Below are 144,179 nucleotides of genomic sequence, written 5' to 3'. Positions count from 1 at the left end.
CTGTAATTCCAACACTTTGAGAGTCTAAGGCTGGCAGATCATAAGTTCAGGAGTTCGAGACCAGCCTGGCCAACATGGTGAAACCCTATCTGAACTAAAAATACAAAAACTTAGTTGGGCATGGTGGGATTACATAACTGTAATCCCGGCAACTCAGGAGTCTGAGGCAGGAGAATTGCTTGAACCCAGGAGACAGAGGTTACAGTGAGTGGAGATTGTGCCACTGCACTTCAGCCTGGGAAACAGAGCAAAACTCCATTTCAAAAAAAAAAAAATAGCTGGATGTGGTGGTGTATGCCTATAGTGCCAGCTATTTCAAAAACTGAGGCAGCAGGATAGCTTGAGTTCAGGAGTTCAAGGTTGCAGTGAGCTATGATCACATCACTGCATTCCAGCCTGGGAAACATAGCAAGATTCTATCTCTAAAAATCAATCCATCAATCAATTAATTAATTAATTTGAAAAAATAAGTAAAATGGCAGCAGCATGCGTCAAAACAGCTAGAACATCAGTGTACTTTCTATAATCCTGTTCTGTTCAGATCACCTGTACCTTCCAGAAAGAAGTAATTCTTTTTCTATTATAAAGAAAAGGCTTGCCATATAGTTACATTTTTTTCTTTTTATATGACATGGAGGAGCTTGCTTCATTTCTCAATAAAAAATTTAATGGCAATTTCTGAGGCATGATTCTCTAGATTTTACTGGCTTATAAATTTCAGTAGTTTTCAAAAAGAATTTTAATCATTTACTCAACAAATATTTATGAAGTATTATTATGTGAAAAATCCTGTGCTAGGTGTTTTGGAGACAGTGGAGAACAAGACAGACTTAGTCCCTCAACTCCTGGAATTTACAGCCTATTAGCAGGTACAAGCATTAAACAAGCACATAATTTTTGTATAATTAAAATTGTGATAAGTTATATGAAGGAGGTATGCAGGATGTTATGAAAGCGTAAAACAGGTATTCCAGTAGTCTTTGGGAGGGGAAGACGTCTTTGAGGAAGCGGCATTAATCAGTGAAAATCTTGTTAACAAAGTCTATGGTTCTCTTCAGATCTGAAGCCACATTTATGGTGACTTTTCTGTTTAAGCTAGTCTGAGTTGGGTGTCTGTTTCTTACATGTGAGAATCTTAACTAATATGCATTTAATGTCAAGTAGAAGTAAAATTACTTTTGTTCAAGATATTCAGAAAAAAACATTATTATTAGGGCTTAAGTTGCTATGTGAAGTTCACTTCTAATTGCAATTCATTTTTCCTAGGTAATTTTTTAAGCTAATTCCCCAAAGAAAATGTAATCATTCAATACATTCACATATATGTTTTTGAAACTCAGAAAAATTATACTTTAGGTCAAACTAATTATCCACTAGGACAAAAATATTTCAATTTCAAGTATTTTCAAATAACTTTAAGGAATATCAAAGAAGACTATTTTTCAAAGTTATCAGCTGCACATACATTTACCAAGCATAACTGCATGCTATATAGTAATTTAGTAAACACTTATTGAGTACGTACTAAGAACCAGACTATAGGATGTAAAGATTAAAGACCAAATTATTGTTCTCAAGGAGGCTGCTTCTAGGATTGTGAGAAAATTTCATAGGGAAAACAATATTCAACAAAACAGTAGTGTTAGATACTGGAAACACAAAAATGATTAAAATTTACTTTTATCTGGAGGACCAGCCTAGTGGCATAGTGAGCTCGTGCCATTCACTTTTCTTTCAAAAAATATTTATTGAGCACCTACCATGTGCTAGGGACTATGCTAGGCTCTGTCTGGGACAGCAGTAGCAAACAAATCAAATATATTCAAATGGGAAAGATGGAAAGTACTCAAGAATTATAAAAATAAAGCATTACTGCACTTTGGGATCACTAATAAATCTATAGCTTAATCCTTCCGCTTACAGATCACAAAGTCTGATTTTAAAAAAAGAATTATAAAAGAATGCTTTAAAATCTGTGATAAGAAGTATAAACAATGTCTTTTTGAAGCATACAAGAAATGCCAGGATCTGTTTAGTGAAATCAGAGAAGTCACTGCAGAGTGTCTTTGAGCTAAATTGTAAAGGATAAGTGGGAATAATAGCATAAGGGTGGTTTTTAATTAATAAAAGAAGATAAGACACTTTTCATTGCCTACAATTCTCTTATCATAAGGAAAAAGATATGTACTATTTTATTAATTTTGTTTTTGTAGGAGTGGAATGTTAATTATGTTTCTGTTTAATTAAGCTATCTGTTAAGCATATACTGATAGTTACGCTTCTTGTGTTACACTGAAATATAGGAATAAAATGTTTTGTTTCATACTCACAACTTTGTTTTTGAGACCAAGTTGATTTTATGTATGAATAAATTCAAGTTCTTAGAGAGGTGCTACTGTTGTGGTAGTGGATGAATTTTTGTTTGGCTCAGATAAGCGATTCTATTATTTTGTTCCTCTTTTCTCTCCCTTATTCACTATATTCTTGCCACATTGACTTCTACCTCCTAGAACTTCCAAGTTCCTGCCTCAGGACCCATGCCAATATTATGCGCATTACCTAAAACATGTATTTACACAAGCATATATATTGCCTGTCTTTCCCACACAGTAAAAATTAATTTTTTTCTTGAATTAATTATTATTAGGTCAGCCACATTTTTACTTCTCAGGCCCTTTTATTTTTCTGCTTCTATCAAGAATAGACAGAAAGGAAGAGACACAGTAATTCAACAAGGAAGACTATTATTCGTTATGTTTCAGAATCCTCATAATTCACAGTTGAAATATTTCTCTATAGTGAGAATGCATCAATTATTTTATTTTATTTAAGTTCTGGGATGTGCAGGTTTGTTACATAGGTTAACAGGTGTCATGGTGTGCCTAGATAATACCTAGGTGCTGGGTTGATAGGCGTATCAAAACAAAAATTAATCTTGCACAGCAATAGTAGCATCTCTCTAAGAACTTGAATTTATTCATACATAAAATCAACCTGGACTTAAAACCACAGTTGTGAGTATGAAACAAAATATTTTCTTCCTATATTTCAACATAACACAAAAAGTGTAACTTATCAGTATATCTCTAACAGATAGCTAATTAAATAGAAATATAATTAACCTATCGAGGGATAGCATTTGGAGAAATACCTAATGTAGTTAAGCCACTATGGCACATGTATACCTATGTAAAAACCAGCATGTTCTGCACATGTACTCCAGAACTTAAAGTATAATAATAATAATAACAATAAATTAACCTATCACCCTATCACCTAGGTATCATGCCCAACATACATTAGCTATTTTTTCTGATGCTCTCCCTCTCCCTGCACCCCCTAACAGGCCTCAGTGTATGTTGTTCCCCTCCCTTTGTCTATGTGTTCACATTGTTCAGCTCTCACATATAAGTAGGAGCATGAGGTGTTTGGTTTTCTGTTCTTGTGTTAGTTTGCTGAGGATAATGGCTTCCAGTTCCATCTATGTACCTGCAAAGGACATGATCTGATTTCTTTTTATGGCTGCATAGTACTCCATGGTGTATATGTACATTTTCTTTATCCAGTTTATTATTGATGGGCATTTGGGTTGATTCCATGTCTTTGCTATTGTGAAAAATGCTGCAAGGAACATATGTGTAGATATATCTTTATGTCAGAATGATTTATAATCCTTTGGGTATATACTCATAATGGGATTGCTGGGTCAAATGGTATTTCTGTTTCTAGGTCTTTGAGGAATCGCCACATGGTCTTCCACAATGGTTGAACTAATTTACATTCCCACCAACGATGTAAAAGCAATCCTATTTCTCCACAGCCTCAACAGCATCTGTTGTTTCTTGACTTTTTAATAAACACCATTCTGGCAGGCGTAAAAGGGTATCTCACTGTGGTTTTGATTTGCATTTCTCTAATATTCAGTGTTGTTGAGCTTTTTTTCATGTTTGTTGACTGCATAAATGTCTCCTTTTGAGAAATGTCTGTTCATGTCTTTTGCCCGCTTTTTAATGAGGTTGTTTGTTTTTTTCTTGTAAATTTGTCTAAGTTCCTTGTAGACTCTGGATATAAGAACTTTGTCAGATGGATAGATTGCAAAAATTTTCTCCCATTCTGTAAGTTGTCTGTTCACTCTGATGATAGTTTCTTTTGCTGTGCAGAAGATCTTTAATTAGATCCCATTTGTTAATTTTTCCCTTTTTTGCAATTGCTTTTGACATCTTTGTCAAGAAATCTTTGCCCGTGCCTATGTCCTCAATGGTATTGCCTAGATTTTCTTCCAGGGTTTTCAAAGTTTTGGGTTTTAAATTAAGTCTTTAATCCATCTTGAGTTAATTTTTGTATAAGGAAGGGGTCCAGTTTCAATTTTCTGCATGTAGGTAGAAAACAGGTTAGCCTGTTCTCCTAGTGCCATTTATTAAATAGAGAATCCTTTCTCTATTGCTTGTTTTTGTCAGGTTTATCAAAGCGCATATGGTTATAGATGCGTGGTCTTATTTCTGAGTTCTTTTTTCTGTTCCATTTGTCTATATATCTGTTTTTGTATCAGCATCATGTTGACTGGGTTGCTGTAGCCCTGTAGTATAGTTTGAAGTCAGGTAGCATAATGCCTCCAGCTTTATTCTTTTTGCTTAGGATTGTCTTGGCTGTATGGGCTCTTTTTTTGCTTCCATATGAAATTTAAAGTAGTTTTTCCTAATTCTGTGAAAAATGTCAATGGGGGTTTGATGGGAATAGCAATGAATCCTATAAATTACTTTGGGCAGTATGGCCATTTTCACAATATTGATTCTTCCTACCCATGAGCATTAAATGTTTTTCCATTTGTTTGTGTCCTCTCTGATTTCCTTGAGCAGTGGTTTGTAGTTCTCCCTGAAAAGGTCCTTAACTTCCCTTTTTAGCTGTATTCCTAGGTATTTTATTCTCTTTGTAGCAATTGTGAATGGGAGTTTATTCGTAATTTGGCTCTTTGTCCGTTGTTGATGTAAACAATGCTTGTGATTTTTGCCTTTGATTTTGTATCCTGAGACTTTGCTGAAGTTGCTAATCAGCTTAAGAAGATTTTGGGCTGAGACTATGGGGTTTTCTATGTTATCTGCAAATAGAGACAATCTGGCTTCCTCTTTTGCTATTTTTACTTCTTTCTTTTGCCTGATTTCCCTGGCCAGAACTTCCAATACTGTGTTGAATAGGAGTGGTGAGAGAGGGTATCCTTGTCTTGTGCCAGTTTTCAAGGGTAATGCTTCCAGATTTTGCTCATTCAGTATGATATTGGCTGTGGGTTTGTAATGTATGGCTCTTATTATTTTGAGATATGTTCCTTCAATATCTAGTTTATTGAGAGTTTTTAACATGAAGGCGTGTTGAATTTTATCAAAGGCCTTTTCCACAAGGTAATCATGTGGTTTTTGTTTTTAGTTATGTTTAGGTGATGAATTACGTTTATTGACTTTTGCTTGTTGAAACAGCTTTGCATCCCAGGGATGAAGCCAACTTGTAGCTAGAAAATAGGCTAGCCTGTTCTCCTAGTGCCATTTATTAAATAGAGAATCCTTTCTCTATTGCTTGTTTTTGTCAGGTTTATCAAAGAGCATATGGTTATAGATGTGTGGTGGATAAACTTTTTGATGTGCTGAGGATTCAGTTTGCCAATATTTTATTGAGGATTTTTGCATGGATGTTCATCAGGGATATTGGCCTGAAGTTTCCTTTTTTGTTGTATCTCTGCTAGGTTTTGATATCAGGATGATGCTGGCTTCATAAAATGAGTTAAGGAGGAGTCCTTCCTATTTCATTGTTTGAAATAGTTTCAGAAGTAGTACCTGGCCCCCTTTGTACCTCTGGTAGAATTCAGCTGTAAATTCATCTGGTCCCGGGCTTATTTTGGTTGGAAGGCTATTTATTGCTGCCTCAAGTTCAGAACCTGTTATTGATCTATTTCAGGGATTCAAATTCTTCCTGATTCAATCTTGGGAGGGTGTATGTGTCCAGGAATTTATCTATTTCTTCTAGATTTTCTAATGTATTTGCATAGAGGTATTTATAGTATTCACTGATAGTTGTTTGTACTTCTGTGAGGTCAGTGGTGTTATCCCCTTTATAGTGTTTTATTATGTCTCTTTGATTATTCTCTCTTTTCTTCTTTATTAATCTAGCTAGCAGTCTACCTATTTTATGAATTCTTTTCAGAAAAACAGCCCCTGGATTCATTAATTTTTTTAAGTGTTTTTCATGTCATTATTTCCTTCAGTTCTGCTCTGATCTTTGTTATATCTTGTCGTCTTCTAGCTTTGGGGTTTGTTTGCTCTTAGTTCTCTTGTTCTTTTAGTTGTGATGTCAGGATGTTGATTTGAGATCTTTCTAGCTTTTTGATATGGGCATTTAGTGCTGTAAATTTCCCTCTTAACACTGCATTAGCTGTGTTGTCTGTTTGTTCTCATCAGTTTCAAGGAACTTCTTGATTTCTGCCTTAATTTCATTATTTACCGAGGAGTCCTTTAGGAGCAGGTGGTTCAATTTCCATGCAGTTATGTAGTTTTGAGTGAATTTCTTAATCTTCAGTTCTAGTTTGATTGTGCTGTAGTCTGAGAGACTGTTTGTTACGATTTTTACTTCTGGTTTTGTGATTAACTTAGAGTAAGTGTCATGTGGCACCAAGAAGTTTGTATATTCTGTTGTTTTGGGGTAGAGAGTTCTGTAGATATCTATCAGGTCCACTTGATCCAGAGCTGAGTCCAAGTCCTGAATATCTTTGTTAATTTTCTCTCTTAATGGTCTAATATTTACAATGAAGTTTGAAAGTCTCCCACTATTACGGTGTGAGAGTCTAAGTCTCCTTGAGGGCTCTAAGAACTTGTTTTAAGTATCTGGATGCTTCTGTTTTGGGTGCATATATATTTAGAATAGTTAGCTCTTCTTGTTGAATTGAATCCTTTACCATTATATAATACCCTTCTTTGTCTATTTTGATCTCTGTTGATTTAAAGTCTGTTTTTTCAGAAACTAGGATTGCAACCTCTGCTTTTCTCTTCTTTCCATTTGCTTGGTAAATTTTCCTCCAACCCTTTATTTTGAGCCTATGTGTGTCTGTGCACATGAGATGGTCCTTGACTCTTTATCCAGCTTGCCATTCTGTGTCTTTTAATTGGGACTTCTTGCCCATTTACATTTAAGGTTAATATTATTATGTGTGAAATTTGATCCTGTCATCATGATGTTAGCTGGTTATTTTGCAGACTTGTTTATGTAGTTGCTTCATAGTGTCATTAGCCTGTGTATTTCAGTGTGTTTTTGTAGTGGCTAGTAATGGTTTTTCCTTTCCATATTTAGTACTTCCTTCAGGAGCTCTTGAAAGGCAGGCCTGGTGGTGATGTATTCCAAGAGCATTTGTTACTCAGCATTTGCTTACCTGGAAAGGATTTTATTTCTCTTTTGTTTATGAAGCATATTTTGGCTGAATATGAAATCCTGGATTGGGATTTTCTTTAAGAATGTTGAATATTGGCCCCCAATCTCTTCTGGCTTGTAGTGTTTCCATTGAGAAGTCTGCTGTTAGTCTGATGAGCTTTCTTTGGTACTATAACCAATGTGTAGTCTTTTATCCCTCACTCCCTGCCCTATCTCCCCCTCAAGTACCCAAAGTTCATTATATTATTCTTATGCCTTTGTGTCCTCATAGCTTAGCTCCCACTTATAAATGAGAACATACAATGTTTCGTTTTCCATTCCTGAATTACTTCACTTAAAATAATGGTCTCCAACTCCATCCAGGCTGCCACATATGCTATTATTTCATTCCTTTTTATGGCTGAATAGTACTCCATGGCATATACATACCACATTTTCTTTATCCATTTTTTGGTACATGAACATTTAGTCTGGTTCCATATTTTTGCAATTGAGAATTGTGCTACTATAAACAGGTGTGTGCAAGTGTCTTTTATACATAACAACTTCCTTTCCTCTGGATAAATACCCAGTAGTGGATTACTGGATCAAATGGTAGTTCTGCTTTTAGTTCTTTAAGAAATCTCCATACTGTTTTCCGTAGTTTCCAATGTACTAGTTTATATTCCTACCAGCAGTGTACAAGTGTTCCCTTTTCACCACATCCATGCCAACATCTATTATTTTTCAATTTTAAATTATGGCCATAATTTCAATGGTAAGATGGTATCGTATCACCGTTTTAATTTGCATTTTCCTGATAATTAGTGATGTCAAGCATATTTTCATGGTTTTTGGCCATTTGTATGTCTTCTTTTGAGAATTGTCTTTTCATTTCCTTAGCTTGCCTTTTGATAAGATTATGTGTTTATTTCTTTCTGATTTGTTTGAGTTTCTTGTAGATTCTGGCAATTAGGACTTTGTTGGATGCATGGTTTGTGAAGATTTTCTCCCGTTATTCGGGTTGTCTGTTTACTCTGCTAATTATTTCTTTTGCTGTACAGAAGCTTTTAGTTTAATTAAGTATCATCTATTATCTTTGTTTTTGTTGTTTGCTTTGGGGTTTTTGGTCATGAATTCTTTGCCTAAGTCAATGTCTGGAAGAATTTTTGCAATGTTATCTTCTAGAATTTCTATGGTTTCAGGTCTCAGACTCAAGTTTTTTATTCCTCTTGAGTTGATTTTTGTGTAAGGTGAGAAATAAGGATCTATTTCATTCTTCTACATGTGGGTTGCCAATTATCCCAGCACCATTTATTGAATAAGGTTCCCTTTCCCCACTTTAGATTTTTGTTTGCTTTGTTGAAGATCATTTGGCTCTAAGTATTTGGCTTTATTTCTGTGTTCTCTAATTTGTTCCATTGGTCTCTGTGCCTCTTTTTTTATACCCGTATATGCTGTTTTGGTAACTGTAGACTTGTTGTATAGCTTGAAGTCAGATAATGTGATGCCCTCAGATTTGTTCTTGTTGCTTAGTCTTGCTTTGGCTATGCAGACTTTTTTATGATTCTATGTGAATTTTAGGAATTTTTTTGTAGTTCTGTGAAGAATGATGATGGTATTTTTCTGGGAATTGCACTGAATTTATAGATTGCTTTGTCAATCTATGGTCATTTTCATAGTATTGATTCTACTCATCCATGAGTATGGGATGTGTTTCCATTTGTTTGTGTCATCTATAATTTCTTTCAGTAGTGTTTTGTAGTTTCCCTTGTAAAGATCTTTCACTTCCTTGGTGAGGTATATTACTAAGAATTTATTTTATTTTATTTTATTATTTTATTTTATTTTATTCTGCAGCTGTTATAAAGGGGGGTTGAATTCTTGATTTGATTCTCGGCTTGATTGTTTGTGTTACTAATTTGTATACCTTGATTTTTGTATCCTGAAACTTTACTGAATTCATTTATCATATCTAGAAGCTTTTTGGATGAGTCTTTAGGGTTTTCTAGGTATACAACCATATCATTGGTGAACAATGACAGTTTAACTTTGTCTTTACCAATTTGGATGCCTTTGATTTCTTTCTTTTGTCTGATTGCTTTGGCTAGGACTTCCCATACTATGATGAATAAAAGTAGTGGAAGTGGCCATCTTTCTCCTGTTTCAATTCTCAGGGGGAATCCTTTCAATTTTTTCCCATTCAGTATAATGTTGTGGGCTCCTCAGAGATGGCTTTTATTACCTCGCGATATGTCCCTTCTATGCCGTTTTGCTGAGGGATTTAATCATAAAGGGATGCTGGATCTTGTCAAATGCTTTTCCTGCATCTATTGAGATGATCATATGATTTTTGGTTTTAATTCTATTTATGTGATGTATCACATTTTTTGACTTGTATCTGTTGAACCATGCCAACATCCCTGTTATGGGAACCACTTGATCATGATTGATTATCTATCCGATATGTTGTTTGATTTTATTAGCTAGTATTTTATTAAGGATTTTTGTATCTATGTTCATCAGAGACATTAGTCCATAGTTTTTTTTTATTGCTATGTCCTTTCCTGATTTTGTTATTAGTGTCATGGAATCCTTGGGGTGTTGCTTCACCAGCTGGAAACCTCTGTGACTGGTGGCACTTTCTGCCCAAGTATTGCTCACATCCACCGGACTCGTTTCACCCACTCAGCCCAGCAGGCTGCACTTGGCTTACACTGCTGGCCTGGATCCCACACCTGCCAAGGGCAGGCTAGACGTGAGGCAGTGAGGGCTGTGTGAATGAGTAAGCATGAAGTCCAGCCACTGCACACAGTCAGCCACACTGGCTGCTGCAGTGAGGCAAGCAGCTCCAGGCACCAACATAGGTGGCAGCTTCATCTGAGGCTGTGGCTGAACCAGATATACCACCTATGGGAATGTAAACTAATACAAGCACTGTGGAAAACAGTATGGAGATTTCTTAAAAAACTAAAAATAGAGCTACCATCTGACACAGCAATCCTGCTCCTGGATATCTACCCAAAGGAAAGAAATCAATATATCAAAAAGATACTGGCACTTGCATGTTTATAGCAGCATTATTTATAATAGCAAATATATGGAATCAACCTAAATGTACATTGCTGGATAAAGAAAATATTGTATATACACACAATGAAATACAATTCAACCATAAAAAAAAAGAATGAAATAATGTCATTTGCAACAACATGAATGAAACTGGAGGTCATTATATTAAGTGAAATAAGCCAGCCACAAAAAGACAAATATTTTATGTTCTTACTTTTATGTGGAAGCTAAAAACATTTGAACATACAGATGTAGAGAGTTGAAAAACAGGTACCAGAGGCTAGGAAGGCTAAGTTGGGGAGAGAGGGAAGAATGAAGAGGAGTGAGTTACAGGGTGTAAACATTGGTAAGATGGAGTAAATTAAATGTTTGATAGGAAAGTAGGATGATCATTCTTTAAAAAATGTATTGTACTTGGATTATGGACACCCTAAATACCCTGATTTGGTCACTATGTGTTATATACATGTAAAAATGTCTCAAGTACCTCATAAATTTGCACAAATAAAAATTTTTATAAAAAATGAAAAAGAAAAGGAGACACACTCACATAGGTAAGCTGGTACTTTAGAAAACCACCTTCTAAGTAGGGTAATTAAAATTTCCAAATGGAGTATCATATTAAGATCAAATGAAAATACACTATTAACTCCATAATGTGTTAAAAATCAAAGTCTCAGCAAATTGTTAGCATCAGAATGCAAAGTGATGTGTCTAGGGAGTAACATCAACAAAATGATGAAGTAGAATAAGATTAAGCTTCAGAAACCAACTCTAATGAAATTAAGTTATGTGATTTTCCTGAAAGATAATTTAAAATAACTGTGACAAAGACACTAACTGAAGTCAAGAGAACAATTCATGAACAAAATTATAATTTCAACAAAGTGACAGAATATATTGTAAAGTACCAAACAAATCATGGAGGTGAAGAACATCATAACTGAACTAAACAACTCACTAAAGGGCTCAACAGTAGACTAAGTCAAGCAGAAAAAGAAAAGATCTGAGATCTTGAAGACAGACCATTGAAAATAATTCAGTCAGAAGACCAAAAAGAAAAATGAATTAAAAAGTGTGAAGAAAGCTTAAGGGATGAAGGGACACCATCAAACAGACCAATATACTTGTTGTAAAAATTCTAGAAGAGAGAGGGGCAGGGAAGAAAGAGAGAGAAAGAAATAATGACTGAAAACATCCCAAATCTGGGGAAGAAAACAGACATCCAGATTCAAGAAAACCAACAGATTAGGCTGGGCGTGGTGGCTCACACTTGTAATCCCAGCACTTTTGGAGGCTGAGGTGGGAGAATCACTTGAGGTCAGAAGTTCAAGACCAGCCTGGCTAACATGGTGAAACCCCGTCTCTACGAAAAAAAATATAAAAATCAGCTGAGTGTGGTAGTGCGTGCCTGCAACTGCTACTTGGGAGGCCGAGCCTTGAGAATTGCTTGAACCTGGTGGTGGAGGTTGCAGTGGGCCAAGATTGTGCCACTGCCCTCCACCCTGGGTGACAGAGTGAAATGAAACCCTGTCAGAAAGAAAGAAAGAAAGATAGATAGAAAAGAAAATCAACAGATTAAAAAGATAACCCCTCCAAAATCAATACATTATTATTAAATTGTCAACAATATAACACATTATTATTAGAACACTTTATTATTAAATTGTCAAAAGCCAATGATAAAGAGAAAATTTGAAAGCACCAAGAAGTCTATTACATACAATGGCTCTCATAAAACCATTAGGGGATTTTTCAGAGGAAACTTTGCAGGAAAAGGGGAATGAGATTCTGTATTTAAAGTGCTGAAGAAAAGACTGCTTAACAACAATACTATATCTGGCAAAACTGTTCTTCAAATATGAAAGAGAAATAAAGATCCTTGCAGACAAACATAAGCTGAGGGAGTTTATCAACATTAGACCTACCTTATAAGAAATGCTGAAGGGAGTTCTCAAGTTGTAACTAAAGGACATTAAACAGCATCATGATAGCATAAGAAAGTATAAAACTTGTTGCTAAAGTGAAATACAGATATAAATACAAAATACTGTATTACTATAATTGAATAGGTAAATTAATTTAATTCTAGAACAAACGTTAAAAGAAAAAAGTATTAAAAATAACTTACTAAAAATGTGTTTGAAGCTACACAGTATAAATAACTGTAAATTGTACTGCTAATAAAAAGATGATGGGAGAGAGAGAAGTTCAAGTGTAAATTTTTGTGTGCAATTGAATATAAATTGTTACTAGCTTAAAATAGACTCTTTGAATGATAAGATATTTTATGTAAGCACCAAAGTAAACACACACAAAAAAAAAACTTTACAAGTTAAACAAAAGAGAAAAGAGAAATGAATCAATGAATACCCATACAAAATATCAATGAAACACAAAGGAAGAGAGACAGAAAGAAAAAGACTACAAGATCTACAGAAAACAACAAAATGGCAATAAGCTAATTTTTCTCTACCAATAACTACTTTAAGTGTAAACAGATTGAATTCTCCAATTAAAAGATAGATTAGCAGATAGAATAAAAAATATGATCCAACTATATGTCATCTCCAAGAGATTCATTTCAGATCCAAAGACACAGATTGAAAGTAAAAGGATGAAAAAAGATATTCTATACAAATAGTAACAGAAAGAGAACAGAAGTGGCTATACTAATATCAGACAAAATATACTAATATCAGACAAAATAAACTTTAAATCACAAAACCTTAGAGGAGACAAAGGACATTATATTTCAATAAAAGGTTCAATATAACAAGAAGTTATACAATTTACAAACATCTGCAAACTCATGACAAACCATCAGAATATATGATGCAAAATTGACAGAACTGAAGGAAGAAGTACAGAGTTCTACATAATAAGATATTTCAATAATTCATTCCCAGTAACAGTTAGAATGAGATGGAAAATAAAAGGAAATAGGGGACTTAAACAACACAATAAGCAAACTAGATCTAACAGATATATTCAGAACATTCTAATAAAAATAGCATACACATTTTTCTCGAGTTCATATGAGCCATTTTCCAGGATAGACCATGTTAGGCCACAAATTAAGTATCGATAGGATTTTAAAAGCAGATATTATACAAAATATCTTCTCTGAATAAATAGAATAAAATTAGAAATCAATAGAAAAAATCACAAATTTGTGGAAATTAAATAACACAATGTTAACCAATGGATTAAAAAAACTACAAAGGAAATTAGATATAGACACAAATTAGACAAATTATAATTAAAGACAAATGAAAATGAAAACACAACGTACCAAAACTTATGAGACACAGAGAAAAAAATGCAAGGGATTTATAGCAATAAATGCTTGCACTGAAAAACAAGAAAGATCTCAAGTCAGCAATCTAGTGTTCAACTTGAAGAACTGGAAAAAGAAGAAACCAAACCTGAAGCCAACAGAAGGAAGGAAATAATAAAAATTACAGCACAAATCAATGAAATTAAAAAAAGAAAAATCAATTAAACTAAAAGTTAGTTCCTTGAAAAAAATCAAGAAAGTTGATAAACCTTTAGTTAGATATACTAAGAAAGCAAGAAAGACTCAAATAAGAAATGAAAGTGGGAACATTATTGATTCTATAGAAATAAAAATGATTACGATACAGTATTACGATTATGATACAGTATTATGAACAATTGTAGGCCAAAAAATTGTGTGATGTAGGTGAAATGAAAAATTTCCTAAAAGAAAGCAAATTTCTACATAAGAAAGCCTACCCAAGACTAAATCATGAAGAAATAAAAAATCTGAATAGACCTATAGCTAGTAGGGCAATTGAATCAGTAGTCAAAAAATCTCCCAACAATAACAGCCCTAGACATGATGATTTCACTGGTGAATTCTACCAAATATTTAAGGAAGAACTAATGCCAATTCTTTTCAAACTTTCCAAAAATTTGAAGAGGAAGTAACACTCTCTAACTCATTTTTGGTTTTATTTTCTATTTTTCATCAACTTTTATTTTAAGTTCTGGGGTACTAATGCAAGATGTGCAGGTTTGTTACATAGGTAAATGTGTGCCATGGTGGTTTGCTGTACAGATCAACCGATCACCTAGGTATTAAGCCTAGCACCCATTAGCTATTCTTCCTGATGCTCACCCTCTCCCTGCCCCCATGACAGGCCAAGTGTGTGTTGTTCCCCCTGATATGTCCATGTGTTGTCATAATTCAGCTCTCACTTATAAGTGAGAACATGCAGTATTTGGTTTTCCGTTCCTACAGTAGTTTGCTAAGGATAACCAGCTTACAGCTCCATCTATGTCCCTGCAAAGGACATGATCTCATTCCTTTTTATGGCTGCATAGTATTCCATGGTGTACATGTACCACATTTTCTTTATCCAGTCTGTCATTGATGGGCATTTGGGTTGATTCCATGTCTTTGCTATTGTGAACAGTGCTGTGATGAGCATACACATGCATGTATCTTTATAATAGAATGATTTCTATTCCATTGGGTATATGCCCAGTGATGAGATTGCTGGGACAAATGGTATTTCTGCTTAGAGATCTTTGAGGAATCACCACACTGTCTTCTACAATGGGTGAACTAATTTACATTCCCACAAACACTGTGAAGGTGCCTACCTCATTTTATAAGGCCAGAATTACCCTGACACCAAAGCCAGACAAAACAATACAAGAAAACTACAGACCGATATCCCTTATGAACATTGATGAAATTATCAACAAAATACTAGCAAATAGAATTCAGCAGCATATTAAAAGAGTTATACACTATGATCAAGTGGGATTTATTCCTGGAATGCTAGGAGTTCAACATACAATAATCAACCAATTGTAACATACCACATTAGTAGAAGGAAGCACAAAAAACACATGATCATCTCAAATGATGTAGAGAAAGCGTTTGACAAAATATTACATCTTTTTATGATTAAAATAATACTCAACAAAGTAGGAATAAAATGAAAATACCTCAACATAATAAAAGGCACATTTAAAAGGCCCACCAGGATTGTTATACTCAATGGTAAAATACTGAAAATTTCTCCTCTACAATCAGAAATAAAGGCAAGGATATGTGCTTTTCACCACTTCTATTCTACCCATAGCAATTAAACAAGAAAAAGAAATAAAAGGCATCCAAATTGAAAAGGGAGAAGTAATATTATCTCTATTCACAGATGATATGATCTTGTATATAGAAAACCCTGAAGATTTTACCAGAAACACTGTTAGGACTAATATACAATTTAGTAAAAGAGCAGGATACAAAGACAACATGCAAAAATCAGCTGCATCTCTGTATACTACAATGAACAATCCAAAAAAGAAATTAAGAAAACAATTCCGTTTGCAGCAAAAAGAATAAAACACTTAGAATAAACCTAACCAAGGAAGTTACATTTATTCACTGAAACCTCTAAAATATTGCTGAAAGGAATTGTGGAAGATATAATAAATTAGAAACATCCCATATTCTTGGAAGACTTACTATTAAGATGTCAGTACTATTCAAAGTGATCTACAGATTCAATGCAATCCTTATTAAAATCCCAATTATTATTTTTTTGGGCAGAAATGGAGAAAGCTATCTTAAAATTAATATAAAATCTCAAGCGACCCCAAATAGTCAAAACAATCTTTAAAAAGGTGAACAAACCTGGATTTCAAAATTCATTACAAAGTTATAGTAATCAAGCTACAGCAGACAAGAGATGGAAACAACCCAGGAGTCCATCAGTAATCGAATGGATCAGCAAAATGTGGTATATGCTGTAATAGAATATTATTCATCTCTAAAAATGAATGAGCTCCTGACACATGCTACAATACAGATAAACCTTGAGAGCATTATGAGTAAAATAAATCAGGCACAAAAAAGATAAATACTGTATGATTCTACTTATATGAGGTACTTAGCATGGTTAAAATCAGAAAGACAGAAAGTAGAATGGTGGTTGCCAGGGGCTGGGAAGAGAAAGGAATGGGGAGTTATTGTTTAATGTTTAGAGAGTTTCAGTACTACAAGATGAAGAGTTAAGAAGATGGATAATGGTGATGGTTGCACAACATCATAAATATATTTAATACCATTAAACTATACACTTAAAATGGCTTAGATGGTAAATTTTATTTACCACAATTTCAAAAATGAGAGAAAAAAATAAAGTTAGTAACAAAAAAACTCTTTGAAAGTAAGTTGCAGACACGTATTTTCTAATAAAAACATTATCTTGTTCAACCATAATGCCATTATCACATCTAAAAAACCTAACACTGATATAAGGATATTATCTAGTATATAGTTTATATTGCAAAAAAATATAGAAACAGTAATTTTTACACAGAAAAAGAATAACATTTTGGCATTTCATTTCAATCTTTTTATATATTTATATTTGACATAGTTGAATGAATACACATTATATATAGCAATGTGTTACTAGCTTTTTAATCTTTTCAACTACCAATGTATATTACAAATTTTATGATGGCATTATGTTAAAATACTTTATGAAAATAAAAAGTGATGTGTCTTGAAGCGGAAATGCTGAGCTGCAAACAACCTGGGTGTGAGTCAGAGGATATTAGGATGAGCCTGTCTACCAGGGATATAGATTTGATTGCATGTGACTTGTGTCAACTTTGGAGATATCAAGAGCAAACATAAAGCAAGGCAAAGGAAATGTTTTTAAATGAGCCATTCAGCCTCAAAGGCAAGTTATAGGGCAGCAATTGAAATTCAAAGGGAAAGCATCAACGCGTCAAGTTTACCATCTTTAAATTACACATCGCTTTTTCATTCATTCCTTCAAAATATCAGGAAAACTTTATTTTTAAAATTTTAATATTATGTCAAAATTACTGGCCCTATCTGGTCATTTAGCAGTTATGCAAGCTCTAATGAGTCACATCTTTAAGCCCTTGAAATTCTAATAACTACTCTGTTGGAATAAATTTTAAAAAATTAATTTTTATATTTTCCATCCGCCAAATATAATTTATGACCCTGAATCCACAGGGTATTAGAAAGATCACTGCTTTTTATAATATAGATCTACTTATTCCAATCTGGTCTAGTCAGTAGCATTTACGTCTTATTTTCTAACTATGCTTAAGTACATTAAAGGTATAATGTGTAAGTAGAGAGTTATTTCATTCCCTGAGTTTAATTTAATATAAATTACACTGTTAAACATGTAACAGAACTATGAATAAAAGTAAAGTCAGTTAAATAGTGAATTGCCTTAATACCTAATACTAAGGTACCTAATATCTTAATACTGAGTAAAAGTAAACTACAACCAAGTCGAGTGATTTCTGCATAGTGACAGTATGGTTTGAGAACTGTTAATAAAGTAAAACCAACCTAAATTTCAATGTCAAAGGTAAGTATTTCCAGCAAGATGTCAGCATAGGAGTTTCCAATGCTTATTCCCTTGCAGAAGCATCATTTGAAGAACTATCTACATAAGAAAATAGATTGACAAGAGCTCAGGAATCCAGATGAGAGATTACAGCACCTAGGTGAAGCACAGAAATGAAAAAAGATGCATTAAAGGAGGTAGGAAGGGCAGTTTTATTTTGCCTATGCCACCTCTCTCCCAGACCAAGTTTCACAGCACAGAAAGAGATCCTTCTGCATGAGAGGAGAGTGTGAGAACACCCAATTTTACTGAAAACCCCACTACCAAGTTCACTCCAGTGAATCCCAGTGCCAGGCTGGCCCCTGCAAATCTGGGCTCCTGGCCCGCCCCATACTCTGACCAGCTTGTACAGCTTCTGCTTTGAGAACCATCATTGCAGATCCAGGCTCTAGGACTGTTCCAGCACTCACAACCCCAGGTTCTAGGCAGGCCAGGCCTGCTTCAGCATGGCCATTATAAAAAAGACAAAAGATAATAAATATTGACAAGGATTCAGAGAAAAAAGGAACTTGTATATGTTGTTGATGGGAATGTTACTTGGTACAGTGATTATAAAAAACAGCATGGAGGTTCCTTAAAAAATTACAAGTAGAACTACCATATGAGCTAACAATTGCACTTCTGGGTATATGTCCAAAAGAAATAAAACCAGTATGTCAAAGAGATATCTGCACTCTCATGTTCATTGCAGCATTATTCACAATAGCCAAGATCTGGAATCAACCTAGATGTCCTTTGACAGATGATAAATAAAAACAATAAGATACATACACACACACACAATGGACATTATTCAGCACTTAAAAAGGAGGAAATTGGCCAGGCATAGTGGCTCGTGTCTGTAATCCCAGCACTTTGGGAGAACAAGGTGAGAGGATCACTTGAGGCTCTAAGTTTGAGACTGGCCTGGGTAACATAGCAAAACCCTGTCTGTACAAAGAAACGAAAAATAAAAATTAGGCAGGCATGGTGGCCCCCCCCATAGTCCTAGCTACTTGGGAAGCTGAGGTAGGAGGATTACTTGAGCCCAAGAGTTTGAGGTTATAGTGAGCTACAATCATACCACTACACTCCAGCCTAGGCAACAGAGCAAGACCTTTGTCTCTTTTTTTTTTTTAAAAAAGGAGGAATTACTCTCATTTGTGCATTTTTGGCAACATGCATAAACCTGGAGGGCATTATGTTAAGTGAAATAAGCTAGGCATAGAAAGACAAATACTGCGTGATCTCACATATATGTGGAATCTAAAAAAACCATACTCATAGGACAGAATAAATGATGATTGCCAGGGGCTGGGTCATGGGGGGCTGGGAGATGTTGGTCAAAGGGTACAAAGTTTCAGTTAGGCAGGATTAATACATTCTGGAAACCTAATATACAGCATGGTGACTATAGTGAATAATATTGTATCATATACTTGAAATTTGCTAAAAGCATAGACATTAAATATTTTCACTATTTAAAAAGGCAAATATGTGAGGTGATGGATATGTTAATTAGCTTGATTGTGGTGATCATTTCACAATGCAGATGTATAGATATCTGCATTTCACATCTGCATTGTGTATCAAAAATATATATAATTTTTGTCAATTTGGCCTCAATAAAGCTGAAAGATAAAAATTATTTTAAAAAATATATTTCTTGTTTTATAGAGCTTCTTATTCAGCCCCAGCGCACATTTCTTTAAGTTTTATGTTTATGTTTCCCTTAAAATTTGTATTTAGTTTGGGCACAGTGGCTCATGCCACAAAAAGATAGGTGTGTGAGGTAATGCATATGTTAAATAGCTTGTTTTAGTGGTTCCACAATATATACGTATTTCAAATATCATGTTGTACACTATAAATATATATAACTTTTGTCAATTAAAATTAATTAATTAAAACTGGCTGAACAATTTATATCTAGTCAACCCTTTTAAAATAGTTTTATTGACATATAATATTTGTACATATGGATATCTTGTTACATGCATACAAATGTGTAATGATCAAATCCTTGTATTTGTGGTATCATCTTGAGTATTTATCATTTTTGTGTGTTAGGAACACATTTCAGGTCCTCTCTTCTAGCTACTTTGAAATATATTACACATTGTTGCTAACTGTAGTCACTCTATTCTGCTATTGATAATTGGGGTTTATTTCTAACTATATGTTTGTACCCACTAAATTAACTTTCCTTTATCCCCACATCCTAGCTCACAGCCTCTGATATCTATCATTTTATTCTCCATCTCCATGAGATCAAATTTTAGCTCTCATATGTGAGTGAGGACATGCAGTATCTGTCTTTCCAAGCCTGGCTTATTTCATTCAGCATAATGACCTCCTAGTACCATCCATGTTACTGCAACTGACAGGATTTCATTTTTTATAGCCAATTTTAGTATTTATTTATTATTAATTTTAGTATTCCAACTATGTCTATATACCACATTTTCTTTATCCATTTATGGACACTTAGGTTGATTCCGTATCTTTGCCATTGTGAATAGTGCTGTGAAAAACATTCTAGTGCAGGTATCCATTTGATATACAAATTTCTTTTCCTTTGGATAAATATCCAATAATGGAATTGCTGGATCATGTTGTAGCTCTATTTTCAGTTTTGTGAGTAACTTCCATACTGTTTTCCAAAATGACTGTACTAATTTACATTCCCACCAACAGTGTATAAGAGTTAACTTTTCTCCACAATCTCACTGTTATTTTCTGTCTTTTTGGTAATAACCATTCTAACTGTATTAAGATGATGATATGTCATTGTGGTTTTGATTTGCATTTCCCTGATGATTAGTTATGTTGAGCATTTTTCCATATACTTGTTGGTCCTTTGTATATCTTCTTTTGAGAAATATTTATTTGTGTGTGTACTTAGCTTACTTTTTAATGAGATTATTTTTTCCTATTGAGTCCCTTGTCAAATGAATAGTTTGCAAATATTTTCTCTCACTTGATAGGTTGCCTCTTCATTCTGTTTACTGTTTCCTTTACCATGGAGATACTTTTTAGCTTAATATAGTCTCATTTGTCTATTTTCATTTTGGTTACTTGTGCTTTTGAGGCCATAGCTAAAAATCTTTGTCTAGACTAACATTCTGAAGTTTTTCCCATTTTCTTTCAGTAGTTCTACAGCTTTAGGTGTTGCTTTAAGTCTTCAATCTATCTTGAGTTGGTTTTTGTAAATAGTGACAAGTAGGGGATCAGTTTCATTCTTTTGCATTTGGATATAAAATTTTCCCAGCATCATTTATTGAAGAGGGTGTCCTTTCCCCAGTGTATGTTCTTGACATCTTGTCAAAAATCAGTTGGCTGTAAATATGTGGATTTATTTCTAGGTTCTGTTTCATTGGTCTATATGTTTGCTTTTATACAAATACCATGTTGTTTTTATTACTATAGCCTTGTAACATATTTTGAATATATTTATAAAAGCAATTGTAAATGAAGGAATGAAACTGTCTCTATTTGTAAGCAACATGATTGCTTACATAGAAAATCCCAAAGATTCTACAAAGCAGCTACTAGACCTCCGGAGTTCAGCATGATCACAGTTGATACATAAAAATCAACTGTATTTCTAGGCCGGGTGTGGTGGCTCACACCTGTAATCTCAGCACTTTGGGAGGCCTCGGCCTCCCAGATAGTGGCCTCACAATTACTAGAGGTTACCAGTTTGAGACCAGCATGACTAACATGGAGAAACCTCATCTCTACAAAAAATACAAAATTAGCCAGGCATGGTGGCACATGCCTGTAATCCCAGCTACTCAGGAGGCTGAGGCAGAAGAATCACTTGAACCGAGGAGGGAGATGTTGCCATGAGCCAAGATCGAACCACTGCACTCCAGCCTGGGCAACAAGAGCAAAACTCCATCTCAAAAAAAAAAAAAAAAAAGAAAAGAAAAAAAATCAACTGTATTTCTATATACTGGTTATGAATAATTGGCATTAAAAATAAAAATATTGCATGTTTTTATTTATATGACACATTCTGGAAAAGACAAAGCTAAAGGAATAGAAAACAAATCTTTGGTTTCCAGGCTTTGGAAGTCTGGGAAGGGATTGACTACAAAGGTCAATGCTAGGGAATTTGCTGTATGATATATGGTGCTATGATGGTAGATACATGACTCTATTTGTCAAAATTCATAGAACTGCACATCACAAAGTATCAGCAAAAAGAATCAAACTCTGTAAAATATTTGAAGAGATTTATTCTGAGCTAAATATGTGATCAATGGCCAGTAACACAGCCCTCAGGAGGTGCCCAAGTGGTCAGGCCACAACTTGGTTTTATACATTTTAGGGAGACATAAGGCATCAGTTAACACCTGTAAGATGTACATTGCTTTGGTTCAGAAAGGTGAGACAACTGGAAACAGAGGCTGGGGTTGCTTCCAAGTCATAGGCAGATTCAAAGATATTCTGATTGGCAATTGGATAGAAGAGTTATTACTAGTATAATGTCTGGGTTATGATACGAGGTTGTGGAGATGAAAGTTTTGTCATGCAGATAAAGCTTCCAGGTAGCAGGCTTCAGAGAGAATAGATTGTGTTTGTCAGACTTAAAGAGTCTGTTCTATCAGTAATTCCAAAAAGGAGGAGGGTATAAAAAGTTATGTCTGACTCTCCCTTCCCATCACGGCCTAAATTAGTTTTTTTCAGGTTAATTTTGGAATGTCCTTGCTGATAAGAAGGATTCTTTCAGATGAGTGGGTGGCTTAGAATTTTATTTTTGGTTAACAGAAAGAATTTTACTTTATACAAATTTTTTAAGTCAAGCAGTAATTAAGATCAACCCAAGATGGAATGTAGATGGCCACAAATGAATGATACAATCAAATGTAAAGGGGTATAGAAGATAGGAGCTAACTTAAGTAACTTTGGAAAATATTGCTGTAACTGGATAAACAATACAGACAAACACTATACCTTATGTCATAGGCTGAAAATGGCCCCTCAAAAGATTTCCATGATCTAATCCCTGGAATCTGTGTTACCTATATGGGGGAAAAAAATGGGTCTTTATGTATGTAATTAAGTCAAATATATTGAAATGGGGAGATTATCTGAATTATCCATCCAGAAGGACCCTAAATGTAACCAAATGTATGTTTATAAAAGGGAATCAGTGGGAGAGATTTCACACACTGAGGGAAGGCCTTGTGAAGGCAGGTCAAAGAGAAATTTAAAGATGCTGGCTATGGTGGTTAATTTTATGTCAATTTGGATAGGCTATGATATCCAGTTGTTTGGCGAAACACCATTTTAGATGTTGATGCAAAATATTTTTTAGATATGATGAAGTCGATAGACTTTGGGTAACACAGAACTCTCCATAATTCAATTAGTTGAAGGCCTTAAGAGCAAAGACTAAACTTTCCTAAAGAGTAAATTTGAACCTGAGACTGCAACACAGAAACTCTGCTTGAGTTCCCAGCCTCCCTAGTCTGCTTTGTGAATATTGGACTCAACTAAACCATCAACTGTTACCTGATTTCTAGCCTGCCAGCTCGCCCTACAGATTTCAACCTTGCCAGCTCTACAATCCTAACAATCAATTCCTTAAAATAAATCTAGATGAATGGGTGGAGATAGATAGATAGATAGATAGATAGATAGATAGATAGATAGACAGATAGATAGATGATACTATAGATAGATGCTATTGATTCTATTTCTCTGTAGAATCCTGACTGGCCTTGAAAATCGGCTATAAGCCAAGAAATGTAGCTACAAGCCAAGAAATGCCAGCAGCCACCAAAAGCTTAAAGAAGAAAGGAATGAATTCTTCCCTAGAGCATTGGAAGTATGGTCCTGCTGACACCTTGATTTTTGACCTGTAACACCAACTTTGGAGGTCTGACCTCTGGAACTATGAGAGGATGACTTACTGTTGTTTCAATCCAAAAAGACTGTGGTAATTTGCTATAGAAGTAACAGAAAACTAGCACGCCCTAGTTGATAAATTTGCTTATCATAGCATCTGGGTTACCAATTTTGAAAGAGCTTTACATGTATACAAGGACTGAAAAAGAAAGCAAATAGATTGTCGTTAATAACAGCCAGGTTTCTCACTGTCAGAGAAAGCAGTTACAAATAAACAAAAGGGGAATACTAGATGAACCTCCTGTTGCTGGTGTTATCAGTCTAAGCTCATGTTTTGTTTTCAGTAGATAGATACACAGATAAACATATACATAGATAATAGTATACAGAAATATGTTTCCTAGCTTTGTCTACTGACAGATCCTAGGTCTGTCTACTGAGAAGCAGTTATACTCCAGGAGCCACTGTGTGCTTATACATAAACCTCTTATGATAATAAATCAAGAGTCTTAACTGATTTTGGAACATTACTCTTATATTTTTGGAATAACTTTTCTAATCACAGAGAAAAAATTCATCTAACCATATTAAAATAGATTTTTGGGCCTAAACAAAATTAGATATGCAGTTTCTATTTCTCTTCTAAATTTAACAGAGAGCTCTTGGACTAGACTCTTTATTTCTGAAATCTCGTTGAATAGAAGTGGGGACAAATTCCTATTTTAAAGATGATAAAAGATTTGATTTATCTCTAGGGCAATAATTCTCTTTTAAAAGTTATCTATATAACTTTTATAAGGCTATTTGATTACACAGTTATTTTTGTGATTTGTATTAGAAACACCGTATATGCCTCCACTAGTGGGATGAACTATGACATTCAAAAACAAATAACTCTCGTTCCTTTCTCCTTTTACCTTATATTCAGGTGATGTTCAGTCAAATGTACTTCTTTTTTTTTTTTTTCTTCACTGTGTGAATCTTTTTTTTTAAATGTACTTCTTTTAAACAAGATATATTTTTCCAGTTTTGGGCATCAGCAGTATGAAACCACAAGACAATCAGTTGTTATCTGGAGTTACCTGGAACATATCATTACACATTTGGACCACTGCAATTGACTCCTAATTGGTTTATCCAACTATAATTTCTCCTAATTCTGATTGTATTGTCAGTTTAATTTGCCTTAGTTATTTCTTTTCTCTTGAAACTCTAACATTAAAATATAAATTCCATATTGGCCTCAGAAACCAAGTCAAAACACTTCAAGATCCTCTAAAAATCAGTCCTATCATATCTATTAAACTCAATTTCCTGATATTATTCTTCATTCCAGTTAGGTATATTACTTAATTTCCTCTACACATATTAATAGTAAATATGTGACTGCATTTTTCTTTTGATCATGTTAGTCCTCTTATCTAGAAAGCTCTGTCTCCTTTACCAATTCAGTTAAATTCTATTAACTCGATAATTGTTTAATGCAACCCTACCAAAGACTAGCAACTAGTCGGGTAATTAAAAAATGAAAGGCTAAAAAAAGCATCAATCTTACACTTGAAAATTTTATAATCTGTATACCTGTAAAGTCCTAATTCAGTTCTACCGCTTCAGTGGTTCCTTCCCAGGTTTTCTAGTCCATGATGACCTTTTTGCCCTCATTCTTAAAGCACTTGGTCTCTTTTATAACAAAATCACATTATAATAACTCTATAGTTAACTCTATAGTTATTATAATGTGATTTTGTTAACTCTATAGTTATTATAATGTGATTTGGTTATATCCCAAGTTTTGTATACTCGGCTAACATAAATAACTATATTATTATAATGTGATTTTGTTATTTCCCAAGTTTTGTCTACTCAACCAAGTTATAAGCTCCTTGAATATAAAACCATGTCTGTGTTCTAGCCTTTTATATGCTGTCAAGATGCCATGTGCAGTGTAGATACTTATAAATACTTATTTCATATCATTAATTGATATATGATAAAGCTAACCATACTAGTATGCTAGACATTTATTTAAAATAAAAATAAATCATGGAATCACTGAGTCATTCAAGGCTAAAACTAGTTTTGAATTTCTCAACAAATAAACCAATTGTAACATTTTTCTCCTTTCTTATATATAACCAATGTCTTTATTATATCAAAACTACTAATTATTTCAATCATAGCATCAATAAGCTAAATACCTGTTAAAAAAAGAAAAAACTCCAGATTTTTAACTGAAATTTTCATCTTTCAACCAGTTATTGAAGGTTTGGTGGGGTTTTTTTTTTTAACACTGTCTAAAGTTTTCTTAGTCTATCATTAGTTAGATTGACCTTCTTTTTTTAAAAGTCTTTGAGACAACTCAATGTAATACAACTGTGATAATTTGCAGATACCCTGAAGAAGCAGTATAGACCCTTACCCAAAATTTGATTTGCATATTGAAACTGATGATGCCACACATCCCAATAGGATATCAAAAATTTTTCTAGTCATATATTAGGGCCTTCTGGGGAGAGCTGGGCAGGCCTCCTAAGCTGAACTGAAAAATAGCTTGAGAAGCAGAGAAAGACGACTGGCTTTGGGTTTTTATGGTAGTTAGCAGGTGGGGCTGGCTGAGGGCTCCCATATGTGGTTTGAACTTCCTACTGGCACCAAAGGAGGGAGCAACCATACTTTCTGATCATCTTGGCCAGATATCGAGCAGAAAGGGGAAAGAAGAGGTTAGGTTTAAAAATCCATCAACAGTCACGTCAAAATATGAAGTCAAACTCTTTATTACTTGATAACTAGATATAACTAATTTACAAAGCACAAAATACAATGATACTGAGTAAAATGTTTATAGAAGTTCATCAAATGTTAAATATCTTCACTTAAGCTATATAATTGACAAATACTGAACATAAAAAATAAAAATGAAATTATTGAAGGAGGCAAAATTTTAAACGTTCTTCAAAAAATGTTTAAGCAAAAAAAATATATTAACAGGAGCACCGCCAGTACAACAATCCAATTTTCAGAAATTACTCTGGCCCTTTACATTTCATTTTGATCCATTGAAGGCATTAGCATAACTCATAATGTTAGCATGTTACCATGAGTCACGTTAGAAGCAAATAACACAGATTTTTTTGTTACTAACATAAATTATTTGAAATTATTATTACAGTACCACTCTGGATACTACATGGTGAAGCTGAAGTGAAACCCAATAAATTTAAAATAAAGTTTTAGTAGCTAAAGACACTTCAGCACGAATTCTGCAATCGTTACTGTAGTTCTTGTTCTTATCAAAGTACCTACAATACTACCAGAAAAGGAGAAGCAGGCTTAATATTTAAAATAAAGATTAATGAAAAAAGCATCAAATTCTATTAATAAAAGTTCTACCTGAAGACGGCTCACAAATCAAAACAAAAAAATAATGATTAGTTAATAGCACACACAAAAACCAAAATATTCAATACTTCAATATTTCAATAAATATAATCAAACAATGTTAACCATTACTGCTTTAATCAACAAAAGACAGTAGTCTTCATGTCTTAAGGAATAATGTAAATGTATGCCCTCATGACTACAGAACAGTAAAATAATTCAAGGAACTAATGACTAGCTCAAAAAAATGTAAACTGTGTTGTATTTTGTGAGGAAGATGAAAAACCTTTTAAAGAAGAAGAAGGTATTGAATTTTGACTCTGTCCAAATGAAAATGGAAAACTAAAATCATCTTTTCCAGCTCCAAATGTATGAGATGAAGTGTCTGATGGAAAAGAAAATGTAAAGCCATCTCCTCCTTCTGGCTTCTCAAATAAGTTTCCTAAGAAAGATAAATATTACAATATCATGCTCTTCATCTTATATAAAATTTTTATAACCTACTGAATTATAGCATACTGCATACAATAAATATGGGTAACACTGAATCATTCGTCTATTTAGCAGGTATTTAACTGTATTCCTCTTAAGTGCAAGGCATTGTCCTTGGTACCATGAAGGTTAAAACAGACTCAAACTTAAACCCTACTTTCAAATAATTTGAACTCTAGTATATAAAGAACGAGTATAAGAAGTAAAAAGTGGAATAAAACACCTCAATACAGAGGCACAGAAACAGACATGCATAGGATGTATTAGAGTAACAGAAATCTACTCAGCTTAGCAGGAGCAGTGAGAAATAATAAAGATGTATCGAATGGAAATAATTAATGAAGATGAGGTTGGAAAGACTGCTGAATGTCCCACTATGGAACCTGGACTTTATTTAGTAGATAACAAGAATCCATTGAAAAGTTTCAAGCAGAGATATGACATGATTTGAACTGCTTTGTATTACTCAGGAGAGAATAGGTATAAAGGCTGGAACAGGAGAGTCTAGAAGTGGGACTAAGCAAAATAAAATAAAAGTCTATGTCCAGTGAAGAGACACTGAAAGGCTGACCTTATCTACAATCATAGCAATGGTAATGGAGGAAAAAATGCTGGATCTGAGAGATGCTGTATAAGTTAAGCTTATTCAACTATTATTTACTGAGTCACTACAATATACTGTTCATGGCATTGTTCAAGGAAACTGACAGAACATTAAAAAGAGTTCTATAGTTTTAAAAGGAATTCTTAAAATATGCTTTAAATGTAGCTCTGGTTGATAGAGCCCAGAATTATCATTAAGGAAAAATAGTATTTCATTTATTATATTAACAATAAAATTATAAATAAATATATTTTCAACATTCTAATTCTATTTTAAAATCGATTATCACTAAATAACTTTTAATCTACAGTAATCAAATATGTACTTGAAACAAGTCTTTTACAATGTTTTTATATAGAATTAATCAAATAGCATATTAAGCAAAATAATTACCTTGCATCACTTTGAATGTTTCATGTATTTTTAAAATTTCAGATATTTAATAAACTTTATTTTTATTTTTAAACATCTCAATCAGGTCACCCTAAAAAGAACTGAGCCAATTAGCAGTAAGATGGATGGATGGATGGATGGATGGATGGACAAACAGATGGATGGATGGACAGACTGACTACCAGATACTTGCATTCTTCCTCTCTCCCTTTCTCACTTTATTTTTCTGACTATGTGTCTTTCTCAGTACACATCCATAAGACTTAGTGAAAAATAGGTATAATGTAAACACAGATCCAAAAAGAACTAAAATCTGAAATTTCTCTTTGAATAAATGAATTTGATTTGTTTTTAATTTCATAAGAAGTTCATATGAGGTCTTAACCAAACTCATATAATCACTATAAATAAAAGAATACATCACTGTGCAAGGCAGCAGCATAGGTGCTATGGGGAATTCAAAGGTACATTTAAAAATCCCTGCCCTCAAAAAATCTGTGATCTAGAGGAGATTTTATATGTAATTATAAATAATGATAGTGGGTAGAATGATAAAAAGTATAAAAAAGAACAGATATTCAGAAAACTGAGGGAGATATTCTCTCTTTTTTTGAAAAATAAGGTTGAGGGGATAAATAAAAGGTTTTATGGAAGGTAATTCTATCTTGAAAGACAGAAAGAGACAGAAGTTGGGGGTTACAAGAGGGAAAAAGCAGGTAAGAAAGTGTGGGCATACTTGAGACACACTGAGTTCCTGAGTCTGACCAAAGCACAGGTTATACTTATAAGATAAAAGACTTATAAGGTATGTCGGGGAATGAATACAGATTGGTTAATGAGTACAAAAATACATTTAGATAGAAGGAATAAATTCTAGTATGGAATTTAAGAATAAGTTCTAGAGCAGTAGTATGGTTTACAAGGATTTATAGTATATTTTGACATAGCTAGAAGAGAAGATTTGGAGTGGTCCCCACACACAAAAAAAGTGATAAATGGCTGATGTGATAGATATTCTAATTACCCTGATTTGACCATTACACCTTGTATGCAGGTATCAAAATATCACATGGACCCCATAAATATGTACAACTATATACCAATAAAAAACAAAACGGGTAGTTCGAACTAAATTAGAAAAGTAGAAGCATAATTTGATAGTGGGAGAGTCACTGAAGGTATCTGATTAGGGCCAGGGACATGGCCAAAATTATGGGCACTGAAGATTAATTGAGCTGTGATCTATAGGTAAACTAAAAAACAGAAAACATCAATCAGGATGTTATTGTAACAGCCCAAGTGAAGAGTAAGACTCTGAAATATAATGGTTTCAATGAAAATAGAAAATAAAAATAAATATTTAAGAGAGAGAACTGATAAAACTTGATGACTAGTTGAATGTAGTCCCAGTTACAGGGAAAAGTTAAAATTGTTACTATGTTCCAAATCTTAAGAGCCAGAATAATGGAGATGCCATTTATGGATGTCAGGGGAGCAAGTTTGATTTCAGCTACACTGAGTTTTTAATGTCAAAAAGAGATTTAAACTATACAATCAGAAATAAAATCCTAGAATTTAGAATTCAGTGCAGCAAGATATAAATTTGGTCATTATCTGTATGTATTATATTTGGAAACACTGAAGTGAATGAGTGTCAAATGAATGACAGTGTCAAAAAAAGAGGATGCGGGCTGGGTGCAGTGGCTCAGGTGCAGTTTATAGGTGCAGAGCCTACAATCCCAGCACTTTGGAAGGTCAAGGCGGGTGGATGGCCTGAGGTCAGGAGTTTGAGACCAGCTTGGTAAAAACATAGTAAAAACATAGTATGACCTGTCTCTACTAAAATACAAAAATTTGGCTCGGTGTGGTGGCATGCGCCTGTAATCCCTGCTACTCAGGAGGCTGAAGCAGGAGAATCACTTGAACCCCAGAGGCAGAGGTTGCAGTGAGCTGAGATCACGCCATTGCACTCCAGCCTGGCAAACAAGAGCAAAACTCTGTCTAAAAAAAAAAAGCGGATGTAAATAAATTTAAATTTTTAGATGGTAGACATTTAAAAAATGTCTATAATTGGTAGATTCCTTCTGATCTCATAGCATTAAATACCGTTTATAAAAATCCCAAAATCTGTGTCTCCATCTCATTGAATTCCAAATTCATATGTACAATTTCCTACTTTACTTTCACTTAGGTATCTAATAAATAGTTTTTTCAATTAAAACACTTTCTAAATGAAACTCCTGGCTCCTGTCTTACAGCCTTCCATATTTCAATAAATGACAACTCCATTCTAAGTTATTCATGTCAAAACCATGGAACATTCCTTGTTTCTCTCACTCTCAATCCTTATATCCAGGTCATAAGCAAATTCTTCCAGCTCTACTTTCAGAAAATTTTGTAACCAAAATCTGACATCTTCTTATCACTTCTACTGCCATCAGTTCTCACTTTGTATCATTTTATAGCTTCCTGATCATTCCCTGCTTTTGCCCTTGTTTCCATACAGGCTGTTCACACAGCAGCCAGAATAATTCTTTTAAAACCTGTCAGGTCATTTCAGTCCTTTACTTAAAACCTTCCAGTGGCTTCCCATCTCACTCAGAAAAAAGCTCTCAAGTTCTTAATGATCTATAGGCCCCACATGGTTTGCTTTCCATCCACCTCTTGGATTTAATCTCCCACCATTCTCCTTCCTTATTCCATTCAAATCATACCAATTAAACTATTTTTCTATGAACATACTGAGTATGTTCCCATTTCAAGACTTTTTTGCCCTTTGCTTGGAACACTTTTCCCACTAGCTTGTATCTGCACCTCCTTCTGCTCAATATTGATTTTTGGTGATGCCTTTCCTGACTCCCTTGCAATACAGCAATCACCTTCCTGACCCAAGTATTCCCTATTTCCCTCACTCTACATTACTTTACTACATAGTGCTTATCAGCAACAATAAGTAAAGAATTAACATGAAGCCTGGGCAGATTCGGGCCCACCTGGAAAAAAGACCTTGAAGCCTACTTCCCATAACACTGTTTTCTTAGAAAACACAGAATTAAGGTAAAATGTAGAATGTTGTATCTATCTAGTCTGCTGTGTGAGGCTGCACCTGAATTAGGGAAACTATGAGTCAGTATAAAGGCCTTGGGCTTCATGACTAGAATAATATAAAGGATCGGTGTTGAAGTTACAGCTCTCATGTGTCAAGGTGACCTACATGCAACATGCCTTTTGTCCATAGCAGCCTGACATGTTCCTCGGGTTGCGGTGGCAAAAGAAAGGGCATTATTTGGTTAGTTGGTGATCCTCTCAATGAAACCAAGGATGCTGTATCTACCATTATCTCTTTTCCTGTATCTTTCTATAGCATAAAGATATTAGATTAAAAATCATAATATGTGAGTCTGACTATTCCAGCCCATAACAACTGATGCTTAGTGTACTATCTGATACATTATACATTGATTTACTTGTCTATTTTCAGTTTCTCCCAGTAGAACATAAGCCATATGAGAATTTTTCATTCTTGTCCACTGTTCTACCACCAGAGCCCAAAAGCATACCTGATATAAAATATAATACATATACACATTTATATTCATATGTTGAATGAATTAGTCAATGAAAGGAAAAATGAAGAAAGAATATTCAATAAAAATTATCAAAGAGAGAGAAGGAAATTCAAAAAATACAGAAAAAAGATGGAAAATAACCAACCATATCAATTGCTGCAGAGTCTTAATATGATAATAAACACAAGATGCCCATAATGTTTAATAATTGAGAGGTCAGTAACCTTGGAGAAAGCAAATTTTAGTAGAGTACTGAGAAAAGCTAATTGCTTTAAAAAAAAAAAAAGAAAAGAAAATCAATGAGTAGTGCAGAAGTAACAGTAATTTATAATGAATAAATTCAGCACCTAAGAAAATCAGTTAGAGAAACTAAATACTGTACTAAAAAGTTAACATGTTTTTAAATGTAGAAAACTTCAAACAACTTACCAATTTCTTGCTGTGATGACAGAGGATTTAGATTTCTTGCAGAATAATGTTCATTAAACTAGAAAATAATTTCCATTAAATATTACTTGTGAAATCAGTAGGACAGTATACATATTTGAATTTAAAGCCTAGTTCTTCTAATACATAGACTTAAAGTAGACATATGGTAACTTTATATAGCACATTCTTACACTTTAAAAAATCTGTCTTCAAAACCTGTTATTTACTTATATTAAAATAAGGTCTATTGAGTTTATTCAGGCAAAATACACTGTGGTAAGGATAGCTCCCACTTTAGAATATTAATATGATCTTTTGCTTTATTCTGAAGGCCTTTAACAAATCAGGTTCTTGATATTGCTTTTTGCCTATAAACATAACAGGAAGTGGATAGCTTCATGTCAGTTCAGATCAAGTTCTACCGCCAAAAGCCTATTTTCTCAGTAAAACAGCCTTTTTAAAAAAATGAGATCATGACAGCATAGTTTTCTGTCCACTTTTTCCCCCTTCACATTGCATGGTGAGCATTTGTCCATGTCATTATTCTTCTAAAACATGACTCCGTGGCACTATAATATTCTTCCAAACAGACACACAGACAGTTTTAACTATCCTTTTATAATGGACATTTAAGTTGTCCCAACCTTGTTTCTTATATGAAAGTCATACCCGAAGAAACACTGTTATGCACAGATTCATGTTTCTTTGACAATTCAACAGCTATAAGGAAAACTGTTTTCTCATAGATTTTATAAGCCACTTGAATTTCTTTTTCAGTGAATTATCTATTTGCAAAATAAACTTTGCTCATTTATCTATTGAGAGTAATTATTTCCTTATTGGTACATATAAGCACTTTATACTCGAGATATTAATTAATTCTTTGCAATTTTATTGCAAATATTTTATATGTTCGTCATTTTCCCATTAAAATTTTTTAACATATGGAAGTTAAGATTTCATATGTAATCAAACCCAATTATTTTCTTTTGCTTCTTCTTCCATTGTTTTCATGCTTAGGGAATCCTTCCTCCTAAGGTCTGGTATTCACTGATATTTCCTCTGAAATACGTTGTGGTAACATTTTCTCACATAATTTAATGCATTTGTAACTTCTATTGATGCACAGTGTAAGATGAATGCCTAATTTACCCCTATTAATGTGTAGTCTATCCTTAACACATTATAAAATCTTTGGCTTCAAGACTTTCTAGCCTATACCATTGATCAATCAATCCTTAAAACCATTATCATATCTTTTATTACTCTAGCCTAATAGGATGTTTGCATATTTAGAAAGTAAGTTTCCCTCTGTTTCATAACATTGAGAAGTTATACTTATATCCTCTCTTTCATTCCTAATACAGGGATTTTATCAATTTTGTCAATTATTTTCCAAGAACCAACTTTGACTTTGTTAATTTTCTCTATTGTTTGTTTTTCCATTTCACTGATTTCTCTTATTATCTTATTTCTTCATTCTACTTACTTCAGGTTAGCTTAGTTCTTCTTTTTCTAGATTCTCAAAATGAAAGCTTAGGTCACTGATTTTAGGTCTTTCTCCTTTTTTGTTAATTATGTAATTATTAGTTAAATTATTTAAAGCTATCATTTTGCTCTGGCTTTGGCAACATCCCACAATTTTTGATAGGCTGGATTTTATAATGTGATAATGCAGTTTAAAATCTTCCCTAAAAGAGAACCCACTTCCTTGAAGGGAAGGACACAGTCCTGGCAGAATTCATCATGCACTGATTAAAGAGCCCCTGGGCCCTGAATAACCAGCAGTAACACGTAGGTAGTATGCTGTGGGCCTTGGGCTCTGAGAGTTGCTGGCTTCAGTTGTGACCCAGCACATTCCAAGCTGTGGTGGCTATGGTAAGAGACCCTATATGTTTAAGAAAAGCAGAGGAAAAAAGTAAAGTGCATTTTATCTTGCACACTAGGTACCAGCTCAACCACAATGGGATAGAACAAGGAGGATCTTGGGGTCCCTGAGTCCAGGCCTAGGCTCTTGGGCAGCATTTCTGGATCTGCCCTGGGCCAGAAAGGAGCCCACTGCCCTGAAGAGTGAGTCCTATGCCTGGCATCATTCACTGAAGAGTCCTTGGGCTTCAAGTGGACATCAGCAGTGCCTTGCAGACCCCCACCATGAGCTGATGGTGACAGGGTCCACAGGGAAAGGCTTCTCAGCCTGTGGAAAAGGAAGAAAAAGCAGGAAGGACTTCATATTGTGGTTTGAGTGCCAGTTTAGTCAGAGTAGAACAGAACATTGCACAAATTACTAAGGTTTTTGACTCTAATCCCAAAATCCCAGAAAGCATCTCTGGACCTGCCCAGGGCCAGGAGAACTAGCCACCTTGAAGGGAAAAACACAAACCTGGCTGGCTTCACCACCTGCTGATCACAAAGCCCTAGGGTCTTCAATGAACATAGGTGGTAGCCAGGTAGTAGTTACAGAAGGCCTTAGGCAAGACTCAATGCTGTGCTGGCTTCAAGTATGACCCAGTGCAGTCCTAGTCAAAATGGCCACAGGGATGCTTGCATCACACCGCTCCCCGCTCCAGGCAGCTCAGCACAAAGAGAGAGGCTCCATTTGTTTGGGAGAAAGCAAGGGAAAATGACAAGAGTCTCTGCCTGGTAATCCAGAGAATTCTTCCAGATCTTATCTAAGACCACAAAGGCTACACCTCTCTGAGTCTACAAAAACCACAGGGTTATTGGGCTTGGATCCCAAGTACCTTTAAATACTTGGAAAGCCCCCTCAAGAAAGACAGGCACAAAAAAGCCCAGACTATAAAGACTGCTACAATAAATACCTAATTCTTCAGTGCTTAGACTCCAACAAACAACTACAAGCATCAAGATCGTCCAAGAAAACATGAACTCACCAAATCAACTAGAAAAATCACCAGGTACTAATCCTGGAGAAACAGAGGTATGTGACCTTTCAGAGAGATAATTCAAAATAGCTGTTTTGAGGAAACTCAAAGAAATTCAAAGTAACAAAACAAGATATGCAGAATTCTATCAGATAAATTTAACAAAGAGATTTAAATCATTAAAAAGAAACAAGCAGAAATCCTGGAGTTGAAAAATGCAACTGGCATACTGAAGAGTGCATCAAGAGTCTCTTAATAGCAGAATTGAGCAGAAGAAAGAATTAGTGAACTTGAAAACAGGCTATTTGGAAATACACAGAAGAGATAAAAAAAAAGAAGTGTGAAAAAGAATGAAGCGTGCCTACAAGAACTAGAAAATAGCCTCAAAAGGGCAACTCTAAGAGCCATTGGCCTTAAAGAGGTGATAAGGAAAGAGATAGGAGTAGAAAATTTATTCAAAGAGATAATAACAGAGAACTTCCCAAACCTAGAGGAAAGATATCAAGATTCAAGTACAAGAAGGTTATAGAACACCAAGCATATTTAACCCAAAGAAGACTAGTTCAAAGCGTCTACTACACATATTCTCAAAAGTCAAGGATAAAGAAAATAAATAAATAACATATAATGGAGCTCCAATTTTTCTGGCAGCACACTTTTCAGTGGAAACCATACAGGCCAGGAGAGAGTGGCATGACATATTTAATGTGCTGAAGAAGAAAAAAACTCTTACTCTAGAATAATATATCTGAAAAAACATACTTCAAATATGAAGGAGAAATAAAGATGCTCCCAAACAAATGGAAGCTGAGGGGTTTCATCAACACCAGAACTGTCCTATAAGAAATGCTAAAGTGAGTTCTTCTATCTAAAAGAAAAAGATGTTAACCAGCAAGATGAAATCATTGGAAGGTACAAAACTCACTGATAATAGTAAGCACATAGAAAAACAGAATAATACTGTAATCATAGTGTGTAAGCTACTCTTACTTTGAGTGGAAAGACTAAATGATGAACCAAGCAAAGATAATAACTACAACAACTTTCCAAGACATAGACAATACAGTAAAACATAAAGAGAAACAACAAAAAGTTAAAATGCCAGGGGATTAAGTAAAAGTGTAGAGTTTTTATTAGTTTTATTTTTGCATATTTGTTTATGCAACTTGTTAAGTTGTCATCAGTTTAAAATAATGGGTTACAAGATAGTATTGGCAAGCCTCATGGTAACTCAATCAAAAAACACACTATGGACACATCAAAAATAAAAAGCAAGAAATTAAATCACACCATCAGAGAAAATAATCTTCACTATAAGGAAGACAGGAGGAAGGCAAAAAGGAATGAGATCCTGTCATTTGCAACAACATGGGTGGAACTAGAGGGCATGAGGGACTCCTCCCTAACTCATTTTATGAGGCCAGCATCATCCTGATACCAAAACTTGGCAGAGACTCACACACAAAAATAAAAATTTCAGGCCAATATCCCTGATGAACATCCATGCAAAAATCCTCAATAAAATACTGGCAAACCAAATCCAGCAGCACATCAAAAAGCTTATCCATCATGATCAAGTCAGCTTCATCCCTGGAATGCAAGACTGGTTCAGCATACATAAATCAATAAACGTAATCCATCACATAAACAGAACCAATGACAAAAACCACGATTATCTCAATAGATGTAGAAAAGGCCTTCGATAAAATTCAACACCTCTTCACACTAAAAACTCTCAATAAACTAGGTATTGATGGAACACATCTCAAAATAATAAAAGGTATTTATGACAATCCCACAGCCAATATACTGGATGGGCAAAAGCTGGAAGCATTTCCTTTGAAAACCAGCACAAGACAAGGATGCCCTCTCTCACCACTCCTCCTACTCAACATAGTACTGGAAGTTCTGGCCAGGGCAATCAAGCAAGAGAAAGAAAAGGTATTCAAATAGGAAGAGAGAAAGTCAAATTGTCTCTGTTTGCAGATGACATGATTATATATTTAGAAAACCCCATCATCTTAGCCCAAAATCTCCTTAAGCTGATAAGCAACTTTAGCAAAGTCTCAGGATACAAAATCAATGTGCAAAAAATCACAAGCATTCCTATACACAAGTAATAGACAAGCAGAGAGTCAAATCATAAGTGAAATTTCATTAACAAGTAATGAAATTTGTAAGTTGTATTCCTATTGTATTCTCTCAAGAGAATAAAATACCTATTCCTATTGTATTCTCTCAAGAGAATAAAATACCTAGGAATACAACTTACAAGGCATGTGAAGAATCTCTTCAAAAAGAACTACAAACCACTGCTCAAGGAACTAAGAGAGGACACAACAAATGGAAAAACATTCCATGCTCATGGATAGGAAGAATCAATATTGTGAAAATGGCCATACTTCCTGAAGTAATTTATAGATTCAATGCTATCCCCATCAAGCTACCATTGACTTTCTTCACAAAATTAGAAAAACCTACTTTATGTTCTCACTCATAAGTGGGTGTTGAACAATGAGAACACACAGACAGGGAGGGGAACATCACACACTGGGGCCTGGGGGAGTGGGGGACTAGGGCAGGAATAGCAGGGAGTAGGGGGGTTGGGGAGGAATAGCATTAGGAGAAATATCTAATGTGAATGATGAGGTGATGAGTGCAGCAAACCACCACCATAGCATGTGCATACCTATGTAACAAACCTGCACTGTCTGCATATGTACCCCAGAACTTAAAATATAATAAATAAAAAATAACAAAATAAAAAACATTAAGTAGAAAAAAAAAAGAAAAAACTACTTTAAATTTCATATGGAACCAAAAAAGAGCCTGCACAGCCAAGACAATTCTAAGCAAAAAGAACAAAGCTGGAGGCATCATGCTACCTGACCTCAAACTACACTACATGGCTATAATAACCAAAACAGCATGGTACTGGTACCAAAACAGATATATAGACCAATAGAACAGAACAAATTCCCATCAATGATAGGCTGGATAAAGAAAATGTGGCACATATACACCATAGAATATTATGCAGCCTTAAAAAATGATGAATTCATGTTCTTTGCAGGGACATAGATGAAGCTAGAAACTATCATTCTCAGCAATAATCATCAGCCTCAGAAATAACACCCCACATCTACAACCACCTGATCTTTGACAAACGTAACAAAAAAAAGCAATGAGGGAAAGATTCCTTATTTAAGAAATGGTTTTGGGAAAACTTGCTAGCCATATGCAGAAAATTGAAACCGGACCCCTTCCTTACTTCTTATACAAAAATTAACTCAAGATGGATTAAAGACTTAAATGTAAGACCTAAAACCATAAAAACTCCAGAAGAAAACGTAGGCAATACCATTCAGGACACAAGCATAGGCAAAGACTTCATGACTAAAACACAAAAAGCAACAGCAACAAAAGCCAAAATGGACAAATGGGACCTAATTAAACTAAAGAGCTTCTGCACAGCAAAAGAAACTATCATCAGAGTGAACAGGCAACCTATAGAATGGAAGAAAAAATTTTGCAATCTATTGATCTGACAAAGGGCTAACATCCAAAAATCTACAAAGAACTTAAATTTACAAGAAAAAAAATCAAACAAGTCCATCAAAAAGTGGGTAAAAGATATGAAAATACACTTCTCAAAAGAAGACATTTATGTGGCCAACAAACATATGAAAAAAAGCTCATCATCACTGGTTATTAGAGAAATGCAAATCAAAACCACAATGAGACATCATCTCACACCAGTTAGAATGACGATCATTAAAAAGTCAGGAGACAACAGATGCTAGAGAGGATGTGAAGAAATAGGAATGCTTTTATACTATTTGTCAGAGAATGAACTAGTTTGACCATTGTGGAAGATAGTGTGATGATTCCTCAAGAATCTAGAACCAGAAATACTACTTGATAAAGCAATCCCATTACTGGACATATACCTAAAGGATTATAAATCATTCTACCATAAAGACACATGCACATGTATGTTTATTCCGGCACTGTTTACAATAGCAAAGACTTGGAACCAACCCAAATGTCCATCAATGATAGACTGGATAAAGAAAATGTGGCATATATACACCATAGAATATTATGCAGCCATAAAAAAAGATGAGTTCATGTTCTTTGTAGGGACATGGATGAAGCTAGAAACCATCATTCTCAGCAAACTAACACAAAAACAGAAAACCAGACACTGTATGTTCTCACTCGTAAGCAGGAGTTGAACAGTGAGAACACGTGGACTCAGGGAGGAAAACATTACACACTGGGGCCTGTTGGGGGTTGGGGGACTAGGGGAGAGACAGCATTAGGAGAAATGCTTAACGTAGATGATGGGTTGATGGTGCAGCAAACCACCATATAGGCACCTGTATACCTATATAACAAACCTGCATGTTCTGCACATGTATCTCAGAACTTAAAGTATAATAATTAAAAAAATAAAGAAGCCAGGCACAGAAAAACAAAGTACATATTCTCACTTATTTGTGGGATCTAAAATTAAAAGCTGTTGAACTCACAATCTCAAAACAATTGAGATAGAGAGTAGAAGGATGGTTACCAGAGGCTGGGAAAAGTTGGAGGGTGTGGTATTGGGGAGAGGAGGGGATGGTTAATGGGCACAAGAATCATAACAAGAATGAGTAAGACCTAGTATTTGATAGCACAATAGGGTGACTATAATCAAAATAATTTAATTGTACATTTTTAAATAAATAAAAGAGTATAATTGGATTGTTTGTAAGACAAAGAATAAATGTTTGAGGGAATGGATACTCTAATTCTCTATGATATGATTATTTCACATTGTATGCCTCTATCAAAATATCTCCCGTACCCCCATAAATATATACATCTACTATGTACCCACAAAAATTAAAAATAAATAATAAAATCTTTTCTGATTTATCTCATGATTCCTTCTTTGATCTATGGCCTACATATTTAGGATTTTCTTAGATATCACATTGAGTTCTAACTTAATTCCACTGTGGTCAGAGAACATACTCTGATTTCAATCCTTTTAAATTCATTAAGACTAATTTTATGGCCCAGAATATGGTCTATCTTGCTGAAGGTACCATCAGAACTTGAAAAGAATATATATGCTGCAGTTGTTGTGTGTGATGTACTATAAAGGTCAATTAGATAAAGGTGATTGATGATGTTATTCAGATCTTATTGAAGATCTTTGCTGATTTTGTTGTCTAATTCTACCAGCTGCTAAAAGAGGAGTATTAAAAACCTCCAGCTATGTTTGAGTTTTTGTCTGTTTTTCCCTTTAATTCTGTCACTTTTTGCTTCATGTATTTTGAAGCCGTGATTAGGCTTTACACATTTACAATTGTTATATCTTCCTATGAATCAACTTTTTTATCTTTATGAAATGTACCTCTCATGTCTAGTAATATTCTTTAAGACTACTAGAAATGATACTAATATAGCCACTGTGACCTCCTAATACTTACAGTTTTCATGATACATCATTTTCCATCTATTTATTGTCAACCCGTCTTTGCCTTTATGTTTAAAGTATGTTTCTTATAGATAACTTTTATTTGGGTCTTCTTTTTTTCCCCCATCTTTACAATCTTTGTCTTTTAATAAAGTGTTTAGCCCATTCACACAATGTAATAATTTAAAAGTACATTATTTGGTGTAAAATTTATTTGTTTTATGATTTTTTTTTACTGTGTGTATTTTTTTTTTTTTTACTGTTCCTTCTTTTCTGCCTTTTTGGGTTGAAATTTTTTAGAATTTCATTTTATCATCAATCTTATTTTTTAATGTTTTCTTGGTTATTCTTGACCACTTTCCCCCAGGACACTTATTAATTATTTTGCCAATCTCCTTACCCAGTCGCACCACCACAAAAATAAAACAAAAAATTAAAGATAATCTCACCAGGATCCCAATTAGATTTCAATTGGACTATATTTATAAATTATATTGGGAAGAAATTTATCTTTACAATATTTTCTTCCTATATGAGTACTGCATGTGTCTATGTATTCAATAACTTTTTTCGGTAGTTTTACAGTTTTCTTTATTTAAAATGTATATTTCCTGTTAAAGTTATATACATGCATTTTGCATTCATGTTATTATGGTAAATGAGAATTAAGTAGCTATAGTCTATTTTCATGCCCAGTATACTCCTAGGAATTTCTAGTTTCTAAAGTAAGCATTTAAATAAAAAATGAGACAAAAGTTGAAGATGTAAAATACTATAGCATGTATAGTGCTATATCATCCATCAATAAATTTGTAATTTCAACAATTTAATGTAATATCAGAGATATACAAATAAAATATTCTAATCCACATCAAATTGGGTAAATGCAATTAATTAAAATGAGCAATAACATTATGACTCATATCACATTGATCCGTATGTAGGATTATTAAGTGGTTGGTACTTTTCTAAGTGCTTTATGTGTATAAACTCTAATATTCACAAACCCTATGATAATAGTTATTATTTCATTTTATAGATAAGGAAACCAAGTCACTCACCCCAAATCCCACATCTGATACAAACCTAAGTAGTCTGGCTTCAGAGTCTAGTTTTAACCACTATACTGTATTGTTTCTACTTTTTGAATAAAGCATGTCTGAATTTTCAGCTTTAATTTCTAAATATAGAAATAAGCACTTTATTTCATATCACTGAGCAGTGGAAACTAATATTAGGTCTTTTAAAATTAACCAGTGATAATGCTGCTATGTATACACAAATAGTTGGAAAGACCAATTTATAATGTGGAACTTTTTTTTTTAATTGTACTTTAGGTTCTGGGGTACATGCAGATCATGCAGGATTGTTACGTAGGTAAACATACAGCAATGTGCTTTGCTGCCTTCATCCCCCCATTATCTATATCTGATATTTCTCCCCTCATTATCTCTCCCCACCCTCCCCACCCCTCCCTAGTCCCCCACAACTGACCCCAGTGTGTGATGCTCCCCTCCCTGTGTACATGTGTTCTAATTGTTCAACACCTGCCTATGAGTGATAATATGTGGTATTTGGTTTTCTGTTCTTGTGTCAGTTTGCTAAGAATGTTGGTTTCCAGATTCAACCATGTCCCTATGAAGGACAAAAACTCATCACTTTTTATGGCTGCATAGTATTCCACAGTGTATATGTGCCACATTTTCTTTATCCAGTCTATCATTGATGGACATTTGGGTTGGTTCCAAGTCTTCGCTATTGTAAGCAGTGCTGCAGTGAACATATGTGTACATGTGTCTTTATAACAGAACAATTTATAATTCTTTGGGTAAAACTTCAGGTCCATATCCATGATGAACATCAATGCAAAAATCTTCAATAAAATACTGGCAAACAGAATGCAACAGCGAATCAAAAAGCTTATTCATCATGATTAAGTAGGCTTCATTCTGGGGATGCAAGGCTGGTTCAACATAAACAAGTTTATAAATGTAATCCATCACATAAACAGAACCAATCACAAAAACCACATGATTACCTCAGTAGGTGAAGAGAAGGCCTTTGACAAAATTCAACAGCCCTTTATGCTAAAAACACCAAAGAAACTGGGTATCGATGGAACGTATCACAAAAGAATAAAAGCTATTTACGACAAACCCACAGCCAATATCATACTGAATGGGCAAAAGCCGGAAGCATTCCCTTTGAAATCTGGCACAAGACAAGGATGCCCTCTCTCACCACTCCTATTCAATATAGTATTGGAAGCTCTAGCCAGAGCAATCAGGCAAGAAAAAAAATAAAGGGTACTCAGTTAGGAAAAGAGGAAGTCAGATTGTCTCTATTTGCAGATGACATGATTGTATATTTAGAAGATCCCAGTGTCTCAAAATCTCCTGAAACTGATAAGCAATTTCAGCAAAGTCTCAGGATACAAAATCAATGTGCAGAAATCACAAGCATTTCTATACACCAATAACAAACTAACAGAGAGCCAAATCATAAGCAAACTCTCAATCACAATTGCTACAAAGAGAATAAAATACCTAGGAATACAACTAACACAGGATGTAAAGGACCTCTTCAAGGAGAACTACAAACCACTGCTTAATGAAATAAGAGATGACACAAACAGATGGAAAAACATTCCATGCTCATGGTTGGGAAGAATCAATATCATGAAAATGGCTATACTGCCCAAAGTAATTTATAGAGTCAACGCTATCCTCATCAAGCTACCAATGACCTTCACAGAACTGGAAAAAACCACTTCAAACTTCTTATGGAACTAAAAGAGAACCCGCATAGCCAAAACAATCCTAAGCAAAAAGAACAAAGCTGGAGGCATCATGCTGCCTGACTTCAAACTATGCTACAAGGCCACAGTAATCAAAACAGCATAGTACTGGTACCAAAACAGAGACATAGACCAATGTGGAACATTTTTTACATTGAGAATTCTAGTTTGTCTGAAAGTTAGACATATCAACTATAAAGTCAAACTCATTTTTTAAACTGCTTTTAACTGCAATTTAAATTATCCCTAGCCTGAGATCCTTTTTTAATGAACAGATATCAATATGAGTCATCTGAAGTTGAAAACAAAAAGGTAATAGGGAACTTTGTCATACCATCAATACTCAGAATTTTTTAAAAATTGCCTCTGTTGACACTCTGCCCCAAGATAGCTTTGTATTAAAGAACTAAAATTACTCAAAGTTCCAGAGCACAATTTTTATAAATAAAACTTTTAGCTTTGCATATTACCTGATCTGATGAGATATCTGTATCAAATACAGAAGAATCAAATAAATTCAATCCAGGTGATCTGGAAGTATAACTCATTAGAAAGGAAAGTCCAGGGGATTCCTTTTGTGTTTGAACTTCAGGTACTGCATTTCTATTTCTGTTACTGAGAAATAAGAAATCATCAACATGTTAAAAAATCTATTATTAAACACTGAATACTGGTAAGCATCATAAGCAATAGCATAGAGGTGAGAATTAACATAGTTGGGAAATGTAGGAAGTAGTTATTGAAGTGACAATCCTATGGAGAAAGGTTTATATGAAGTGGAGAATAATGTTAAATAAAGTAGAACAATCAATTTAGGAATAATAACTATGAAACCCTACCATGAATATACTGTCAGACTCTATTCTAGGTTATTCCATAGGCATAACTTACATATTTCTCACAAGCACCCTATGAAATAGGTGCTATTACTATTATTTCCATCTTACAGTAGGGAATATTGAGGCATAGAAAGATTAAATGATTTTCTTAAAAGAATAATTAGTGTCAGAAGCGGCATTTGAATGCAGCAATCTAGATTCAAAGTCCAAACTCTTAACCTTGACACAGTGCTGTCAAGATTTTGAATGCCAGTTACAAGATTTTAGTGCTGATGAGAAGCCAGCCATTACAGTGCTATATAAGGAAGTTAAATTATAATAAGATTTGGAAAAAATAATTACACACGACAGCTTATATCAGTGGTTAAAAGCATGGATTCTATAGCCAGAATTGTCTGGGCTTAAATTTCTATTCTAACACTGATTAGTTGTATCACCTGCGATTCTGTTTTCTCTTCTGTAAAATAAAGATAATAATGTACCTACACCTAACAAGGTTGTTGTGGATATTAAATGAGCAGTATTTATAAAATGCCTAGAGCATTGCCTTGCACAGTTTGTTAAGTGTTTGTTAAATTTAATAAAAATCTGATGATACTGCCACAACTATCTCTATTACCATGAATGAGTCACTTAACTTTACAGATCATAGTTTTTTCATCCATAGAGAGAGGTTTTAACGTATGAGCTCAAATTCTTTTACAGTTCTCAGGTTTGATGATGAGTTCCATTTTTAATGTGCTGTGCTTGAGTCAACAGCATGACATTCAAATCTATAACTCTTACTCGCAATTTAAAATAAGGAAGTAGAGCACAGGTCTGATGTCAAACATCCCTGATGAAGTGAAATCTGCTTGACATATGCCTTAGAGAAACCTCAGCGTTCCGTGTTAAGGAAGAGAATGGACTAAACAGAAAGGTTAAATGCAGCCCTATTTTCTTGGCTCCAAACTACACATTTGTGGTTTCCAAAGTTTAATAATCATGTTAGAGATATTTATGCCTAAAGAGCTTGCTTAAAAGAAATGGCAAGTCTTGCTTCAAACACTACAACATATGAAGAAATGACTGATGGAACATTAGTTGATGATAAGACTACAATCTGCCATATGTGACAGTAGCTTTTCAGCCTGACATATTGGGAGGACATAGAGTCTCGCTATGTTGCGCAGGCTGTATTCAAACTCCTGAACTCAAGGGATCCTTGTCACTTAGATTCCCAAATAGCCAGGATTACAGGCTCATGCCACTATGCTAGGCTTAGCTTGACATTTTAATTTTTTTTTTTATCCTTTGGAAAAAGCTTAAGTCTACATACTACTGCTTTATAAGTACTTGGGACTTAGGCCATCTTCAGCTAAATATTGCAGGAAAAATGGGGAAGAGGATCTATGAAACAAGAACATTAAAGTGTTAATAATTGTTAAAACAGGGTGATGGGCAAATGGAGGTGTATTATATTAGTCTTTATCTTCTCTGTATGCCTGAAATACTACATAATAACTTGTTAAAGTTACAGGTACTAGACATTTTACTATTCCAATCAGTTATTTATAAAATTCAACATACAGATAATTTAACAATAATTATTAATTAAAATCCTACATTTCGAATGGGGGGGTTTTAGGAAACTGCATTTTCTCCAAAGTTTCAGGTATTTTCACAGCTTCAGGAGTTCCTAAAAATATAGGAATTTCAGACGTTCGTGGAAAATTCTCAGCTGTCTCTTCTACTTCGTCACTATCATTTTCTATTGGCTTCCCAAAATGTTCAGTATATATAGCCTGCAAATTCAAAGTAACAAAAAGCTATAAAAAACAAATGCTGCTGCATAAACGACATACATAAAAATGCATGAGGTGAAAAATACCTTATTAATCCATGATGTTAACATTTCACAGGCAAAGTAAGTGAAATAAGAATAACTGGGGAAAGTGATACTAAAACATATATCAAAATATAGAAAAATAAATATTTATTCTATTTTTCTTTTCCTTCCAGTTCCATTTTTCACTCCTACCTGAAAAAGTAAATGACAGCCAGAACATATTGGAATTGATGAAAAAATGATTAGGAATGATTTTTCTTTTTTTTTGTTTTTTTTCTTTTTTTTTGAGACGGAGTTTCACTCATGTTACCCAGGCTGGAGTGCAATGGCGCGATCTCGGCTCACCGCAACCTCCGCCTCCTGGGTTCAGGCAATTCTCCTGCCTCAGCCTCCTGAGTAGCTGGGATTACAGGCACGCACCACCATGCCCAGCTGATTTTTTGTATTTTTAGTAGAGACGGGGTTTCACCATGTTGACCAGGATGGTCTCGATCTCTTGACCTTGTGATCCACCCGCCTCGGCCTCCCAAAGTGCTGGGATTACAGGCAGGAATGATTTTTCTTTTAAAATTTATTTTAAAATTTCAATATGCTCTTTGGATGAGAATTATACATGCTACCTCCTTGAAAGTGAAAAGTGATTTACTTGTAAGCAATCTTGCTCTCATTGATTAATTATATTTTCACACTTTTTTGACTTCATTAATCTGTTATGCTACTTCCTCTACAATAATTAAGATTCTGAATATTAATTTTCCTTTATGTCATTTTGTAGGATAGAGATGTGATTTCTCACATATACTTGTTATTCCAAATCCCATTACAGAAATAATTTGGGTCCCTTCATCAAAAAGATTAAAATGTTCTTATTACATGTATTTCTTTACAGCAAAATACTACTTGTTTCTCTTATTTTAACCTTTAATAGTTAGACTGAACTTAATATACATTATTTACATTTATTATCAGTAAAGTATTCTGCTATTTAAATAATGCTTTCAAGATACTTTTATGGCAACCCTGCTCTTGAATTGCCATGATGAATCATTCAATCTTACCAAACAAAATTATTTTCATTAATCATGATTTAGTTGTGGTCAATATATGCTGTCACTTACTAATCATAACTTTTTGTATATATTTTTTAATTTTTAAAAAAATTATTGGAGGAGGATCCAAGATGGCCGTTTAGGAACAGGTCAGGATTGCAGCTCCCAGTGAAAGTGCAGAGGGTGAGTGGACGCCGCATTTTTATTGCCCACAGACTAGGAGATTCCCAGGTGGAGGAGCTCCACAGGTCGCCAGCACGGCTGTTTCAGCCAGCGCGGCCGCTGCTTTGCCCTGCGCGGCTGCTTTGTCGGCGCCCCGGAGCAGTGGTTCTCTGGTTCTCCGTACAAAATACACCGGTCTGGGTGCCCTTTTGGCTGGCAGTTGGAGCCACGGGAAGTCGCCCATTGGTCTGTTTAAAAAGGGGACTGAGCAGAGAACCAGGACAGTAGATTCCAAGGCAAAAAAAAAAGCGCCACAAACCTCAGTGCCGCTGTTCAAGCCAGTGCAGTGAGTGGCCGCAGGGGAAAACAAACAGACCCCCGCGCCTCTTCAACAGGCGACTGGAACACCAAATTAAAAAAGGCTCTGAGGCAGGGAGCCAGGCGATCAGGCTCGGCTGGTCCCACCCCCACAAAAGAACAGCAACCAGAAACTCTGGATTGAGAGTTTCACAGCAAGCGCAGCCGAACCTGGGTTGGTCCAGCTCTGTGGGGGAGGGGCGTCCACCATTACCGAGGCAGCCCACCACTACGGAGGCAGTCAGCCAATGCTGAGGCAGCCCGCCGTTGCCAAGGCAACCCGCCATTGCTGAGGCAGCCCGCCATTGCCAAGACAACCCACCACTGCAGAGAGACTCTGCCTCCACAGAGGCGGGCCACCATCACCAAGGCAGTTCTAACTACACCCATATAAACAGGACTGCAGGGAAGTTCACTCGGCAGCTGGAGGAGCCCACAGCAGCTCAGCAAAGCCTCTACAGGCAGACAGTGACTAGGCTGCCTCCTTGCTGGGCAGGGCAGCTCTGAAGGAAAAAAAAGAAAAAAAGAGAAGGCAGCAGCATAACCGAAACTCATAAAGCCCTAAATCCCTGGGACAGAGCACGTGGGAACAAAAAGCAGTTTATGAGTTCTGCTGCAGCAGACCTAAATGTACCTGCCCAGCAGCTCTGAATGAACAACAGAGCTCACAGCTCACCATTTGAGCTCCTATAAAGAAGAGACCGTCTCCTCAAGCAGCTCCCTGACCCCTATATATCCAAAGAGCCACCTCATAAAGGAGAGATCAGATTGACACTAGGCAGGTATCCTTCTGGGACAAAGATAGCAGAAGAAGAAAACTGGTAACAACCCTTATTGTTCAGCAGCTGCTGCAGGTGAACTCCAGGCAAGCAGGGCCCGGAGTGAACCTCAGCAGACCTACAGCAGAGGGGCCAGACTGTCAGAAGGAAAACCAAGAAACAGAAATAACTTCATCATCAACAAACAGAACGTCAATCTGAAAGATTTGAGACCCAATCTGAAAGCCAGCAACTACAAAGTCGACAGGTGGATAAATCCTTAAAGATGGGAAGAAACCAGTGCAAAAAGGATGAAAACACCCGAAACCAGAACACCTCTCCTCCTACAAGGGATCACAACTCCTCACCAGCAAGGGAACAAGGTTGGATGGAGAACGAGTGTGATGAAATGACAGAATCAGACTTCAGAAGGTGGGTAGTAAGAAACTTCTGTGAACTTAAAGAACATGTTCTAACCAAATGCAAAGAAACTAAGAACCTTGAAAAAAGATTTGACGAAATGCTAATGAGAATGGAACATAAGTGAATTGATGGAGCTGAAAAACGCAATACGAGAACTTCACGAAGCAGGCACAAGTATCAACAGCCGAATTGACCAAGCAGAAGAAAGGATATCAGAGGTCGAAGATCAACTCAATGAAATAAAACGGGAAGGCAAGACTGGAGAAAAAAGGGTAAAAAGGAATGAACAAAATCTCCAAGAAATGTGGGACTATGTGAAAAGACCTAATCTACGTTTGATAGGTGTACCTGAATGCAACGAAGAGAATGAATCCAAGCTGGAAACTACTCTTCAGGATATTATCCAGGAAAACTTCCCCAACCTAGCAAGGCAGACAAACATTCAAGTCCAGGAAATACAGAGAACACCACAAAGACATTTGTCAAGAAGAGCAACCCCAAGGCACATAATCATCAGACTCACCAGGGTTGAAATGAAGGAGAAAATACTAAGGGCAGCCAGAGAGAAAGGTCGGCTTACCCACAAAGGGAAGCCCATCAGACTCACAGCAGATCTCTCAGCAGAAACCCTACAAGCCAGAAGAGAGTGGGGGCCAATATTCAACATCCTTAAAGAAAAGAACTTTCAACCCAGAATCTCCTATCCAGCCAAACTAAGCTTCATAAGTGAAGGAAAAATAAAATCCTTTGTGAACATGCAAGTACTCAGCGATTTTGTCACCACCAGGCCAGCTTTACAAGAGCTCCTGAAAGAGGCTCTACACATATAAAGGAACAACAAGTACCAGCCACTCCAAAAACATGCCAAAAGGTAAAGAGAATCAACACAATGATGAATCTGCATCAACTAAAGGACAAAACACCCAGCTAGCACCAAAATGGCAGTATCAAATTCACACATAACAATATTAACCCTAAATGTAAATGGACTAAATGCCCCAATCAAAAGACACAGACTGGCAAATTGGATAAAAAGCCAAAACCCATCGGTGTGCTGTATCCAGGAAACCCATCTCACATGCAAGGATACACAAAGGCTCAAAATAAAGGGATGGAGGAAGATTTACCAAGCAAATAGAGAGCAAAAAAAAGCAGGAGTTGCAATTCTCATCTCTGATAAATTAGACTTTAAAGCAACAAAGATCAAAAGAGACAAAGAAGGACATTACATAATGGTAAAAGAACCAATGCAACAAGAAGAGCTAACGATCCTAAATATATACGCACCCAATACAGGAGCACCCAGATACACAAGGCAAGTTCTTAATGACTTACAAAGAGACTTAGACTCCCATACAATAATAGTGGGAGACTTTAACACCCCATTGTCAGTATTAGATAGATCAACCAGACAGAAAATTAGCAAGGATATCCAGGACTTGAACTCAGACCTGGACCAAGCAAACCTAATAGACATTTACAGAACTCTCCACCCCAAAGCCACAGAATATACATTCTTCTCAGCACCACATCCCACCTAGTCTAAAATTGACCACATAATTGGGAGTAAATCACTCCTCAGCAAATGCAAAAGAACGGAAATCGTAACAAACAGTCTCTCAGACCACAGTGCAATCAAGTTAGAACTCAGAATTCAAAAACTAACCCAGAACCGCACAACTTCATGGAAACTGAACAACTTGCTCTTGAATGTTGACTGGATAAACAATGAAATGAAGACAGAAATAAAGATGTTCTTCGAAACCAACAAGAATGAAGACACAACATACCAGAATCTCTGGGACACACTTAAAGCAGTCTCTAGAGGAAAATATATAGCAATAAGTGCCCACATGAGAAGCAAGGAGAGATAAAAAATTGACACCCTATCGTCAAAACTGAAAGAGCTAGAGGAGCAAGATCAAAAAACCTCAAAGTCTAGCAGAAGACAAGAAATAGCTAAGATCAGAGCAGAACTGAAGGAGATAGAGACACAAAAAACCCTTCAAAAAATCAATAAATCCAGGAGCTGGTTTTTTGAAAAGATCAACAAAATATACAGACCACTAGCCAGATTAATAAAAAAGAAAAGAGAGAATAACCAAATTGATGCAATAAAAAACGATAAAGGGGATATCACCACAGATTCCACAGAAATTCAAACCATGATCAGAGATTATTACAAACAACTCTATGCACATAAACTAATAAACCTGGAAGAAATGGATAAATTCCTGGACACTTGCCTCCTCCCAAGCCTAAACCAGGAAGAAGCCGAAACCTTGAACAGATCCATAACAAGGCCTGAAGTTGAGGCAGCAATTAAGAGCTTACCACCCAAAAAAAGCCCAGGTCCAGATGGGTTCACAGACGAATTCTACCAGACATGCAAAGAGGAGCTGGTACCATTCCTTCTGAAACTATTTCAAACAATACAAAAAGAGGGAATTCTTCCCAAATCATTTTATGAGACCAACATCATCCTGATTCCAAAACCCGGCAGAGACTCAACAAGAAAAGAAAACTTCAGGCCAATATCCATGATGAACATAGATGCAAAAATCTTCAATAAAATACTGACAAGCCGATTGCAACAGCACATCAAAAAGCTTATCCATCATAATCAAGCAGGCTTCATCCTGGGGATGCAAGGCTGGTTCAACATACGCAAGTCTATAAATGTAATTCACCACATAAACAGAGCCAAAGACACAAACCACATGATTATCTCAACTGATGCAGAGAAGGCCTTTGACAAAATTCAACAGCCCTTTATGCTAAAAACCTTCAATAAGCTAGGTATTGATGGAACGTATCTCAAAATAATAAAAGCTATTTATGACAAACCAACAGCCAATATCATACTGAATGGGCAAAAACTGGAAGCATTCCCCTTGAAATGTGGCACCAGACAAGGATGCCCGCTCTCACCACTGCTATTCAATATAGTATTAGAAGTTCTAGCCAGAGCAATCAGGCAAGAAAAAGAAATAAAGTGCATTCAAATAGGAAAGGAGGAAGTCAAATTGTCTCTATTTGCAGACGACATGATTGTATATCTAGAAGACCCCATCGTCTCAGCCCCAAACCTCCTGAAACTGATAAGCAAGTTCAGCAAAGTCTCAGGATACAAAATCAATGTGCAAAAATCACATGCATTCCTATACACCAATAACAGACTTAAAGAGAGCCACATCAAGAACAAACTTCCATTCACAATTGCCACAAAGAGAATAAAATACCTAGAAATACAACTAACAAGGAACGTAAAGGGCCTCTTCAAGGAGAACTACAAGCCACTGCTCAACGAAATCAGAGAGGACACAAACAGATGGAGAAACATTCCATGTTCATGGTTAGGAAGAATCAATATCGTGAAAATGGCCATACTGCCCAAAGTAATTTACAGATTCAATGCTATCCCCATCAAGCTACCAATAACCTTCTTCACAGAACTGGAAAAAATCACCTTAAACTTCATATGGAAACAAAAGAGAGCCGGCGCATAGCCAAGTCAATTCCAAACAAAAAGAACAAAGCAGGAGGCATCACACTACCAGACTTCAAACTATATTACAAGGCTACAGTAACCAAAACAGCATGGTACTGGTACCAAAACAGAGATATAGAACAATGGAACAGAACAGAGGTCTCAGAGGCAACACAACATATCTACAACCATCTGATCTTTGACAAACCAGACAAAAACAAGCAATGGGGAAAGGATTCCCTGTTCAATAAATGGTGTTGGGAAAGCTGGCTAGCCATGTGCAGAAAGCACAAACTGGACCCCTTCCTGACACCTTACACTAAAATTAACTCCAGATGGATTAAAGACTTAAACATAAGACCTAACACCATAAAAACCCTAGAAGAAAATCTAGGCAAAACCATTCAGGACATAGGTGTAGCCAAGGACTTCATGACCAAAACACCAAAAGCATTGACAACAAAAGCCAAAATAGACAAATGGGACCTAATCAAACTCCACAGCCTCTGCACAGCAAAAGAAACAGTCATTAGAGTGAATCGGCAACCAACAGAATGGGAAAAAATTTTTGCAGTTTACCCATCTGACAAAGGGCTGATATCCAGAATTTACAAAGAACTAAAACAGATTTACAAGAAAAAAACTAACAAGCCCATTCAAAAGTGGGCAAAGGATATGAACAGATACTTTACAAAAGAAGACATACATGAGGCCAACAAACATATGAAAAAATGCTCAACATCACTGGTCATCAGAGAAACTCAAATCAAAACAACATTGAGATACCATCTCACGCCAGTTAGAATGGCGATCATTAAAAAATCTGGAGACAACAGATGCTGGAGAGAATGTGGAGAAATAGGAACACTTTTGCACTGTTGGTGGGAGTGTAAATTAGTTCAACCATTGTGGAAGACAGTGTGGCGATTCCTCAAGGGCCTAGAAATAGAAATTCCATTTGACCCAGCAATCCCATTACTGGGTATATATCCAAAGGATTACAAATCGTTCTACTATAAGGACATGTGCACACGAATATTCATTGCAGCACTGTTTACAATAGCAAAGACCTGGAACCAACCCAAATGCCCATCGACGATAGACTGGAGAGGGAAAATGTGGCACATATACACCATGGAATATTATGCAGCCATCAAAAACGATGAGTTTGTGTCCTTTGTAGGGACATGGATGAACCTGGAAACCATCATTCTCAGCAAACTGACAGAAGAGCAGAAGATCAAACACCGCATGTTCTCACTCATAGGTGGGTGTTGAACAATGAGAACACATGGACACGGGGAGGGGAGCACTACACACTGGGGTCAGTTGGGGGGAAATAGGGGAGGGACGGTGGGGGGTGGGGAGCTGGGGAGAGATAGCAAGGGGAGAAATGCCAGATGTAGGTGATGGGGAGGAAGGCAGCAAATCACACTGCCACATGTGTACCTATGCAACAATTTTTCATGTTCTTCACATGTACCCCAAAACCTAAAATGCAATAAAATAAATGGGAAAAAAAAAGATTTAACCAAAAAAAAATTATTGATGCATAATAGTGTACATAGTTTTGGGATACATGTGATAATTTAACACATTCATGTAATTAATAAATATCAAATCAGTGTACTTGGGATATCCATTACCTTAACACCATCACACTATCCATTCACACTATCTTTTCTTTATGCTAGCAACTTTGAATTATTCTCTTCTATTTTGACAGGTAAAATAGATGGCTGTAAGCTACAGTCACCATACTGATCTATCTAGCACAAGTCTTTATTTCTTCTATCAAACTAAATAGTCGTACCCATTAATCAGCTTCTCTACATTCCTCCTTCCCTACTACCCTTCCTGGACTCTGGCAACCACCAATCCGCCCTGTATCATCTTGAGATCTGCTTTTTTAGCTCCCACATATGAGTGAGAAGATGATATTTGTCTTTCTGTGCTTTGTTTATTTTGCTTAACATAATGACCACAAGTTCTAACCACGTTCTTGCAAATAACTGAATTTCACTCTTTTTTTATGGCTGAATAATATATTTTTGTATATTTTCATATAAAATATTTGTGGCTTCATCTTTTAATCTGAAAAATGGAATATGTAACTCTCCAGAAACTTGATCACCAAGCTAACAGTATCTCACATAAATCATTGTACTACATCTGAAATTAAAATAGAGATAGTATTTTTAATTGGAATTTTTGCTTAGAAATTAGAAATCAAACATTTGACTTACTTGTGAAGTACATTTTGATTCTCTTACTTGTCTTATTGCCCCTTTATCTCCATACTCAGCATCTGTTGTCATATGAGAACAAACTATTTTTCTCTTTTTGTAATTTTATTATAAAATAAAATGTTAGTCTAACCATTTGAAATTGCCAATATTTAGCTGTTTTAACCTACAAAAATGGCAGTTTCATATAGTTCAACGTAATACATACATATAAGAGAATAAAACACAATATGAACAGTTTAACAAACAAAATTATAAAGAGCACCCATGTAACCCACCCAAATAAAGAAATACAACATCATGAACACTTTAAAAGGTTTCATATTCTCCATGTCTTACTCCTCAGAGGTAATCACTATCCTGACTTTTGTGACAATCATTTCCTTAGTTTGCTTTATATTGTTTTATCATCTAAATAATATAGCCTGTTTTTCCTGTTTTAAATGTTATATAATAAAAGAACGTATGTATGCTCTTATGTTTTGCTTTTTTTGTTTTTCATATACATGTGAGATGCATCCATATTATCGCACAAAGACACAGTTCTTTTATTTTTACTGACGTAAAGTATTCCATTGCACAAACACAATATATCTATCTGTTCTACTGCAAATGAATACTTGAAGTGTTTCTGCTTTCACGCTATTATAACCAATGATATTATAAACATTATTTTACATATATCCTTGTATGTATGTACTTGTATTTCTTTAGGTATATACCTAGGATTGGAAATTGGGTAATAAGGTATGTATATCTCTCATTTAACTAGATGCCAATTTTTTCCCAAATGGTTGGAACAATTTTTTGTGGTAATGTGTCATTCTGAATTACTCCAGGAAATTGTTCAATCTCATGAGGCAAAATGATTAGCTCCAATTATAATTTACGTATGGTCTCAATATGTAGTCATTTATTAATGGAGTCCCCAATAGTTTATGAGAGTTCCTATTGCCCTGCATTCTCCTACTTACTATTGTCAGACTTTTTGAATTTTGCTAATCTGATGGATGTGTAATCATACCTCACTGTAGTTTTATTTTGAGTTCCCTGATTTTCACATGCTTATCTGCCACAAAATATTCTCTTTTCTAAAGTGTATACTTTCATACTTTGGATATATTTCCAATTGGGTTTTCTCCTTTTTTCTTCTTCATTTGTAGAAGTTCTTCACACATTTTGGAAACTACTCTTTTGAAAGTTTAATTGTACTTCAAATATATTATTTGGCTATGTACTCTTTTTACTGTATCTTTTGATAAACAGAAATTCTTAATTTAAATATTGCCAAATTTCTTCATCTTTCTTTCATGATTGGACTTTTTAATGCTTGAGAAATCCTTTCCTATCTTGAAGTCATGAAGATGTTTTGTTATTTGATCTTCTGAGAGCTTTACAGTTTTTGTCTCTTACGTTTAAGTCATAAGCATTATTTTTTACCACATATTAATTTCTTCAAAAGATGGGTTTGAAAATTACCAAAAAAAATCCTATTAAATTCCAAAATAATTGTATTCATTCTTGGGTATGAAACCTCACTATATATGCTCAACAGCAGGTAGGACTTTGTGAGATATATGCATTTCCCCATCTTCCTAGAGATTAGCTCTTCCTCCTTGTCTAACACTCTGTCAGCTTGGCATATATAAACAGGTAAAATAGATCACCTGCACAGATAATATATAATTTTTTTCTCCCAGAAGGAGGCATGGAGAATATTCATCTGTGTGGAATAAACATATTGTGTTAGGTGAATCCTATACTGAATGAGAGAGAAAGACTCATGATATGTTAAGTGACCATTCTAAATATACATCTATTTCATGCTGTCAGAATAAGGCATTTTTAAAACTTCAAAACAAAAGTCAGTTATCAGACAAAAAGAGATGTAGACTTTTATATACTTACATAAATAGAGCAATGGTCATGCATTACTGGTCTACCAAAATATATATACATCTGTGTGGTATATATTATGTATACAAACACTCACATGTGAACATGTTTATATACATATGTATACATGTATACACATGTGTGTGTATATATACATAAAGAGAGAGAGAGAGTTCATATTTTCAAGGGTGTGTCAACGTTAGAAAAGCTAAATGACTTGGGGATGACAAACTCATATATATATGACAAACATATATATATATTCTGTGACCCTTCAGTAACTTTATTCAAAGAAAATAGTCCAAGGTATTAAAATATTATATAGTAGCATTATTTATAATAGTAAAAAATGGAAATAACAAAATAAATAAATTATGGAAAATCCACACAATGGAACATTATACAGTCATTACAAATAAAATCTATTTACTAACGTATAGAAAAAAACCTCAGTAGTATGTCAAGTGGGAAAAAAGAATAACAAATTATGTATATGATTCAAACTTGGGGAAAAAAATGCATAAAAAAGTATACATGATTATTAATGGTGCTCAGTTATGTCTGAGTGGTGATATTTTTGTTTTCTTTGTATCTTTCTTTGTTTCCCAAATATTCTACAATAAAATGTGTTTGTTTTATATTTAGGGAAGATGTATTTTAAAGCCAGGCATGCATGAACAGTTAACCAGAGATGCAAATAATCCAAAGAACTTATTTGACTAATATGAAAACCTGAGGTAATTTGTTACCCCTACTTCATAGAAAAAAATATAAATGGCAAATACCTTTATCTCCTTTTTCAAACCACTGACTGGAATTTGATTGTTTCTGTGGGGTTAACAATCTAAAATGCAATAAATATAATTTGTATATTTTTCTGAGTTGATATTCACAAATTATTTCAGAGATTAAAGCATTTTCTTATTTTTAAAAGTTACCTGACTTGCATAAAATTTTGTGAACTTTTGATAGTTGTAACATGTGAACATTTTGAATGGTTATCCACAGCAGAGTCATTAAATATCTGAAAGAAAGAAATTAAGCCTCTAACTTGGCTACAAAAAGCAATACAAATTTTTTGCTTGTCATAGCAACTTAGAACTCTCATTTCATTAGCATTTCATCCTTATCATCATTACCATCATTATCAACATCAACAACTACACACATGAACTGAAACCATTACATACAAAACATTAAGTCGAATACTGAGAAACAAAAAGTTTAAGAATTTAATGTTTTTGACAAATATAGTAATGATTTGTAGTAGTATTTCTATATTTAAGATAAACCTTTTAAAATTTATACCACCCACATTCATGACTCATCAGGTAAATCTTACCGTTTTCTCAACTGATAATCTGAATTTCCGTGTCCCTCCATTCTATAACCTCTCAAATTTAACACAGGAAAGCAAAACAAGAGATTAAAAGATTAAAGACTGAAACTTTCCTCCTTATACACATATAAAAGAGATTTGTTCCATTTTAACTTTAAATTGTTTAATATCTAGCTGGGTGTGGTGACCTATAATCCCAATACTTTCAGAGACTGAGGCAGGAGGCTCACTTGAGCATCAGGAGTTCAAGACCATCCTGTACAACATAGACCCCATCCCTACAAAAATTTTAAAAATTAGCTGAGTTTGATAGCCTGATGTCCTAGCATCAGGGGTGAGGGAGGGGTTGAGGTGTGACAATCCACTGAGCCCAGGATTTCAAGGCTACAGTGAGCCATAATCGAGCCACTGCACTCCAGCCTGGAGGCGACACAGCAAGACTATGTCTCAAAACCAAATTGTTTAATATTAATATCTAAACCTTGTTTTATTAATGTTTGTTTCAAGCATTTGCTTTCCTTGAATCACTCATTATAAAGAGTCCCTGCTTTTTGTTATTTAACTCAAAATGACAACATAGTTTTAACAGAAAAGTTTATCTCATCTTTTTTGTTATATCAGACATTGATCTTAATTCTGTCATCTTACTGTGCTCTTCAGCTGTAAGAAAAAGTGTCAACTTCCTTTAAAGAACAAGTGATGCTACTGTTTTGATGTATGCTTTAAACCAAGCTTGTTCAACCCATAGCCAGCAGGCTGCATGTGGTCCAGAATGGCTCTGATTGTGGCCCAACACAAATTTCTAAACTTTCTTAAAACATGAGATTTTTTTTTTTTTTGAGGTTGTTTGTTTGTTTGTTTTTAGCTCATCAGTTATCGATAGTGTTAGTGTATTTTATGTGTGGCCCAATACAATTCTTCTTTTTCCAATGTGGGCCAGGTAAGCCAAAGGATTGGACACTCCTGCAAGCAGTATACATGTCTATATGTCTCCTCGTACAAGTACCTGTATAAATATTTCAAATATTTGTTTCAAGTAGATGTCAAGCAGTAGAATTGCTAAGTATATACATTTTTATTTGTAATAAATTTATATTGTGAATCAGTCCTCCGAAGTGGTTGTACCAAATTACACTTCCACTATTCTTGACCTCACTAAATAATATCAGGCAAATATTATAAATCTGCTAATCTGATAGGTAAAACCAGGCATTTTTTTTTTGTATTTGTGCATGTGAAAGCACATTTTTTTTATTTATTCCAATTTTATTACAAATATTATCACTTTTTTCTTATACCTTAAGTTCTGGGGTACATGTGCAGAATGTAGAGGTTTGCTACACAGGTATACACATGCCATGATTGTTTGCTGCACCCATCAATCCATCATCTACATTAGGTATTCTCCTAATGCTATTTCTCCCCTAGTCCCCCAGCCCCCAACAGGTTCCAGTGTATGATGTTTCCCTCCCTGAGTCCACGTGTTCTCATTGTTCAATTTCTGCTTATGAGTGAGAACATGTGGTGTTTGGTTTTCTGTTCTTGTGTTAGTTTGTTGAGAATGATGGTTTCTAGCTTCATCCATGTCCCTGCATAGGACATGAACTCATCTTTTTATGGCTGCATGGTATTCCATGCTGCATATGGGCCACATTCTCTTTATCAGGTCTATCACTGATGGGCATTTTCATTGGTTCCAAGTCTTTGCTATTCTGAATAGTGCTGCAGTAAACATACATGTGCATGTGTCTTTATGGTAGAATGACTTATAATCCTATACGCATATACCCAGTAATGGGATTGCTGGGTCAAGTGGTATTTCTGGTTTTAGATTCTTGAGAACTGTCACACTGTCTTCCACAATGGTTGAACTAATTTAAACTCCTACCAACAGTGTAAAAGCATTCCTATTTCTTCACATCCTCTCCAGCATCTGTTGTCTCCTGACTTTTTACGCCATTCTTACTGGCATGAGATGGTATCTCATTGTGGTTTTGATTTACATTTCTCTAATGACAAGTAATGATGAGCTTTTTCTCATATTTGTGGGACACATAAATGTCTTCTTTTGAGGAGTGTTTGTTCATATCCTTTGTCCATTTTTTGTTGAGGTTGTTTGTTTTTTTCTTGTAAATTTAAGTTCTTTGTAGATTCTGGATGTTAGCTGTTTGTCAGGTGGATAGATTGCAAACATTTTTTCCCATTCTGTAGGTTGCCTAGTCACTCTGATGATAGTTTCTGTTGCTGTGCAGAAACTCTTTAGTTTAATTAGGTCCCATTTGTCTATTTTGGCTTTTGTTGCCATTGCTTTTTGTGTTTTAGTCATGAAGTCTTTGTGCATGCTTATATCCTGAATGGTATTGCCTAGGTTTAATCCAGGGATTTTGTGGTTTTAGGTCTTACATTTAAGTCTTTAATCCATCTTGAGTTAATTTTTGTGTAAGAGATAAGAAAGGGGTCCAGCTTCAATTTTCTGCATATGGCTAGCCAGTTTTCCCAAAGCCATTTAATAAATAAGGAATCTTTTGTCCATTGCTTTTTATTGTCAGGTTTGTCAAAGATCAGACGGTTATAGATGTGGGGTGTTATTTCTGAGGCCTCTGTTCTGTTCTATATGTCTGTTTTGGTACCAGTACCATGCTGTTTTGATTACTGTAGCCTTGTAGTATAGTTTGAAGTCAGGTAGTGTGATGCCTTCAGCTTTGTTCTTTTTGCTCAGAACTGTCTTGGCTATGTGGGCTCTTTTTTGATTCCATATAAAATTTAGGTTTTTCTAACTCTGTGAAGAAAGTCAATGGTAGCTTGATGGGGATAGCATTGTATGGAATGTTTTTCCATCTGTTTGTGTTCTCTCTTAGTTCCTTGAGCAGTGGTTTGTAGTTCTTTTTGAATAGATCCTTCACATCCCTTGTTAGTTGTATTCCTAGGTATTTTATTCTCTTGGTAGCAATTGTTAATGGAATTTCACTCATGATTTGGCTCTCTGTTTCTGGCGTACAGGAATGCTTGTGAGTTTTTCACATTCATTTTGTATCCTGAGACTTTGCTGAAGTTGCTTATCAGCTTAAGGAGATTTTGGACTGAGACGATGGGGTTTTCTAAATATACAATCATGTCATCTGCAAACAGAAACAATTTGACTTTCTCTCTTCCTATTTGAATACAGTTTATTTCTTTCTCTTCCTGATTGCCCTGGCCAGAACGTCCAGTAATATGTTGAATAGGCATGGTGAGAGAGGACATCCTTGTCTTGTGCTGGTTTTCAAAGGGAATACTTCCAGCTTTTGCCCATTCAGTATGATATTGGCTGTGGGTTTGTCATAAATAGTTCTTACTATTTTGAGATATGTTCCATCAATACCTAGTTTATTCAGAGTTTTTAGCCTGTAGCAGTGTTGAATTTTATTGAAGGTCATTTCTACATCTATTGAGATAATCGTGGTTTTTGTCACTGCTTCTGTTTATGTGATGGATTACGTTTATTGATTTGCTTATGTTGAACCAGCCTTGCATCCCAGGGAAGAAGCTGACTTGATCATGATGGATAATCTTTTGGATGTTCTGCTGGATTCAGTTTGCCAGTATTTTACTGAGGATTTTTGCATGGATGTTCGTCAGGGATATTGGCCAGAAATTTTCTTTTTTTGTTTTGTCTCTGCTAGGAAACCAAGTATTTTAATGGATTAATTTGCATTTCCCTGTACTCGTGGGGTCTGGCATCTTGTTATGTTTAGTGATCTTTTGGCTTTCCTTTTCTGTACACCGTCTTCTTATCGTTTGTCCATTTTAATTATCTCTTTATAATTTGCAAGAGTTCCTGCATATTTCTTTATATAGTATACACTCTAGATGCCAATCTTTTGCTCATTCTGTCATTGTCTTTTAACTTTGTTAGTGTCTTTTGTAATATATAAGTTTTTAATTTTGATGTAGTCCATTGATCACTTTGTCCTTCTCCTTTACCACACTGTTATAATTACTATGTTTTGCTAATATTTTAAAATGTTTGGGGTGATAGAAACATTCTGGAATTAGAGTGGTAATGGTTACACAACCTTATGATATACTAAAAACCACTAAATCTACACTTTTAAGTGGTAGCTTTCATGGTATATGAATTATACCTCAGTGAAAGAAGAAAAATTATGAACATTTTGACATATGGATATACAGATCCCCCTCTTTATCTTGCTAGTTTTTTGGGGGAGGGTTATCTTTGTGTTCGACTTGTATTTTTTAAATTATAGTAAGTGAAAATAGCAAGTTTTTAGAATTCATTGAGATATACTTTTTATTCTAGTAATAGGTCAATTTTGGTGAATATTGCAAATAAAAACTTAATTGTATTCTGTGTACATTGGGCACAAAGTTTGCTAATTGTGCTATTCAGATTCCCTAAATCCTTACTTACTTTTCACCTATTTGATTTACCTCTGTGTCAGACTACCATTTGCCTATCCTATCCAAAATCTAATCTCTCCTTGTGTTCTACTTTAAAAAACAAAGAAACAAACAAAAAACCCTGTTTCTCAACCTTTCCTGCAGATAGAGGTACCCAAATGACCAAGTTCTGGCCAATGAAATGACATCATAAATTGTTTAAGGAGCTTTCAGGAAAAATCCTTAAAAATGGCGCTGACTCAGCTAGCCCTTCTCCCCTTTTTCTTTCTTGCCTGGAAGGCAGATATGATGGCAAATTTATATGGTCACCTTCTGACCATGCAGTGACCTAGAGGTAAAAGCATAGCATGAAAAATAGCAGGAAAAGAAAGCATAGATGAAGCTTGAGAAATAATGACATTATTGAGATGTCATTATTGTTGAGATGATGCTATCAGTCCTGAATCTGAGTCACCTACTTTAGAATTTCATGGCAAGTAAGAGAAAAATAAATGTTTATCTTGTTTAAGATGCTATTATTTCATTGGTTTGGTTTTGTATTGTTTCACATGCAGCCAAATTCAACTCCAAAACTCACAATCAGGACTTTTTTTGAGAGAGCTATTATAACCTTCTTGCTTTAACTGTGTATTCGACCGTTTCTTTGAAAGTCTGCCAAATTCTGCTTTACGTATTTTAAAACTCTGTAATTTTGGTGCATCGTGGATTTTATAATTTCTTGGTAAACTGTTATTTTTAAAAATATGAAATATATTTACCCCATTAATGCTTTTCACCCTGAACTCTCATATAACATTGTTACATCTGCCTTGTTTTTGTCTGCATTTGCCTGGTTCTTTCTTTTTTATTCAACCCAATGTCAAGTTGTTTCTTCTATTCTTTTTTAATAGCATATACCTGTATTTTGTTTATATATCCCATAGAAGTCCTTGTGTCTTTTAATGGGGGTTTAATTCAGTCACATTTTTGTGGTTACTAATGTGTTCAGAACTATTTCTGGCATCTTATTTTTCTGTTTACAATGCTTTCCAGCTGTTTATTTTTACCCCCATTACTATCTTTTGTTGGACTGATTAATTTTGTTTTATCTTTTTTCTTCTACTGTTTTAAAACTAACGCATTCCATTTCTCTTCTGGTGGTTATCCTTAAATGTTTAACATATATGCATAAATTTACATTTTTCCAACAATGTATAGAGTTCATCAGTGTTCATATCTTCTCCCTACCTCCATCCTTAAATCAAAAATAGAACTCTAGTAAATGTTTATTTTTCCTGTTTATCTTTCCACCCTCATCCTATATTGACATCATCTGGAATTTCAGTACTAGATATGAAAATTTTTATAAGTTAAGTTTCACTAATTACTTTGGTCACCACTACTTGTGGAAGAACAATTATATTTTTCATTGAGGCTTTCCCTCTGGACTATTTTCAGGAAGAAGGGAAAGATAAAAAAGTGTGACACTAGCAGTTAGCTCTCTGCTCCTTGTTCTTCCTGGGCATCAAGAACCACCCAGGGGACCTGCCTATCTCTCTCACGCAAGCTTCCATATTCATTCACTGCTTCCACCTGGAGACAGTTGTCCCATTGCTGATGCCTGGTCAAATACACAGTGGATATGAGATGAACAGGGGGTTAAGATGAACAGGAGATTAAACTAACTACCACTGAGGTAATGCAATCAATTACCTTACTCATTATCACTGTATCTTGTGGAATGGTATTCTCCTATGCATGTCCTAGGCAATAATTTCCCTCTTCAATCCAATCCTATTATCTTCCTTCAGGGATTTCTCACAGTTTTATGTCTACTATGTACAGGGCTTGGTATTTTAAAATATCTTTTTCTATTACTTTTAGGAATAAGAGAACAGGTTACAGTACATATTCAGAATGCCGTATTGAAACTCCTTTAAATTTTTTAGACCTTGAGGTTGTACTAATGGCTGATTTAATAAATTTATAACACACACACACACACACACACACACACACACACACACACACATACACACTTCTGTATCTTAAGGGCAGTACATTCATTATCACATTTAACGCAAGCAGGTATTTACTTTATACTATTAAAACAGAAATACTTACCTGTGTATCATTTTCTTTTTGTCTGAAATCAATATTGGCAAGCTTTGACTGCTGCACAGTACTTTCTTCTTTTTTATCTAGATTATTAAATAGTACTACTTTAAATCAATTCTAGAAACAGAATCAAGTATCTTCCCCAACATTTAACCTAAACTTGTAATTTAGAAAATGTATATATAAATATTTAGTTTAAATTAAAATATAAAATTATGAAATTTTTAAAAACTCAATTCCTTACTATATAATAGTTTTATGATAACTATGAAGATGAAATGACAAAAGGACCAATTGACAAAACTATACCTTATAAGGGGTTACCAAAGAAGACATATTAGTTGAGGAGACAAAGAAACCAGCCAATGTAGTTAATCTAATCCATTAGGTTGCTGCAAAAATAATCATGGTTTTGTCATTACTTTTAATGCCAAAACCATTATATAATGGCAAATGCCATTAAATTTTAATCAAAGGCAAAAACTGTGATTACTTTTGCACAAGCTAATAGTTAATTTAATCTGCAGAGCCACTGAATGAAACTTGATTCAAGTATCTCAGTGACCAAGTTACAGATACTATTAGCGTAAGTCTTTTACCTGCCTAAGTCATACATATTGATAATCAACTCCTCAAATGAAAAATATGTAATTTTTCATCATCTTCTAACACTTGTGCAACCAGACTAGAACACTTTTTTTGAAATTTATTGTGTGAATAATTCCTTTCTCGAAGAGAAAAAAGTTAGGTATAGAAGACATATTTTGTTTGCTCTCAGAAAGATCCAAAGCAGTTCTTTCTTGAGTTTATAGGTCTCCAGTATTGTTTCCACTTACACTAAATGATAAATATAATTGCTTCCTTCTATTTCTTCTATGTGTGTGCAAAAAAATAAAGTTTTTAAAATAACAAACAGATATTATACCTGCAACTCTTGGCTCTGAAGAATGCATCTTTATTGGTCTTACAAATTTTTGAGATTCATAAGGAAGAAATAATTGACTGCTTTGAGTTTTATTCAATACAAGTATATGCTCATCTTTTTCAAAAATTCTAAAGAGAAAAGTGAATTACATTAAATATTAGATAAGTTAAAATTAACATTTTAAAACTAGGAGGCATATTTAGATACTATATAGTAAAAATTCCTAATTTTGCAGATAACAAAACTGAGTTCCAGAGAATTTAATAGACCTGCCCAAAATGACAGAATTACTTCATAGTGGTGTCAGTGCAAAAACACACTTCGATTAAGTCCAGTGCTCTTCTCAATATAGTACACTGTTATTTTTAAAATATAATCATTGAAAAAGACTTTCTACACATGTCAAAAACATTTTAAGTCAAACCTTTTAACCACAAATAGCATGCTTCAGATTTCACGGTACTTCAAACTTTAAAAAGAATTATTCAGAAATAAATCAACCAATGTGAATACAGAAATTGTTAAAACAGTATTATAATCATAAATGGGTCTTCTAAGTTTTTTATTAAAAGAATAGTTTTCACTGAATTTTACCTAAATCAAAGAAATAGAATAAACTGTCAAAATGTACATTGAGTAAAAAATGACTAAATATTTATATGTTTCTGTCAATATACAGAATTTTTCTTAAAAGGGTCAATAAAGTTAAATTCTATTTACCTATTTTTTCAATTAACTTCACTATAAAATTAAAGACACACTTGCATTGAATGTGGTACACAGGAGTGGAGGAATCAAGAAAATAGTACATCCAAAAAAGTGGGATCAGGGAAATTAACCTGAGAGAAGAGTGTGTTGAAAAAATCAGGTCAAGGGCCATGAAACTTGAGGAGAGGAGTTTAAGAATGAAAAAGGATAGAGGCGGGGAAAAAAGTAAAAGTTGATCAGAAATAGCAATAGTAATACATGAATTTTTCTGTCATACGATATACGGTAACAGGCAGAATTTATCTTTTTTTTTTTTTTTTTTTTTTGCCTTTGTCACTGATCTCTATTTTATCACCATTAGAACAAAAGACAAGGAAAGGAAATATACCACACATTTAGAAGCATGCTTTGACTCATCTTCACTCTATAGAAAGAGACGAACTGGTCAAAGTGGGCAGGGTGATAAAAAAAAATTAAATACCTTGCCGTTCCTACCATTGTTTCTGTTTTAGTCCTATTGCTGACCCATCATGGAAAACACAGGATGAATTATACAACTGACAGGTTGCAGAACAGCAGATGTGCTGCTGCTACTCTATTTATCTTTACATACTATCCTCAGCCTTACCAAACAAAAAGCAGATTTTAGTATTAGTTTATAATATTTAAGTTAATAAATTTTTCATAAGAAATTAATAGAAAATAGCCTGCACAACAAAATTTATAGATACTGTGTAAATATTAGTGGTTTGGGATGGGATATAGAATTAAACTTCTAGATGCAGAATATCTGTTCACTTACAATCTAGTTTTAAAGTTTACCTATACTTTTCTTTCAGCTCTTTTCTGTTTTCTGTATTTTTGTTCTTTTCTTCCAGGGTTTCTGAAAGAGCCTTAGTTTCATAACACCTTTCAGTCTGCTATAAAGACAAATGGGAAAGCAAATCAAAATAATTGCTTGCAAAGTAGTAAAAAATATATGCTTTATTTTCTGATTTTTTATATAATCATAAGATTTATATTTTTGGCAGTATTTACTATCTTCTATTTATAGTTATTAAAATGAAAACAAAATTAATAATAAATCACATCCCTTTAAATTATCCTTACAACTCCATTGACAAATGTAGATTTTAACTATCTCTCATATTTTTAAAAACAGATGGTCATAAGCAAAGTAGATATTGATTCCTTACATAGGGACATAGTTACCATATAGTTTAAAGGAAATAGCATCTACTTTTTTCTGTTTACTAAAATGATATTACTGTTATTTTGTACCTCATACTTAATGAATGGTAAGTATATAACATTTAACAGAATTTTCAAAAATTTAGAATATCAGGCATTACATTCAAATTTTTCTCAAATTTGAATATATATCTATTCCCCAAACCCAGAGTTTAATATATTCAATACCTAAAATACCTTTTGACTCCAAAGGTAACCTGAGGCAAATAAATTATCTTAAACCTTTCTCCATATTAGGCTGTCTTAAAAATAGCTCTTCTAAAACTGTCAACTAACATATCATTATACATGTACATTAATACACATATTAGAAATATATAACAAAATATATACCTGGTTTAAATAATTAATTTCTATTTCCATTTCATCTACTTCTTTCTTCAATTCAGATGAACTTCTGGCAAAATTGCTGGCATGTTTAAGAATATCGTGTGTTTTACCTCTCAGATTAACACTTTTTATGTTAAGGAATTATGTCATACAAGTAAATTTTACATTTATAATATATGCACTATATCAGAAATGATTAATATTATGTGACATCATTTATATGTATGTTCCATATATGCCAGTAAGCAATGTTAAAAACAGTATCTGAAAACAGGATAATACAAACATTTGGCAAATTAACAAAGACGTTTATTATCTATATTATATATTAAACTTAAAAATAACATTTCATCCAAAATATTTGTTAGGATTCTTTCAGTTAAGTATTTTCACAGGGTAGTTTTTTTGTTGTTGTTTTTTAAATCAAAGTTCATTGTGTCACTTGGAATAACTAATAAAACATAATTCAGGCCCAAATTTAACTTATACGCTTCCATTATTTATTTGTTCAAAGCCAATATTAAAAATCTACCCATTTCAAGCCAGAAACAGTATGCTAGAGAAAAACAAAATCCACCAAATTTCCCTTTTCTTGCTCTGTAAGGCTCATCAGTGTACCCTGCAGAACTCAAAAAAGAGAGGTAGATCTTCCATTTGGACTTTCTGATTGAACTGGATTTATGTCCAATTTCAAGTAAAAAATCCTCAGCTAATAATAGATATTTACACGGTTATTAGCTAATACAATGTCCTAAATTACACTCCATTTAGGAGAATTTGAAAATGATAGAATAGTGACAGTGAACAAGAATTCCAGAGAAAATTAATCAGGTCTTTCCTATTCTGCCTTAAAATATGTATGTTTATATGCTAGACCATAAAATTGCATGTGAATTATAATTTATAAGTCTTTTGTTACCAAGTTTTCATTATAATGTTAGCTACGGATAATTAAATCCTAATCTTCAAATCTTCCTACCTCCATTTACCTCTTCCTGTTTGTCATGCAACCTTATATTTCATTGAATTCCATATCCAGCTCCCTAAACCTTTGCTATACCTTCAGCATCTATGAACTTTTGCCCTTTCCCATTGAGAAGTTAAATTGCGAACGGGCAGCAAATGAACAACTAAAAACAGAGAGACTAAAACCAAAATGCAAAGAAAGCAAGCAGCAGAAGAGTTAAAAGGATGGTTTAGAATGAAGCAGACAGGAAGCAAGGTAGAATGCTGGGATAAAGAAGACTTAGTACAAACAGTGGAGTTATAATCTGATAGGAAGGCATATGAAGGATTGTGGAGGTTGAAAGAGGATTAAAGTTTCAAGTTCATCATCGGGGAAGATCTCTCTGACAAACAGGTGAGACTTAGACCAATTAAGAATGACTTAGGCATCTATTACAGTGGTAGTGTATTAGAATTATTTGTTTACATGTCTGTCTTCCCTACTAAACTCTGAGCTCCTTGCAAGAGAGCACTGTATTATCTTCATTACTGCCTAGCACAAGGTAGGTTCCCAATGAATTTTGATAGATGAATGAATAAATGTAACTCACCTTCTTTCCACCTACTATTCTAACAAGTAATAATTAAGCAATTTTAACTGGAACTTTCTTTTCTATGACATTTTCATTGGTTTGGTTTGGTTTGGTTCCTAAGATATGTCACTTAAAGCCAAATACATATGCCATTTTATTCTCACCAAAGTTGCTTGCTTCTGACCACATAGATATACATGAAAACGAATCCAAGATGACCTTTAAAATAATTTCTAAAATCTTTTAATTAAATACAAAACAAATCCATGTGATTCTCACAGGAAACACAATAACAATTAAAATATAAAATAATACTTATCTCATAAAAATTATAAGTAGAAATACTAGTGTGGATACATGTTTAACGTCCATTTAAGAAGTGATGGAAAGGGAGCAGGCACTAAAAAACAAAGTCATAGCATAAGCTGATTTATTATATTCTTTTCATTACAAAGATACAGATACCATAATTAAAACAATATAACAAAAATATTAATACCTAGAAATTTCATAAAAATTGTTTCATTCATATGTAATTGTTCAGTACATTCCAATACTCTGCTTTGAATTTCTTCATGTTCTCTTTTCTTTTCATAATATTCATGTGAAAAGGGTGTTTCCAAGTATTTTAGTTGGTACTGCTTCAAAACTTCTTTATACTGACATATATAATCATGATACATTTCTCTGTTAAAATTAAAAGAAATGTCTATATAACAAGAATAGATCTAAAAAGTGTAAATATCATTTGTTAAAATCTACTAAATTAAGCATAAAAGGCAAACCAAATGTTTTCTTATTGTTGCTTCCCTCAATATTGTCTGCCCTTCAGACTTTCCTTAACTCTATCACACTTCTCAATTTTACTCTTTTTCTTCATTACCTGAGTTATTCACTTCTTAATTCTATTCCATTTAACTCCTACTCCCACCATATTAACGACACTATTCTTTCCAAGGTCACCAATGATCAAATTTTTCCAGCTAAATGATCTTTTTTTTAGTACTCATCCTAATTGACATTGCAGGACCCGGTTCTTCTCATCACTTACTCCTTGTTGAACCTCTATCCTCCCTGGCTTCTAAGTCTCTACTCTCCCCACATCAGCTACTTTTAAAACCATATCTTTTTAATATTCAATTTTTATTAGCTAAAATTATCACATGAAGACACGCTCTATGTGTTAGAACTCTGTGTTCACAATCATGTATACCCCACAGAATTTTATGAAGAAAATTTTATGACAGTTTAGAGGAACTTCTCTAGTCCAGCTCCAGTAGTAGTGGGTGGTCATCTATTTAGGCACAAATCTTGAGTGAAACAGTTAATTCTTGCAAAAAGACATTAACCTTTTTATCTTATTTGACCTGTGCTTGATTCTAAAATAATCAAAATTACTATGGCCTATGGGGCAAATCTAATCTGCCACCTATTTTTGTACAGCCCATGAAATAATAATGATTTCCATGACACATTAAAATTATTGAAATTTAAACTTCAATATCCATAAAGTTTTATTAGATCATAGCTCATTTATTTACATGTGATCTGAAATTCTCTTGTGCCATAAGAGCAGAGTTGAGTAGTCATGACAGATTGTATGTTCCACAAAGGTTAAAATATTAATACTTCCTATCTGGTTCTTTAACAGAAAAGTTTGCCAACTCTAATCGACAACATTGAAAATGTTCTTTATAGAAAATATATTCTTAAATCTTTTTGCCCAATTCTTATACTTAGTTTCAAAAAATTCATAGATTTTTTTTTAATATATGGTCTTTACATTCCTCAAGATGTTTTCATTTCTTGGATCAAGGTATAATCTATAGGGGAGTTTCTTAAAAGATACTGCGATGATTATCTCAGTAGACTAGGAAAGAACAAGCCTTCAAAAACTTCACATATGAGAAGAAAAGTAAGGATAACAGCCCTGTGCTGGTCAGTGGATCTGAATCTCAAGAAAAGTTTTAATTTCTTAATATTACTAAACTGTCCCCTTTAGCAAGCTCCTATTCCTCTAAATGTATATTTGCTAACAAAGACCCATTTACTATTTTTAATAGCTTGAGAAAACAATCCAGGGAGGAAATATCTATAAGAAAATTAAGACTGGATCACCAGTTCCAGGTGAGATGAACATACTATATTCACCCCATTCATGCTGTACATTGATGCTCACTCTTCTAATACATACCATATAGAAACTGTGGCAGAGCCTAGCATATATTATTATCTCATCTGTGCCAGCAATACTGTTCTTCATGAATGACTAGAACAGTGGGGGAAATTAGGAGAAACAAGCAACTGCTGCCCTACTTCCGCCATTATCCACAAAGCCAGCAAATGAGTTACTTTCTATTTATAAATGTCTGGTATTGAATCAATAATTCAATTAAGCTATGCGGATGGTTTAAGAAAGAAACATAACAGTTTTCACTTGAATACCTTCAGTTAGCTCACAGAAGTCCTCTATAATAAACATTATCACAGAAGTACATATTTGAACTGGTTTGCTTTAGTGTCTCACAGAATCATTAAGAATTAATGTTTTATACTCATGACTTACATTAATAGATGTTATAAGAAGCAGTTCTATATATTGTGTTTGGGGCTGGGAGAGGTCACTGAAGATACTACCACATTGTACAATTTCCCCTTTGTAGGACTCAGGGGAGAAATTTCAAGCCTCAGAAAAAGTCCCTACTTATCCTAAGCAATTGACCTGGTTTTTTTTAATGAATATTATGAATCTCAAACTGACTACATTTCCACAATGCCTTGACTACTAGAAATTTGAAAGCTTCATTTGTGTCTATATCTAACAAATGTGCAGGACACATAGTATGAATTTCTAACTTCATCAAAGGATTCAACTTCCTATATTATCCTTACTTCCCTGTAGACTTGATTTTTTTAAAAAAATATATATATATATATTTTTTAATTGCACTTTAGGTTCTGGGGTACATGTGCAGAACATGCAGGATTATTGCATAGGTACAAACATGGCAATATGGTTTGCTTCCTCCATCCCCCCAACACCTATATCTGGCATTTCTCCCCATGTTATCCCTCCCCAACCTCCCTACCATGGACTGTCCCTCCCCTATTCCCCCCCAACAGACCCCAGTGTGTGATGCTCCCCTCCTTCTGTCCATGTGTTCTCATTGTTCAATAACCACCTATGAGTGAGAGCATGCGGTGTTTGATTTTCTGCTCTTGTGTCAGTTTGCTGAGAATGATGGTTTCCAGATTCATCAATGTCCCTACAAAGGATACAAACTCATTGTTTTTTGTGACTGTATAGTATTTCGTAGTGTATATGTGCCACATTTTCCTTGTCCAGTCTATCATTGATGGGCATTTGGGTTGGTTCCAGGTCTATGCTATTGTAAACGGTGCTGCAATGAACATACCTGTGCATGTGTCTTTATAATAGAACGGTTTATAATCCTTTCGATATATACCCAGTAATGGGATTGCTGGGTCAAATGGAATTTCTATTTTTAGGTCCTTGAGGAATCGCCACACTGTCTTCCACAATGGTTGAACTAATTTACACTCCCACCAACAGTGTAAAAGTGTTCCTATTTCTCCACATTCTCTCCAGCATCTGTTATCTCCAGCTTTTTTAATGATCGCCATTCTAACTGGCATGAGATGGTATCTCAATGTGGTTTTGATTTGCATTTCTCTAATGACCAGTGATGATGAACATTTTTTCATATGTTTCTTGTCCTCATATATGTCTTCTTTTGAAAAGTCTCTGTTCATATCCTTTGCCCACTTTTGAATGGGTTTCTTTTTTTCTTGTAAATCTGTTTTAGTTCTTTTTAGATTCTGGATATTAGCCCTTTGTCAGATGGGTAGATTGCAAAAATTGTTTCCCATTCTGTTGGTTGCTGGTTCACTCTAATGATTGTTTCTTTTGCTGTACAGAAGCTCTGAAGTTTAATAAGATCTCATTTGTCTGTTTTGGCTTTTGTTGCCAATGCTTTTGGTGTTTTAGTCATGAACTCTTTGCCTATGCCTATGTCCTGAATGGGGGTTTTGCCTAGGTTTTCTTCTAGAATTTTTATGGTCTTAGGTTTTATGTTTAAGTCTTTAATCCATCTGGAGTTAATTTTAGTGTAAGGTGTCAGGAAAGGGTCCAGTTTCTGCTTTCTGCACACTGCTAGCCAGATTTCCGAACACCATTTATTAAACAGGGAATCTTTTCCCCATTGCTTGTTTTTCACAGGTTTGTCAAAGATCAGATTATTGTAGATGTGTGGTGTTGCCTCCGAGGCCTCTGTTCTCTTCCATTGCTCTATAGCTCTGTTTTGGTAACCAGTACAATGCTGTTTTGATTACTGTAGCCTTCTGGTATAGTTTGAAGTCAGGTAGCATGATGCCTCCAGCTTTGTTCTTTTTGCTTGGGATTGTTTTGGTTATGTGGGCTCTATTTGGTTCCATATGAAGTTTAAGGTGTTTTATTCCAGTTCTGTGAAGAGTTCATAGGTAGCTTGATGGGGATAGCATTGAATCTATAAATTACTTTGGGCAGTCTAGCCATTTTCATGATATTGATTCTTCCTAACCATGAGCATGGAAAGTTTCTCCATCTGTTTATGTCCTCTCTTATTTCCTTGAGCAGTGGTTTGTAGTTTTTCTTGAAGAGGTGCTTTACATCCTGTGTTAGTTGTATTCCTAGGTATTTTATTCTCTTTGTAGCAATTGTGAACAGGAGTTTGCTCATGATTTGGCTCTCTGTTAGTCTATTATTGGTGTACAGGAATGTTTGTGATTTCTGCACGTTGATTTTGTATCCTGAGACTTTGCTGAAGTTGCTTATCAGTTTCAGGAGATTTTGAGACAATGGGCTCTTCTAAATATACAGTCATGTCATCTGCAAATAGAGATAATTTGACTTCCTCTTTTCCTCATTGAGTATCCTATTTTTCTTTTTCTTGCCTGATTGTTCTCGCTAGAACTTCCAATACTATATTGAATAGCAGTGGTAAGAGAGGGCATCCTTGTCTAGTGCCAGATTTCAGAGGGAATGCTTCCAGTTTTTGCCCATTCAGTATGATTGGCTGTGGGTTTGTCGTACATAGCTTAGGGCATCCTTGTCTAGTGCCAGATTTCAGAGGGAATGCTTCCAGTTTTTGCCCATTCAGTATGATTGGCTGTGGGTTTGTCGTACATAGCTTTTATGTTTTGAGATACGTTCTGTCAATACCTAGTTTCTTGAGTGTTTTTACAATAAAGGGCTGTTGAATTTTGTCAAAGATCTTCTCTTCATCTATTGAGGTAATCATGTGGTTTTTGTCTTTGGTTCTCTTATGTGGTGGATTACGTTTATAGACTTGCATATGTTGAACCAGCCTTGTGTCCCCAGGGTTGAAGCCTACTTGATCATGATGGATAAGCTTTTTGATGTGCTGTTGCAATTGGTTTGCCAGTATTTTATTGGAGATTTTTGCAACCATGTTCATCATGGATATTGGCCTGAAGTTTTCCCTTTTTTTGAGTCTCTGTCGAGTTTTGGAATCAGATGATGTTGGTCTCATAACATGATTTGGGAAGGATTCCCTCTTTTTGGATTGTTTGGAATAGTTTCAGAAGGAGTAGTACCAGCTCCTCTTTTTACATCTGGTAGAATTCAGCTGTGAACCCATCTGGACCTGGGCTTTTTTTGGTTGGTAGGGTATTGCTGCCTCAACTTCAACCCTTGCTATTGGTCAATTCAGGTTTTCAACTTCTTCCTGATTTAGGCTTGTGAGGGTGCAAGTGTCCAGGAATTTATCCATTTCTTACAGGTTTGCTGGTTTATGTGCATATAGTTGTTTGTAGTAATCTCTGATGCTAGTTTGTATTTCTGTGGAATCAGTGGTGATATCCCCTTTATTGTTTTTTATTGCATCTATTTGATTCTTCTCTCTTTTCTTTTTTATTAATCTGGCTAGCATTCTGTGTATTTTGTTGATCTTTTCAAAAAACCAGCTTCTGGATTTATTGATTTTTTGAAGGTTTTTTTGTGTCCCTATTTCCTTCAGTTCTGCTCTGATCTTAGTTATTTCTTGTCTTCTGCTAGCTTTTGAGTTTTTTTGATCTTGCTCCTCTAGCTCTTTCAATTTTGATGATAGTGTGTCAATTTTAGATCTTTCCTTGCTTCTCATGTGGGCATTTATTGCTGTAAATTTTCCTCTAGACACTGCTTTAAATGTGTCCCAGAGATTCTGGTACATTGTGTCTTCATTCTCGTTGGTTTCAAAGAACATTTTTATTTCTGCCTTCATTTCATTGTTTATCCAGTCAACATTCAAGAGCCAGTTGTTCAGTTTCCATGAAGTTGTGCAGTTCTGAGTTAGTTTCTTAATCCTGAATTCTAATTTGATTGCACTGTGATCTGAGAGACTGTTTGTTATGATTTCCGTTCTTTTGCATTGGCTGAGGAGTGATTTACTTCCAAGTATGTGGTCAATTTTAGAGCAGGTGGGATGTGGTGCTGAGAAGAATGTATATTCTGTGGATTTGGGGTGGAGAGTTCTGTATATGTCTATTAGGTTTGCTTGGTCCAGATCTGAGTTCACGTCCTGGATATGCTTGTTAATTTTCTGTCTCTGTGATCTGTCTAATATTGACAGTGGAGTGTTAAAGTCTCCCACTATTATTGTCCGGGAGTCTAAGTCCCTTTGTAGGTCATTAAGAACTTGCTTTATGTATCTGGGTGCTCCTGTATTGGTACATATCTATTTAGGTTCATTAGCTCTTCTTGTTGCATTGATCCTTTTACCATTATGTAATGCCTTTCTTTGTCTCTTTTGATCTTTGTTGGTTTAAAGTCTATTTTATCAGAGACTAGGATTGCAATTCCTGCTTTTTTGTGCTCTCCATTTGGTTGATAAATCTTCCTCCATCCCTTTATTTTGAGCCTATGTGTGTCTTTGCATGTGAGATGGGTTTCCTGGATACAGCACACCAATGGGTTTTGACTTTTTATCCAATTTGTCAGTTTGTGTCTTTTGATTGGGGCATTTGGCCCATTTACTTTTAAGGTTAATATTGTTATGTGTGAATTTGATGCTGCCATTTTGATGCTAGCTGGTTGTTTTGCCCATGAGTTGATGCCATTTATTCATTGTGTTGATGGTCTTTACCATTTGGTCTGTTTTTGGAGTGGCTGGTACTGGTTGTTCCTTTCTGTGTTTAGTGCTTGTTTCAGGAGCTCTTGTAAGGCAGGCCTGGTGGTGACAAAATCTCTCAGCAATTGCTTGTCTATAAAGGATTTTATTTCTCCTTCATTTATGAAGCTTAGTTTGGCTGGACATGAAATTCTAGGTTGAAAGTTCTTTTCTTTAAGGATGTTGAATATTGGCCCCCACTCTCTTCTGGCTTGTAGGGTTTCTGCAGAGAGACCAGCTGGGAGTCTGATGGGCTTCCCTTTGTGGGTAACCTGACCTTTCTCTCTGGTTGCCCTTAGCATTTTTTCCTTCATTTCTATCCTGGTGAATCTGATGATTATGTGCCTTGGGGTTGCTCTTCTTGAGGAATATCTTTGTGGTGTTCTCTGTATTCCCTGGACTTGAATGGTGGCCTGGCTTGCTAGGTTGGAGAAGTTCTCCTGGATAACATCCTGAAGAGTGTTTTCCAGCTTGGATTCACTCTCTCCATCACATTCAGGTACACCTATCAAATGTAGTTTAGGTCTTTTCACATAATCCCATATTTCTTGGAGGTTTTGTTCATTTCTTTTCACTTTTTTTCCTCTAATATTGCCTTCTCATTTTATTTCATTGAGTTGATCTTCAACCTCTGATATCCTTTCTTCTGCTTGGTCGATTCAGCTATCGAAATTTGCATATGCTTTACAAAGTTCTCGTGTTGTGTTTTTTGGCTCCATCAAGTCATTTATATTCTTCTCTAAGCTGTTTAGTCTCATTAGCATTTCGTCAAACCTTTTTTCAAGGTTGTTGGTTTCTTTGCATTGGGTTAGAACGTGTTCTTTTAGCTCAGAGAAGTTTGTTATTCCCCACCTTCTGAAGCCTGTTTCTGTCAATTCATCAGACTTATTCTCCATCCAGCTTTGTCCCCTTGCTGGTGAGGAGTTGTGATTCCTTGGAGGAAGAGAGGCATTCTGATTTTGGGTGTTTTCATCCTTTTTGTGCTGGTTTCTTCCCATCTTTGTGGATTTATCTACCTGTGGTATTTGCAGTTGGTGACTTTCAGACGGGGTCTCTGAGTGGACATCCGTTTTATTGATGTTGAAGTTATTTCTGTTTTTCAGTTTTCCTTTTAATAGTCAAGCCCTTCTGCTGTGGGACTGCTGCAGGTCTGCTCCAGACCCTGCTTACCTGGGGATCACCTGTGGCAGCTGCAGAACAGTAAGGGTTGCTGCCAGTTTCTGCTTCTGTTATCTTCATCCCAGGAGGATACCTGCCAGATGTCAGGCTGAGCTCTCCTTTATGAGGTATCTCTTTGGATATACAGGTGTTGGGGAGCTGCTTAAGGAGACAATCTGTCCCTTATAGGAGCTCAAGTGCTGAGCTGTAAGCTCTGTTCTTCCTTTCAGAACTGCTGGGCAGGTACATTTAAGTCTGTTGCAGTGGAACTCATAACCATCTTTTATCCCAGGTGCTCTGTCCTAGGAAGGTGGGGCTATATTTATAAGTTCCGACATGCTGCTGCCTTTTTTCAGAGCTACCCTGCCCAGCAAGGAGGTAGCCTAGTCACAGTTTGCCAGCAGAGACATTGCTGAGCTGCCATGTGCTCTGCCCAGCTGCTCTGTGAACTTCCTTGCGGTTTTATTTACAGAGGTATAGTTAAAACTGCCTCAGTAATGGCAGTCTGCCTCAGTAATGGCGGACTGCCTTAGTAATGGTGGACTGCCTCAGTAATGGCAGATGCCCTTTCCCCCACAGAGGTGGACCATCCCGAGTCCAGTTGTGGTTGTTGTGAAACTCTCAGTCCAGAGTGTTTCAGATTGCTGGTCTTTGTGAGGGTGGGACCCACCAAGCCAGATCACCTGGCTCCCTATTTTAGCCCCCTTTTTTTCAGTTGAATGGGTGGCTCTGTCTCCCAGGCATTCCAGGCACCAGTTGAAATGGCCACCCAGATTTGTGTGAGTTTTTATGCAGAGACCGGCAGGGCTGGATGAAACAGCTGTGCTGGACACTTGTTGTGATTTTCAGCCTGGGAATTTCCTGGTCTGTGGGCTGCAATAACTCATTTGGAAATGCAGTGATCACTCACCCTCTGTGTTGTTCTCGCTGGGAACTGCACTCCAGAGATGTTCCTATTCGGCCATCTTCAGCCTTGATTTTTAATCTAGTTTCTTTAAACACTAATCTTTCAAGATGATTATTTAGTCAAATCATCTAAAATCCTTTTTATTTTTTAAGAGAAATTGGGTTTCTCCATGTTGATCAGGCTGGTCTCGAATTCCTGACCTCAGGTGATCTGCCCACCTCAGCCTCCCAAAGTGCTGGGATTACAGGTGTGAGCCACCATGCCTGGCCATCTAAAATCCTTTTTTAAATGATGCAGGATGTATAAATGACAACACAAGTCTCCTTCACTGATCCCACCCTCTGCCTAACCTCTGGATGATGGTGTACTCTAGCTTTCTCCTCTTTTTGCTCCATACATTTCCATGAGCAATTTCATGTATTTCCATGATTTCAAAATTCATATCTATAACTTTAGTCCCTACCTTTTCTTAAGATTTGTCCTTGAACATACAGGGTATTACACTCTAGTTTTTGCACTTACATTTTTAGTTACAATATAAAAATAGATACTGCTCTCATGCAATAATATTTAAAAGCATTTCAATGTTTTATATTAGGTGAAATTTTAATGCTATATAATGTGTTCAAAGTCTCTTGCCTTGTTTCATTACATTCACTAATTATATTTAATCCCCAAGACAATATGATTATACATATAATAAAATAAATTCATGCAATTATTAGTGTTTATTAGAATATAGCCACTCCATTAAATCAGCAGTCTAAGAAACAGAAGTTTGATATAAAATACCCTTCAAAAATCAATATCCCAAATTTATTACAAGCTAATTCTATAGGTAACTATCCCCTGGATATTTGCCTATACAGTCCATTCATAAAGACCATTAATTGAAGGACTCTGCTATAATAATTGCTACTGAGAAACAGTTTATATCAAAGGCCATATCTAAATATATCTAGGGTTAGAGAGAGCTTTACAACAACCAGGTAAACCTTCCACTGCACCAAAGGAGTCCAAAATACATTTACTTAAAAACAAAACTCTGTCAGAGTAAAAAATGTCTACATTTTTCAATTAACATTCTTACAAACCATGTCCTAGTAATACAAATTTATAGAATTGATAAACTAAATATATATACTATACTTGTCTTTTTCAATATTTTCTTGATAAACTGTTAATTGGTCCTGCATATAATCTTCATGTTTATGAAAAACATCACACGTTGGCTTCCAGCTATAGAAAAAAAAATATATTAGTAATTAGCACCTCAGAATGATAGACAAATTGACGGAGATAATAAAAAATTAACATAATCATTTAAAGAGAATTAAATCTTTCTCTTCCTGGAGAAAACACGCTTACATCAAGAAAAGTATTTCCATCTCACATCACTGCCACTACCTCCTTTCATGGACTCTTATACTCAAATATCAATATTCATTAATTTTTATATCAAACTTGTTTTTGAACCATTACTAGGGAAAAAGCAAATGTGACATTGCTGGATTGTGTATTGCTATTGCATTTCTTTTACACACTTTGCAACACTCCAACATCAGCCTTTCCTTCTCATCACATTTCTAAGATCTTGGCCAAAAAAATCATTTTGGAGTAAGCATTCAAAGAACTAGAATAAGGGCTAAAGAGAGGTATTTTTCTTCCTTGACATTGAGAAAACAGATGTTACATCATCCTGAGTTACAAAAAAAAAAAAAAAAAAGAAACCAGAGCAAATGAATTACAAAATCAGACAATACAAATATAACAAATATTTATCTTATACATGTTATTATGTAACTTGAAAGAATATTACCAATACAAAAAATCTAAAATGAATATATACCATAATAGTTTCCAGTCTAAGTATTGTTCAAATATTTCCCTTTTTTTCTAACATTTTTTTCAGATTCAAAAAGTATACATGCCCAATTTGGAAGCTCAAAAAAGTATATGTCAGAAAATATCATTAACTATTCTCTTGATATTGAAAGATAACTAATATTATTGTTTTAATAAATTGTTTCCAGATGTTACTATAATTACACATTTTAATATCATTGAGATCTTATCCTCATATAACAATGTATCCTCCTTTATCTCTTGGTAACAGAACCTGTACTTAAGTATTTGTCTGAATTTCTAATTGTTTCCTTAGAAAATATTCTCCAAAGTGAAATTAAAAGATCCAAAATTATACATACATATATTCTCAATATTTTTAAATGTTATAAATCTCATGGTCATAAAGATAGCAATGGTAGATACTGGAAACTAGTAGAGAGGGGAGAGTTTAAAAACTGTTGAGTACTATGCTCCCTGCCTGGGTGATGGGATCAGTTGTACTCCAAACCTCAGCATCACACAATATACCTATCTCATAAACTTGCACATGTGCCCCCGAATCTAAAATAAAAACTGGAATTATTTTAAATTTCCATAAAATATATATGTTCATTGAGAAGATATTCACTATAAGCCTTTTGATTTACATCCTTCTAGACTTTTTCTAATTATTTATAAATATACATTTACTAAATTGTCTTAACATTATGAATATTGTTTTTTAATCTGCTTTGACTAATTTGTAATTTTAAAAAGGAGGTTGCAGATCTTGCTTTTAAAAAAACCTTCTTTACTGTTAACATTTTTCCATATCAATAAATATACACCTATTTCACAATTTTATTGGCTGCCTAGTGTTCATTCATATGAATATACCAAAACTCATTTAACCAGTTCCCTAATGTTGAAAATTAGAGTTGCTCCCAATATGTTCCTATTATTAAAAAAAACAAAAACAAAAACAAACAAACAAAAAAAAACAACAGGCTGAAATAGAACTCAATAAGAAAAAAAATAAATAAATAACCTGATTTTTTTTCAATGGTCAAAGGATCTGAAAAGACATTTCTCAAAGAAGAGATACAAATGGCCAACAGATATATGAAAAAGGGCTCAATATTTCTAATCATCAGGGGAATTCAAATTAAAACCAAAATAAGATACTACCCCACACCTGTTAAAATGGCTATTATCAAAAAAAAGAATAAAGCTGGGTGTGGTGGTTCACACCTATAATCCCATTCCTTTAGGAGCATGAGACGGGCAGATCACCTGAGGTCAGGAGTTCAAGACCAGCCTACTCAACACGGTGAAACACCATATCTACTAAAAATACCAAAATTAGCTGGGCATGGTTGTGCATGCCTATAATCCCAGCTATTCAGGAGGCTATGGTAGGTGAATCGCTTGAACTCTGGAGTTGGAGGGTGGAGGTTGCAATGATCCGAGATTGCGCCATTGCATGCCAGCCTGGGCAACAAGAGTAAAACTCCATCTCAAAAAAAAAAGGGGGGGTGGTGGTGAATAATAACAAGTTTTGATGAGGATATGGAGAAAAGGGGACCCTCAGACACAGTTGGTGGAAGAGTAAATTAATACAACTACTTCAAAAAACAGGCCCTCAAAAAACTAAAAATAGAATTACCATATAATCCAGCCATCTCACTTCAGAGTATTTGTCCAAAGGAAATGAAATCAGTACATTGAAGAGATAATTGCCCTCCCATGTTCATTTTAGCATTATTCACAATATCAAGATATGGAAACAACCTAAGTGTCCCTCATGAGATGATGGATAATGAAAGTGTAGCATAGATGCACAATAAAATACTATACAGCCTGAAAAAAATTGGAAATTCTGCCATTCAAGACAATATGAAGGGGACTAAAGGACGTTAACACTAAGTGAAACAAGCTAGGCAGGTAACGGCAAGTATTGTATCATCTCACTTATATGTAGAATCTAAGAGTCAATCTCATATAAACAGAGTAGAAAGGTGGTTACCAGCGGTGGGATTGAAGTGGAGAAGGAATGGGAAAAGGGAAGATGTTGATCAAAGAACACAAGTTTAAGTTGGAGTGGAGGAATAAATTTTGGTGATCTACTGCACTGTATGGTGACTACAGTTAAATAATATATATTCCAAAAGTGCTAGAAAAAAATAGTTTTTTATGTTCTCATCACAAAAAATAAGTTTGTAAGGTGATGTGTATCTTAATTAGCTTGAGTCTTTCTACAATGTATACATAGATCAAAACCTCAGATTATTGTACATTATCCTGGTTGTACATTACATCTTTGAAAGAATCTCTATTTCCTTGTGAAAAATTCTCAGAAATGGAATCACTTAATCAAAAATTATGCTTGGGTCAGCATGGTGGCTCACATGTATAATCTCAGCACTTTGGGAAGCCAAAGTGGGAGGATCACTTGAATCCAAGGGCTCATGACCAGCATGGGCAACACAGTGAGACCCCATTTCTATTTTTTAAAATCATGCTTATTTTTAAAGCTTTTAAAAATATGTACTGGCATGTCATCTAAAAGATTTATACTACCGTACACTCCTACAGTGTATAAGAGTTGCTATTCTTATTTCTTGCCAGTGCTGGGTGTTAATTTTGTTTTTTTTAATCTCAGCAAAACTCAAAGGCAAAAGTAGTAGCATTTAATTATCTCTTTAATTTAGCTATTTCTATTAGTAAGATTGATCATTTCTGCACATGTATTAGACTTATGTATGGTTTTCATTTCGGTATTTTCTTGTTTACCTTCTTTGCTCATTTTTCTAATAGGACTTTTGCTTTTTATTATTAATTTCTATAAGCACTTTATATTTTTAAACAATCCTAATCTGACACTTTTCCTAGCTTATCCTTTTGTCTTTTACATCATTATAGGGTATTTTTCTTTTTAATTTGTGTGTAGTCATATTTATCCATCATTTCCTATGTGGTTTCTGATTTTGGTGACATATTTAGTAAGACCTTCCTCTCTCAGAGGTTACATAGTCACTTATATTTTTCTAGTACTTTCATAGATTCATAGTTCACATTTAAATCTCATAACCAGTATGCTGAAATCATGAACTAGAGCTATTCATGAATTTAAGCATATTAAAATCAACAGATCCTAATGACTCTCCTCAGACACCAGCAGAAATTAAGCTTTTACAAAGTACAGTGTATCTAGGACATGGTAAGTTCTAAGGGGAAACTATTAGTACTTTCCACAACCCAATGCAGCTAATTGAGGAGACCACAGGTAAAACCTATTACAATAAAACCCAAATCAAAATAAAAGAAAATGGTCAACAACATGTAAGTTTTGGCTGATCAGATTACCAAAATATTTAAACACTGATCATTTCAGTGTTGGCAAGAGTATGAGGAAATAGAAACTCTTCTACATTGTTTTTTAATAATTCATTTTTCTATTTATAAAAGTAACATTCATAATAAGTCAATCAATGTGTCACTGTACAAAATATTGTTCTCATACATTGTTGGTAGGAGAATAAATTGGTATAACCTTTTTGGAGAGCAGTTTGGTATTATCCACCCAATGTTTAAATGTGCATACTCTTTAGCAATTTCACTTCTAGGAGTCCATTCTATAGCAATAGATCTCTATATATGGAAGTATATCTGTACATGACTGGAAATAACCTAAATGTCCATTAATAGGGGAATGGCTAAATAATAGGCAACATCAATACCATAAATACCATGGAGCTGTTTAAAAGAATGAAATATATACATAATTACATGCATAGTATAATTCACATTACATATTGTTAAATGTTAAAAAGCAAGCTGCAGAATGAAGTGATTCCATTTTTGTAAAAAGAAAAGATAGCTATATAGACAGGTGTATGTGTGTGGTATGTGTAATAATGATGTTGACTATGTAAGGTCTAAAAGGATGTGAGTGATTACCTATGCAGAGGATGACAGGGTAGGTGATGGGAACTACAGGCAGGGAAAAACTATTTACATCATACATGTGTATATCATTTGAATATTTGTATTAGGTATATGTTACTTTTATGATTTCTTAAAACCAGTGGGAAAAAACTAATGGGGGAAACACCAGAAAGGCTTATTAAAATTTTAAATAACAAAATATTGCGAAAGAAATATGATCCTAAAGTACAGTGCTTATTACAATGTCCACATAAAATTAAGTACAGAAAATTAATTTTTTTATTAAGTCTTTGTTCTTTTCATGTCTTTGTTTCAAAATGTTTGTCTTATGCTAGAGTTAGCAAGTAGAATCCAGAACCTGAAGCCATGCTGAAAGAATTGTTAACACACTAAATATTTTTATTTTGAAAAACTTTAGGCTGTATTCCCTCTCACAAAAATAAGATCTTGAAAATTCAAAGATAGAAATAGTTTCAAATTTATCTAACAGAAATTTCATATGCTGAGCTTATTCAAAAGTTTATAGTTAGATTAACTGGATTTGAATTAGTGAGATCTTATAGCTGTTTAGTTCTAGTTCTCTTTTGATCCTCCTATAATCCCTTTCCATAGTACCATAAGGCAGTTTAAGACTTGATTCATTAGCTAATAAAGAATATTAATTTGAAGCAAGTGTCTTCAACTATTAGCTCAAAAACCCTGAATAAAAGAATGTAATGACAATTGATTCTTTCAAATACTCACTCACTACTGTTGCCTTTGATCTCCTCACCATGTTTATAGTAATAATCAATTTCCTCATCTGTTGTATTTATAGTTTCATGTATTCTAGAAATAGTTGATTTGTTTTCCTTAATATCTTCATAGCATTCTAGAAAGAGGAAATGTTTATTTTCTTAAGGTAGAAATTATAAATTAAAAATAAACAAATACAGTAGGGGAAAAAAAATGGTCATGGCAGTTTACCTAAAAGGAAGAGAGCCAGAGAATGGAATGAAGCTTCAGATGGGTGGGACCCTACACTAAAAGGCAGAGAACCAGGGCCAGGCCTGATCCTAGAGTCAGAAGCTAAAGATTTCAGTTTGGGATTGATGATAAATAAGTGTCCCTTGTACCTCATCTTTAACATAAGAGGGCTAGATTCAGTGGCATCTAAGGTCAATCATATCTTAAGATGCTAGAATTTGTGTAAACATTTACTCATTAATAACACTAACATAAGCCTTCTGTTTTTGACAAATGTGAATGTCTATTCATTAATGCTATGTCAATTAATTATTAAATGCACCTTCAACTCACTTTTTTCTGTTACTAGTGATTAAATACAAGCTAGAATAGACAAAATTTTTTGAAAAGATTAAAATAAATTCTTAATATTTTGTATTCGTTTTTGATTGCAGAAAAGGTAACCAAATTCTACCTTTTCAGAAGGATTAAGAAATTTAGAACTCTATTTTTGCTAGTTGTTTTGTCGGATCTTAAAATACTATACAGTATTTGTGTGATTTGCCTTGCTATTTCACTGAAAGCATTATTTTTTAGAATTATTATTCCTGAAAATGTGCCACCTGTCAATTTTGACACCTGATTTCTGGTGATTTCTATAAAGATAAAAAAATTTCACTCAACTATTTGAAATAACTTGTTATTAGATAAAAATAACACCTTTTCAACTGTACCTAAGGGGTCATTTCTAGGTAAGACAAAATTCTTTACAAAATAATTAAATGCTGAATATAGAAGTTTATTATCAAAAAAACTATAGTTAAATACAACTATTTTGTCTAAGGTAAATAGTTTATTTGTCGCTAGAGAGAATTGACACAAAAGTTATAATGCCAACAATAAGTTGCCCTAAAGAGAGCAATTATATATTATATGCTGTAACAAATTAAAAGACTAAAATATCTTGATCATGCAAAGCTACTTACTATTAATTCTTTGAATCATCTCTTCTTTAGTACTTATGTCTTGCTCATACTGGAAGACTAAAATAAATAATTCTCTTGTGACTTCAATTCATTGTTAAAATGTCAAATGATAGTACAAAAAGTTACCTATTTTTCACTTTATACCTACCAAATTCTAGCAAAAGTCTGTCCAAACTGACAAACAGGCTGTCATTCATCTTGGATACTATGTTAAATGAAAAAATATATATTTATAAGGAAAGATTTTCTGAAGTCATATGCAAAACAGCATGTATTCGGTAACGACCTTTTAAATATAGCATTCTTCACAGGAACATGTGGGCTGAGCCAGAACTGTAAGGAGAGAGGCCCCCTGAGCCCAAGGCGACTTTCCCAGCCCGTTCCTGGGCCAAGGCCAAAGTGCACTTTAGAAATCTTTGTTGAGTTGGGGCTTGACTGAAACTTCGGGGACGGGGTGGGAGGCGCCCGCATAACCGGCTTGGGATTGCAATAAGCCTCCGGATCTTCCAGGGTACCCGGACACCCAGATTTCTCCACAGGATATGCCCTTTAAAATAAGCCTCTGAATATGCTCCTTGGTGGCGTGTGTACGACCACGTGTAGCAAAATTCTAAGAAAGCTCTTCCCCAACAGCCAGGTAAAACCTAGAGAAACAGTGCGATTTCGCAATTACGAATTTACCACGGAGAATCTAAAAAGTGGAGGTTTCACAGGACTGTCGACTCTCATTACAAGGTACGCCTGAGGCGGGGTTCTTGTCTCCCGCTCGCCTCAGAGCCCAGAAGCCAGAGCCCGCTCGCTTCGCGATGGGAGTTCCCCAGCCAACTCCCACCCGCACAGCCTCCTGTCCTGGAGACCCCTCGCCCGAGGCCGCAACACTGTATCCCGCCCCCCACCCCGCCCGGCCGCGCCCACAGCCACGGGCAGCACCAACCCGTGGGATAAGGCGACCCCAGTTGTTCTGAGGGGCAGGGCCAGCCAGCACCCGCCCACCCACTCACTTGCTCCCCTTCAGGGCCGCCCGCCCAGAGAAAAACCGCCGTACACAGCTCCCTTCCCCACGCACCTAAACGGCCCCTCTGGCCCCCGACCCGAACGCCCACACCTTCCCTCCCTGGGATCCCAAAATCCACTCAGAATCCCCGGGCCCGGAGACGCCCCAGCTGACCCTGACTCCAAACGACCGGAGTCCTGGACTGCCCTCGCTCAGCCCCGCCCCCACGCCCCTGGCGCCAGCCTTGAGAGACCCTGCGGAGCACGCCGCCGGAGCGGCAGATCGCGCTGAAGAGCAGCGAGATCGCGCTCCGAACGAGACCTGCGCGGGGACAATCGCTCCTTCCTCGCGGGTGGAAGCACTGAACAAGCCCAGTAAAACCAGAGAAGTGGGTGCTGGAGTCAGAGAGAGGGCCCTCAAAGGAGTGGAGACCTGTCAGGGACCCTCCTGTTGTCTTGAAGACAAGTGTTTTTTAAAGCCTATTTATTACTCTTGTAACAAGTTTTTAAACATATTTTGGAGTACAGCAATACATTAACTTTAACATGACAGTAAATAACATTCGATTCAATAATCAAAATTTAATTCTGAATTCAGCGTTTTTCAAAACATCTTGAAAAGCAAGCACAATTCAAATACATGTTGGTTGAATGGACGTTTTGAGACTGATTCATTTGCTCAGTCTCAAATAAAGCACATTTTCCATCCAAAATGCTATCTTTAGGTAATTTATGCTCTTAGGCTTTGTCTACCTATCCAAAGTGACATAAAGAGTGAAAACAAAATAATTTAAGCAGTTCAGTCCTCCAAAGTGCCTCAATCCTTTGTATATTTCTGGTAGAAATGTTTTTAACCCTAAATGATCTCAATAACTGTCTTAAGTCACCAAAGCTTGTAAAACAGCATATTGAAGTGAAAAAGGTTTCAGAAGTTTTTCTTGCTTAAGTGCTGCAGATCAGATATGCATTACCAATTTCATTATATTGTGCTGTCAGGTTGCTCACTAGCTGGTATTAATAGCCATCAAAACTAACGTATGTTTTGATAATGTAAGAATTTACATTTATTCTTTTGTGTGTGTGAAAAATATTTTACTTTTTTTTCCCAGCTTTATTGAGGTATAATTGGCAAATCTAAATTCTGTTTACCAAGTATATAATATTTGGACATATGCATACATTGTAAAATGATTACCACAATCAAGTTAATTTGTGTAACACATTCATCACCTCATGTAATCATTTTTGAGTGAGTGTTGTGAAAACCTTTAAGATATATTCTCTCTTAGCAAATTTCAAGGACACAATACAGTATTGTTAACTATAGTCGCTAGTGTTGTACATTAGATCTCCAGAACGTATTGACTCTGCCTAACTGAAACTTTGTACCCTTTGACCAACATGTTTCCTCATTTCCACCTCTTTCCTCCCCCATCTGCTGGCAACCACCATTCTATTCTGCTTCTGTGGGCTCAGCCTTTTCAGATTCCACATACAAGTGAAGTCATATAGTATCTGTCTTTCTGTGCCTGACTTACTTCACTTAGCATAATGTCCCACAGGTTCATCCATCATCCATGTTGTCACAAATGACAGGATTTCCTTCTTTGTTGAAGCTGAATAGTATTCCGTGTGTGTGTGTGTGTGTGTGTGCACCCACACCACATTTTCTTTATCCATTCATTTGTCAATGGACACTTAGGTTGAGTACATATCTTGGCTATTGTAAGTAATGTTGCAGTGAATACGAGAGCACAGACATATGTTCCACACAGTGATTTTATATTCTTTTGATATATATTCAAAAGTAAGATAGCTGGATCTTATGATAGTTCTATTTTTAAATTTTGAGAAGCCTCTACACTATTTCCATAATGGCGGTACCAATTTGCATTCTCACTGAGAGTGTACCACTTTTCTTTTTTCCATATCCTTGTCAACACTTGTTGTCTTTTTAATCATAGTCATTCTAACAGGTGTAAGGTATCCTATTGTGGTTTTGATTTGCATTTCCCTATGATTATTCATGTTGAGCATTTCTTTACATATCTGTTGGCCATTTGCACATCTTCTTTTGAGCAATGTCTGTTCAGGTCCTTTGCTCATTTTTAATCAGATTGTTTGTTTTCTTGCTGAGTTGAGTTCCATATTTTAGATGTTAACCCAAATTTACTCTCATTATGTTTGTTTATAATATATTTATTTACTTCTTTTTAGGAAAACATAAGAAAACAAATATAAAGAGTAAAGCTATTTTGTCTTGCTGGCACTACATTGCTATGACTGTCAAGAAAATTTAGTAGGTGAAAAGTTAATTCACTTCAATTTAACATTAGATTTTCTTATGAAAATTTGTAGAAATCTAGAAACACCACCTTATTGAAATCTGAAAATCAATTTATTTACCATTAAATTCACACCTATACATAACCTAGTTACCCTGATAAGAGTATACCTAAGTTCTACCAACACCACTACCACCTACCTTATTCCTTTCCAAAATTTTCTTCTGGAAAAGCAATGAAGATGCTCCATCTACTGGAGAGTTTTAAATAAATTTTATTTTCCCCTCTCCCTATTCCCTCTCACTCCAATGAATTATAGTGCTCCATTTGAAAAGTTAGAGAACTTTGACTTAGGTAAACATTTATCCTAACAAATCATTTTCTGGTAAAGTACTCCCATAAGACAAATTTTTTGTTATCTATTATTTACACCTTTGCCTCTTGATCCATAATCAAGAATCTGAAGAAATCCATTACTTAAAACTGCTGCTCATTCTAATTGCACAGTATTCCTTTTCTTCCTTTTATTGCCTAATTTATCTAATAGGAAGCTTGTGTCTCCTACCTACAATTCATGTTTACTCATTTCCTAATTGAACTTTTCAAGTCAATTACTATCTCCACTACATTTAACTACTTTCTCAGGTCATTGAGACAACATTTCAATTCCAAATCTTATGGTCTTTTCTCAGTCTTACTCTCCTTCCTTCCTTCTTTTTCTAATTTTCTTCCATATTTGGTTCCATTAAAACTCTCTGCAATCCTAATTTCCAAAACATTACTCTCTTCTAGTTCTCTCACCTTTCCTATCTGCCCCTCAGATTTCTTCTTCTACTTCTTTTCCTCTCATCATCACCATGGACTCTTACCAAAATTTTTTTCCCTTAAGTCTACCCTTCTCTTTTTTGGGGATCATGCATTCACAGTAACTTCAATTATCACACCAGTGCTCATGATTTCCAAATCTATACTTCCAGTCCTATGCTATTATCAAGGAGTTATCCAAATATTTATGTTTATATGCTTTTTCATCTATTTTGATTAAACTTGATCCAAATTCAAAGTCAATTCCCATAAATAATTATTCACAAAGTCTTGCTGATTTTTTCTTTAATATATTCTTTGTATGCATCCAATTAACTCTATAAACAACCTTTGCAGTCAGGCAGATAAGGATTTAACTTCTGGATCTGTCATCTGTTAAGTCAAAACTTTGGGCAAGTTTCTAACCCAAGCTTTCGTTTCCTCAAATATAAAATGAGAATTGTAAATAACTCCAACATCATAGAATGGTTATAACAATTAAAGAAAATGGTTACTATACAGCCCCTAACATAATGCCCAGCACATGGTATATAGAAAATATAGAACATATTGGAATGAAACTTCTTCAAATTCCAGCTACCAAACATATGATCCTACTTACATCTTCATTATTCTATCCTCCTTCTGTTCTGTTACAATAGTGGAGCTATCTCTCCTCTTACCTAAAGCCAATTCCTCCACCTGTATTTGAGTACCATCTCCTCTTGCTTCCTCAGAAGTGCTAAAATATCAAATATGCCTTTTCTTTCATGTATATTCAATCTCTTCCATTTAATTAGATCATTCTCGTCAGCTTTACACAAAGTCAAGTCTCTACCAGAAAATGAAAGACAGAATCTTCCCTAGACATTAAATGTTTTATGAGTCAACATCATATTTCTCTCACAGCCAATCTGCTTTCTAAATGGTTGTCTAAACTCAGTCTCCTTCCTAACTCATTTCTTACTCCAATCTGCCTCCCAATGACATTATGCCATAAAATTTGTTCTAAGATGACAATGATCTCATGACACTAAATCCAGTGAACATGTTTCAGTCCTTACTTGGCTTGACCTCTGCAGCATTCAATGGTATTTATCACTTTTTCTTCTTAAAACACCATAGTAGCTACCTGATTTTTCTCTCATCTCTCATAATTCTCTCTATCTTCTGTTTCAGCCTTCTCTCCTTCTGTTCAGCCATTAAATGTTGTAAATCTCAGGCTTAGTCCTAGGCCTTTTCTCATCTGTCCTCCCTGTGCTTGGTTTCTAATGCAACCACTCTACAGGTAACTCACAATGTATATCTCGAGCCCAGACCTCTAGTGTCAATCCAAGTCAGTAGTTGCAAACAACAGAAATTGATTCTGGCTGATTTAAGCAAAGGTAAACTTTGTTAAAAGAATACTGTGACCAGACATGGTGGTTTATGCCTGTAATCCCAGGACTTTGGGAGGTCATGGTGCAAGGATTGCTTGAGCTCAGGAATTCAAGACCAGCCTGAGAAACACAGAGAAACTCCATCCCTACAAAAAAAATAAAAAAAAAAATTGGTGCACACCTGTAGTCCTAGCTACTGGGGAGGCTGGGGCAAGAAGATCACTTGAGCCCAGGAATTCAAGGCTATGGTGAGCTATAATCGCACCACTGCACTCCAGCTTAGGCAACAGAGTAAAACCCTGTCTCTAAAAAATAATAATAAATAAATAATAAAAAATGATACTGTGTAATATAAAACTCCTCAGAATAGCTAGAGAACCAGACTCATGTACTATACAGCAAGAAGCAATAACCAAACTCACACCACAGATTTGGTAGTCAAGACACCATCACTGCAACCAAGCCCTGAGGGCTGCAGCTCACACCACTACCATAAGAACTACCACAACTGCCCTACAAACTCTGTCTTACTTTAGCTATCACATGTTAAGAAAGAGGATTCTTCCAAAGGCATACTTGCTGGTGTCATTCATTCCAATTCAAAACCTTGGGTAGTTATATCTCATTAAAGAAGCCTATGACACATAAATCTCTTCTTCCTCCCAGACTGTTAGGGTAAAATATTCTCCAAACATAAGAACTGGATTTAAATGCTGAGCAGTCAAAGAGAATAGCAACTGTCCATGACACTTATCCTCTGAGTTCCAGACCCATGTGTCTAATTGCTGACATGATAAGCTCTTAGTCCATTCGGTGCTGTAACAAAACACCACAAATTAGGTAATTCATAAACAATAGAAATTTACTTCTCACAGTTTTTGAGGTCAGTAATTCCAATACTGAGGCACTGGTAGATTCAGTGTCTGGTAAGGATGCACTCTTTGCTTCTAAAACGGTGCCTTGTTGCTGTCCTCCAAAGAGGACAAATGCTATGTCCCAACCTGGTGAAGAAGACAAACTCATCCCCCTCAATCCCTTTTATAAGGACACTAATACTAATCTGTCATCACACCTTTTAATACTATTGCATTAGGGATTAAGTTTCAACATGAATTTTGGAGGGACACAAACATTCAAACCATAGCACAAGTTCAAACACAGCTTTTGTATTCACCCCACTAATGCTGACCTCCTTCATTCTTTACATTAATGGGACCAGAATCTATTTGTATGTACCAGAAACCTAAATGTTGACAACCTTCCTCTCCTATCATTTCCCCACATCTAATCCATCATAAATCCTACCAATTTTTCCTCTTAAATATCTTCCAAAGATAAAGACATTTTCTCTGAATTATCTTCCATCCATTTTCCTCCATTTCAATTGCCACCATCTAAATCCATTCTCTCACTTGGATTATTGTACTAGCTTCCACACTGGTTTTGCCACATATCTACTCTAGCCCTCTTGCCCATTCTCTATGCATCCTGTGACAGAGAAATTCTTAAATGCAAATATTCACTCTCTCTTTCTCTCTTTCTCTCTCTCTCTCTCTTTCATACACACACACATAGCCCTATGTTAAAGCATGTTAATATGTTAATGAGTTCCTATCATTCTAAGGACAAAATACCTTTTTATTGGGAAAAAAATTCAAAATTTATTGTTCAACAGACAGCATCAGCAGTTAAAACTATAGGTGTTTCTCTATAGATCATGTATTCACAAGGCATTACTAGCTCAATAGTGAGAAAGCCACTTGTGTGTTTTCTGCAACAATACTCACTTCACAGTGTGAACGGATACTGTTATTTTGTTCTCTTAAAATTCCAGAAAGAAAGGCAAAACTTGGCCAAAAAAAAAAGAAAAAAGAAAAAAAAATGGATCCTAAAGTCAGATATAATAACTAAGAGACAAAACTTTGAGTAACAGTGTGCCCTTCAATGAAGGCTTTCCATGGGACTAGAAAAGACTTTTCCACCCTAAAGTTAGGGTCTTTTTTTCTTCTTCCTTGTAAAGCTGTTATTGTATCATTTGCTCAATATTAACACATATAAAAAAGTGAATTTTTAAAAAAGAAATAAAAACATCTTGAATGTTCAGCTGCTCCCACCAATACATCAATCCTTAGGTTTAAGACAGGACCTGGGAATCCTTCAGCAGTCATAAAGTAAAGAAAATAGAGACTATGGATACAGAAACAGAAAATAAATGAAGTATGGGCCCAGTGCAGTGGCTCACACTTGTAATACCCACACTTTGGGAGGCCAAGGCAAGCAGATCACTTGAGTTTGAGACCAGCCTGGGCAACATGGCAAAACCTTGTCTCTACCCAAAAAACAAACAAACAAAAAAAACCCCAAAAAATTAGCTGGGTGTGGTGGTGTGCGCCTGTAGTCCCAGCTACTCAAGAGGCTGAGGCAGGGGGATCACTTAAACCTGGGAGGTGGAGGTTGCAGTGAACCAAGATTATGCCACTGCACTCTAGCCTGGGTGACAGAGCAAGACCCTGTCTCAAAATAAAATAAATAAATAAATGAAGTAGATAAAATAAAGCTTTCACAGACAGCACTTGCCCATTTCAACTTTGTAGCCTCCATGAAATACTTAGGAAAAAAATCTTCATAATTACCTGGCATCAGCCTCACCAATGAAATTTTTTTTTAATTAGTATGTGAACCTGTGATAGAAAACATGCCCTTCCATGAGTTTCATCTCTAGAATGAAAACCCAGATTTTCAATAGACTAGGCACTGGCAAACTGAATTATGTCACCTAATATTCCCCACTCAGGTGCCCACCTCTTCTAGTGTTCAGGAAGATGAAAGCATCTGGGAAGTGTGGGAAGGGCATTGGCACACTTGGGGCTTCAAATGAACTGTATTTAAATAAGCAGCAACACACACATTGACTCCCTAAGGACTAAAATAAGTCCATATGAGAGTATCCTACTTAAGGTTCTAGGGTTAAAGAAACTTTGTAATTCTACAACCTTAGTATTTTGGAGTTTTTTAAAGGTACACTCAAAACAAAACAAAAGATAGCTACATGGTTAGATGGCACATAAAACAGGTACCTAAATATATGACAGATCTTGTCCATTCAGCCAAATACAGTTACCTTATAAGTATACAGTACCCCTTCCCCCAGTTATGCTAAGTAGTTATCTTTTCCACTTGGTTCAATAAACTCCAACTGTTCCACCTTGAAATAGGTGACAGTCTTTGGAAACAGTTACTCTAGGTGTACAGAGTTTCTATGTGTAGTTCGCCACAAGTGACAAAGCTACTTTCAAGGCCCACTTCTTCCAAAATTAAAAAAAAAAAAAAATTCTAGTCTGTATTTGTGTTGGTATAAATTCTTTTTTTAATTTTTCCTTTTTTGTTTTTATTTTTTGCAAAGCAGCATAGCAACAATTGTGATTGTAGGGCTGCCTGAGGTTGCAAACACAACTGTAGACATCATTTGCATATCAGTAAGAAAAAGGAAAACAGGAAATGGAGAAGGGTTTCTTAAGAAAATAAAAATAAAAAAAAAAAGAGCACAGATCCTAGAGATTACACCAGCTGCATTCCTCCTTCTACACAGGTTCCCATTTGGCTTAGTTGTCCACAGTCTTGTTTTCTTCCAAGAAGTGAGGGAAGCTGGTGTTTAGAAACAGTCAGTAGCTCTTGGTTTTTCCACATTGGCTCTAATACCTGATTGGGAGCTAACTATCTTGGAGACAGTACATCATTCACAATGAAAACAGGGATACCGGAAGGGTGTCAACACTGCTGCTCCAAACCACAGAGATCTCATTGTTCTTCATGGCGAGGCCACCACCGAGCATGCTGCTGTACTGGTTCCACACGACAGGGTCTACATTCATTAAAGGGGCCAGAGTTTCCTTGGAAAACTTATCTGAGACTCTCTTTCCATTCATATCTAACATCCATGATAAGCAAGAACAAGAGCATCTATGTTGCTCTTGATAGCTGGGTTCTTTCCATGGTATGTCTAGTTATTGTTTACCTTATGCACCATATAGTGGCCTTCAAGTTGCCTTTAGTGGCAAAAAGTAGCCCATATATGTTGCACACAAAAGGTTTCTCTCCAGTGTGAGCTTATTCATTAATCTGAAGGCACTAGCAGACAAGAAATTCTTCCCACATCATGTGCAGCTATGTTGCCTGGCCTGTCTGCATGATTGGGCTGCTAAAAAGGTGTCAGTCCAAGAACATGGCCAAGGGTCTGATAAATGTGTCAGAAACTCAACTCTGACATAGATGGGCTGTATTTGTATGAATATTAATGGGAGACCGCTTCAACCTTCCATCTCAGTGCAGCTATTGTCAGAGCTCTCAGCTTTGCACTAGCATCAGGAGACTCTGATTTGATAGTTTCTGCTTAACTATTGACTGGGTAGAGTGCCTAGAAAGCCATGGTTCCCATGGCATCTGGACTTTGGCTCTCCACTGGACCATTTTTTCAGCTGCTCTACCACTGCAGGCTAAAATGGGCAGAACCCACATCTAGGGAAGCCATCGGGTAGTTAGAGTAGGTGATGCCAAGTGGATTCTAGGAGGAGGTACAAGGACCTTCAAGAAGCTACTGGGAGCATCCTGGCAGCTGACTTTATCTACATCAATGCTTTCTACAACATCATCATGATAGATGGCACTTATATTGCCATTCTCACTGGCCATCACTGGCTCAAGACCAGTAAAATCACAAAGATTCTCCAGCATGTGAATATGTTGGTACAACATGACCACACTGGTAAATTTCTTTTGACTGATAAGGCACAACTTTATAGATGTGTTGGACTGCTGAACCCCAAGGTATGTCTTCAAGTTGCCTTTGGTAGAAAAAGCTTGGCCATAGATCTTACACTGGAACAGTCTCTCCCCAACGTAGGCATGGTAATGCATTTTGAGGTAGATATAGCAGTTTAAGTTTCAGTGGCAAATAAGACATTCATTGGGGTTGGTGGTGGACTTGTCAATGTTCTCCAGCAGTCGCTGCAATTTCTGGGCCTCTGACCCTAGTTCATGGGTTCCACTCCCTTGGAGGCTGCCAACTCTTGGGGAATTATAGTTTGGTCCTACCCCAGGTTGTGTGAGTCTAACCTTACATTCCGAAGAAGATCTGAGTGACAGGTCATCAAGCAACAGTTAACTGATGAGGTCCTTGAGCTTAGTCCCCGAAGGGAGATTTTGAGGTTCACCTATGGAGGGCATCCCTGTTACAAAGACAGGTTTGCTGCCTAAAGAGAGACTCTGGTGGCATAGGCACCAGAGGGAATGTCCTGGTCTGCGGGTTGCGAAGACCGTGGGAAAAGTGTAATATCTTGCAGGGACACGGATGAAGCTGAAAACCATCATTCTCAGCAAACTAACACAAGAACAGAAAACCAAACACTGCGTGTACTCACTCATAAGTGGGAGTTTAACAATGAGAATACACCGGGCACACTGGCTCATGCCTGTAATCCCAGCACTTTGGGAGGCTGAGGCGGTGGATCATGAGGTCAAGAGTTTGAGACCAGCCTGGCCAACATGGTGAAACCCCGTCTCTACTAAAAATACAAAAATTAGCTGGGCTTGGTGGCAAGTGCCTATAATCCCAGCTACTCAGGAGGCCAAGGCAGGAGAATCACTTGGATCTGGGAGACAGAGGTTGCAGTGAGCCAAGATCGCACCACTGCACTCCAGCCTGGCAACAGAGCCAGACTCCGTCTCAAAAAAAAAAAAAAAAAAAAAAAATGAGAACACATTGACACAGGGAAGGGAACATCACACACTGGGGCCTGGGGACTATGGGAGGGATAGCGTTAGGAGAAATACCTAATGTCGATGACGGGTTGATGGGTACACCTAATATAGATGGCACATGTATACCTATGTAACAAACCTGTATGTTCTGCACATGTATCCCAGAACTTAAAGTATAATTAAAAAAAAAAAAAGAGAGAGAGAGAGACTCAATTCATCTATGGGCACAGGTACAAAGAGTGCATGGGAATGCCATTTACTACTCCCATTTTGTCCTGGAACTATCTGAGAAAGTGATCCTTGGGTTACCCTTGGTGGTGAACCCATGACCACAGACGGAGAACATGAAGGGTCTCTCTCCAGAATTTGATCTACAAAGAGCTATCAGTCCCCAAAAGCTTGCTACAATACTTAATGGCTTTGTCTTTGGCTTTGACATTCACCTCGAGATCTTCCATGGCTTCCTTTTCCCTTTCTTGAGGGAGTTATAGCAGCTTAAGATTCAGTGGCAAATGAGACATTCATTGGGGTTGGTGGTGGTTGGTGGTAGCACTGTAGTGTAGAATATGGAAAGAACTCTGGAAGAGCACAGAGTCCAGGATGTGAGGTAGCAAAGTACTCGGGAGGCAAGACATGACATTCAGGAGCACATGTGTCTCATCCCATTTTAGAGTGAAGGGTATCAGTCCTGGGGAAAAAGAGCTAGCTGTGGAAGGGATGTTGGCATGAGGTAGGTTGGCTTGTTTCAAGACATCCAGAGACAGACCTTGTCTTCCAGCTTTCTGGCTGAGCAAAGCCACAGCTGCAGAAACCTGTTGGAACATGTGGCTGCCCAAGGTGTACAGGGTATCACACCCCTGCCCCCATGTGAGTGCAGGAGACCCATATGTTCACCTGAATTCAGATCTGCTAGGTGAGCTGGATCTGCTATAGCTGCTACAGACACAGGATTTGCTCAAGGACCCACAGGATACTGTTGGTGCTAGTCACAGAAGCTGGTTCATCATACCTTGTTGCCTTATAGTGACTGAAGAGTCACATTAGTGTTGGCCACTTTGCCTTTGGGTAAATAGCTTATGTTCTGGGGTGCAGGTGGCAGGGTAGTGTCTGTCTTTAAGTACATGACAGACTCTGCACCCAGCTTCTCCTTTATGTCCCCTTAGCTGCCACCATCCTCCCTGTGACCATTCTTACTGCTTGGACTGGGTGGCCGATGGCCCAGTATAGCTCCAAAAAATCTTCTTAAGGCACTGGCTCCTCACTGTCATACATGATTAAGACAGGTGGATTTTTAGTACAATTTTTCTTATGTTTCAAGAACTGAGAGAGGCTAAAGAACTTTGCACAGCGTCCCCAGTTGTTAGTCCCCTCCCAATGAAGCTGCTTTACCGCTGCTTCATTCTCATTCAATTTATGGCTATTTCCTAGATTGGTCATTGGAGTACCTGGCTCCCCTGCCACTAGTGCCACCAGGTTGAATCTGCAAACTCCGTGTCAGTTCTGCAACTACTGCTCACCCTGGTCCTTCTCCAAGGTGATGTGCTGGGATTTCACCTGCTTATTCATCAACATGATGCAAACGCTGGGTTCTGGGGAAAGCTGCAGTTATCTGGCCTACAGCACAAGTTACTGGAGTTGAGAAATTTAGCCCCCTTCAGCTGGAAAGCACAGGTCCTAGTCAAGGACAAAATTCTTATCATGGCCTACAGGGACCTTTATGGTCCTGTCCCTACCTACCTCTGCATCTTCATACTATACTAACTTTGCCTTCCTCTGCAATTCATCCTTATGAACTCCTTTCAGTTCTTAACATACTCTTTCCATCACAGGGATATTGTACTTACTGTACTTACTCCTCAGCTTGGAATGCTCTATCCTTCTTTATTTAATAACCTCCTACTCATTCTTCAACTTTAAACTCAAGTATCACAGTCTCAACAATGTCTGTTATAAACACTCATAATTTGTGCACTTATCCTTCATAGCAATTAACACAGTTTCAATTATCTATTATTTGTGTAATTATAGTACAAATATCTATCTCACCCACTATACTGTAGCCTCTATGAGTACAGGCCCAACTCCACCACCCTCCTGCTCCCCCCTACACACCCCTTGGCACTCAAAACAAATAGGTTATAGCAACTGTTTGTTATAATGGCTATGATCGCAATTCAATTAATATGCACTTCTGAGAGAATAAAGTCTAAGAACTGTCCTTATAAGAAAAACAGTCACAGATAAGGAAAAATCCACTCCCTCTGGACTTTCAGTTGTGCAAATCAAAAAATTCCCTTTGGGTGGGACACAGTGGCTCACACCTGTAATCCTAGCACTTTGGAAGGCCGAGGTGGACAGGCAGATCACTTGAGGTCAGGAGTTCAAAACCAGCCTAGCCAACATGGTGAAACCCCATCTCTACTAAAAATATTTTTGAAAATTAGCCAGGTGTGGTGGCAGGCACCTGTAATCCCAGCTACTCAGGAGGCTGAGGCAGCAGAATCACTTGAACCTAGGAAGCCGAGGTTGCAGTGAGGCAAGATCGCACCACTGCACTCCAGCCTGGGCAACAAAAGCAAAACTCCTTCACAAAAAGAAAAAAATTCCCTTTGTACTTAAGATAGTCTAAGTTGGGTTTCTATCACCTGCACCTACACATGTCCTGGTAAATGCAGAGAAGTAGAGATGATGAAATTTTGTGTCACTGTACATACCACTTGAAAACTTCCTTGTACCACATTTCTAAGTATCACAGTCAATTAAATTTTCTTTGTTTAGTCCTCATGAGTTTATTATAATCAAGCATGTTTTAGTATTTTTCATATTTCATTTATAATTTCTTATACAGATTTTGTTTCCCCCTGGAGTTTCTAATTGCATTTATATTTCTATACACAAAATAATCCTACATATTCTTTACTATATAATCAAAACTCTTTGGTTCCTTACTAATTGTTGACTGAGATAACATAATTTCTAAACTCCAGTTAAGCACAAATATTTCTCATTGAGAGGTCTATACCTTTCCAGGCTAATCACTCAATTTCATTAAAGACTATTTCTGGGGCTTCAGACTGGGTGCATTCATAGGATTAGGGAGATATAGGAAAGGCCAGTTGTCACAGCCCGGCTCCCGACAGTTCTTCAAACTCTAGCCTCATTTTCTGCTCCTCTTCCCCTCCAATTATCTATATCTACAACACAGGGAATTCAATTTAAAAACTTTTTCATTTATTTTAAACAATGCTAAATGTTAATTGTTGTGCTACTCCATAATACAATGATGCCTTTGTAATCTATGGACTTCTATAGGACTTAAGGCCTTTATAGTAATAACCTCAAACCACAGTGCATTTTCAAATCTCATGTCTGCTTTTCCTACATGAGGAAACTATAAAATTTTACTGAAGGACATTTAAAAAAACATTAGAATAAATGACAGTCATTTCATCTATTTGAACTGGAACATTCAACATTGCAAAGATGTAATTTATCACAAATTAGTCTATTTATATAATACAATTCCACGAAAACCCCCCCCGGACTCTAAGATAGTGGAAAGAAAATTGACAAACTGATCTTAAGGTTTGTCTGGAAGAAAATTTTCACAGAACAGCCAAAAAATTTTCTTAAAACATTACTGAAGGGCCAGGCACAGTGGATCACACCTATAATCCTAGCACTTTGGGAGGTTGAGGCAGGTGGATCACCTAAGGTCAGGAGTTTGAGAGCAGCCTGGCCAACATAACGAAACCCCATCTCTACTAAAAATATAAAAAATAGCCATGCATGGTGGCAGGCACCTGTAATCCCAGCTACTTGGGAGGCTGAGGCAGGAGAATTGCTTGAACCCAGGAGGCAGAGGTTGCAGTGAGCTGAGATCATGCCATTGCACTCCAGCCTGGCTGACAAAAGCAAAACTTCATCTCAAAAACAAAAAACAAAAAAAAACCTGATAAATAACTTACCTTACCAGATATTAAAATGTACTTCGGTTGCAGTTGTGAAACAATAGGAATAAATACACATATCAATGAAATAGAATAGAAGACCCAGAAGAATTTCTATGTATATAAATTTAGTATGTAATAAAGGTGGCATTTCAAATCTGTGGAAAAAGAATAGATCAATCAATAAATAACGGTGGTGAAATCAGAAAATGATTTGAAGAAGAAAAAAAAAAGGCTGTTAGATTTCAAATTTACAAGAGACCACAAAATTAATCCAGAAGTATTAAACAGTATTTAATCTAGGAATAGTAGTAGAAGAAAATATGAATTATTTTTATAGCTGGCAAGGTTAGCAATACTAAGCATGGACCCCAGGGCAGAACTGGATTTGATAGATTTGACTTTGTAAAAACTATAGGTGATTGCCTGTGGGCAATCAACGCCATAAAGTTGAAGGCAAGTGAAAAACTGTGAAGAAATATTTGCAATACATGACAAGAAAAAGTATATATTCTTAATATTTGGAGTGATCTTACATATGATTTTGAAAGAACAAACATCCCAAACGAGGGATATAACTGGAAACTTCTCCAAAGAATAAATATAAGTGACCCATAAATATACAAAAATGTGTAACCTCATTAATAAAGAAATGCCCATTTTAAAAAATGAGAAACTATTTTTCATCTATCAGGTTGGCAAAGGTTTATAAGAAGATTATGACCAGACTGTGAGGAGGGAATAGTACTCTTTTAAAAAAATTTTTTTTTAATTTTTTTTTTTGAGGCAGTTTCACTCTTGTTGCCCAGGTTGGAGTACAATGGCACAATCTTGGCTCACTGCAACCTCTGCCTCCCAGGTTCAAGTGATTCTCCTGCCTCAGCCACCCAAGTAGCTGGGATTACAGGCATGCACCACCACACGTGGATAATTTTGTATTTTTAGTAGAAATGGGGTTTCACCATGTCAGTCAGGCTGGTCTCGAACACCTGACCTCAGGTGACCAACTCACCTCAGCCTCCCAAAGTGCTGGGATTATAGGTGTGAGCCACCGTACCCGGCTGGGAATGACGCTCTTATACAGAGTGGGTTGAAGTAAAACTTGGTAAAAATCTTTTTGGATGGCAATTTGGAAGTTTATATCGATTTTTAAAATATTTTTTCTTTAACTAAAACAACCAGCTTAGAGTATGCATCAATTTTTTTAATGTGTATACCTTTTGACCCATTCATTTAACATCCAATAATTTGAAGGAAAAAATTGGACAATGCATAAAGATGTTCATTGCTTCACTGTTATAATGGTGAAAAAATGAAACTAACTTAAACATCAATAGGGAATGGTTAAATAAGTTGTAGTATTTATGCTGCAGAATACAATGTAGCCATTCAAAATGATAACATATTTATGATCAAGAAAAATATTCACAAAATGTTATCAGGAAAAAGTTATAAAACAGTATGGATAATTTGATGGTATTTCCATCAAAGGGAAAAAAGTGTGTGTCTCTGTGCATAGAGAAAAACATCCATAAGGATATGCACCTACCACTAATAGTAGTTATCTCTAACAATGGCACTATAAGAAACTCATATTTGACTCCATATAACCATAGTGCTTGGATTTTTATTTCAATGACCATGCGTTTATAAGAAGGAAAACAAACAAACAAAAAAAAGGTATTTCCAGTAGGAAAGAAACCTAGCACTTCAGATGAGGGCAATACATGAGAAAAGAGCATAAATAGCAACAGATGAACTAGAGCAGAGGGAAGAATGGAGAGGAATGTGTGTGTGTGTGTATATGTGTGCATGTACATGTGTGTGTGAGTGTGTGTAATAAGAATAGACTGTCTAGGGCCAGGCGAAGGAGGATCACTTGAGGCCAGGAGTCTGAGACTAGCCTAGGCAACATAGAGAGACCCTGTTCCTACCAAAAAAAAAAAAAAAATTATTAATTAGCCAGATGTGATGGCATGGACCTGTAGTCTTCGCCACTCAGAAGGCTGAGGTGTGAGGGTGGCTTGAGCCAGGAGTTCAAGGTTGCAGTGAGCTATGATTGTGCCACTGCACTCCATCCTGGACAACAGAGGGGGACACTTTTTTAAAAAAAAAAAAAAAAAAAAAAAAAAGCAATCACATGAATCCTTATAAAATACAGGCAGAAAGAGTTTTCACAACCACACATCCATCCACATAGGGAGAAAGTAGTGTGAAGAAGGAGGCAGAGATTGGAAAGATGCAGTCACAAACCAAGAAATGCCAGCAGCCACCAGAAGCTGGAAAGGACATAAAGAGGCTCCTCTAGAGCCTCTGCAGAGGATATCGCCCTGCCAACAGCTCGATTCAAACTTATTGCCTCCAGAACTGTGAAAAATAAATTTCTGTTGTTTTAAGCCACCCAGTTTGTGGCAATTTCTTACGGCACCCACAGGAAACAAATACAGTGGCCATTTGGGGAATTTCATGTACGCTATCTGTTGACTTCTTTAGGCTAATTTATTGCAACACAGTGGTCCACAGATTAGGAAGTCCTATTTCAAAATAACCTATTGCTTGGAAAGTTTCGAGAAACCTAAGGTGGGCACCAAAAGATTATGAGACCCAGGACAAGATAGAAAGTGATATGTCACTAAGACAGTATAAAATGCCTAATTGATATTTTAAGTGGATGATTGCCCACAAGAGGGGAACTAACACTTGTTGAGAATTTAACTATGTGTCAGACACTGTGTAAGGAATAGTCATTCATAATCTCATTTAATCCTTACAACTATTCCATAGGATAAGAATTGTGCTATCAGATAAGGAAACTGGAGCCTAAAATCATGTGGTTATTGAAATAATTTAAACCTAAAATATCAGAAGTCCTTGCTCTTTCTACTGCTTTATCTGCTTCTATAAAGTTTAGTTTGAGAAGCATCACTGCCCTAAAATATCATTATAGTGACACCATTCCCCTCTTCTATGAAAACCACTCCCCATCCTCCCATCTACCTTTAGGAGTGAGTATTTCATCTTTTCTACCTCACATTTTTTTCCCAACAATATGTTTCTCCATGAAGGCCTAAAAGAGATTACTTTTTTTTTTTTTTTTTTTTGAGACAGAGTCTAGTCTTATCACCCACGCTGGAGTGCAATGTCACCATCTCAGCTCACTGCAACCTCCGCCTCCTGGATTCAAGCCATTCTCCTGCCTCAGCCTCCCAAGTAGCTGAGATTACAGGCACCTGCCACCATGCCCGGCTAATTTTTTTTTTTTTTTTGTATTTTTGGTAGAAACGGGGATTTACCATGTTGGCCAGGCTGGCCTGGAACTCCTGACCTCAACTGATCCGCCCACCTGGGCCTCCCAAAGTGCTGGGATTACAGGTGTGAGCCACCGGGCCCTACCTCACAGTTTTAACAAGGCTTAGTCTAGTGAGAAGGTCCTCAGCAATGGAAAATCATGGAGTCAGAAGAAACACAAAAGAGAAAAGGGAACATAAATATAAATTATTACAACACAGAGAAATACAATCATTGGGAAATAATAAATCTTTCAGAGACCACAAAAAGGATAAAAAAGTAAACAAGCAGAAAGGAGATAAGAGGGATAGAAAGAAAATAACTAAATGAAAGACAAAAGTTAAATACTAAAATTTATAAAATCAGTTTAGCCCCCAATTTTAATAACTCTAATGGCATATTATCTTATTAATTTCACCAAAACCAACGCATAACAGAGAAAGTAATAACAGATAAAATATGAAAAACAAAAAAAAGATTAAATTTCATAGTTTGAAAGATCTGAGAATATCTGCTGTTAAAGGAAACATGCACTCGTTTCTCTGTTCCTTAATTTTTTCTAAATCTACTCCCACTGTCTGCCCATATGATTCCCTGCCAGAGCTTTGCAGCTGGTCCCCACTGGGGCTTAAGCAGCCTCCTCTCTGTGTTTCCATTTAAAAATCTTTATTTCAATAGGTGGGCCTAGAGCATCTGCACTTCCAAAATTACCACACAACTGATCCAAAATGATTGAAACAAAATTGGTTTCAAAAATTGCCCTTAGGCTGAAAAGAAGATGAAGGCTAACATTTCAGACCTAAAGAAACATTTATCACAATTCTGTGGTGTGTAATAGACTTCTGTAGTTGTAATAGAAATGTTGACAGCTTGTTAATTATAGAAATGCTTGTAAGCATCACTGTTATTCTTTTGGAAGATCTGACAAAAGAGTTCAGAGTGTTTTTTACTTAAACCAAGCTTTACAACGCCTCAAGTCCAATCTCTTTTTCCTCAGAGGCTGCATTCAGTTCCATTTTTCCTGCTAGTATACAGTGTGCTGACTCAGGGAAGGGTCTTCAATAACCCCAGACTCCACCAGTTCACACCCCGCCTCAAAAGACAACAAAAATCCCAGAGACACATTTTTGATCCAAGGGTTTTTTAGGGCTTGCAAAGGTTACACCACGTGACAAGACCCAGAAGAGTTTAAGTCTCTCCGGGATATTTGAACTAGAGTGCACCAAATTCTGAAAGTCTCAACAACATGAAACAGTACAGGACCTTACATACAGCAGGCATTAATAACTGCCCTCAAACTCAACTGGAATGGAATTATTTTCCTTGTGTAAGAAAAGTAATCTATATAATAGATAGAAGTTTGAATCTGTGTTTTAAACCCATCTGTGCCATTAACTAGTTGTGCAATATGGGTAATCATTTAACCTCTGTGGTCCTCATATTTTATTCATTTGTAAAATGAAGACACACTGAACAATAACTTTCAACCATTGTTCTCTGTCCCACTAATTATTCAAAGAACACAGATCCTAACAAGAGAAAAACAACCCTACCGTTCCCACAGGTATTTACAAGCTTTATAATTATTCAGTTATCCTAAGTATCACTTAGAGTAAATTTGAAGAAAAAACAAAATTATAGTGAGCTCTTAGGAACATATTTTAGTATCATGGCCTAGACCCAAGATGAAATTGAAAGTGCCCTGAGTCCTTTGTAAATGCTTCAACTCTGGAATAAACCAAATTTTAGCAGGTTTTGCATGTCTGTGCCTTGTTGATTGTTTTGAGATCCTTTGGGGCAAGGTTTCTTAACAGCAGTGTTATTGACTTTGTTATTGTGGGGTTTGGTGGGCAGGAGTGGTGGGGAGGGTGCTGTTCTGTTAACTGTAAGATGTTTAGCAGCATCTCTGGCTTGCACCCACTAGATGCCAATTGAGACTACCAAAACTGTCTCCAGGTATTGACAAATGTCCCCTGGAAATGGAGAAGCAGGGGGAAACAAAATTTCCCTCAGTTGAGAATTGCTGCTTTGAAGGATAAGATGTTATTTAAATGTATTTTTTATAATGCAATATTTAATAAGTACTTTCTGCTAACTAGCTGGATCAACTCAGAGAATTTAAGGTATTTGTTAAAGGCTAATGCCTCTATTTGACTTATAGCACTTAGAAGGAAATTATGATTTACTACACCTATAATACAAACAGTTCATACAATGTATGATACATATAGTTTAATGTGAATAATATTTGGTGTATCCCAGAGGACATTAAACAAACTTATATTCTTCCATTTCATTGAATTTTAAAGTTTCTATTTGTATTTTAAAAGGACATTTTGATCTTGGATTTGAAAATGGTCAAAAATAACCTGCTGCTGGGAAAAAAGTAATGTCCCAACAGAGAACCATGAATTAATCATTCTTTCAGTCATTCAATAAATGTTTCGTTACTGATTATAAAGTATTTTTAACTGACAAGCTAAGTACATTTTTAGCACTAATCTTTCAGACAAGAAGCCACTGATACGTAGCTCAAAGCAAGTAATGCAGTAGTGAGGTTAGCCCTGTAAACATTTTGGCTTGTCCTAAAGAAGTAGACAAGAGAAAAATGAATTTAAGACCACAGTTTATATTATAAGGAGTATAATTTGTAATATACCCTTTTGCTTAGATACAAATTCTTATCCAAGTGTCTAGGATCAACCACAAGCTAGAAGTCAAAACACAATTGAACAGCAAGCCTAACATTTTTTAAGAAATCATTACTGCTAATTAATCATCTCTTTGAAGTAGTGCATTGTCTCAAATTTAAGCTTATATATAATTTCCTCCACTTAACAATATAAACAATTTGCACCACTTTAAAATGCCATTTTAAAATGGCTGATGAAGAGTAATAAAATATGTTAATCTCTTAAAATTCGGTTAATATTTTAATTGTAATACTTTTTTGCCAGTTAATTTAACAACACTAGGAAATCTACAAACATTGCTCAAATAGTGTTTGTTCTCAGAAATATACAATAAGCTTTCTCTGTTCTTTGTTACAAGATTCACAATGACAGAGGAGGAATGTGTGAAATAGAGCAATATACCTTGGCAGTTTATTGGGATAGTCAGTATTTTAAAAATACGATATGGAATTCATTCCATAATTTGAAGGTCTGTACTATCAAATACATAAACAAACACACATCTCTATTTATACATATATCATCTGAAAATGAGAATGCTAAATAAATAAATGTTTGAAAGTTATAAATTTTTAATACTGTAATTTCAAAATCTGAAAAATGCCTTTTAAAAGTTTCTAGGTTATTTTTATATTTTTTAAAAGTAGAGCTGTAAAAATAAAAGCCAGTTGTCAATAGCAACGCTCCGCGTTGAGACACAGGAAAGGGAAACCAAGATCTCTTCCAAAGTCCAAATCACACAAAAGACTGGGGACTTCATTGTCTTCCAGTCTGTGACTCTGAGATGCAGAACAAATGTCTTCATCAAGGAATTCAAATGGATTCAATCACTACAGTCTTAAAATCTCTGATTATGTGAAATTGTGTGAGAAAGAAAACAAAAACACATCATTTTAAAAAGACATCCAACTTAGGAAAAGTCGAAGAAAAGATAAGAGAAGATTGGAACCCAGAGGTAAGAAAGTATTGACTTCTAAGCACTGCGCTTCTCTGGCAAATGTGAGCTACCGGTCAGCAGGGTGTAACTTAAGATTCCACCTGTCCTCTACTCTAGATGGGAAAATCAGTAGGGGCAGAGCGAGGAGTGAGAACTCCATATGTGCAGAAGTCCCACACTGAACTCCGGATATTTCTGATATGAGCCTCAGAATTCCCTGGGGGCACTTTACTTAAATCCAGCACGGAACAGTTAGATACCGAACCTGTCCTTGGACAACATCTTCTACATGCTTTTTGTCCTTCGTATTTGCCCCGTGAAATACAACTCTAGAGAAAGCTGAATAGACGCGTCTACGGATTCCCAGCAAGAACCGAGCGTTTGTCCAAGACTTCATATCCCAGTCTACTAGCTGCAAACCACAGGTAGAAAGTTGCAAAACCACCCAGACAGGCCCAAGGCCAAGGTCTGCCACTATAGTTTCTCAAATTCCTGGTAAAATGCAAAAGAAACATGAAATGTGGGATAAGAAGTGAGGGGTTGCCTGGAGGGTTGGCACAAAACTTCAAAACTGGTAAAAGAAAAAATATATATACCTTTCCGTAACATTAAGAAAAGCCAACCCGAAGATACAGCTTTTGTCCGGCAAACCTGGGAGTACACCTTAAGGGTGGGGTGAGGATCACCGCCTTCCCCAAAATAGGGTTATTTCTAAGGAACCCCGTGAACGTCCCTTCTTTCCCAGGGGGCTCGGCTCATACACTTCTTCCCATTTGTCCCTTCCCCTTGTGAAGCCGGTGAACAAATAAGTGATTCCAAGGTGCCCTGGCGCAGTCTATTTCCTTTGGGTTAATAAAATTAAGTCAAATTCCTTGCGATGGCGAAGATGGATCTCCTGGTAGTAGACCCCGACCTCTAGGCGCTTCTCAGTCCCTTCTTACCGAGCGACCAGACGCCTCTAGGACTCTGCCGCACGCAGCCCGCACCCTTCTCTGGCAGCTTCCGTGCGGCCAACTCAGACTCTCAGTTCCAGTTGCCTGCGAGCTTCAGGCACGCAAAAGCCAAAGTGCTCATCTAATTAATTGCAGAACTATAACCCAAGAAATGGGCCATATGATAAATATTCCCATTTCCTGGATGGGGCTCCTATACTGTCAATTTGCTCACAAAGATTAAGGGTAAGAAACCAGCTCTCCCCGAATGTGCCGCTTTCAAACTGTCCAGCGAGAAAGCGAGGGGGATGTGTGGGTCTCCTGGGGCATGGACAACCTCTCCCACCTCAGCATCTAGGCGCTAGGATTGGGGTTGGCTCTCGGCTCGCGGGCTGTAAAGTCTCCGCGGCCCCCACCGCCTCTTCTGAGCGCTAAGGGTGAGCGCGAAGCAATTTCGAGAGCAATGGCCTACAGAGGAACCATCCCAAGAGGGAAAATAAACCTCTGCAAACTGGAGCAAGGGGATGTTTTCCTTCCCTGGCCAGAAGCTCCGGGAACGCAGCCCTCCCGGGTCCGGCTTCTTCCCTGCCTGGCCTCCTAGGCTCTCATTTTCTGCACCGCGGATTCTCCTCCGCCTGAGTGTTCGGGGCCCTTATATGCGATGTTTATTTCTAAAAAGTTGTCCTTCCGGCTGATTTGGAAGTCGCTCCAAGGGAAAGAGTGTTTATGCTTTGTCATTATCTTCAACGCCCTCTTTATTTTGCCTCTGCCCTGTCGTATTTCAAGAAAATGAGCTCTTAGAAAAGAAAGCCTCTCCGTTGAGGCGGTTGGCAACCTCACAGCAATGATGTAAATGGTTTCAGGGCTTTTTTTCTTCCCCTCTGCTATTTTTTTCGAGTGAACTGTGAAGATCTGTGAAAATAATATCAGGGTTTTCCGTCAGAACGAGCTTTGCCCTGCACTCAGGCGTGGCGTGATCTGACCCGACACCTCCAACCATCTGTGCTATCTATCTGCCTTCTGATTTACCAGATCTGTACAAGCCGCATACAAATTGTACTTGATACTAAAGAAAAGACAGTCGGGCCCAGTCCAGTTCGGCGGTGAACATTCTCATCTGATTTCTGTCTAGGGATGGACCTCCCAAAAACAGTTTTCTTGGCGTTTTTGTTATACAGCCCCCTGCCAGTTATTTTCTTCAAACTAAACAAACTCCTACCACAGACCCAGATGAGATCATGGTTTCTTTGACCCGGGCCTCAGAAAATGGTATGATGTGGACTGTTAATTGGGAATCAATAAAAGTTGCCAATTCAAGCTACTAGCCCAAAGTCGGAGCTACCTACCCCTTTCTCTCTGCAGGAGGGGTCAGTGCCCAGCGGCTTAAGACATGCTTTCTAGGCCCCTGCATTGTCGTGGATGCCTTCTGTATTGTATTTTTACTGAATTGCTTTTGTGCTAAAATGCCAAGGTTAGAGTTGTTATCCCCAACTTCAGAGTTATATGTTTTAACACAGAGTAGGGGCAAAATAAGCCTGCAAGGAAAGGAGTTAAGACTATATTTTTAAAAAGACCTCGGAAATAAGCTTTTAAGTTGCTGTCCTGACCTACCAATGACTTCTCAATCTAGATGTGGCTATACTGCACATTTGTTTAAGTCTATTAAACTGGGGGAGGGGGAGAAAGTACATTTCCCCCCCTTTATTTGAGAGGCCTCTACAGCCCACCTCTCTTTTCTCAAAGTTTTTGACTTCGTGGTCTGCATGCGAGTTATCAAATGTGAGCATGCCCTTGTTTGCATTTAAAATTGTTTTAGTGGGTTTTGAAGGGAGTAAGGCTAGAGCTCAAACTGACCTCTTCTACAGATCCCTGGTCCTGTTACTGCTGCTCCAGATTTGCTTCCCACTCAGCTGCTTTGGCAACTGGAAAAAGGAAAAGGGAGGCATGCAGAGATGGTACTTGGGAAAAAAATGAGATCTCTCCCCTCCACCTGCTTCATGCTCCCCCCCGCAAGGTTTGCTGTTTCGTTACAACTAAACTTGCAATTTCTTGGAGCATTTCAATTTGGCCCAGTCCTCTTTGTCCTCTGGAGACCTCTCGAGCGAGACAATGCATTACCCCAAAGTGAATTCCTGAATTCCTGTAGCATCACTGACTCTTCGGTGGGAAAAAGGGAGGGAAAGGTAGAGCGGGGTGGGGGAAGGAGGGGGAGTGAACGCTGCCGCACTCGCCTCTCTTTTTCTCCCAGCCACTCGCAGGTCTTTTCAACCTCCAGGTTCTGCAAAATACTGAGGAAAAGTGCAGGGACTAACAGCGGGCGCTGTCGAGCGCTGGGAGGTGCTGAAATGGTCCCGGCGTGCAGGTCGAAGCTTTGATTGGCAGAGCCAGCCGGTGACTGACAGGGGGTCTCCATGGCGCCCGCGCCGCCAATCCGCCCACCCCAATAGCGGAGCCAGCTTGCCTGCTTGCGTGCCTGAGCCGAGCGGAGCCCGAACCCTGAGCCGCCAAGCCAGCACCTCCTCCAGTCGGGGTCGCTCGCTCCCGGCCGTTGCCTCACCGCCGCCACCGGGTCGCGTGTCCCCGCTGTCCCAATCCGCCTCGTCAAAAAGAGCTTGGCGCACTCAGCCAGGCCCGCGGGCATCAGCTGCGTGTCCCTCTCCGGGCTCAGTGCCCCCGCCGCCACCGGCGCTGCCTCGATGTTCCAGCTGCCCATCTTGAATTTCAGCCCCCAGCAAGTGGCGGGGGTATGCGAGACCCTGGAGGAGAGCGGCGATGTGGAGCGCCTGGGTCGCTTCCTGTGGTCGCTGCCTGTGGCCCCTGCGGCCTGCGAGGCCCTCAACAAGAATGAGTCGGTGCTGCGCGCGCGAGCCATCGTGGCCTTTCACGGTGGCAACTACCGCGAGCTCTACCATATCCTGGAAAACCACAAGTTTACCAAGGAGTCGCATGCCAAGCTGCAGGCGCTGTGGCTTGAAGCACACTACCAGGAGGCTGAGAAGCTGCGCGGAAGGCCCCTGGGGCCGGTGGACAAGTACCGAGTAAGGAAGAAGTTCCCGCTGCCCCGCACCATTTGGGACGGCGAACAGAAGACACACTGCTTCAAGGAGCGCACGCGGCATCTGCTACGCGAGTGGTACCTGCAGGATCCATACCCTAACCCCAGCAAAAAGCGTGAGCTTGCCCAGGCAACTGGACTGACCCCCACGCAGGTGGGCAACTGGTTCAAAAACCGCCGACAAAGGGACCGAGCAGCTGCAGCCAAGAACAGGTCGGTACTTAGAGGCCTCCGCGCTTTGCGCGCACCCGGGACAAGGCCGGTGAGGCACCTCTGGCGCCCTTACCCAGTGCCTGGCGACTCCAATTCAGCAGGAGTTGGGAGCAAGGTCTGTCTTTGGTTATGAGCCTACTGCGTTCTAGGCTCCTGGCCGGGAGTTCCTTTTCCCGGCTCTGCTTCCCCACCCTCTCTGGTTCTCCGCGCCTCAGGGCAGCTGCAGCAGCTGGTCCCAGTCACCAAACCAAGGCTTCGTTGGGACGGAGAAGGGAGGAGAAATAAAAATTAAAATCCCACAAACAATTAGGGACCCCAAGACCCAAAGCTAATTCTTGTCAGCCTGGGTACAGGCTCCTACTATTAAGCGAAGCCTGGCTTATTAGCAATGTGTCGGTTTCAAACTATTATTTTCAAAGCCCAGGTGTATCCCTCCCTAATGCTTTGAAAACAGTTTACAGTGGACTCTTGGGGAAATGGGAAGTCGAGTTTTCCTCTTCCCATGCGCTGCCACCCTTGTCTCAAAACAGCAAACTAATCGGTGGGCTGAGGCTTTTGATTCCCCGGAGTGTGGATCTCGAGTAGCCAAACATTTTGGCCAAGAGCCCGGCCTCATCCCCAGGCACAAAAGTTCCTTACAATCCTTTTTGCCTTTATGTCTGGCCGACCCTATAAAATGCGATCGCGGAAGCACTGACTCAGGCTTGCGCCCCAGGCAGATGCACCATTAGAAAGGGTATCCCATGTCCCCGGGACCTATCTGTCCTTGTCACCCACGCTTCGTTTATTTCTTGAGAGTCCTGTAAATCTCCCAGAGGTGTACAACAAACGGGAAGGACTCTGCGAGCCCAGTATACCAAAGACCTGGGTGCTGGGGCGCTGAGAAAGGGCGCGAATAATGGTGGGCCGCAACAGTAGAGACCCTCGGAGAGGCGGCCGCAGACTCCTGCCCGACCTCTGCCGCCTTGCTGGGAAATCCTCGCCTTAACTGCTCGGGTCTGGGGAAGAGCCTCTGGCCGCCGAGCTAGAGGGACGCAGGTGGTGGTGGGGGCAGGCGACGGGCGGCTGTGTTACGAGCTGTGACCCGTGTTCCCTTTCTTCCCTGTAGACTCCAGCAGCAGGTCCTGTCACAGGGTTCCGGGCGGGCACTACGGGCGGAGGGCGAGGGCACGCCAGAGGTGCTGGGCGTCGCCGCCAGCCCGGCCGCCAGTCTATCCAGCAAGGCGGCCACTTCAGCCATCTCCATCACGTCCAGCGACAGCGAGTGCGACATCTGAGCTGCCCATCCAGGATGCTCAGAAACAGATTCCAGTGTAAAAAAAAAAAAGAAAAAGAAAAAAAAGAAAACAAAATGAAAGAGAGAGAAGGGATGAGAGACCTGCAAATCAAGCGGCAGAGAAGCCAGGTGACCAGGGACCCGCGGGCTCGGGTTGCCGTTTCCCGCCCCCAACTTCCCCGCAGCCGCCTCGCTCCACTGGTGCCCTTCGGTCACGGCCACAGGAGCCCGCGGTGAGGCCTGATCCAGCACCACGTCATCCTCGCTTTGCTTTTTCCTAAGGATTTTGCTGCAAAGACGCCTTCGGAACCCGAACTGCAAGCTGAGCGCCTGCCCAGAGTCTCCCATGGGTATTTCACGTCGAAAGGACGCTGTTATATGTTTATAACTTTTGCTTTAAAGTTTTTTTTTTAACAAAACATATATATGCTGTTTATTTACTTATTTAAGAGACTGCCAATGGTAGGTTTCTCTGTAGCTTGGGGACCTTGCTGTTTCTAAACATGCAGGCTGGTGCTGACAGGTTCTGTGTGGAGAAGCCAAACAATAAAACAACCTAGTGGGCAACCTTCTTAATTAAGGCAACTGCTCTCAGATTCCTTTTATTATTATTATTATTATTATTATTAAGATCATTCCCTTCACCTTCACCATGCATGCAGGGACTCTTGAGTAAATGGTCTCCAGAAGGTCTTATCTATATATCTTTTGCCTTCTTTGCTGCTTCCTGGTATATGTTGTAAATAACCTATGGTAGGTCCATAACCACCTCCCACATCAAATTACATGTATGTGTATGTATGTATGCACCTATACAAACATATATGTATGCATGCATACACATGACATATTTAAGCCTAGAAATTGGCAACATGTGAGCGTCCTCTGTAAGGCAACTCCCTGCATCCCCAGCACAGGTAATTATGGCTTGTTCACTTGACACTCGTCTATATGAAGTATCAACAGCTTTCAGGAACAATTTAGGAAGCCAAACTCTGGGACTTAATAAGTGAGTCCTATTTTCTAAAAATGCAAAACTATCCCGACTCAGGCTCTGCAACAAAAAAGGCTTTCTATCTCCTTTGAGGCCCCCTCCCATACAAAAGCAGCAGGCACCCATGATCATGCTAGAGTGAGCATATATTGCATTTAGGATTGAGCTTTTATTAAAATAAGACAAAAGATGATAGGAGAGGTTGTAAATAATTAGACTAACATCTTCTTGCTGCAGAATTGGGTTTTAACCAAATGAATGGTTTTTAACAAGAGAGATACTGAGATGGGGGAAAGGATGTAATAATGTCACATACTGAGGGTAAAACAAGGCTGTAGAAATAACTGGCATTTTAAAAACCTAATCTCCAAATTAAGCATGGAACAAGTCATCAAGGGCTTCATTGTCCTGGTAATGGCCTCAATTAAAATATAAAATATTTTGGGCATTTAATTTTTCCTCGTGCACATGCATGCGTGCACCTACATATGAACAAATGCATGCATATCTAACACAAAAACATCTACCATCTTTGCACTAAGAAAATAAATGCTAGCCAGAGTCTCTAATTTTGTTTCTAGTGAAACAGATTGCATATTATAAAATTTGACATTGATCTTTAAATCACTTGAGCTGACTTCTTTACTGTCCCCATCCCCCAATTAGAATCTTTTCCATTTGCCTCTGTGTCCTTAGAAGATGTTCTTTGGATCAGAAGTCTGCTAACTTCTTTAAGCAGAAGTGCCAAACAAACATAAGTGAAGTCATGGAAGACAAAAAGCAGCCAAATGGCAAGATAGACAATGGAAGCCCAGGACATGAGTAAGGGTTGATTTTTGGTTTCTAACTCGCTTAAGTAGATTTAGTTCATTTGGGCTTTATAAATGTTGTCATTGTGTATGGTAGCCTTATCCAGAAAATTATTGAAAATCAAAACTCTCTTGCACAAGAGCTTTAGATGGAAGGAGTGGGTAAGTCTTCGTGATAAAACTGGTGTTCTTTCCAAAAGCAAGCAAAAGCTCTGCTGTGGGTCCTGAAAGGCTCTGATTGTAGAGCTTCCTCAATACTTAATTTTGTTTCCTACAGCACCAGGTAGTTCTTAGAATGCCAACAAGGGGCTGGGCAGGAGTAGAGTGAGGCCAGGAAGCCACTCACTGTCAAGGTTATGCAAGTGCAGCAAGTGCAAGGCACCTGAGATTGAGTGCCTCCTTAAATTTTGCACTCTCACCTCCCTTGCCTCACCCTAGTCCTTAATCTGCCAAGGAGTAAGCAGCAACTGACATCCAGTCTTGCTCCCCATCTTCACCCCACCCTAGCTATGGAGCTGTCCAGAACCCGAGTTTGGAGAAGTTTGCTGGTAAATTTTCTCTAACTTTATGCTTCCAGGTCCGAGAGGGATGGGAAGGAACTAATTAGTGAAATGATGTAAAAGAATCTGAAGTTCTAAAAATCCCACTCCACCCACCAGTTCAAATGATAGCTAAAAGCAGAAGAAAATTTCATTCTGCAGTGTCAAGAAAACAGGAAGCTAAGGAACTAAGCTTTCTCTTTACAAAATAATTTTTAAATGACAGTTTATTGCTTGGAGAAAAAGAGAAGACAAAACAATGATGGAAGATTTTTTCTTCCTGCTTTGGCAAAAGCCTTTGAACTACATCTACCATTTACTTAAATTAACAAGCTGCCTACATTTTAAAATAGTTACTCTGTTTCAACGATATGGAGATTTATTTATCTAATTTCACTTTAGAATCTTAAGGGGGTGAAACATTATTGTAACATTTTTAAAATGTTTATCTGTAACCTGATGGCACCTAATTGCCTCTGTGAATAACCAATTCTTTGGTGACCAAATGTTGAAAATTAGTCCAGATCTTCACAGAGATTTATTTTATTTTAATCGCTCCAATCTTCCCAAGGGCATTTAAAGGGTTTCTTTTTAAGTCTTTTTTCCATATCAGCTTCATCCTGGTCTTCAGGGTTTGGGAGGGGCGGGGAAGGGAATACAGGTAGCAGCAAAGGCTGAAGGTTTCTGAATTCGGCAAAATCTCTATATGAAGGGTTTCTTTCCTTTATTTTCTTGCAATTCTTCTGTCACAATTTCCCAAAAAGCAGTTGCAGAGTGGAAAGGAGCATTTTTATATTAAATATTTCAACGGACCTGATCAATGGGAAGATTTTACCCCAAGCCTCAGGTCAGGCTCTTTTCCAGCTTATAAACATTTCAACCACACTCCAGATTCACCAAAAAAGCGACGGCCCCTGCTCCCCAAATGCCACAGTCTTCTTGCCTCCACTTTAATGACCCACTCGGCTTCCACCCGTCGCCCCCCCTTTCCCTTTGCCAGTTTGTTTATAAAAAATCTGGGAGGGAGGGGAGGAGAGGATGGGGGTGGGGAGGGCTTGCTCTTTGTTTACATTAAACAAATGACAGGCAAAGAGCTCAAGCAAAGTCTTCCTTGACCTGGTTCCCTCTCCCTAATTTTGACAAAAAGGAAAAAAATATTGTATCCCAAGAGAATGTGAATGGGGCGGGAGGGGAGGAAAAGCAGCTTTTCGATCTATTCAGTGGGGACGCGGGAGCGCGGACGATTTCCGCTCCTTTTGTGAGGCGGGGCCCGGGGGCGGCGGTGAATGGGGGGTCTGTGGAGCGGCCCGCGGGGCTGTCAGGCGGCTCTGCGTAATCAGGGCTAATGACGGCGGCCTGGCGCTCGGCGGGACAATGCGCGGGGCCGCGGGGTTTTGTCGGCCTGAATGGCTAATAGGTTTGCCTGTGAGCTGTGAGGGGGCGGTGTCGGGGAGGAGGCGGCGGCGAGGGGAGAAGGGGTCATTGTCCGCGCGCTGGCCAGGGCGCCGAGGCGGGTCCCTGCTTGCGCGGCGCGGCCACCCCCGGGCCTGGCGCCGCCAACGCGAAGGCAGCGGCGGGGAGGCCCCCTGGAGGCCTGCTGGGTAATGGCGGCTGGAGCGGCGGGCGCGTGGGTCCCCTCGGGGAGGCGCCCCGAGCCACTGTCTGCTCCCAAAGAGAAGTCCAGACTGCAGGAATGTGAGTCCTTCTTCAGGGACCCAGATCGCGACTCAAGTTCTGGGTCCCCGAGGAAGTAGAGGCCTCCCCCTTTGCGCACCCACCTTTTCCATCCAGCGCCCCGCGAACTAGCGGACGTGTAGGCCTCGAGCCCCTCCTACTGTTGGACTGCCTGACTCAGCAGCTTGAGGAGAGAAACCTCTCAAAACCCGGGGACCTAGACGGGGTTCAATTCAAACCTAGGTGGGAGAATTGGGCCCACAAGCGCGCGCCTCCGCGGCGCGCACTCGCCCGCCTTCGGGCGCCTGAGGTCGCGGTGGTTCCAGAGCCTCGAGCCCTGGGATGCGGCGCGCGCCGAGGTCTGGGCCTGCGCGGGAGGCTGCGGCGCGCGCCGGGCCTGGGCCTACGCGTGTCTGATTTGGGCCGGTCCGCGCAACGGCAGTTGTCGCAACCGGCCCTAGGCGGCGCCGAGCGAGTGGCGGAGAGGGGCGGCAAGAGGGGAGAGGTACGCGACCCAGTGAGCGGGAGCTAAAGGGGGCTTTCAGCGCCCGGCAGTGCTGCTGGGGTCATCTGTCTAGGCGAGGAGAAGGAGCGCGGCGCCTGGAGGACCGCGTGTTCGCGACAGCACATTTAAGCCCTGGCAGGCTACCTGGGCCCCCTTCTTTCGGAAACCTTGTGGAGTTTCCGCGCAAGGTGTACGATGGGAAACCTTATTTCCCATTGTCAGCTCTTAAAAATCTCCTCCTGCTAGATCCTTCCTTGCAGCTATCTTTGCTAGGATTTATATTCCCAAACTTCTTTAGACGGGCCCCACCGTGAGGGAACAAAGTGGGTTTTTTTCCAGTTTTCACCTCCTTGTCTGGAGACAAAGGGTTGTGAGGGCGATCCCAGAGCTGAACAAGCAGTTGCTGTTTCCGCTTGCCCTGTGGTTTGCTCCACCTGGAACGCTGCCCCCTACCCAACTGCTACCCTGTCAATCCACAAACCTATCCCACTTCCACTAAGTTTTCCTTGAGCCAGTGAGTTCCACACAGATAATGTGCCACGACTTTTTAATGCTCCCACCGCACCTTATCTAAACGTCTGTTTTAGCGCCTGTAACACTTTTGCTTATTTATTTGTCCGTTTGACTTTCCCCTTCAGCCCCCTCTAGAATGTAAGCTCTTTATTTAAGGGCAAGGACCGACTCTTATCCATCTTTGTATTCCCAGCGCCTATCCTAAGTAGTAGGTGCTCAATAAATATTTTAAAGCTGAATGAATTCATGCATCTTCCTTGAAATCTGTCTGCTCTTACATTAGTGGGGGACTTCTGCTAGCTCGGAAATCATTTCAACAGAAAAGATGACTTATATTGGCTGGACCCAAAATTCACTGCAATCCTCCCAGCTCAGTAAGTTACTGGCTGTTACCTACTTGTTGTGTTCTCTGGGAGGATTCCATAGAGTGGCCTCTCCCTCTAGGCATGGTTTTTTAGAATCCTGTGGCTTTGGGCTCATACCATGAAAATTATCTTCTCACACAATACATTTTCCCAAAAAGGTAAGAGTGATCCCCTTAGATTTTGAAAATTCTAGGTATTACACTCCCTGAACCCTACAAGATAGAATTCCTTTTATTTTTGTTTGTTATAGAATGATAGAGGTTTCTGCTTCCAAAATAACTGCTATGGTTTAATGTTCGTACCCCTCCAAAATTCATGTTGAAACTTAATCCCCAATGCAGTAGTATTAAGAAGTGGGGGGCCGGGCGCGGTGGCTCACGCCTGTAATCCCAGCACTTTGGGAGGCCAAGGCGGATAGATCACGAGGTCAAGAGATCGAGACCATCCTGGTCAACATGGTGAAACCCCATCTCTACTAAAAATACAAAAATTCAGCTGGGCATGGTGGCGTGTGCCTGTAATCCCAGCTACTCAGGAGGCTGAGGCAGGAGAATTGCCTGAACCCAGGAGGCGGAGGTTGCGGTGAGCCGAGATCGCGCCATTGCACTCCAGCCTGGGTAACAAGAGCGAAACTCCGTCTCAAAAAAAAAAAAGAAGTGGGATAATTAGGAGGTGATTCACTGCCCTCATGAATGGAATTAGTGCCTTTATAAAAGGGCTTGAGGGAGTCTGATTCCCTTTTGCCTTTCTGTCATTGTGCCACGTGAGGATGAAGGAAAAATGCACCATCTTAGAAGCAGAGAGAACCAGCCTTTACCAGACACAGAGGCCAACAGGGCTTTGATCTTGCACCTCCCAGCCTCCAGAACGGTGAGAAATTTATAAATTACCCAGTCCAAAGTATTTCTGTTATAGTGGCAGGAATATTCTAAGGCAATAACCCTTTCCTTTCTCCTCCCTCCAACCTTCTCTCTCCTCGGCTTCCCCACCTCACTCCAGTCCTGACCTACAAATGATAAACAACAAAAAAAATCACAAACCCAGACAAGGTGCCCAATTCTAAGATAGTAGATTGGCATCCCACCACTATGCTTAGGCTCACCTTGGGAAGAAAACAGTTTTCATTAAAATCTTAAATCACAAGGGCTCTGTAAAAATACTGGATAACAAACTCATCTCAATTTAAAATTTAATGGGCAGAAGCAAGTGAACTGTGTATAATTTTGAATTCTGATAAAATATATATAAGGCTGCCTCTTGGAAAGTCATTCTAGCCTGGCACTGCCAATCTGCAACCTGAGAATACTGAATTAGTGTTTGTTTTTCTTACTGAAAAGATTACTCTTGAATTTTCTAACATGAAATCAAATGTTTAAGTTGAGAGGCCACATTAATTTGGGACATGAAAAGTCTGGTGGACAATAAATTATTATGCATTTCAAACACTTTCAGATACTTAAGATTCCCATGAAAGATTTGCTCATTTAAATTAAGCACCATTTAAAACATATTCTATGGCTTAGAAAGTATAGAAAGTATACTCCTGACTTTCTATTTAAAAAAAATTATAATATCCAAAAATATTGTGAGTGTTATTGAGTTAATGCATGTAAAGCACCTAGCACAGACCCTCACATATAATAGGGGTTGAGTGAATGGAACTTCCCTTTCCCCATTTTTCCTGGTTAAATGCTAAGGCAAAGAAATAACCTGTACAACTCCCCTTAAAAATTGTTTTTAGTAGATGGAAGTACATATTTGTAATATTGAATTTAAATGCTAAATGCTTTCCTTAGTACTAGAAGCAGCCCATTCATCACCCCCAGTAGATAGGGTCCAATATGTTGGTTTTTGAGCAATCGCAATGGAGGAGCTTGTGCTCACATAACCATCATCCTTTCCTTGCTTCTTTACTCTGCCTAAGGCTGCTTGTCAGCTATGTGAAGCTCTCCAAAGGGATCCTGGCCCATCATGCAAGTAAGGATAACCCCAAATATAACGTATGATCACTGAAAAGGTAACATAGCCTTTTGGGGAAAATGCAAGGTTCATTTATTTGAGTAGTGGTCTCACTTCAATTACACTCGCATGGCTCTTTTTATAGCTAATAATAAAATCTTTCACTTGCACTATCTCACTTCCTCACAAGAACCCTGTGAGGTAAATCAGCAGATAGCATGATTCCCATCTTTCTGATGAGAAAACTGGGGCTCACGTTACTTGCTTAAAGTCACAGAACCAGGAAAGAATCCAGATTTTGTAGGGTTTGAAGCTTATACTATTTGGAGAGAGAGGGGCACTCTTTAAGATTAAAGATATAAAATTATGAGTACAAAATTGGATATGAGAAAATAAATCACAACAATTATACTTTTTTTAACCTGACAAATACAACAAACCACAAAATCCAGGCAAGTAATAAAATTACTTCACCACAAAGGTATTCTTCAAGAAGAGCAACCCCAAGGCACATTAAAAAAAAAAAAAATCACTAACTGTCTTACATACCTCTAGAATTGTTTTTTCCCTACTGTTTTTCTGTATGTTCTTTGATTGGTCCTTTGTGTGACCACAATTTTATTATACCACCTCAAATAGAAAGATAATTCAGTCTTTACTATGGGTTGGTTTAAATATTTTTATTACTGGTAACTTATTAAAGTTTCTCTCAGCTTCATAGCTCATTATTGGTAATACCACATATTATTTTTAGGATTGGCATCAAATATGGGAAAGATTCAGTGAAATTTCTTCCATATATAGGCAGTAAAATTTTGGGACACTACAAATTTCCTTGAAAATAACCCATTAAGTAATCTTTGCATTGACAACATTCATTAACTAGTTTGTGATCAAGGGTCTTATACTTACAAAGAAGTAACAGCAAATTATAAAAATATAACACTAAACTCTAACTGTATAACCAACTCAAGTTTCCTTTAACTGCCAGATCTCAACAATGACTATGGTTACTCCATTGCCACCCAGCATGAAGGGAAATGGACAGAAGGAAACTAGGAGTGGAAAGAGACAATGATCCATTGTTGTTAAATTGTCTTATTTTATACATTTTCCAAAAATGCATGATTCTGTGAACATATTGCTAGAACCACTTCCAGGACCCTGGAAGAGACCTGTGCAAGTAATGAATCTTGAAGCCCAAGCATCATTTGCTTCAAGGTAATTCTGCCTGTGCATAGGCCCAGTGAGTGTTTGATGAGAACAGGTTTTCTGACTCCAAGTCCATTACACTTTTCTATTACCTGAGACATAATATATTTTCTTGGAAAATTTTGATAAGTTTCTACTGAAACACTGTTTTTAAAAATGACTCATAAATGGAAGGAGAGAGAGTTTAAGATTGCACTTAGAACGATGGCCCTGAGTAGAACTGTGAGGTACACAGGTTTACCCCTTTGAACCTGGTTACCTTTCTGTTTCCTTTTGGAGGCCCTTCACCTTGCCTGTTACAGGTGCCCCATCCCAAACTGTCAGAAGTCCTTCAATGTTCTTCACCCTCCATTTATCAAAATCTATTCTCAGTTGTCACAAAAATCAGATAAACCAATTCACATCAACGTACAAACAGAGCTGCTAAAAGCTTGATGAATTACCTACAGATGGGGGCCTGAGAGAGTACTTACTAACTGCTAGGAGATAATCCTTTAATTCAATAACCCCAAATCACTAATGGTAGCAATTCAGACACCACTAGCAGGCTACTAGAAAATTATTTTTCACTGGAAAAGAGCCAAGTACCCTTCAAATCATTCCACTGTAAGTAGATGACTGCTCTGGGAGTCAGATATCACCAATATTAAAAATAAAATAAAGTAAAAAACCTTTTCAGGCCCCTCAAGCTTTCCCCTCAAGAAGCAATTCCTTCTCTTCACCACCCAACTTCATGAAAGAGTAGCTTACATCCTTTGCCTCAGTTTCTTCTCTAGGTATTTACTCCTTAACCTTGTGCAATCTGTCTTTTACTTATGTCATTACATTAAAACGGTTGCCTCAAAGGTCACTTTACTTACTTGGTCCTCAAGCTACTCAGTCTGTTGATCTTCAACTTTGTGAAGCATCCGTTCTAAATAGGGCCAGGATTAAGTTGAGGCAAGCAAAGTGACTGAGGTACAAAATCTAAGGAGGCACTCACTCTCAAGGTCCTGCAAGTTCAGGATTGGCATCTAAGAATTAGTACCCCCTTAAATTTTGCACCATAGATGCCTTGCTTGCCTCACCCTTGTACCTGCCTTCTTCTGGAATATAATTGAACTTCTTACCATATTCAGAGCATGCAGTACATTTTGCTACTTTCATAAGTTTGCTCATGATGCAGGTGTAAATAGACCTCCACGCTTGGCGCCTGCCTGTATGCCTTCCTGCCTTATTCTGTGGCACACTTGGGGAACTGCTCTTTCCCAATCTGTATGATTTGGCTGAGGCCACCAAACAGTACCTCCTACTCCCACAACCCACAATGAGGTATAACCACCAAGTTGGGCCAGTCCTTTCCAGAAATTTATGAATTAGAAGTAGAGGAGCAGTTTTCTCTGTACTCTTGGATTGAGAGCAGTAAGAATATGATGCTACAGCCATATCACCTATTATGGGAAGGAAGCTCAAGGACAAGGAAACAGGATTGAGGAAAGAGAGACAGAAAAGGCTAAGACTGGTAAAATATTTGTATGCTATTGACACCAAAGTTAAGTTCAGTTTTATCTTGTGTTTTGGTTGCAGGAGCTAACATATATCCTTCTCCCTTTGCTCTATTTCTTTAAACTACTTTGAATTTCTGTCACTTGCAAACAAGAGTGCTAAGTTATAAAATAGAATGTTCTTTATTTTCTCTTACCCCATCTACACAGGTACATAGACCCGACTATCAGTGCTCAGCTCTAAGGTCATTTTCATCCCAGAGACACTTTTGATCCATACGATTTAACTAACCTCTCCTTTCTCTGAACTGCTGTGATATTTTATGCATCTCTCATAGTATTTAGATTCATATCTTATATCTTCCACTATACTTACTATATTTTCTTCAAGGATAAGGTCTATAATCTTTGCAATCTTCCAAGAACTGAGTATATAAGATTTTTGCCACCACAGAAAGTCAGTAGATCTTTGCTGAATTATTGAATTAAATGAATGAGTGGACATAACTAAAGAATAGCCAGAATCCTCATGTTTTATTTCAGGAAAGTTTAGTCTGAATGAGCTGAAGCTATTACAAATTTTTTAAAAAAAGGATTTTTTTCAAAGAAAAATAAAAGAAGGTATGGCCAACTGATTGCTGGACAAAGATGGTGAGTATAAAAGGATGCCAGTCTTTTTTTTAAGTGGGGAATTAAGACCTTACATTTATATTTATTCATATCTAAATAAATGAAGTCTGGAAAGACACACAAGAAGCTATAAACAGTGGTTTGAAGTTTGGGGGACCAACTGAGCAAATGGGAGATATGGGTGGGAGGGAGACTTTTCACTGTATAACTTTGCATATTTTAAATTTTTTAAATCATGTGAATTGATACCTATTACTAAGTTTACTACTTAAGATGTTCAAATACCAAGCTGTTCCTTTTAGCTAATGGGAATGCTATTTTAGCTAATAGATATTATAAAAGAATAAAGTAGGTTTTTGGTAGAAATAATTTGCCTACAAAATGAAAGGAAAAATCTAGATACCTAATGTAATATGCAGGCAATGATAGCACCATGGTCAGGTTTTAAAAGTGCTGTGGCTCAAATAACTTAGAGATAAAGATGATGTGCTGAATTCTGTTAGAGGTCTCAGCAAATGGCACAAACAGTGATGATAATCATAATGATAAGGACACTGATTTTGAAGGTAAGTGTGAAGGGTTCAAATAAAATTGCTTCCTATTAGAAACAGTATAAAAGAATCCAATATTGTTCATAGTCTTCACCTATTAACTAGTGTATCTCTTTCCAGTGGCAGGAGAGATATGTCCTTTCATCAGACCTTTTTGAAATACACACTTTCAGATGGATAAATTTTGTTGTATATAAATTATACCACAATAAAGCTGATTTTTAAAACATGTAAACTATTAGATTGAGGGGGACCTTAGATATTTTGTCTAGTCATCCCCAATCTTTTCATCCAAGTATTCCTTTTATTGTGTTTCCAATTATGGACCAGATATCTTTAAAGATTTTGTCATCTAAATAAAATCATATAAACCACTGTGATGGATAATACTTATAAGCAATAAAATTAAGTATGTTTACAGACAAGAAAATCTTAACCTCATTCTGCTAGTTTAAAAGTTGACAGTCAGGTCTTTTCACATAATCTACTTAGATTCTAATTTATAATTAGCTAAAATACCATTCCTATTAGCTAAAAGAAGCAGCTTGGTATTCGATTTATAATATCTTAAGTGGTAAACTTATAATAGCTTGCATAAATCAGAAATCTCATTTTTCTAGTAAAGAAATACTTTCACCAACAATACCCTAATTGTATTACTAACACTAGATAGGCACTCAAACTGGACAGAAACTCATTGACTCATTCAATCATTCTATAATCATCCATCTATTCACCATTTATTGGGCACCTATCTTGTGCAATGTGTTTTCAGCTTTCTATCCACACCAAAAGTATCTTCATATTTTAACAGTTTACTTTTCAATAAATGGGTGTCCAACAGGTAGAGATTAGAAAGGAACAATTAGCCATCTTAAACAAGTCCAGATATCCAAACCCTGATGAATTACATTCTGAGACACGGAAGGAACTTGCCAATATTGTCTCTGAGTCACTACCAGAAATGTCAGAGAATCTATGGACAATGGGAGGGGCACCAGAATTCTGGAACAGGAAGATGATCTCCTAAGCTCAAAAAGAGGGAAAAGGGTAGATTGTAGAAACCATAGATTTAGCTATATTTCTCTAATTGCAGAGAAGATCACAGTGCAGTGCCACAAGTAACTCTCCTAAATTGACATTTTTATTCTTGACTTAATTAAAGGGTTTTTAAAATCATGTTTTTAAAATGAACTGAATTATAACCAAAAAGAAAAATTAATATGATAGATGATCAGAACAAAATTAAAGATGATCTTACTAGACTGGGATGTTAGGCTAAAACAAGCAAGATAAATTTTAATAGGTCTATCCCAAATGTCCAGGCTTTAACAACCTGTAACTACAAAATAAGGTCACAGATCACACTTCTTCTATGAAAATTACAGCGATGAATCTTGTCATGTTGATTTAAGGAAACTACTTGACAGTTCCCTTCTCCAGATTGTGTTTCAGGTATGCTTACATTTTTCTGCTATGAGCACCTTGTCATGATACCACACTCCTACTATGGCATGAGCCTGCTACATTGCCAGGCACAGCTGTCTTCACTTATAATTCTCCCACTGCAACTTCTCTCTAGCCTCAAAAATGGAGATGCTGTTCCACCCTTTGCATTTCCATCCATGTGAAACAGACCCTCCACTAAAATCCCTGAAGCACAGCTAATATGAAGCCAAAACTTATGAATAAAATTTTACTCATGGTTAAAGGATAACAGAGGGGAAGTATAAAACAAGTAATACAGTTGCTAGTAGAAGTGACTATTTTCCAAGTTCACAAACAAGACACTTGCTTATGGTCCTTTGGAGGATTCTTGGCCTGGATCTACCTCCTGGGATTAATCACTGGTCTGTCAGATGCTCTGGTATCTCTACCTGCAAGAGTTCAAGCCAAATTCTCCCCAAGGCTCAGAGACAGAAACAAGTTCACCCTGCTCTATCTGGGTCTACTCAGCACTGGTAAAGTTAAGAGGAAACTATTCCTCAATAGTACTCAATTATGCCACCTAGTAAGATCTGGACTGGGCAGAGACTGAGTTGGAGACGTCAGGGTCAGTAAGTACAGTAGAAGAGTAGGCTCCAGTATTGGAATCCAAGTGTCCCAGGCCAGATAAGACAGTAGCAAAAGGGCACTGGTAGACACCAAGAGCCAAAGGGGGAAAAACCATAGTTCAGGGGGAACTTACAATGAAGGCACCAGGAGCACTTTATCAGCTATTGCTCAGGAAAATTAGTGAGTGGAGGATTGACCTTCCAAAGCCAAAGTCAGACAGAGTGTAAGAGGACATCACACTCAAAAGGCCTGCCCACCCGGCAGAGATCAATGTAGGACTTCAAGGCAAAGCCAAGGCTGAGACAAGATGAGCTGAATAAACTTGTGGTACAAGAAAAAAGGACAATCTCAAAAAAAAAGGTTGGAGACAAATCAAAAGGATATAGGAATCAACCCAAAGGAGTCCCACAATGGCTCCTTTACTGGGACAATTTAGCCACTAAATTACATGACACTAGTATTGGATTATAACTCATACAGTAAAATAAATATCCATGACTCCACATTTACATAAATAAATAATTGAATAAATAAATGATAAATAAAGGGCAGTGTTTCCTTATAGAAAAATTCTAATTCATAATATAAAATGTAAAGAGAATACAGAGGAAATAAGAATAAAGTCAACATTAGGCAAATACTGCAATAATAATTGCTGCAGACAAGATTCTATGGATGCAACAAATAATGGGCAAAAGTCTGAGGAAAATTAGGACATTAGCATGCTCTCCGAGTACCCCAAAATAGGTATCAATTACAAAGAAGAAAAGAGTAGCTTTACAGGGTAGAAACCCAGCATGATCAACTTAACCAAGTGATCAAGGTTAACATCATCAGTAATAAGACATGTTGACATCATGTATCTCTCTTACGATGTTCTGAGGACACAAGATGACTTCCATGGTATTCTTGACAAAAATGCATAACCCATCCTGAGGAAACACTAGACAAACTCAAATTGAGGAACATTCTGCAAACTAACCAGTATTCTTCAGAAATGTCAAGGCAATGAAAGACAAGGAAAGACCAAAGAATGTCTTTGGAGGATACTAAACAACAACTAAATACAATGTGGGGTCTTGAAAAAGAAAAAAAGACATTGAGATAAACTGGTAAAATTTCAATAAAGTCTATAATTTAGATTCTAATAATGTATCAATGTTAGTTTCCTTATTTTTATACTGTACAATGATTGTATAAATAGTTAACATGAGGGGAAGCTGGGCAAAACATGTATATATGTAATCTTTGTATGATTTTTGCAAGTTTACAAATTTAAATTATTATAAAATAAAAAGTAAAAAACATATTATTACCTATTCTGAAATCAAATAACCCATTCTTGACTGGAAGGCATTATAATATTTGTGTTTCCAGGTGGGAGGGATAGAGCTTCCATCAAATAAGCATGTGCTTATTCATTTGTTAAAATGCAAAAACCAAGAAAGGTAATTTTGCATAATTTTAATTCACCTAAATGGAAAACATTAAATTGATTTCCCCTCTCCCTCCTCTACCCTTCCCTCAGAAAAGACTGAGGAGGACAACAAAGAACATCCTGTGTTAGGCACCTTAGCTGAGTCACCATGAATCACTGGGCATATTGTTTTTTAATTTGTATCTACTTCTTAATGTGGCATTCTTGATCAATGTTTTTTAGAATCCTTTTAAATGTACTGTTACTTAATCTTGAATCCCAGCTACAAAACATAACACGTTGTTGGCTCTGAATTACTTCTCAAACTTGTATGACCACCATTGTCTTCTGCATAGATTCTTTTGCTCTCCTCCTTCCACAACAGGGGTTTAGCAGTTATCCCAGGGAAATAAAAGACCCATGACTATTTTGTATCTCAACTAAAATATGGCAATTAAGACTATTCCTACTTCTCTTTCTTCATTTGCTCTGTAGAGTCAGAATTTGAAGAAGGCCTTAGGGATGTTCCCAGTCACAGAGCAAGTTCCAAACTCTTCCAAAAGGAACTTACTTCTACACTCAGCACTGACTGAAGAGAAGGCATGAATAAGGTGCACAGTGAAAGCAATGGCAGATATCTGGAAGGTGGAATTAAAGAGATAGTTACCCCTTTGATGTTCAAAGTTCTCTTGCTTTCCTATATGTTGTTAGAGAATTTCCTTGCTCTACACATTTTTGGTATAGAAAATTTAAATTTTGATAACAAATCTATTACATTTCTAGTTATTTGTATTATACTCTGAGTAAATAAGAAGTCAGATTTCTTCTTTTGAACCCAAATCTTATTGTTTTAAGAAACATATTCAAATAAGTAAAAACTAGCAGGACCTTTGGGTAATTATACAAACTTTGGTTACAAATCTGTTTATCTACCTACTATTACTACCACTCTGATAGAAAGAACACATTTCTTTCTCAACTGGTGAATTAATCAACAGTAACTGACTCAGTAATTATAAAATCTCAGCAAAAACTTGCCCATAAAAGCCATGGAACTTTCTTCACCTGTTAATAACTTACCTGATTTCCAATCCATACTTGGAGCCTCTTGATCCAGACCCATATCCTCATTCCCTCCACTCTCTCAGGCTCTTAGATTTATACTCCCTCCATCATGGAACTGAACAGCTCTAGTTCAGCACTAGGGGAATGGACATCAAGCCAGCCTTAATGTTAGGCCTGTTTATTGTCTCCTACTCCATCTCAGGCACCTAGAGTTCGAATACTGCACTTCTAAACCTAAGCCCTTGCCTTGTATCCTAGTTCTAGAATGTATCTTAAATACTTACATTTGTAATATGCTCAGTCTCCCAGGTTCCATACCTTTGCCTTGCTCATGCCAGTTTCTATGCTCATTCTCCATCCCCATCCACATCACTTGATTACTGTCATGAAATCCACTCCCAGGGCTAGAGCCATCTACTTTCTCTGATGCTGAAAACCTAGAAGCCATGCTCTGCCCACTTGGACTTTTTTCCATAGTTCACAGCAAGATGTACTCTTCAGCCTCAGCTCTGTTCTGTGAGTTCTTCAACCCATCACAGACCAGAGTCCCAGTCCTAGCCTTTTTCTCACAAGATATTCCGTCTGAAGGAGAATAATATATTCTGGTTATGCCCTACTTTAGTATTTCTCAAAAATATATTACAGTAAGTGGGCTAATCATTGCTATTTTTCTAGTCAAGAGTACTTAACAGATCACAAAACGTTATGGCCCAAAAGAACATCAAAATTTGTATAATAATGCCCCAGATGAAGAATAAGTCAAATAATTGAATCTAAAACCCTCAAAACTCAACCTCACATAGATAGCCATCTTCAGTTCCCTGCTGGTGAGTGGCTATAAAATTATTCCGAATTTACAAGTGTCTTCTAGAACATTGCTACTCAAGGGTGGTGCCTGGAGCTTGCTAAAAGTATAGACTCTCAGGCCCTGACTCCAGACCTACCGAATTGGAAACTGTAACAAAATTTTCAAATTTGAAAAGCACTTTTCTAGAACTCCTTGAATGCTTATTTATGTTTTCTCCAATAGCTTTAGAAAACACATAACTATTTTCATCTTTACACTACTACTATTTCAGTTTGAGTTGCCACCTCTCTACCATTCTATGTGGACCTGGTTGAGCTGCTGAGTGTCTTATCTCTCCTCCCAACTCCCACTCAGGTATAAGCCTGGGAGCCACACTGAGCTGATTACAAGATGACAGCTTGCTATGGTTTGGCTGTGTCTCCACTCAAATCTCATCTTCAATTGTAGTTCTCACAATCCCCATGTGTCATGGGAGGGACCAGGTAGAAGGTAACTGAATCATGGGAGCGGTTACCTTCATGCTGTTCTTGTGATGGTGAGTGAGTTCTCATGAAATCTTATGGTTTTATAAGGGGCTTATCCCCCAACTTCACTCTGCACTTCTCCTTGCTTCAGCCACGTGAAAAGCGTGTGTTCGCTTCCCCTTTCCCCATGACTATAAGTTTCCTGAGGCCTCCCTAGCCATGCTGCCTTGTGAGTCAATTAAATCTCTTTCCTTTATAAATTATCCAGTCTCAGGTATGTCTTCATTGTCAGCATGAGAACAGACTAATACAGAGCCCTCTGGAAACAGTATCTGGTTTGAGGAGCCAGATTGGCAAATAATCCAACCCAGAACAATCAATAATTTATGACATTTTTCAAATTGGAGGCTAAGAGATGGCTTTCTCTCTCCTTTTGGAGCTGAAGTTTTAGGCTAATGATGCCTGTGTTACCAAAGGCCACATTTCTGCCATGGGAAGAAATGCCTCATGCAGTACAAAAGAATGAAATCAAGCCAAAAGGAACAGAGATGAGAGACAGATAAGGAAAGCATTGTTTGAGTTACTGGATCCAGGCATGCCCAAGGCCATGAGTTCCTCAGATTTGCCAGTTAAGTGAACAAATAAACGTCTCTCTTCTTAACTTAAGCTAGTTTGAATTGGCTTTTTATACTTGCAGCTAGGCTTCTTGACTAATACACAGTTCATACATTTGAAGATGGCTATATTTCCATTTTTTTTAACTAATTAGCTTATTTTTTTAAAATCCCTTTTCCTGTAGATTTTCTAAACTGAAAACCATTTGGGGGATATGGAATGCTACTATGAGATCTCCAAACCCCTACCTGTTTTTCCTAATAGTCTATTTATTCCACCGCCCCTTGGAATCCCCCTGAAGCTCCTAAGAATCCTCTTCAGAGCATCTTTGTTATCAAAGCTGATGTATGGGGCGTGGGGGTGTTGCCTCCCTGATTGGTGATGTTTCTGAATATTTTTCAAGTCTTATATATGAACACTCACTCCGTTGAGAGGACAATACGTTGGCCTATTTATGAGTGGATTCTGAGAACACTTAATGGAAGCTCCATGCATTAATCCTGCAAGAAGAGCCACTGTACGCTAATAATGATGAAGGATCTAAATGGTTACAATGCTTTGCTTTCTAAAACATTGAGTGCATCGTGGCCATTTTAAAAGATTGCTTCAGTTCAGATTATTTGGCAAAGCTAAAGCAAAGGAGTAAAAACATTTGCTTTAGAGAGCCAGTTCTAACTACTGCAGGGCAAATGCAAACCATCACATTTATCCACTTATCCTTGGAATATAGGGACAACAAATGTGTATATAGCGATACAGAAGGGAATAACCTAAAATCATTTTTTTTAATCTTGAAGGGACGTGGCCATTATAACATGCCAAAGCTCTTTTTTACTTTGTTTAATAATAACCACTTCTCTATAACACCGGAGTTAGACTAATGTTAGAGAAAAGACCCCTTCAGAAACACTTCCAAACTGTACCCATATAGTAAGGTCAGGAGAGGGCAGACCATTCAACTATGTTCAACATAATGGATTTATGTAAACCAGTAAGTCTCACTGTATTTCACAGTCATGAAATTCCATTATTTATGTTTCATAATTGTGTCTTACTGTTAAAAAACAAACTATGCTAGTGTAGGTCAGATCAGATCAATGATCCATCTGCTTCAGTAGTTCTTTTTCTTTTTTCTTTTTCTAACTATAACTTACTTACTTGGAGAAAAGGCCAGGCAATCCTCCCCCACTACATGTTCCTGCTTTCTAGGGAAAAAAGGAGATTGATAATAAAATGGCAACCATGCATAAAATCACAAGAAAAATAACAGCTATTCCAGTATTTTCATGAATACACCAATAGGAGCAATTTAAAACCACAACCAACTGAAGATAGCACGAGTGGTATACTGTGATATTAAAATATCCTACTAAAAAATTTGGAGAAGTTTCAACTATATGTACATACACAGAGAAGGAGCTTTGTGGCATCTTGTCCAGACTTGTTATCAAGCTATATCCTCATATATATACTTGCTGTCCAGTATAGCAACCAGTAGCTACATGTGGCTATTGAGCACTTAAAATGTAATATGAATTTTGCTTGAGATGTGCAGTAAGTTTAAAGAGCATGCTAGCTTTTGTAGACTTAGTATTAAATAAATAATTAAGCTGGGCACGGTGGATCATGCTTGTAATCCCAGCACTTTGTGAGGTTGAGGTGGGAGGATCACCTGAGGTCAGGAGTTCAAGACCAGCCTGGCCGACATGGTGAAACCCTATCTCTACTAAAATTACAAAAATTAGTTGGGTGTGATGGTGGGTGCCTGTAATCCCAGCTACCAGGGAGGCTGAGGCAGGAAAATTGCTTGAACCTGAGAGGCAGAGGTCACAGTGAGCCGAGATGGTGCCACTGCACTCCAGGCTGGGCCACAGAGCAAGATTTCATCTCAAATAATAATAATAACAATAATAATGTTTATGTTGAACACACATTGAAATGATATTTTGAAAATATTGAGTTAAGTGAAATGTATTTTTAAAATTAATTTTTACCTGTTTCCCATAACATTCTTTATGTGGCTAATAGAAAATTTTAAATTACATATGAGGTTTATATTATATTTTTACTGAACAGCACTATTATGGTATTTTCACTATTATTTTATGTTCACTATTATATTATGGTTAGGAGCATGGCCTAGAGCCAGACTGCCTGAGTTTGAAACCCAGTTCCATGACATTGGACAAATTACTCATTTGGTGGGGAGTGGTTCTCAGTTTCATCATATGTAAAATGGGGTTAATAATAGCATAATTATGTATAATTGTGAAGATTACGGGGGTATTTGTATGTAATGTACATAGAATAATGCCTGACACATACTGAGCAGTCAATATATGTTAGCTTTATATATATAAAGCTAATATATATATGTTAGCTTTATATATTTTTATATGTAAATATATAAATTTATATAAATAAAAATAAATATATATATGTTATACATATATATATATATATATATATATCTCCCTGGTAATATATTAATTTTCATTTATGGACTCCAAATTTTAATATTTCACTAAATTTTAGTGATTCATTTAGTGAGTGTATTAGTCAGTTCTGGTTGCCATAACAAAATAACACAGACTGGATGGCTTAAACAACAAAAACTGGTTTCCTCACCAGTCTGGAGGCTGAAAGTGCAAGATCAAGGGCCAACAGGGTTTGTTTCTGGTTAGGCATCTTTCCTTGGCTGGCAGATGGAAACTTCTTGCTGTGTCCTCACATGGTCTTTTCTTGGTACGGAGCTCAGAAAGAGCTCTGGTGTTTCTTTCTCCTCTTTTTTTAAGGTGTTATAGACTGAAGCCTGTGTTCTTCCAAAATTCATATGTTGAAGACTTAACCCCAGTGTAAAGCTATTTGGAGGTGGGGCCTTCAGGAAGTAATTAGATTTAGATGGGGTCATGATGGTGGGGCCCCCATCATGGGATTAATGTCCTTACAGGAAGAGGAAGAGAGACCAGAGCACGTGCTTTCTCTTGCTTTCTCTCTTGCTCTCTTTCTCTCTCTCTCGCTCTCTTTCTCTCTCTCTCTCTGCCATGTGAGGACACAATGAGAAGGCAACCAGCCAGGAAGAGGGCCCTCACCAGGAACTGAATCTGCTGGCACTTTGATCTTTGACTCCCATCCTCCAGAAATAAATGTCTGTTATTAAAGCCACCCAGTCTATGGTACTTTGTTACAGCAGCCCAAGGAAACTAACACATGAGAACATCAGCCTACTGAATCAGGGCCCTGACTTTATGATCTCATTTACGCTTAATTGCCTTCTTCAAGGCCTTATCTCCAAATAAAGTCACACTAGGGGTTAGGGCTTCAAAATATGAATTTGGTGTTGGGGAGTGACACAATTCAGCCCATATAGTCCCTTAGATATATATAAAACTGAAAGCCAATGGACTCAAAATTTTGGATCCATTCACAACCCACTAAGAGGACCAGGTGGCTATAGATGACTAAGAGATACTCATCTTAATAAACAGTCTAGCCATGGCATAAAAGGTATTTGACAGATAGGCAGAATAGTTCCCTATGACATCAACCTCAAAACCTTTCTGTGTATTTCTAAACCAGTCCAAGTTTAATAGCTTAGTATAAACTGAGTATCCCTGATTTTTAAAAATTTTTCTTTCTTTCTTTTTTTTTTTTAACTTTTATTTTAGGTTTGGGGTACTTGTAGAGGTTTGTTGTATAGGTAAACTTGTCATGAAGGTTTGTTGTACAGATTATTTCATCACCCAGGTACTAAGTCTAGTACCCAATTGTTATTTTTTCTGATCCTCTCCCTCCTCTAGCCCTTTACCCTCAAGTAGGCTCAAGTGTCTGTTGTTTCCCTCTTTGTATCCATGAGTTCTTGTCATTTAGCTCCCACTTGTAAGTGAGAACATGTGGTACTGGATTTTCTGTTCTTGCATTAGTTTATTAAGGATAATGGCCTCCAGCTCCATCCATGTTCCCTCAAAAGACATGATCTTGATCTTTTTCATAGCTGCATAGTATTCCATGGTGTATGTGTACCACATTTTCATTATCCAATTTGTCATTGATGAGCATTTAGGTTGATTCCATGTCTTTGTTACTGTGAACAGTGCTGCAGTGAAAAATCACATGCATGTATCTTTATGGTAGAATGATTTATATTCCTTTGGGTATGCACCCAATAATGGGATTGCTGGGTTGAATATTTTTTTTAGTTCTATTTTTAGCTCTTTAAGGAATCATCACATTGCTTTCCACAGTGGTTGAACAAATTTAGACTTTCACCAATAGTGTATAAGCATTCACTTTTCTTGGCAATCACTCTAGCATTTGTTATTTTTTGACTTTGTAATAGCAGCCATTCTGACTGGTGTGAAATGATATCTCATTGTGGTTTTGATTTGCATTTCTCTAGTGATCAGTGATGTTGAGCTTTTTTCACATGCCTGTTGGCTGCACGTATGTCTTCTTTTGAAAAGTGTTCATGTCCTTTTGCCCACTTTTTAATGGGGTTGTTCTTTTTCTTGTAAATGTGTTTAAGTTCCTTATGGATGCTGGATATTAGACTTTTGTCAGATACACAGTTTACAAATATTTTTTCCCATTCTGTAGGCTGTCTGTTTACTCTGTTGATGGTGTCCTTGGCTGTGCAGAAGCCCTTAATTAGATCCCATTTGTCAATTTTTGCTTTTGTTGCTATTGCTTTTGGTAGCTTTGTCATGAAATCTCTGCCCATTCCTATGACCAGAATGGTATTGTCTAGGTTGTCTTCCTTTGAGTTTTATATTTAAGTCCTTAATCCATCTTTGATTTTTGTATATGGTATAAGACAGGACCCCTGTTTCAATCTTCAACATATGGCTAGCCAGTTATCCCAGCACCATGTATTGAATAGAGAGTCCATTGCTTGTTTTTGTCAGCTTTGTCAAAGGTCAGATGGTTGTAGGTGTGCAGCCTTATTTATGGGCTCTCCATTCTGCTCTATTGGTCTGTGAGTTCGTTTTTGTGCCAGTGCCACGTTGTTTTGGTTACTATCACCCTTAGCATAGTTTGAAATCAGGTAACATGATGCCTACAGCTTTCCTCCTTTTGTTTAGGATTGCCTTGGCTATTCAGGCTCTTTTTTGATTCTATATGAATTTTACAACAGTTTTTTTTCTAGTTCTGTGAATAATGTAATTGGCAGTTTGATAGGAATAGCATTGAATCTGTAAATTGCTTTGAACAATATGGCCATTTTAATGATATTCATTCTTCCTATCCATGAACATGGAATATTTTTCCATTTGTTTGTGTCATCTCTGATTTCTTTAAGCAGGGTTTTGTAATTCTCACTGTAGAGATCATTCACCTCCCTGATTAGCTATATTCCTAGATATTTTATTCTTTTTGCAATAGCCTTGAATTAATTACAATTCTTAGTCTATATCACCTTTTGGAGTATTGAGTTTAGTAGCTGCCTATTAAAATACGTTGTTTCTTCTTATTTGTTCTAAAATTGATTTGTCAAATACTAAAGTGTGCCCCCAAATTTTTGTGTTTTTGAATTAGATAGAAATAGTCTTTTTTCAACAAATGATCCTTTTAAAATTTGATTATATTTTCTTTCAGATTTTGCATTTCTATATCTATGATCTGTGTTGTCAATATATCCTCACTCAGCAATTCTTTTATTCTCTTAATCATCTTACAGGTTTCCAGCCTTTTCTAGATCTTTACTTGAGATTCAGCAATCAAGATTATAACAGATAGGAATTTGCACAAAAGTAGGGTAACATTCTCTACTTTGTTTCCAGTTTTTAGTATGAGCATGTTACTGATTTTTACTTCTGTACTTATGGTTTTACTTATTTTTGTTTTTGTCTGTTTTTTTGGCTGATGTAACATATTAGGTCAAAATCTCCTGGATATAACCCATATGGGCTCCTAAATCTGTCCCTATGTTGGAAATCATAGCTTGGAACTCATTAGCCATATGCATCATTCCCAAATTGCAAGTCTTATACTTGACCCATCTGCCCACAGCCTCATTATACCTTCCTGCAGCTTATCACCATCAGTGTGGTATTGCACTATCCAGTGAGCCTAGATGCCATGTATGAATGGCACATTTTTTCTGTGTACTTCCTTTACTACGTAATTTTGAAAAGTTAAATTCTATCACAGATTGTTCCCATTTCTCTATCCAAAGAAATGACAAGAAATTTAATTGGATAAATGGCCACTGTATACCAACATATACAAGATATTAAATGGGGATAAAAATTAATGTAGTCTCTACTTTTCCTTCCAGCCAAGAGAGGAGATATCCATGTAAACAATTAACCTTAACAAGCGAAATAAAATAGTACCAACTAGATTTAAGTTTGGGACATGGCTTCTAACTGGTTTGAGTGCATAAGCCTCAAATGTAAGAGACATTTGAGCTGAGCCTGGAAGAATGAGCAGGCTTTCGATTGATACAATCACCTGAGGACAATGCACACACAGAGTTGGGAAGAACAGAGTCTCAGAGAAATGGAGCCAAAGCCCTGATCACACCATGCCTAGAAACCACCCTATCTATGTATTCCCTATTAAGTGAGATTTTATATTTCTTTACTATTTAGACCACTTTGAGTTGATTTTTCTATTACTTGCACTTGAATTGATATAATTATCTCTAACACTCAACCTTTATTTGTAACTGTCAGCTAAGCATCTCCAAATGGATGTCTCAATAACACTTTGTGTTAGTATGAGTTGTCTGAAAAGTACATGGGATTAAACCTACAAGAGATGAATTAGAGGAATCACTGGTGAGGGAAAATGAGATAGAAGCCCATGAGGCAGGGAAAGCCATCAAACTGGTGGATGTGTGAATTTAATAGAATTCACATAAGAGGGCCGGCCAGGGTGGCTCATGCCTGTAATCCCAGCACTTTGGGAGGCTGAAGTAGGCAGATCACTTGAAGTCAGGAGTTCAAGACCAGCCTGGCCAACATGGTGAAACCCTGTCTCTACTAAAAACACAGGTGTGGTGGCATGTGCCTATAGTCTCAGATACTCAGGATGCTGAAGTGGGAGAATTGCTTGAACCCAGGAGGCAGAGGTTGCAGTAAGCCAAGGCTGCACCACTGCACTCCAGTCTGGGCTACAGAATGAGACTCTGTCTCAAAAAAAAGAAAAAAAGAATTCACATAAGAGAAGGAAGAATAGAAGGTTGGGTGAAAGAGCTTTAGACTGCTATGCAGTTCTAAGAAACTTCAGCAAAGTTGATGGACGGTCCTCAAGCCAACGTTGCTGACTAAAGGAAGAACGGAAATGTATCTGTACAGCTTGATCATTATACCTACCACATCCAGTCATTAGCTAGGAGCAGCCCATGGAACGTGTGGCATGGGCCTGATTGACATCTGGATGTCAGAGAGCAATAGCACCTGGGGTTTTTGGTCCATCAAACTATCCTAGTCAGCAGATTTTGAGAGATGCATCTTCCTGACCTCCACATACCTTAACTGCAAAACAACAAAAGTGAATTCATTTTTCCTTGCTCCCAACCTTCCCTCTCTGCTTATTTTCCCTACCTTCCTAGTCATCCAAAACAGAAATTACATAGTAATCCTTGGTTTCTTCCTCTTCTTTTCCCCTCATACCCAACAATACTATTTGAATGATTGTTCCTCTATCATGCCTTTTGCCCCCACCCCTGCTTCCAGGCCTGCTGCCACCTGCCTAAGCCAGGCTTTCATCTCTTGACTGTGCTGTTGCAGTAGCCTAAGCAGAACTCACTTCTGATTCCCCAATCCAGTGCTCCTTTCATTACATCAAACTACCTTCATCATGTTTATAGTTGGAAAGACCATCTAATTTATTTCTTTTCAGCCCTTTTTCCACCCTAGCACATCTGAGAGATTTGGATATCCTAGTCTCTTCCCCAAATGACAATCGCCTACAATTTTCAAAAACCTCTGTAGAGAGTTAAAGGAATCATCCTTTGATCAGGGTACACCATAATCATTGATCTATGCAAGGTCATTTCTGGTTTTAATTCTCTAGACCTTTTTATGTTCCATTTCCTTCTCCAATAGGTAATCATTCTAATGTGTTTGATGTGTATCCTTTTATTCACATGTGAAGTTTTTTTTTTTCAAGAGTTGAAGAGGGATCAGTTATTAAACATAAAACATTTAAAAGCTTAATTATCTAAGTGCTGAATGAAGGATAATAAATATATGCAAACTTACAAAATCAATTATTAAAGCAAAATGTATGTCTAAAGTATTTGTTAGTGAAAACAAATTCTAAATGGGGAAGAGAGAATTTTAGCTGCCATAATAAAAGTAGCACAAACCTCATGTTTGTTTGCAGATGCTCTGGTTCCGAAAGTCCACATCAATCACTGGAAAGTGGGAGAAAGGCCTCCAAGGATTTGATAATCTCATATCATCTCTTCATCTTCTTATCTTATGGTTGGAATCTTGAGGACTTTCTTACTCTTTTATTTTACTTTTAGAGGCAGGACTTGCTGTATTGCCCAGGCGGGCCTTGAACTCCTGGGCTCAAACAATCCTCCCACCTCAGCCTCCCAAGTTGCTAGGATTACTGGAATGCATTACCACGCCCAGATATCTTTATAGCTTTGTATACTTCAGTGGATACAATTCAGGTCCCCAGCTTTTATTTTCAACCACCTGACTTTAGCCAACAGTTTGGCCTTCCGCTCTAAAGATGTCTCCCAAGCACTGGCAGTTTTCCCTCAAAGGTTTTGAATACAAAATTATCTACCTTTATAGAGTGGGCAGAGGCCTGTCTTTGGGCACCACCTCCCTCTTTAGTGTCTTCCAGGTGTCACTGTCCACCCTAGGACCTCCAGATGGAAAGAGTTTTAATAAAACTCCCAAATACAATGGCTTCTCCATTTCCCTTTCATGCGCTGGATCTACATATGCATTTTTCATTTTGGGTTTTTTTTTTCTATTAAAAAAGTTAATAGTTTTATTTCTAGAGCCATTTTAGGTTTATAGAAAAAATAAGACAGAAATTACAAAGAGTTGCCATATTCTCTTTCTTTGCACCCCTACGTGACCCCGACTTTCAGTTCCCCGATTATTGTACAATATCCCCCTAAGATATTGTACTGATGTCGTACATTTGTGAAATCTATATTACAATTGTTGAATCTATATTGATACATTATTGTTAACTAAAGTCCATATTTTATATTTGGGTTTACTCTTTGTGTCATACATTCTATGAATTTTGATAAATGCATTATGACATATTTTACAATATCATTCAGAATAGAATTAGTACCCTAAATATCCCCTGTGCTCCATCTATTCATCCCTGACTCCCCACCTTCAAATCCCTGGCAACCACTGCTCTTTTTACTGTCTCCATAGTTTTGCCTTTTTCAGAATATCATAGTTGGTATCACATAGTTTCTTTCACTTAGCAATAAATACTTAAGGCTCCTTTATGTCTTTTCATAATTTGAGAATTCATTTCTTCTTATCCCTCAATAATATTCCATTTTGTTCATGTACCACAGTTTGTTTACCCATTCGCCTATTGAAGGACATCTTGGTGGCTTCCAAGTTCTGGCAATTATGAATAAAGCTACTATAAACATTCATGTACAGATTTTTTGTATGGATATACACTTTTAAATTATTTGGGTAAATATCAGGAGCAGAATTGCTGGACTGTATGGCAAGATTATGTTTGACTTTTTTAGGAAACTGCTTGCCAAAGGGCTATACCATTCTGTATTACCACCAACAATGAATATTGCTCCACATTCTCATCACCATTTGATGTCATCAGTGTTTTGCACTGAAGCCATTCTAATAGGTTTGTAGTGGTCTTTCATTTTAATTTGCAATTCCCTAATGACAGATGATGATGACATCTTTTCATATGTTTATTTGCCATCTGCATATCTTTGGTGAGGCACCTGTTCAGATCTTTTGATAACTTTTTAATGGGAATTTTAAATTGTTGACTTATACAAATTCTTTGTATATATTTTTATTTCATTTTTTAATGAAGAATCATTGTATATATTAATGGGGTACATAGTGATATGATACCTATAATATCTGCTGATCAGATCAGAGTAATTACTATATCCATCACCTCAAACATCATTTCTTTGTGTGAGGAACATTCAATATCCTTCTTCTAGCTATTTGAAAATATAAAATATATTTACTATATTCATCCTATAGTGGTATAGAACACTAGAACTTATTCCTTCTATCCAGCTGTAATTTTGTATCAGTTAACTAATCTCTTCCAATCTCTTTCTTTCCCCACCCCTTTCCAGCTTTTAGTGTTCTCTATCTACTTTTTACTTGAATGAAATCAGCATTTTGTAGTTTCCACATATGCATGAGAACATGCAGTATTTAACATTTGGATTCTGGCTTATTTCATTTGACATAATGGTCCTCCAGTTCTATCAATGTTGCTACACATCACAGGATTTTATTCTTATGACTCCAATATAATTATTTCTTTCCTTTGGACAAATTCGCAGTAGTGGGGTTACTGGATCATATGGTATTTCTATTTGTAGATTTTCCTTGTTGTTTTTTGGCTTGTTAAGTGAAGTGTTGTAAGTGGAGAGAGAACAAAGGAATCTGTAACTGGTTGTGATCAATTTGTTGTATCTATTTATACTGTTTTAGAGTCCTCCATACTATCCTCCATGTGGTTGTACTAGTTTGCATGTTTACCAACAGTGTATAAGAATTCCCTTTTCACCCTCACCAGCTTTTGTTATTTTTTGTCTTTTTTATAATAGCCATCCTAACTGGGGCGAGATGATACCTCATTGTGATTTTGGTTTGCATTTCCCCAATGATTAGTGATGTTGAGCATTTTTTCATATATTTGTTGGACATTTGTATGTCTTCTTTTAAGAAATGTCTGTTCGCATCACTTACCCATTTTTTTTTTCACTTACCCATTTTTAATTGGACCGTTTGATGTTTTTGCTGTTGAGATGTTCTAGCTCCTTGTATATTCTAGATTTTAATTCTCTGCCAGATGAGTAGTTCACAAATATTTTCTCTCCTTCAACAGATTGCCTCCTCATTTTGCTGATTGTTTCTTTTGAACATTTTAGTTTGACATAATCCCATTGGTTTATTTTTGCTTTTGTTCCTTGTGCTTTTGAGGTCCTATTCATAAAGTCTTTTCCCAGGCCAATGTCCTAAAGCATTTCCCTTGTTTTCTTCTAGTAGTTGTTGTCATTTGGGATCTTACACTTAGGTCTGTGATTCATTTTGATTTTTCATATAGAGTAATAGGTGGGGGTCTATTTTATTCTACATATGGATACCCAGTTCTCCCAGCATTATTTATTGAAGAGACTGTCCTTTCCCCAATCAGTGTTGTTGGCACATTTTTCACAAGTCAGTTACTATAGATAGATGGATTAATTTTTGTGTTCTGGGTTCCATTTAGTTGGTTAAAATGTCTGTTTTTATGCCATACCATGCTGTTTTGATTATTACAGCTTTGTAGCATATTTTGAGATCTGGTAGTGTGATATCACCAGCTTTGTTCTTTTAGAACAGGATTGCTTTGGCTATTTGGGGTCTTTTGTGGTTCCACACAAATTTTAGGATTTTTTCCTATTTCTGTGAAAAATGCCATTGCTATTTTGCTAGAAACTGCACTGAATCATTTGATTTCTTTGGGCACTATGGGCATTTTAACAATATTAATTCTTCCAATCCATGAGTATGAATGTCTTTCCATTTGTTTATATCCTCTTCAATTTCTTCCATCCATGTTTTGTAGTTTTCCTTGCAGCGCTCTTTTACCTTTTTTGGCTAAATTTATTCCTAAGTATTTTATTATTTTCTGTAGCTATTGCAAATAGGATTGCCTTATTGATTTCTTTTTCAACTAGCTTGTTGTTCGTGTGTAGAAATGCTATTGAATTTTGTGTCCTGATACTTTACTAAATTGATTTATCAGTTCTAGAATTTTTTTTGATAGAGTTTTTAGGTTTTTTTTACATATAAGATCATGTCATCTGCAAACAGGGACAATTTGGCATCCTCCTTTTCAGTGTGGATGCCCTCTATTTCTTTCTCTTGCCTAATTGCTCTGGCTAGGACTTCCAGTGTAATGTTGAACAAGTGTGATGACAGTGGGCATCCTTGTTCTGTTCCAGTTGTTAGAGAAAAAGCTAGCACCTTTTCTCTATTCAGTAAGATGTTAGCTATGGGTTTGTCATATATAGCATTGATTATACATAATTTATTAAGATATCCTATCATAAAGGAATGCTAAATTTTATGAAAAGCTTTTTCTGCATTCATTTAGTTTTTGCCCTTCATTCTATTGATGTGTGACATTTATTGAGTTGCATTTGAACCAATCTTGCATTCCTGGGATGTATCCCACTTGCTCATGATGTATTATCTTTTTGATTGATTCAGTTTGCTGGTATTTTTGTTAAAGATTTTTGCAGCTATGTTCCTCAGGTATACTGGCCTATAGTTTCGTGTGTGTGTGTGTGTGTGTGTGTGTGTGTGTGTGTGTCCTCTTCTGGTTGTTGGTCTCATGAAATGAGGTAGAAAGAATTCCTTCTTTCCATTTTTGGGAATGATTTGAGAATAATTAGTACTAATTCTTATTTATAGGCTTGG

At 36.9% G+C, this 144,179-nt stretch overlaps 2 protein-coding genes and 1 pseudogene across 2 annotated transcripts; 1 reads left to right on the top strand and 2 right to left on the bottom strand.

The window, feature by feature from the left end:
• Positions 1-26,493: 26,493 nt before the first annotated feature.
• CUNH14orf39 (chromosome unknown C14orf39 homolog) lies at positions 26,494-86,520 on the bottom strand. Its single transcript, XM_032246046.1, has 16 exons — positions 86,472-86,520; positions 85,137-85,263; positions 79,767-79,856; positions 69,886-70,073; positions 69,744-69,786; positions 67,852-67,972; positions 67,096-67,187; positions 65,560-65,687; positions 64,641-64,717; positions 57,736-57,821; positions 57,583-57,641; positions 54,902-54,963; positions 46,194-46,372; positions 44,220-44,364; positions 32,601-32,658; positions 26,494-27,555 (listed from the first exon to the last, which is right to left on the bottom strand). Exons 1-16 carry the CDS (start codon positions 86,518-86,520, stop codon positions 27,353-27,355), a joined length of 1,707 nt encoding a protein of 568 aa, XP_032101937.1. The 3' UTR covers positions 26,494-27,352.
• Positions 86,521-98,040: 11,520 nt separating this feature from the next.
• LOC116528612 lies at positions 98,041-99,409 on the bottom strand (annotated as a pseudogene).
• Positions 99,410-111,783: 12,374 nt separating this feature from the next.
• On the top strand, positions 111,784-114,470 carry SIX6 (SIX homeobox 6). Its single transcript, XM_032245940.1, has 2 exons — positions 111,784-112,609; positions 113,718-114,470. The coding sequence occupies exons 1-2, from the start codon at positions 112,038-112,040 to the stop codon at positions 113,884-113,886; spliced, it is 741 nt and encodes a 246-aa protein (XP_032101831.1). The 5' UTR covers positions 111,784-112,037; the 3' UTR covers positions 113,887-114,470.
• Positions 114,471-144,179: the final 29,709 nt, after the last annotated feature.

Source organism: Sapajus apella, unplaced genomic scaffold (assembly GCF_009761245.1).
Source record: "Sapajus apella isolate SASKATOON/1434 unplaced genomic scaffold, GSC_monkey_1.0 scaffold59, whole genome shotgun sequence".
NCBI classification, from domain to species: domain Eukaryota; kingdom Metazoa; phylum Chordata; class Mammalia; order Primates; family Cebidae; genus Sapajus; species Sapajus apella.
Note: the sequence above shows the minus strand (reverse complement) of the source record. Positions and strands in the feature narration are given on the sequence as shown.

Bases quoted from the DNA above. Each gene is read 5' to 3' on its own strand.
- CUNH14orf39 (XM_032246046.1), bottom strand. From the start codon at position 86,520: ATGAATGACAGCCTGTTTGTCAGTTTGGACAGACTTTTGCTAGAATTT. The intron at 70,074-79,766 runs GTATAGTATATA...TAATTTTAACAG, and splicing joins GAAAATATTGAAAAAGACAA to AGAAATGTATCATGATTATA. The intron at 69,787-69,885 runs GTATTAATATTT...TTTGTTTTTTAG, and splicing joins AATTTTTATGAAATTTCTAG to TGCCTGCTCCCTTTCCATCA.
- SIX6 (XM_032245940.1), top strand. From the start codon at position 112,038: ATGTTCCAGCTGCCCATCTTGAATTTCAGCCCCCAGCAAGTGGCGGGG. The intron at 112,610-113,717 runs GTCGGTACTTAG...TCTTCCCTGTAG, and splicing joins GCAGCTGCAGCCAAGAACAG to ACTCCAGCAGCAGGTCCTGT.